The 142511-nt window shown below is 37.3% G+C and overlaps 29 protein-coding genes across 29 annotated transcripts; 10 read left to right on the top strand and 19 right to left on the bottom strand.

Moving 5' to 3' along the window:
- Positions 1–3369: 3369 nt before the first annotated feature.
- On the bottom strand, positions 3370–5492 carry PKNH_1149300 (KIR protein; the record flags this gene model as incomplete). Its single annotated transcript, XM_002261631.1, has 3 exons — positions 3370–3624; positions 3888–5222; positions 5484–5492. The coding sequence occupies 3 exons, from the start codon at positions 5490–5492 to the stop codon at positions 3370–3372; spliced, it is 1599 nt and encodes a 532-aa protein (XP_002261667.1).
- A 4973-nt stretch (positions 5493–10465) lies between these two features.
- Positions 10466–11592, bottom strand: PKNH_1149200 (Plasmodium exported protein, unknown function; the record flags this gene model as incomplete). Its single annotated transcript, XM_002261630.1, has 2 exons — positions 10466–11176; positions 11482–11592. 2 exons carry the CDS (start codon positions 11590–11592, stop codon positions 10466–10468), a joined length of 822 nt encoding a protein of 273 aa, XP_002261666.1.
- Positions 11593–13468: 1876 nt separating this feature from the next.
- PKNH_1149100 (Plasmodium exported protein, unknown function) lies at positions 13469–14174 on the bottom strand (the record flags this gene model as incomplete). The annotated part of the gene is made up of 2 exons (XM_002261629.1): positions 13469–13966; positions 14124–14174. 2 exons carry the CDS (start codon positions 14172–14174, stop codon positions 13469–13471), a joined length of 549 nt encoding a protein of 182 aa, XP_002261665.1.
- A 3176-nt stretch (positions 14175–17350) lies between these two features.
- PKNH_1149000 (conserved Plasmodium protein, unknown function) lies at positions 17351–18371 on the bottom strand (the record flags this gene model as incomplete). The annotated part of the gene is made up of 3 exons (XM_002261628.1): positions 17351–17766; positions 17891–18029; positions 18228–18371. 3 exons carry the CDS (start codon positions 18369–18371, stop codon positions 17351–17353), a joined length of 699 nt encoding a protein of 232 aa, XP_002261664.1.
- Positions 18372–25319: 6948 nt separating this feature from the next.
- Positions 25320–25739, top strand: PKNH_1148900 (conserved Plasmodium protein, unknown function; the record flags this gene model as incomplete). The annotated part of the gene is made up of 2 exons (XM_002261627.1): positions 25320–25514; positions 25722–25739. The coding sequence occupies 2 exons, from the start codon at positions 25320–25322 to the stop codon at positions 25737–25739; spliced, it is 213 nt and encodes a 70-aa protein (XP_002261663.1).
- Positions 25740–28385: 2646 nt separating this feature from the next.
- On the bottom strand, positions 28386–30612 carry PKNH_1148800 (Plasmodium exported protein, unknown function; the record flags this gene model as incomplete). Its single annotated transcript, XM_039114166.1, has 3 exons — positions 28386–30171; positions 30355–30410; positions 30571–30612. 3 exons carry the CDS (start codon positions 30610–30612, stop codon positions 28386–28388), a joined length of 1884 nt encoding a protein of 627 aa, XP_038969784.1.
- A 4020-nt stretch (positions 30613–34632) lies between these two features.
- Positions 34633–38469, bottom strand: PKNH_1148700 (zinc finger protein, putative; the record flags this gene model as incomplete). Its single annotated transcript, XM_002261625.1, has 1 exon — positions 34633–38469. One exon carries the CDS (start codon positions 38467–38469, stop codon positions 34633–34635), a length of 3837 nt encoding a protein of 1278 aa, XP_002261661.1.
- A 6456-nt stretch (positions 38470–44925) lies between these two features.
- Positions 44926–49089, top strand: PKNH_1148600 (ATP-dependent RNA helicase, putative; the record flags this gene model as incomplete). Its single annotated transcript, XM_002261624.1, has 2 exons — positions 44926–48788; positions 48954–49089. The coding sequence occupies 2 exons, from the start codon at positions 44926–44928 to the stop codon at positions 49087–49089; spliced, it is 3999 nt and encodes a 1332-aa protein (XP_002261660.1).
- A 1630-nt stretch (positions 49090–50719) lies between these two features.
- PKNH_1148500 (MYND-type zinc finger protein, putative) lies at positions 50720–51788 on the top strand (the record flags this gene model as incomplete). The annotated part of the gene is made up of 3 exons (XM_002261623.1): positions 50720–51294; positions 51445–51562; positions 51687–51788. 3 exons carry the CDS (start codon positions 50720–50722, stop codon positions 51786–51788), a joined length of 795 nt encoding a protein of 264 aa, XP_002261659.1.
- A 1158-nt stretch (positions 51789–52946) lies between these two features.
- PKNH_1148400 (liver merozoite formation protein, putative) lies at positions 52947–53873 on the top strand (the record flags this gene model as incomplete). The annotated part of the gene is made up of 1 exon (XM_002261622.2): positions 52947–53873. The coding sequence occupies one exon, from the start codon at positions 52947–52949 to the stop codon at positions 53871–53873; it is 927 nt and encodes a 308-aa protein (XP_002261658.2).
- Positions 53874–54882: 1009 nt separating this feature from the next.
- Positions 54883–58018, bottom strand: PKNH_1148300 (elongation factor G, putative; the record flags this gene model as incomplete). The annotated part of the gene is made up of 4 exons (XM_002261621.1): positions 54883–54962; positions 55095–55187; positions 55387–55474; positions 55589–58018. The coding sequence occupies 4 exons, from the start codon at positions 58016–58018 to the stop codon at positions 54883–54885; spliced, it is 2691 nt and encodes an 896-aa protein (XP_002261657.1).
- A 975-nt stretch (positions 58019–58993) lies between these two features.
- PKNH_1148200 (geranylgeranyl transferase type-2 subunit beta, putative) lies at positions 58994–60040 on the top strand (the record flags this gene model as incomplete). The annotated part of the gene is made up of 1 exon (XM_002261620.1): positions 58994–60040. The coding sequence occupies one exon, from the start codon at positions 58994–58996 to the stop codon at positions 60038–60040; it is 1047 nt and encodes a 348-aa protein (XP_002261656.1).
- A 605-nt stretch (positions 60041–60645) lies between these two features.
- On the bottom strand, positions 60646–65195 carry PKNH_1148100 (SAC3 domain-containing protein, putative; the record flags this gene model as incomplete). The annotated part of the gene is made up of 5 exons (XM_002261619.1): positions 60646–60835; positions 60992–61470; positions 61593–61856; positions 62088–62437; positions 62648–65195. 5 exons carry the CDS (start codon positions 65193–65195, stop codon positions 60646–60648), a joined length of 3831 nt encoding a protein of 1276 aa, XP_002261655.1.
- A 2797-nt stretch (positions 65196–67992) lies between these two features.
- On the bottom strand, positions 67993–69321 carry PKNH_1148000 (conserved Plasmodium protein, unknown function; the record flags this gene model as incomplete). The annotated part of the gene is made up of 1 exon (XM_002261618.1): positions 67993–69321. One exon carries the CDS (start codon positions 69319–69321, stop codon positions 67993–67995), a length of 1329 nt encoding a protein of 442 aa, XP_002261654.1.
- Positions 69322–70087: 766 nt separating this feature from the next.
- PKNH_1147900 (JmjC domain-containing protein, putative) lies at positions 70088–71962 on the top strand (the record flags this gene model as incomplete). The annotated part of the gene is made up of 1 exon (XM_002261617.1): positions 70088–71962. The coding sequence occupies one exon, from the start codon at positions 70088–70090 to the stop codon at positions 71960–71962; it is 1875 nt and encodes a 624-aa protein (XP_002261653.1).
- A 366-nt stretch (positions 71963–72328) lies between these two features.
- Positions 72329–74194, bottom strand: PKNH_1147800 (conserved Plasmodium protein, unknown function; the record flags this gene model as incomplete). Its single annotated transcript, XM_002261616.1, has 2 exons — positions 72329–72728; positions 73026–74194. The coding sequence occupies 2 exons, from the start codon at positions 74192–74194 to the stop codon at positions 72329–72331; spliced, it is 1569 nt and encodes a 522-aa protein (XP_002261652.1).
- A 2625-nt stretch (positions 74195–76819) lies between these two features.
- On the top strand, positions 76820–78388 carry PKNH_1147700 (conserved Plasmodium protein, unknown function; the record flags this gene model as incomplete). The annotated part of the gene is made up of 1 exon (XM_002261615.1): positions 76820–78388. One exon carries the CDS (start codon positions 76820–76822, stop codon positions 78386–78388), a length of 1569 nt encoding a protein of 522 aa, XP_002261651.1.
- A 902-nt stretch (positions 78389–79290) lies between these two features.
- PKNH_1147600 (RNA-binding protein, putative) lies at positions 79291–80709 on the bottom strand (the record flags this gene model as incomplete). Its single annotated transcript, XM_002261614.1, has 1 exon — positions 79291–80709. The coding sequence occupies one exon, from the start codon at positions 80707–80709 to the stop codon at positions 79291–79293; it is 1419 nt and encodes a 472-aa protein (XP_002261650.1).
- Positions 80710–83966: 3257 nt separating this feature from the next.
- On the top strand, positions 83967–85403 carry PKNH_1147500 (mitochondrial chaperone BCS1, putative; the record flags this gene model as incomplete). Its single annotated transcript, XM_002261613.1, has 1 exon — positions 83967–85403. The coding sequence occupies one exon, from the start codon at positions 83967–83969 to the stop codon at positions 85401–85403; it is 1437 nt and encodes a 478-aa protein (XP_002261649.1).
- Positions 85404–85944: 541 nt separating this feature from the next.
- On the bottom strand, positions 85945–87615 carry PKNH_1147400 (dihydroorotate dehydrogenase, putative; the record flags this gene model as incomplete). Its single annotated transcript, XM_002261612.1, has 1 exon — positions 85945–87615. One exon carries the CDS (start codon positions 87613–87615, stop codon positions 85945–85947), a length of 1671 nt encoding a protein of 556 aa, XP_002261648.1.
- A 1688-nt stretch (positions 87616–89303) lies between these two features.
- On the bottom strand, positions 89304–92051 carry PKNH_1147300 (trophozoite exported protein 1, putative; the record flags this gene model as incomplete). Its single annotated transcript, XM_002261611.1, has 1 exon — positions 89304–92051. The coding sequence occupies one exon, from the start codon at positions 92049–92051 to the stop codon at positions 89304–89306; it is 2748 nt and encodes a 915-aa protein (XP_002261647.1).
- A 3228-nt stretch (positions 92052–95279) lies between these two features.
- PKNH_1147200 (cation/H+ antiporter, putative) lies at positions 95280–96605 on the top strand (the record flags this gene model as incomplete). Its single annotated transcript, XM_002261610.1, has 1 exon — positions 95280–96605. One exon carries the CDS (start codon positions 95280–95282, stop codon positions 96603–96605), a length of 1326 nt encoding a protein of 441 aa, XP_002261646.1.
- Positions 96606–97710: 1105 nt separating this feature from the next.
- PKNH_1147100 (AT-rich interactive domain-containing protein, putative) lies at positions 97711–104462 on the bottom strand (the record flags this gene model as incomplete). Its single annotated transcript, XM_002261609.1, has 3 exons — positions 97711–97875; positions 98088–103415; positions 103569–104462. 3 exons carry the CDS (start codon positions 104460–104462, stop codon positions 97711–97713), a joined length of 6387 nt encoding a protein of 2128 aa, XP_002261645.1.
- A 2732-nt stretch (positions 104463–107194) lies between these two features.
- PKNH_1147000 (phenylalanine--tRNA ligase, putative) lies at positions 107195–108685 on the top strand (the record flags this gene model as incomplete). The annotated part of the gene is made up of 1 exon (XM_002261608.1): positions 107195–108685. One exon carries the CDS (start codon positions 107195–107197, stop codon positions 108683–108685), a length of 1491 nt encoding a protein of 496 aa, XP_002261644.1.
- Positions 108686–109163: 478 nt separating this feature from the next.
- PKNH_1146900 (centrosomal protein CEP76, putative) lies at positions 109164–118581 on the bottom strand (the record flags this gene model as incomplete). Its single annotated transcript, XM_039114165.1, has 19 exons — positions 109164–109226; positions 109435–109598; positions 109826–109916; positions 110112–112230; positions 112534–113266; positions 113438–113611; positions 113735–113832; positions 113944–114015; positions 114292–114469; positions 114643–114784; positions 115289–115640; positions 115779–115970; positions 116268–116365; positions 116541–116792; positions 117059–117282; positions 117396–117490; positions 117618–117757; positions 117924–118058; positions 118285–118581. 19 exons carry the CDS (start codon positions 118579–118581, stop codon positions 109164–109166), a joined length of 5619 nt encoding a protein of 1872 aa, XP_038969783.1.
- A 767-nt stretch (positions 118582–119348) lies between these two features.
- Positions 119349–120491, bottom strand: PKNH_1146800 (conserved Plasmodium protein, unknown function; the record flags this gene model as incomplete). Its single annotated transcript, XM_002261606.1, has 1 exon — positions 119349–120491. One exon carries the CDS (start codon positions 120489–120491, stop codon positions 119349–119351), a length of 1143 nt encoding a protein of 380 aa, XP_002261642.1.
- A 1304-nt stretch (positions 120492–121795) lies between these two features.
- PKNH_1146700 (conserved Plasmodium protein, unknown function) lies at positions 121796–126508 on the bottom strand (the record flags this gene model as incomplete). Its single annotated transcript, XM_002261605.1, has 1 exon — positions 121796–126508. One exon carries the CDS (start codon positions 126506–126508, stop codon positions 121796–121798), a length of 4713 nt encoding a protein of 1570 aa, XP_002261641.1.
- A 2279-nt stretch (positions 126509–128787) lies between these two features.
- On the bottom strand, positions 128788–130333 carry PKNH_1146600 (KIR protein; the record flags this gene model as incomplete). The annotated part of the gene is made up of 3 exons (XM_002261604.1): positions 128788–129078; positions 129202–130098; positions 130298–130333. 3 exons carry the CDS (start codon positions 130331–130333, stop codon positions 128788–128790), a joined length of 1224 nt encoding a protein of 407 aa, XP_002261640.1.
- Positions 130334–134958: 4625 nt separating this feature from the next.
- PKNH_1146500 (SICAvar, type I) lies at positions 134959–141301 on the bottom strand (the record flags this gene model as incomplete). Its single annotated transcript, XM_002261603.2, has 5 exons — positions 134959–135387; positions 135624–136283; positions 136474–137159; positions 140110–140980; positions 141161–141301. The coding sequence occupies 5 exons, from the start codon at positions 141299–141301 to the stop codon at positions 134959–134961; spliced, it is 2787 nt and encodes a 928-aa protein (XP_002261639.2).
- Between the last annotated feature and the right edge of the window lie 1210 nt (positions 141302–142511).

The raw sequence follows: 142511 nt of genomic DNA, 5'->3' as shown, positions 1-142511 counted from the left end.
TGTTCCTTGTTGCATCTTTAGGACATTCTTTAGCATATAATAATATTGTCATTCATGGAAAAAAGAAAAAAAAAGAAAAAAAGGAAAAAAAGGAAAAAAAAGAAAAAAACAAACTAATCATGAATAACTACTCTGCGAAAAATTATTAAAAATGGAGAGGGTAATAAAAAGGTAAAGAACAAATATTTCGATGCATTAAATCAACAGTAATATTTATGGAGCTTAATTTTGCGCGTTTTTTCCTTTTTAAATTTATTATCACGTCAAAATAATTCTACAGCACGCAGTTATCCAATTAAATGTAATTTTAGTTAAATAATAATTAACAATAATACTAAATAAAAAAATGCAACATTTAAAAAGAATTTTTTTTTTTTTGACACATGGAAACATAATTCCACCCATTAACAACGGGAAAATGAGCTATTGTTTTTTGCACAGTTCTATAAACTTGTCGTATTTACATACTGTACCCGCAGAAAAATTTAATTTTTTAGCCACCGCCCAATTCATGGAAAATGATAATGATACACCTTTCAAAGATACATAACGAAAATTTTCCTTAAATTTTTAATTATAATTTTACATAGAGGCCCCCCAATAATATATATATATTTTTTTTTTCTAACAGAATTTGATATCAATGAGTTATAACCCCTAATCGTTTTATTAAGGAACCCTTTTCCGCCTTTAGAGGGTAAAATAAATAGGTACATTTAAAACATGTAATTCGAATAACGATAACCTCCGTAAGGCTGTCCGTATATATTAAAAAACCATGAACGAGAAAAAGGCAACATAATCATAATGAAGGAACAAATTTATAAAATTGAATTATCAATCCTTTGCCAATTCTTATAATAACCCATGAGCTTTCCCCATTCACATTGGTTCCGTATGCATATTTATTATATTACTATTTATGATAAGAATAGCCCTTCCTTTTTACCGCGTGAAAATTAGATACATGATCATTTAGTTAGCCACATATTTTCATATTTTCCATTATAGTTCACTGGGTCCCGCTATATGGAAAAAAGGAAGGCAAATAAATATACCCTACATGCTACATTCTTATTATTGAATTAACCCTTATGATGACTTAATATTCGTAATTTATTCAATTTTTTAATTAAATGGAATAAATATGTGTTTACAATAGGAAATTTTATAATTTTCTTAATTAAAAAACATAATATTCCAAATAGTAATGAATAAATTAAGCAAAGAATACAAAAAAAAAAAAAAAAAAAAGGGGAAAAAAAAATTGAACAATATATAAATAAAAAAATATGAAAAAAATAGAAATGGTTTATTCGTTATGTAAACATATATAATAAGCTATAAAGGCATATAATATTTAAATGAATAGCACTCTTCTTTTATAATTTACAAATTTTTCATAATTTTCCCTTAAATGAGAACAACCCTTTCAAAAAGCACAGCATCCCTTCCAAGTGGACTGCTTTTGTAAACTAATAAATTATCCATAGCATTTAGTCCAAAAGAATTAGTTTACAAAAAATTTTCCTATCTTTTTCGGTTTGCACCAATTATATGTTTTTTTTTTTTTAACCTTTTTACCATCTTCTTATGCACATTATATATGCTACATTTCCTGCTGCTATCTTTTCTGCTTCGTGAAACTTTACATAAAAGAGCACCACGTGTTTACATAATCCAAATAGAAGCGATATTTAGCGGATTGTAACAGTTAACTCGATTTAGTAATTCTGCAAAATTGTCAATGTTGTCTAGGAATAACAAAATTATCTTTTCATTACATTATTGTACCTGTAAACTCATACGTGGTAATTCTTCGTGTAAAGATTGTAATCCATCTTTTGTAACATTTCAAATGAGCAAAGGCTACATGATATGTGTTCAGTTCAATATGATAAAAAATATTTCAGCATATATTACTTCTTTTCCTAGCCTTCTCCCCCCTCCTCAATTTAACAAAATGTACTATTATATCTTCAGGCGAAGTGCTAAATTGAAGATTTACTAAAGCAAAATGGTAACCTCCAAAATGTTAACTACGAGTAGGAGCAATTCTATTTATTTTTTCCCACTTGTGCTATAGTAACTTTTATACTTATTTATTTATAAAGGAAGAACATGATATAAGCGAAATATTCTATATAAACCCTAATTACTACTCCACATTTCTTCTGCCTTCGTATATGTAACAGGTATATAGATGATCCCCACATGTGTATTTCTCACCGTGCCATCATCAGGTGAGCACAAATTTGGAAAAATGTGCAATCGAAATTTTTTAAAGTGTACTATTATAACATTTTCCCTATGACGCCATTATAACAGGATCCTTTTATACACGAATAAGATGCGTTACTATTAATGCTCCAACACAGCCCTGTAATGTTGTGTGCCGAAAATATTTCCTTATAATTAGACACTCTAAACAACCTTGTGCAGTATATTTTCGTCCTCTACATTTTTAAACCATTCAGCGCCTTTTCACAAATTCACCCTTTTCGTTCTGTTTGACTACTAACTCCACCATGAGCTTACCACAACCGCAGCAACATCTTCAACAAAATGGATCCTAAATTATACTTGGCCAATGTAACCCCACGTAGCAGAATCATACACTCACAATCTTTACAATTACGAACATATATTCCTACTTCTAACGGTGAGATATACACCGACTCGGAAACATTAGTTCTAAACACAAGGCGTTCTTTCCATTTATCCAAAAATTCTACCATTGCTCCTTCTTTGAAATGAACCATTTAGGAAAATTAGTGCGTTGTATACAAAACAGGTCGTGGGACACACTAACTCGGGGCATCATCCATTGACTCACATGGGGGGGGTCTCATTTTTTTCAGCTAAAAAAAAATATTTCTTTCCTTTACACTCAGAACACATTATCTCTTTGTTGCGGCACGTTTTTACGCTATCTTAATTTGTTGTAACGTGATACTTCTGTCTGTGCCCACTCTATAGGTAACATTGTTACCTTTCAGCCATGCAGAGAATTCTTCCACCAATTCTCCATTTACAAAATTCCCTTTTTCTTTCTCAAAGTATAGGTTATAGATCATATCACCAATGAGCCACTATTGTCATCACTCTTATTAACATTCTCATAGTAATCTTAATCTGAAATGAGTATGCGCACAAATGCTGTATATATAATATACGCACACCTACCCCCCCCCTCCTCTCTTCCTACATTCCTCATATTTCGTTATTGTTTATATACTTTTTTCAGTTCATTGTGTGAAGCATTACAGCGGTTTTGTTCTCATAACTCCAGCTAACACTCTATTTACTCTCAATTTATACATGATGTAACAAAAAAGCGTGGTTCGATTTTCGCATTTTCATTTCCACCTATGAATGACTATTTAACGACCACTTTCTAAAACTTGATTTCAAGGCGCTATTGCTGTCGCTGTCGTCGTCATCATCATCCTCGTCATCCTCATCCTCCTCATCCCCCTCCTCTTCTTCATCATCGTCCTCATCATCCTCCTCCTCCTCCTCCTCCTCCTCCTCATCATCTTCCGAGTCGTCACTCTTGCAGCGAGTACATTTGTTCTCTACTCCTTTATAAGTGTCAAATATATATTTTCCAATTAAGATAAACTAAAGAAAAGGAAAACAGTGGGATGAGGTATATGTCATGATGCCTGTTTATTCTACTTTGTAGATGCATATTTCTCACAAAACGGGGGCATCTCTGAATAGTAAAAAAAAAAATCAATAACTCCACACACACACATACATACATACATACATACATACATACATACATACATACATACATACATACATACATACATACATACATACATACATACATACATATTCATCCAACATATGAACCCATCACTCATCCCTTTGCTCACCTTATAAATACTGTGCACAAATAACAGTAGGCTCAAAAAGGAAATGACCAACAGTACGACCTGGTTAAATACGCAAGGGCTGATTCTCTTTGTCATGGGAAAGGGCGAAGTAGCCAACGTATTAACGCCAGTTAACATGTTCGCAGACTCGGAGGTATCGCTCACATGTTCCGCTAATATTCTTCCTCCGGTTTTTACGACATTATTTTCAGATTCTCCTGTAATGCCTCTTTGCTTGAGAACAGTGCGTGGCTCGATTTTCTCTGCTTCCGTAAATAAGTTTATAATATTCTGATAGCAATCATTGAATATGGATGCCAATGCAAGACTAACAACGGATAAATTCTCCAACACGTTTTTGGGATCATACTTTGAATAATCATCAATATACTTTGTACAAATGTTCTCTTCTTCCATGGTACATATGTTATTCCATTCATAGTACAAAGGAACCTTAATTTTAAGATAGTCAATATATTTCAGACAAGCGTTTTTCGTATCATTGATAGCTGCCGCTTTGATGGTAGAATGATCTTCAATCAAATCAAACAAATCTTTAACATCTTCTAAATATTTCATATCAACCAATGTTTTATCGGGATGACATATATTATCGGCATTGGCAAACTTATCATTATTTATATTTTTCCATGCACCTTGAAGGTCATCAATTATTTTAAAAAAATTTTCATCATTTTCGTTCTTATTAAGATTTTCATACACTTGTTCGTATAGCCAGTAATTCAAATCATAACAATGTTTCTTACGTAGAATGTCTTCGCTACTATTTCCATTTAATTCAGTTATGTTTCTTTCCAGTTTAAAAAAAACATCTCGAACCCATGGTGTTTGCTCATATGATCCTTTCATAGCTTCCCAGTAAACGTTCTTTGCACTTCCCTTATTTCCTTTATTTACTTCAAGCTCATCATTTCTTCCATGTTCCGCATATTCCTCATTTTCTTCATATTCATCATGTTCCTCATTTCCTTCATTTTCTTCATATTCATCATGCTCCTCATTTCCTTCATTTTCTTCATATTCATCATGCTCCTCATTTTCTTCATGTTCTTCATTTTCTTCATGCTCCTCATTTCCTTCATTTTCTTCATTTCCTTCATTTTCTTCGTATTCATCATGTTCTTCATTTTCTCCATATTCATCATGTTCCTCGTTTTCTTCATTTCCTTCAAGTTCATCATTTATTTCATGTTCTTCATTCTCTCCATGATCTTCATTTACTTCAGGTTCCTCATTTTCCTCATCATCTTGGACTATGTCTTCATTCAATTTATCGTAATATATTTGGGAGGGTAAATCTTTGTACTTCGGATCCTGCGAAAAAAAAAAAAAAGGGGCAGACAGAAATGCAATCAGAATAGCAATATATACAGAGGTACATAGATAAATTCACATCTCAGACGAAAACATCGAATTATGGATATGCTCGCCGGAGGAACACCCTTGGGTAGGCAAAATGCGAACAAGGGCCATTAACAGAATGATAAAAGAATAGTTCCCTTTGACAACCATAATGTGGCCATCATGACAAAAAGGCGTACAACACAACAATCCTCAATATAAAAAGGGACTTACTTTTTTCATTTATGAAGGTTCCTGTAATTTGGACGTACAATAATTATGTTTAAACTAATAACATTTGCGGCGCATTAACTGCTTATTTCTGATAAACAAAAAATCGCAACTTGTTGAAACACACTGCACATGCACAGTAAATGCCTTCTTAACGTACGAAAATAATAACGTATAATCGTGTACAGTCACGTATAATCACGTATAATCATGTATAATCATGTATAATCACGTATAAGCACTTAGAGTCACTTTAGCTCACTAGTAAAATAAAATATTACGACGAAATGCCCATTACTAAATAATTGATCCTAAAATGAACCCCACTATATCATCACAAACAGCTTCGCTCAACTAGAAGGAAAGCAAATTAATATTTATATACACCAAATGGGTAAATAGTAAAAATGGCGCTGAAACTATATAACTTTAAAATAATCTAATCAAATGTAGTGATATATTTATTCAAAAAAACCACAAGGTTAGGGTTCGGTTCATCATTAAATCTGGCAAAAGTTGTAATTATATATGCATAGATAAAAATGTACAAACTGGCGATTCGTACATGTTGGTTCGAAGAAAATATCGCCTGGCCAATTGCGTATATTCGTATAAATAAACATATATATAAAAGTAAGAGTATACTTATATAGGTACAATAAACTTCGCTCGTTTTGATAAACAACCCTTTTGGAAAAAACTGTTATTTTTTGGCTAATAGAAAGATGTTCATTTTGCGCTAAAACATGTCACTCGATTTTTGCATTAGGTAAAACTAAATATGTATAAATATGTGCTATCCCGCTTGTAACGTTAAATCGCCCAATTAAACATTAACAACAATAACATTATTTTCAATTTTACATATATATAAAAAAATTTGAACATTTGTATAAAATTGTCACATTCTGAAAAATAAAAAAAAAGAATTACAAAGAACTAAGATTGCCACTAGATTATGCGTGTATGTATAATATATAATACCTGATATATATTTATATATATTGCATTATATTTATGTTATATTTATATATACATATTATATACATATGTAAAATATGCTTAAACAACAACGGGGTTATTTTATTAATTTGATAGGCTAAAATATTTCTATATCTACTCAAATCAAGCAATCACGAAATCTATTATATACTGCCACCCATATTGCACTATCAAAAAATGCATGCTACGGGCTTGCCGTCCTTTTCCTCATTGTTTTTTATAACCCCCCCTAAAATATGGGTTTTTAAATATTTCTCTCTTTTAAATCTCCCGAAACTTCCTTTTTTACAACGCTCAGCACATAAATTCTGCTATATATATATACATATATATATATATATATATAGATATATATATATAATATATAGCAGAATATAATTTATTCATACAAAATGTACTTTTTCACTTTTAAAAGGCACTAAATATCATTACTTACCATATATGCGCATTGTACTAATTTTATAAGCAATTAAAAAAAAAAGAAAAAAAAAAAGCGTTCAAAACCATGTTATTTGAAATGTAAAAAAAAACTCTACAAATTCATAGCGCAAAAAATTATATACCGTAAGTATAAACAAAATTGGCACTGTCACTCAGCAGGCTGGATCTTTCTATTTAAATGAAATAGCAGCTCTGTTTATATATACATATTTTTTTTTTTATTCATATTTTTACATATTTATATATATACTTGTACATGTTTTGTGCCATAATTACAACGAGAAAAATCTATGTTTTCAACATACTTCGCGTACAACACAGTGAAGAATTAAATGAGGAAAAGGACTCTATTTATGTATAAAATATATGTACACAAATAAATTTATATAAAAATTTTAACCGATTATATAACTATAATTTTTAAACACCCCATAAACACATAAGTGTTTTTAAACGCAGATAATTGCACATTGCAGGGTGTCATATCGCATACTCATTTTACATTTATACAAAGCGAAATAATGCATATAGTTGTTGCGTTGGTATATGTGCGATGCTTGTAAGTAGTATCACGCAATGTGAAAGTGTTTTGCTCAATATCGCAAAAAATAAAATGATGAACAATTATAAACAAACTTTCTGCGGGACTTTATGACTGGTCACTATTAACTGGTAATTAAGAAGTATTAACTAAGTAGTAACTATAATAACTCGTACCTATTAGCTGGTAATTGTGAATTAACCTTCGGGGGGTACACTTAGGGTAAACACAGTGTCACACAACATAGCACGTATAAAGTCATCCAAATAAGTGTACAGCTTCGTTTATTACATAATATCATACACATAGTAATAAGAAATCATTCATCATAAGGATGCGAGAGCTACACGCATAATGCTGCACTTTATAAATATAAAATTCCCCCCAATTAAAAGATCTCATGTAACTCTGTATATATAATGTGAATATATAATGAATGCTTACAAATTATAACATGCTCGCAAGTTTTAATTGTATAAATTGCTTCATATAATACGTAATTATAGGTTGATCATGCACTTGGGGGAATTTTCTTCTGTGTACACGGGCTATTTTTGCCCTATGCAGTCCATATTTAATTTGCTAATTTTGCTGAATATTTTTACTATTTATGTACCCCCGATAATATAACATTAGCTTTTATTTTCCTTCCAACGAAACAAATCGGAGGCAATTGACGAAAAGGAAAAGCCTGGTGTACTTTTCATGCCATTATTCGCAACACAAACGGTAAGTCTCTTAATAATCAACGGATGAGCAGCACATTATTTTATATATATGTATATATATTTTTTATTTTTTTCCAAAAAAAAAAAAATTGTACACATGCCTTTTATATTATCGGATCCAGGAATTTTATATCATTAGTTAAAAGAAATAATTTAAATACCATTTTCACGTTCATCCGTCAATTGCTCAGTTTTTACACTTTTTTTTTTTTTTTTTCTTTTTTCTTTTGGACAAGTTTTATCTTGCGAAATATCCTTGTTACCGGCATAATCATGTTTTGTCATTATTTTTCGATCATCGTGAATAATGGAGCACAATAAACTGTTATATAGCCTATTATGTAAAAGCATATCATGAATACGGAATAACACTTAAAACGTCGGCGTGCGTACCTGTGGAAGCTAATTCCTCCCCTTTATAATAAAATTCGCGAGCACTAATTCTGTACATCGTTTTTACGAACATCTATTCCCTTTCTGATTTAAGCGAATCGACAGTTTTCTGTTCGCACATACCTCCGTTAGTGTCCAAATTGGCCCCACCTTTAGTACACAATTTAGCATAATAACACACAGTATTCAGAAATGTTTGCTGTGTACGTCCAAAAAAGCATAGTGTTCTGGAATGTATACATATATACATGCACATATTTCGCCTAAAACCACACTTAATTTACTTTTCACCATTTAGTGAGGAACACGGTACCACAAAAAAAAAAAAAAAAAAAAAAAAAAAAAAAAAATAGTAAATAAATAATAAATAAAAATCATTCAATACCCCTTGATGATATTGCCTTGCAAAAATTAAACAATCCTACAATGTGAAAAAAAAAAAAAAAAATTCACTTTATTCGAGGTGCATACATACATATACATAGCAAGTACAGGAAGGATTACACGGGTATAACGGAAAAAACACATTGCACATGCCGCATAAGTGCTTAAATGTGTGCTTCCCTTAGAACGACCTTCCTACTATGCATAAATAATGTATATATACATGTGAGCCATGCCACTCCCCCCCTAGTGCCATTAACAGCACACACACACACACACGCACATAAATTAAGGAAAAACAAAAGCGTCTTTTTACGTGTAATGTCATTAAGCAATTAACCGATACACCGTAGTGAGGAGGTCATTTCATTCTTCTAAAAAGTGACCATCTTCATCGCGTTGAGAATAGAACGACGAGGGAGTTCTTTATTCGTGTTACCCATTTTTCAAAGGTGTGTTTTTGTGTACGGCTACTTGGATCACCTCTTCTCCATATCCGGAATCATTGAAAAGAATTAATTCTTACGAATGTGTTAAAAATAAAGAATAAATAATATTACAAAGTACCTGCACCGCATGTTCGTGTGCTTAGATGATGAATGGGCATATTGTTGCCCCTTCTTCACAGTTGATTATAAAAATCTGATTGTCGCTATCCCATTTTACAGTGGAAGGAAGCCCAAACAGGCGGAGGGGGAATTGTTTCTTTTCTCATTTATAATTTAATTGATATGAATTAATTCATCAGTTCGTTATAATCATATAAAATGAAATTTACATTGGAGCTAATTTTTTTATTATATCCATGTATGTACATGAAAAAACATGAGATTCTTATATATATTCACGAAGAGGGTAAATGTTTTGGGGGGTCATCATGTAAGCATATGCAGGTGCATGGATACTAATTAACAAACACGAAAGGAGTAACTAAAGGGGGGATAATTTTTTTTTCTCTCAAATAAGAAGGTATGTTATGTATATATATATATATATATATATATATATGCGTTGATACACAAAACATATGTCTTATGGCTCATGCTGCTAATATGTGAAAAAAAAAAAAAAAAAAAAAAAAAAAAAAAAAAACGAAGGCTCATCATATATATGCACATATAAAAAATGTAAAAACGAATATGAAAATATTTTGCAAAGTTAAAAAGAACTCAAATCAAATGTCGCATTGCCACGCATATAGTACTTGTTTAATCTATCTATTGTGGCACGCATTTGTCTAAAAAAATTGCAGTTATCATCTCAGTGTTAAAAACAGGGAGACGAAAATTATAGTTCTAGCAGATAAATGGACGTTATGATTCGGCTAGTCCCGTAATTATTTAAACATGTACATAATTAAGAATACGTTGAAAGGAACATCTATCAGTTCAGTCTTGCGCATTTCTTCCTCCTAACTCTTCTTCTTGTATAATTACAATCCAATTTGCATTTTTTATTTGATGTAGACAACAATGTTCGAATGGCAAAAAAGTCGTTTATTTTGTATTCTCTTTTTTCTTCTCTGGTTCCTTTTCTTTTTCTTTTTCTTGTTCCTTCTCCTTTTCTTTTTCTTGTTCCTTCTCCTTTTTCTTTTCTGGTTCCTTCTCCTTTTTCTTTTCTTGTTCCTTTTCCTTTTTCTTTTTCTTTTTTTCTTCCTTTTTCTTTTGTTTTTTAACTTGTCTTGCCTTCTCCTTCAAGCAGTACTTAAGCAACTTGTTAGTAGCTTTCTGGGCATTTGCTTTCATTTTCGTTTTCTTCTCATCACTTGTATCTTTAGCATAGGTCTCTATCAAAGAATCAGCTAATTTCCCAAATAAATCATTACAGAAATCCATGTCGATATTTTCCCCATCACCTTCTTCAAATTTCTTTGCGAATTCCTCCATATCTCCTCTATATTGCTCTAAATATTGTCCTACATTTAACTTCTCTGATAATTCTTGAAACATGTTTCCTAATTGTTCCAGTTCTTCTTCGTTAACTTCTTGGTGAAGACCAAATTGGCATTCTTCGTCTTCTAATTCGGGTTCATTTTCGTTGCTGTTTTTTTTGGGGGGATCCTTTTTTTTACTTGATTTCTGTTTGCTCTTTTTTCCAGTGGAGCACGATGCTGATGATTCCCCCTTTTCCGCTAAGCATCTGCTGTATTTTGTGTTCGACACGGATGCGAAGGCAAGTTGGTTGTTTGAGCACTCACCATTGTTACTCTACAGGAAGTGGGAAAAAAAAAAAAAAAAAAAAAAAACATTATATACCTAAGGCATGCGCATATGTGGAAGTATTTTGCATATAACTATGCACATTAAGTTACATATAGTCACTTTCCAGCCTGGGATTCTCATTATGTACATTTTTTTAGGTATTATTTTTTAGGACTGGGTAAAATGACAATATGGGGAGCATTTTGCATAAGCGCACATGGCGTCTTCCACCTCCCATCCGTGCTGTATATACAAATACATATATATGTATATTCAATCCACGCATATTTTCCATTTCCTCATTTTCTTACAAAAGTATAGGTGCCTAAGGTCCCAACGAAAACAGAAAATATGGCTAATCTGGTAAGAAGAGAAACGCCAAATGTCTTCTTTCCGGAGCTATTATTCTTTGCGTTCACCATTTTGTATTTGATATGAAAAATTTTGTAGTTCGATTTATGTTTGCAAAGCTAAGTAGGAAGGGGGAATGATAAAAGTCCTCGCCCTTTTTTAAGCCTGTTTTGTTTAAACAAAATCTTCCTTTCAATTTTCAGAAAATTATAATTTGTTATAAAGCTGATATATTAATAGTTAAAAGGAAATACTGATTTTAAAAAATAAAAACATAGAAAACACGATTATATTTTGTATAAAAAAATACCCCATTCGAAAAATACCATTAAAAAAAAAAAAAAAAATTATTTTTCAAATATGCGCACGGAAGAAAATTTTTCCTATGATTTAGAATGAACTTTATCTCTTCTTCTAACTTGTATAAAAAAAAAAAAAAAAAAAAAAAAAAAAAAAGAAAGGATAATCTATAATCGTTTCTTTTTAAGAAAAATCCCAGCCCTGAAAATTTAAATTAAACCCACCCAAAAAATAAAAAAAAAGAGGATGATTTAAAATTAATTTTGAAATGTAAAAAAAAAGGTTGATAACGATGCACGAACGCATAACATTACGAGTTTTTATTTCTTCTTTATTTAAAAAATCATCATGATATAAAAACACAACGTATAAATCATTTGTTTTATCTTATGTCAAATTATTACATATTAAGAAAAATTCTAAGAATTTTAAGGGATGAAATAAAATGAAACTGAACGCAACCTGATTTTTGTTCTACAAATTTTTTCCTTCATAAAAACGGACAAATGATTATTTATAAATAATTTGCATGTAAAAAAAGGCACCACATGGTATGCCATAATACCGTTTTCTTTTTTTTTTTTTTTTCCTTTTTTGTGCGCTCTTTTTTGGCCTTAAATAATAAAACACTTTTCTTCTTCTTTTTTTTTTTTTTTTTTAAATTTAATTCTTCATTTGATAACTACATGTAGATGGTGCATAACATCCCCGAGTAATGCTTATATTTTTACAGAAATATATATAATATATATATATATATAATAGCATGATTTTTAGCTCCTTTAAATGAAAAAAAATTATTTAATCCCCTAGCATTTCAAAAAATCCCATGTTTTTTCATTCATGTAGCAACTTTTTTTAAAGGAATTAATAAATTAACACCAAACTTTTTATACTGCCTCAAAAGTACGCAAAAATGGGAAAAAAAAAAAAAAAAAGTAAAACAAAAAGATGCAGATAAAAAATAGCAATTGCTAAATTTTGATATCAAAAATAAAATGCATTAAAAAAAAAAAAATACTGTTCCATGTATTCTTAACAAAATTAACAAACACAAAACATCACACTCGTACATCCCGGGCCCTTAACTGTAGCCACTTTGTAATTACTTTCACATAATAATGTATGTCAATACGTATAACGAAACAGTTTTCTGTTTAAAACGAATTTTTAGTTCTTCCAATCATACTCGCACCGCAGTATAGTTAGGTTGCAGCAAATTCTATTTCTGTTCATCCTCATTCTTCAATGGCTTGCTTCTTCTTCTTTCTTAGTCCACAACAAAAAGTAGTAGGTGCCAAAAAAAAATGCTGCCATAACCAAAGATCAACTTTTTTCTCCGCCACTACTCAGCAAGTGGTCGTCCTTTTTTTATGTAAGATTATTTATTATAGAAAATCATCGGTGCGCACACAAGAAAAATAAATATAAATAAGCATAAAAGTAAATGTGTATGTATTCTCAACACAGTTATCATAATTCTGCCGAATATATTGTACACAAAGTGTTTAAAAAAAAATTAGGAATCTTGGAAGAAAAAAAATATCATCATATCTACGGGCTGACCCTTTTTTTTTTTTTTTTTTTTTTTTTTATTTATAAGATATGCATTACACATATATATATGTATATGTACTCTTCAGGTTCTTAATTGATGTAGCGCTGAGTGTACATTAAAATACCAACAATGGCTACTATCATTAATAAACTGTTTGTTCCCATGTTCCTAAGAGCGTAGAACCCCAGTAGTAACGCTGGAATGATAAATATAGCATTGTTCTTTAATTTTTCAAATAACTCATTATTGAAGTTATTTCCTGGGGATACGTACCTAATGTTGCTGCCGCTGTTGTAGTACTCTGGGACATCAGTGTTCCTGTATATTCTTTCGTGCATTTGTGGATCAGGGCCAGGTTGACCTTGGTAGCTGTTATTCCATCGGTCATTTTGAGAATCGAAGCCTCCTCTGTTTCTATTTCTTCGTTCATTTGTGTTTTCCCCGTTTACAAATTGGCCTTGTTCACCTTGAGCACCGAATTCTTGTCTTCCAAATTCTCTGTTCATTTCAGTAAGACATCTTATATTTCTCTTGCCTTCAGCTTTTCCAAAGCCATTTTCCTTAATTCCGTTGTTGGCCGAGGTGTACTGAGGGGGGAAAAAAAGTGACGAGAAAAAAAAAAAAAAAAAAGAACATGCGCATGAAATAAGCCACGGAGAAGCAGTTCATCACTCTTGTCTTAAAAATATGCTACATATATGAGCGAAGCTGCAATGACGCATTAACATGTATTTCTTTTCTTACGATGAAGAGGGTAAAAAGGGCAATTTTGACTATGTGGTTAAAGGTATTCATTTCTTCACGACGTTAAAGTGTTATATATGTAGGTAAAAAAGTTAGATGCATCTACTGAAAAGTTTGGAGGATATGTACCATATAACAGGGGGCTATATATAATATGCCTAAATGTTACTTTATATAAATGCTCAAATATAATTGTTTTTTATATCTTCTTATCAATTTATGTCATTCCTCATGGGATTACTAAACTTCTCTGCAAGCATTGAAAATAGGAGAATCGTCTTTTCCCTCTTAATAATAACTCTAATCGCTTTTAAATATTTCGCAACAAACTAAAAATCGTAATAAATAACGAAATTACCAAACGTACAAATAGCTATAAAGTAAGTATTTTCTGCGAAGTCAAAATTAATTAAAGCTTGTGTATGCGCATTATCTAAAATATATATAAGTACATTTTATATTTGGAAAAAAATGTGTTTTGTGCATTATGCAAATAAATTTAAAACTGACAAAATTACCTAGTATGGTATAATAACTTTATGGGATTATAAGATAATATCTTTTAAAAGAATGATATTCTCTTTTATTACTGGAAAAAATATATTTTATATTTAAAATATTTTTTTTTTTCTTATAAAAATTGATACTTTTTTAAAATGCGCAAAAAACTGAAAGAAAATTGTTAATTATAAATCACTTGCATCAATAAAAGCGCGATTTGTAAAATAATTTTTCTTTTCCCTAAAACACTGTTGTTAGAATGATAAAGTAATTTAGCACAAAAGGAAGGTTGAAAAAAATATTCAATGATTTTTATTAAAGAAATAATAATAATAAGTAAATTTAGTGCGCAGTAATAAAAGCAATCAATTAAAAAAGTTAGATAAAAAATGTTTATGAAGACAATTTTTAAAAGAAATAAGAATGTAATACCTGTCATTTCCTATATTTTTTTTTTTTTTTTCCATTAATTTTTTTTTTTTTTTTTTTTAATGTTTACGTAAATGTATAATTTAGCTGGGTAAATTTTAGGGGAAAATAAGGAAAAGTTCAAATTAAAAAATAATTACCAAGTAAAAAATTTTGTATATTAAAATACTTTTCTCACGGAAAATATAGCACACCAAAAAAAAAAAAAAAAAAAAAAAAAAGAAAAAGAAAAAGAAAAAAAACGCATAATATTATATGCAATCCTTTTATATCTTTTAATTTAATATGAATCAAAATAATAGTGATGCTATGCCTTTTCCTGAATTGATAAAAAATATGAAACCCAAATTGCTTCAATTTTGAGTAATTTCCTAAAAGGCTCGCTGTGCTCATTTTGGTCATCATTAAAGGGGCGTCACGACGCATTTATATATATATGCACGTTAGTATTTTTCCAATAAATAAAAATAGGAATACAACTCGCGCTCCTATTTTATAAAATAGCCTTCATGTCGCGCTTACATTACATATACCACAAAAAGGATAATTCTTATGAATACTAGTAATATACGAATATTTTTCTATAGCCATTGACACATAAAGAATTTGCATGACTTGTGAGCCACCACAATTTTATTATTATTACAGTTGATAAATTTCCAAAAAAAAAAAAAGATATCATGGTTTTCTATCAGATTGCCTCCTTTTCTATATTCTAAAGAAATGGTGGGTTCACAAAAAAAGTAGGTGGTACACCATTTAATGTATTAAAGAAGTTGTAAATTTCTTATAAGGGTTGTTCTGCACCTGATTATGACATGTTTTATTTTTTCACTATTTCTTCAGTTCAAATTTCACCAAATGATGTTAAGTTGTTTGAATGAAACAGAAATTTGTATGCCCATGTGGATATGCATTGCCAACATGTATATATTTCTGTTACGCGAAGGACCAGAGGTATATGTAGTATGGTAGAAAAAATTCGATACTAATAAATCGTACCATAAATTTTCCTATAATATACCTCTACACCTTTGAGCCAGGTCCAATAGAGAATTCGCTATATATGGACACCCTTCTCTTATATTCTTAAAAATTACTTGTCTCTTTTTTTAAAATATCGTTATCTAGGAGGAAGGCAAGTAAAAATGCCCCTCTTAGAGTAAAAAAAAAAAAAAATGTTAATATGCTTTACAGACGCACGATTATTCCTTTTCATTTTGTTAATATGTTCATCACCTTATATTTAATTAATTCATGGCACTTGCCTGGTGGATGTACATTTTTTTTCTCTTTTTTTTTTATATTCCATTTTTCTTAAAGTTTCTTCCGGTACACTACACACCTAAGGTTTGTATGAACTCGCAAATGGTAATATTTAAAAATAAACGAAATTTCAGAAAGGCAAGGACAACTTGTTTGCCGCTCCCGATAGGTTCACATTGTGCCCCATTCAAAAAATGAGCGTGTGCCATTTTATATATATGGCCATTTAATTCGCAGCTCCATCCAAACCTTAAAAGCAGAAAAATATAATCATTTCTTTTTCTCTGATCATTTTAAATAACAGGGACACTGTTCCCCACACAAATTATTCTTTAATGTGTACTCTTTTCATATGAACAGACAATCCAATGACCACCACGATTGGCGCTGTTTTCATATTCTACAAGGTATGTGTGTGTGGAAGGAATACAAATATATATCTAAAGGTTACTATTCTTTTTTGATTTTATGTTATTAAAACTATTGTTCAAAGTTAATTCAAAATAAATGTAAAAAAAAAAAAAAAAAAAAAAAAAAAAAAAAAATTATCCACATCTGAGTTAATAAAAAAATATATATATAATATACTTGTTAACCATTTTTTTATATTAGGCACTAACTAAAAAATTGGACAATAATAAATGTGCATGTAAATTTTTTGAAAAAAACAAAATTACGAAATTTTGCTCTTGAAAAAAAAAATGCACTTTTTCTGCATTTACCTAATGTGCGTAATATACGAAAAAAAACCAAAAAATAGATATATTATATAACAGAAAAAATTTATAAAAAATTGCCACTTCCAATAACTGAAGGTATCTTATGTGACAAATCAAAATTTGTCTTATACTTGTATCACATAAAAAAAATAATAAAATAAAATAATAAATAATATATTAAACTTCCTTTATTTTCATTCTTTAGCTACCGCTATGGGTAGAGAACAAATTTCCTCTTTGGGCAAAAAATAGTCTCAAACAGGTGCTTTTAACACCCAATCCTCATTTTCAGGAAAACTGGTGCGTATTCCTTTAAATTACTTTTTTGTGTACGTATAGGAGTGACATAAATATTAGATATATCATCATCACACCTATTGCCAATCCGGTATTGTTTACTATTAGAGAAAGACCAGCTATAATTGTTGGAATAATGTAGTGGTGCTTCTTGAGGAATTTATACATTCTCTTGTGAAACTTTCCTTTTCTCTTCTTATTTCTATAGTTTCTCATGAATTCATCTTCATATATAATATCTGTCACGGTTGTCTCTCCTATTATATTGCCTCGGTAATCCTTTCCTCTGGATATTTTTTCTTGTCTTATAGGCAGAACTTCTTCTGCCATTTGGATATCATCATCAATCTTACTATGTAATGGGAAGTTTTCTGCACTTCCATATTCATCTACTTGATTTTCGCCGTCATCCACAATGATATAGTAATATTCTAATTATAGGAAGTTGTGGAAGAATGAGAAATTAGGAGCATAAGAAGAGGAGGAAACAGTAGCGGCAGTGATATTATTGGCAATCACTTATTTTTACTTTTTCCCTTTTTTTTTCGAACTTACCAGCTGTTATGTTGCTTTTTGAACCTTCGTCTTCGTCAGCTGTGGAGAGGCTTTCAGTACTGTCATCTAAATCACTTAGTAATCGACTGATAGCCACTTTGGGCCCATTTCCTGAGCTCTTTTGCGCAGAAGCGGAAAACTGTGTAGAGAAAAGTATAAAAAAAAAAAAAAAAAAGGGAATGAGAATGGACTTCAGCAAGGAGCTCCGTTAAAGAATTATAAAAATTTTTCATCCTCCAAGAACAACACACGAAGCGATGTAAAAGAGGGTGTATATCTTCAAAGTATGCAGCGCATACGTGCACATTTCGTATAACTAATTTTCTACTCCACTTACACTTTCGTTAAAACATTGAATTGCCAAAATTACTAATGTAAAGACAAAAACTTTAAGAAAAGAATTGACTTTATTTAAGCTTCTCGCACTTCGAGTGCTGAATCCATGGGATACCCTGGAGTTGTTATTCTTATTATTAATCATTTTGATAAAGTATAGCATTAAATGGGAAACAAATGGATAATTTTTATTTCCTAATTTGGAAAAAAAAAAAAAGAAATTATTATAAACTAGAAAAGGGAAAACTTTATAAAGGTATATTTACTTATGGAACACGAAAAATTATTCAGGTACATAAATTTATCAATATATATGACTATTCATCCAATGGCACATTTGATAAAATACATCACAAAAAACTTGAAAACTTCTATATTTTGTGAAAAATAGCACAAAACGAAGCATGTATTATTATATTCCTTTTTTTTTCATCTTTGTATTTTATCTTAAAAATTAGAAAACTGTGTAAAGATTAATTATAATAAATGTTTTTATAATCATAAAAAATTCTTAAAAAAAATAAATTGTTTATTTTATTTTATTTTATTTTTTTCTTTTTTAATTTTTTTAAAAATTTGTTTTTAATTTTTTTTTAATTTTTTTAAAAAAATTTTTCAGTTTTCTTTTTTTCTTTTTTTCTTTTTTTTTCCAGTTTTTTTTTTTTTTTTTTTTTTTTTTTTTTTTTGTCCAGTTTTTTTTTTTTTTTTTTTTTTTTTCTGTCATAATTGAACTACTGAGCGAGTTATATATGAAAAGGTTTACAATAAACTGAACTACGAACAAGTTATAGAAAATGCTACGTGCATATAAAGACCATATGTGTGGTACTACTCAATTCCTATGAGCCAAAAAGAAGTCAAATGAGCAAAAAAAGGTAAACAGTATGAAAATGGACACACACTATTCGACTAAAAAAAAAAAAAAAAAAAAAATACACAGGTCATAGAACAACATACTATATAGAATATACATATTATGCGGACGCGTGACACAAGTGTAAAAAACTACGGAGCTACTTTTTATTACTTTTAAGCTGCCAATTAATCACTTAAAGAGCTTTGTTCATATGTGCAAAAAATTAATACATGTGTTTGTAGTCCGACCGGCAAATATATAAATTTAATTATTATTCGGTCAAATAGTTTAACTCAACATAATTATTCGTCTGGTCTGTATGTTGCTTTTTTTTTTTTTTTTTTTTTTTTTTTTTTTTTTTTTTTTTTTTTTTTTTTTTTTTTTTTTTTTTTTTTTTTTTTTTTTTTTTTTTTTTTTTTTTTTTTTTTTTCTTTTTTTTTTTTTTTTTTTTTTTTTTTTTTTTTTTTTTTTTTTTTTTTTTTTTTTTTTTTTTTTTTTTTTTTTTTTTTTTTTTTTTTTTTTTTTTTTTTTTTTTTTTTTTTTCTTTTTTTTTTTTTTTTCTTTTTTTCTTTTCTTTTTCTTTTTTGATGTCCTCATTCAAAAAAATAAACTCCGTCGCAATGTGCGAATATAATCCAGTGATAAGTAGCGAGCATATATAGCATTTCTTATTATAATGTAATAAATTTAAATGCACGATACACTTAGTACACATGCGCTACCGCAGGAGTTTTTTACTTAAGGGGGTGTGTACTTGACATTCGTGCCATTATGACATTACGTTGCACGATGATGTGATATATTTTCTCAAAATGTTAACAATAATTATTCTTGCCATTATTCCAGCGTCACTGCTTCTATGGTTACTACTTTTTTACACACCCCCTTTTATAAGGACCAAACCACATTTTTGGCAATAATTTCCTTTGCCAAATGAACGAATGTTCTATCTCGTATGGCTTACTATAAAAATGAAGAGTCCCAGCCAATTAACTCGATAGACATATGGCCATGAGTGTAAAGAGTCCCTTCACCTTTTTTTTTGGCTATTTTTATTTTATTATATACATTTAAATATGTAAATTAAAAAAAAAAAAAATGCCATTTGTTCAGTATAAACAGCTAGTAAATGGCGACTTGGGGAAGAAACAAATCGCCTATTTTTGGCGAAAGAATGATGTACATGCGTTCATAATAATGGAAAAAAAAGAGGATCTCAAAAAGAGACAAACATCCCGTCACTCCACTTATCTCGAGCAAAACTGGAAATGGGGAGGTCGGTCTTCTGAACGTGGCACAGAACAACACTATTTTATTTTAACCTACTAATAATATAAGCAGTTTTAACTTTTCCTCCCTTGTATGGTAACTAAATAAGTGGAAGGATGAATCTAATCAATATTGAGAACGAGGATTTGAAGTAGGTTTGTCAATTCACCTGTTTGTATTAAATCTGCGCCTTCCCACGCGTTAAACAAAAGTGAAAAAAAATATATATATATATTATATAAAGTTTCCTCCATTTTATTAATAAACAGTGTGTAAACTGTTAAAACAACTATATAGAGAATCCGAAACAATTCCGCCGGGTCTACATATATCACTCCCCATGCATGTTCACGCTCCACTAAGTATGAATGCATACTTGACATCTTAACATTTTGGTTCTGTTTAAATGGTGTGTGATAATATATATTTGTGTACACGTAGTACGTATGTTGCGTCCTCTGCGACAAATGTCAATGTAAGTGATGATCGGATGTACAGAAGAAATTTTGTACCAAACCGTAAAGCGCATTTTTTTTTTTTTTTCCATGTTGGGGAAAAAAAAAAAAAAACACATTTGGTCCACATACGTAGTCCACACTAACATGTTCTAACAGGTGCACAGTGCACATAAAATTCATTTCTTCCGAATTTTGCATTTCAAAGGAGTGCATTTGAAGACACTTACTCTCTGCATGTTTACTTACTACTCTTTATTTCATATATACAAATTATTTCAAAAGTTCATATTAATCGAGTTACCTATCGAAGAGTACAAACAGTGCCACTTCCAACTTTCCTGTAAGCTATTTCCTTAAAACATCTCATATGCATATGCAACAAAAACTCATTTTTGCAAAGTAAAACCCGCTGCCTTACCTTTTCTCACCTACAAACTTTGAAATCTTTTCTTTGACTTTACATGAACGTGATATGTGTCAGTAAACACAAAATAAATGAATCGAAACGGAATTGCTCATGCCATGTTCACCATTATTGAAACAATATTTAGGCGATTTGCTAACTTGCTTAAAAATTTAAGTTACGTTTCATTTCCGAATAGTTATATATATATATTTCCTGACTTGAACAATGCCAAAGTTGCACTTGAGCTATTTGCTAAATTGTCTACAACCTCGATTGAGCACTTAATCTTCATGGCAAAATGGATCACGGGGGAATTCTCGACCATTCCACTGTTTATAAATAACAATATGCGCATTTATCATACTTTGTAAAACTGATTCTTCACCTCCATTAAATTGTACGATTGGCTGAAACCGGTGGACCGCCTTACATTTTTGTCCTCATAATGATTAGTGTGTATAACACATTCATACTTCCCCTTTTCATTTTTGCAAAAAAAAAAAAAAAAAAAAAAAAAAAAAGGCAAATTTTGTTATGCTTCAAAAGTATAGCAGACTATCGAGGACATCGGCACACTACAGAAACGGGTGTTTTTTTTTTTTATCGTCATTTTGTGGGAAGACACACATTTTTTGTACATGCCCTAATTTTTGGGAAGCCCCCAAGGTAGTTACACTGCAATGAACTACACTGCAATGAACTACACTGCAATGAACTACACTGCAATGAACTACAATGCAATGAACTACACTGCAATGAACTACAGTTCAATGAACAAATCTTAAAAATATTTCAGTTTTTTCTTTTAACTTTGCTAAATGATATATACAGCATTAATGCTAAATGGTAAATGCGTACATGAACATATTTCATGAGGCGTTTGTTAAAAGCAGGAGCGAATTTAAATGTAAGACATAAAAAAAAAAAAAAAAAAAAATTAAAAAGTAAAAAGTAAAATGATGAACATTATATAATAATGTAAGAGGCAAACTTTTCCGTTGGCATTAATTTTATAATATCCTATTTTTTTTCTTTTATTCGATAAAATGAAGGATTCCTCAAAAGGGAAAAAAGAAAGTGTGCATTGACTCTCAGTAAAAGGAAATATTATACGCATAAATTACATGCACATAACTCCGCCAGCAGGGGAGGGACGGAAAATTTTTTAATCATTTTTCGGCCCAAAAAATATACAAGCGAACTTTTTGTTAACTACTTTACATGATGAAGGAGTTAATAAAATTGGGAATTTATTAATCTATTTTAGTAGCAATTCATTTTTTAAAAATAAGGAGAGAAGACAATTTTTATGGGTTTTACAAAGTTTTTTTTTTTTCTATATGCTTTTCGATAGGGACGAAATTCAAACGGTTTACGACGTATTTTCGCCACAAAATAACTTAATGTGTCTGCCAGTTGAATGTTAAAAGGGAAAGGAGAAACGAGTAGCACAAAGTAGATATGTAGTTCTGTTCACCAACATTTAGCTTACATTCCCTCCGTTATTATAACATATGCAGTATCATATTACGACGATGAGGGAAAACGTTGTAATAACCATTTGCTATGGAAACATAACCTGTCTTATCACACATACATTTTTGTGCGCACATAAAACTTAACAAAATTTATGAGCAGAAAACGGGGGCAAAATTTTGCCACAGAACCCTCGGGTATTCGTTGTTGACACCATTAACATGAAGGTGAGAAAGTTGGCTCTCTAGCTAAGCTGCTATTGTTATTGTTATTGTTATTGTTATTGTTTTGTTTTGTTTTTTTTCACCTAGTTATAAGGAATATTATATGCATATGACATAGCAGTGGAATAAGTATATACGCAATAATTACACTACCACCGCCACGAGCAATAAACTTTTACATTACTCTTTTTTCCATACCCTCCAAACAAAATTCCCTTTTTATGACGACATAAAATATGCTACTGTAATTTTTGCTTAAAAGTAATCCATCCAATAATGACAATGAAGCATGTTTAACATTTTAGTTGTATCATTTCTCTGGCAAATAATCACCAGAAAATCATTTTATGATTAATGAACAGTGGTGGCATTTTAACTTAAAAGGGTACCGAGTGTAGGTTGGCCTCACAGGGGTACATATGTAAAAGTATATGTCTTACCACCTCACAAAGATGCTTTTTTCCTCTTCTGTACATGAACTGAAAAAATTAACATATTTAATATAACCGTTTTGTGCATGTCCACAGGTCGTGCCATGGGGCAAGACACATTAACATAACAAAATATAGTTCGCATAATGAAGCCAAGACGGTAACTTCACTTTACTACCTCATATGTCAAAATTATTTACTTGGAAATTCCACCTATTCGACAAGGTAAATTTATTTTTCCACCGAATCTTATCACATTTCTTTTTTTTTAATTATAAAAAAGGGGAAATACTTTTTTTAAAAGTAAAGGAATCTTTTACTTCATTTCACATGAAAGTAAAATACTCCCTTTTCTGTTTGCTTAACGAAGGAAGGTCAAATTGTTAACATACCAAAATATATTGCTAGAAGGCAAATTTGTTCTTTCTTTCCCCCCCACTACATACCTTCAGCAGTTTTTCGCTTTTAAATACATTTTCTACAATGTAAGCTAAGAAAAAGAAAAAAAAAAAAAAAGTATTTTTGGGGGACGGAAGCAGTAGAAAAACATAGGTATAAATATAATATTATGCATATTTATGTAAGTTTTGCTTTTATATACTGCATCATACTTCTTTGTTATTATTCTATTTTTTTTTTTTTTTTTTTTTTATAATGTTTTTTTATTTTATTTATTTTTATGCAACCATGAAGATCTACTCTTTTCATATATTTCTTTTTATTTATTATTATTATTATTATTTTATTATTATTTTTTTTATTTTTATTTTTTTTCTGTATATCTCTTTGTAAATTACCTGAAACATACAGTTTTTGAAATCAAGTGCGCATCGTCTTAGATGACAACTCCCGCACCAACTTTTACCGTATGTTCCTTGGAAAAAAAAAAAATATCTCGAAAGAATTGTTTTTAGGTTTAATATATTTATTATACATACAAATATACGTGTGCGATTAATACCTATTACACGTCAACGTCGTCCTTATGTATTTATATGTAATTATGTACATTATATCCCTCCTGATCATTTTGTATGCAAAAATGAAAAAAAGTTTTTTTTCTGTGAAAATTTTCCCTAAAAAAAATTACAGTATATTTATTTTTTTCTATTAAAATAACGATCAAATTGAAATTGGGATAGCAATTGCTATTATTAAATACTGTTTTATTGCGGTTTCGGGTTGTCACGCGAATTATGCATAATCATAATTTTTTAATTTTTATTTTAGAATTATGCTTTGAAAAAAAATTATTTCCTCTCTTTCATATTTCTCATTGCATTATTTTATCGTTCCGCGTTTGGTGGGTCGCTTTTCCAAAATAAAAAAAAAAAAAAAAAAAAAAAAAAAAAATCGCAAAAAATAAAATATTCCTTATGTCGAAATGGAAAAATAGAAAATAACGCTCATTTGAAAAAATATGGAACGAATAAAAAAAAAAAAAAAAAAAAAAAAAAAAAAAAAAAAAAAAAAAGGGACTAATAAATAATATGTAGAAAGGAACAGAGGATCGATTACAATTCTAAAAGTTTCAAGAATTTTAATATATGTTATTTTTTTATACAAAATACTTTTATCTAATTTATGCATTTTTTATTTTTTTTTTTCTTCCCCTATGAAAAAAAAAGAAAAAGTAATATTTTGAAAATATTAATTCCCAAATAAACAATATTTTTCTGATATGTAACAAAAGAAAGGCGCATTTTTAAAAAAAAAATTAATTTTGCATCATCATTTTACGCGACTAATTTGTAAAACCTAATCGCTTTTTCGACGGAATTAGACTTTCTGTATTATAAGCAAAGCATAGAAACAAATTTCAGTTTGCGAAGATTGACGCAACGTCGTACATTAGTTAACCACCCCGCAAACCTAGCATACGGAAAATTACCACTATTATATACATATAAATATATACATATAAATATATACATATATATATATATATATATATACATATATAGCATCTCAAAATGGAAAGCACCAGCGTGAATAATATCGACATTAACCACTTTGGCCCACAAGTCCAAAGCATCATTCAAGAAGCCTTTAAAACATGTGTACATCAATCAGAAAGGGCATGTCAACGTAACTACATTCCAGCCATCGTGATGGCAGTACTGATTTTTAACGCTCTTGTGTTTTTTGGCAACAAGCTAGGAAGAAACGTAATACATAAAAAGAATGATTAGAATAAAGTGCACTAATCTGCCGTGTCCATGCGCATATGTCCATGTTTCTATGTTGTATAGTACATGCCCATTCCTTTTATACTCAGTTGCGAACCCATCTGTGCCACCCCGTCATACTCTGTTTCCCTGCCCATATTTTTATGTAAATATATTCTACCATATAATTCAAAAAATTATCTAAAGTTTTTAATTCAACTGTAGGCCTTTCTACGGAAGGTAGAACACTTCGGATCTATGTAATTAAAAAAAAATTAACAACTAGCAGGGCGGGCAAATCCCTTGAAGAAGCACAAGAATGAGTAGCATACAGGAAAAAGATGACCCTTATGTCTCGGACAAGGAGGAGGAAATTGGGGTGATATGAGCAACAGTATAACACGCTATATACGTTATTGTAAACAGTTTCAAGGCATTCAGAGTTGGCGCTATGTATAAAGATGAACATCAAATATGCCTGTAACCATGTCGCAAATGGTGCTGGACCAATACCGACGCTGAAGATAACTTTCATAGACGTAAGATTATAGCTTATCTTCGCTCATCTTCCTTAATTCAATTTTAACTCTTTGGGTGCATTCCCATCTCACCCTCTTCCGTTAAACAACTTTTTGTATGCCTCCTCCACAGTTAGAAGAAACAAGCCATTCGTAAGACGCGTTTTCCCTTTTTTTATCACCTCATTAATGCAGATGTATCTACCCAATCACGCATACCTGCATGTATACTTTATCGTTAGCGAGAAATGTACACTCAGAGGAACCAAATATTTTATTATAATTCCCAGATAAAGAAGAAAAAAAAAGTCACTCGCCGCGTGCTGCTTGCTCACCTTCAAATTCTTGCCATGATTTGTATATAAATCCCACTACTCCTCATCATAATTCAGAAGGAAATATTAATAACCTGTCATAATTAAAATTTTCTTTTCTTTCTTGTATTTGCCAGAATCTTATTCGTTATTATAGTCACAAAGAAACGGAACGTACATGTGGAAATAGGCCTGCACGTATGTGGGTACACCTCCCATATAAACCTTTACGAAAAAAAAAAAAAAATAAAAATAAAAAAATAAAAAAAATACACATTGCAGTCGTGTGTGTCATCGTGCCAATGACGTGGATTCTGTTTGATTTACATTTTTTTAAACTGAACATTTTTTACTGATTTCTTAATGTACAATTTACAAAGAAATAAGTGAATGGCAATTTTATTACAACTTTTTTTTTTTTTTTTCTTTTTTCTTTTTTTGCGGAATTATATATGCTGTGATGTTGCTCCCACAACATTCCTTGTGTATGCTTATAGGCCATGCACTTGTATTGTGTTGTCCTTGTTGCCTATGGACTATTTTAAAAAACGTGTACTTCATTTTTGTGTAGTTCTTTACTTATATATATCATGAGAATTTGTTTTAAAATTAAGCGTTTTTTTTTTTTTTTTTTTTTTTTTTTTTTTTCTTTTCATATTTCCATTTCACCATTTCTGATCCAAGTTACAGCCATGTGTCACCTGGATTTTATTGATATATTACTACATCGCCTTTTCTCTATTTCATCACTTTTCGCTTTTTTCATCGTGCCCACGTTTAATTTTTCCCCACAAATTACGTAAACATTGCCTAGTTTTTTTCTTCTTTTTTTTTCCCATTTTTAAAAACAGCTCCCATTTCGTGTATGTTTGTTTTTATTAATTTGAAAAACACTATCCTTTTACAATTAATTTCCTACTCTGTAAAGTAAAAATATTTCACACATGTGTTGCACACATATATGTTAAGTGGACAATTCTCATAAATGTCACAATTAAAAAAAAGGGGGAAATACACTGAAAGGAAAAAAAAAAAAATAGTGAAACATTTGTACCCACACGTAAAACGGTTACTACATCGTTTCAATTTTTTCCTTTTTTTTGTAATCATAATGTTACGGAAGAATGAAACTATTTTAACATATCGATATGACCTTTAAAAAAAAAAAAAAAAAAAAAAAAAAAAAAAAAAAACCACATCCTTGCGCCAGCTGTTCCGTGTCTGAGGCCACTTTTACCCTCCCATCCATTTTTCCTGCAGTTGCAGTTAGCCCAGGTTGGATGATTCCTGTTCTCAATGGGATTAACAAAACATTCAACCTCTGAACTGTATCGTTTCACTTAATTTGTTTGTCCCACTCATATGAGCAGTTGTATGTGAAGAGGAAAATGATAAACTAAAATAAAGCAAATTAGTAATGCTCATCGTAGTACCAATTTTTAATTAAGTGCAATAAGCATCTCGTCGGATCGCCCCCCTTTCCCCACGCTACTTGTAAGGGCGACTCCGCCTCAAACGACCGATTAGCATAATGAGAAATGTAGCCCACATAGAAATGGCTATATTCCCAATAATGGCAAAACATAACTGAGATTTGTAAGACAAAAAAAAAAAAAAAAAAAAAAAAAAAAAGAATTAATAAGGGGAAAAAGTTATAAAAATATTGCTCAGCACAAAAATATGTAATTCACAGAATAGGTAGCACAAATTAGCTTCTAAAGTGCAAACGAACGGATGAGCATACTCGTGAAGGCATTTCCTCAGAGGTAAACATATTTAAGAGATATAGATACACATTCTCGTGCAGGTAATTTTGTTCAGAGTGAATCCCTCTTGACTGGAGGAGCCATCTTCCTCCCCCTCTCCTTTCAAAATCACCCGTAATGTTTACTATCCCACCGTGCACGTGGAATACATAATTGGTTATTGTCCACCCCAGAATTGGGCCTCATAAAAGGGGTTTCAGAATGTGAAAGCAAAAGGAAGGGTAACGGTGAAAGATCACCTGAAGACAGAATCAAAATTCGAACGAGCTAAATCTAACTAAGTTTGAACTCCTTAATTAAGCAGAAGTAGAATATGATGGCGTTTGTGTTCTGGTCAATAACCTTTTTTTGGGCATCCAATTTGTTGGTCCATTCCTTGAGGGCTTCTGTGTAACTATTCTCCATATTCTCCTTGTCTTTCTCCCTGATACCGTAATTTTCCTCTTGCTCTTTTTTCTTTTCCCTGATCATCCTTTCATATTCAGAATGAAGCTCTTTAGACACTTTCAGATCCTCAATTAACAAGAACAATATTTTAATGGCAATCCTATATCTGTAGAATGCGTTTTTTATATCCTTCATTAGGTCTAGGATATTTTCTTTAGTGTCATTTTGTTTAAAATTGGAATTATATTTTTCTCTAATTTCTGCATATTTCGACACCAGGGGAATCAAATTCCTGGTTCTGATGAATATGCAATTGTCATTTTGGGTTGTCACACATCCCAACACTCTCCTAAAATAGGAGATGAATCTTTTGGAATTTTCCTTCAAGGAATTGACGAGGTTGGAAAATTCCATAACTTGTTTTCTACACAATAATTCGTGCACTATCATTTTAAAATGGTCCATTATTTGCTTCTCCTGCTCCTTCACCTCCGCAGCTTCTATTTTGTTCTTGAGCAATTGGACACTTGGGCTATTGATATCGAATCCAAAGTTCACTTTCATAAAATTGCTGAATTTGGACAAGGCACTTTGTATGTCTTCCTTCTCCTTCAAATATAACGATTCGACGTCGAATAAAAAATTACTGTCGTACTCATCCCCCGTCTTTTCTCTCTCAATCTTTTTTAAAAGCACTTCGTTTCTTCTACGCTCTTTATCAAATAGGTATGTGAAAAAACCTAAAATGGATCTCAAATCTCCATTAAATATATTATTTAACAGAACAAATAATTTCTCCGTTTTATATTCAATGGTAGAATTTATGATATTATTAATAGCTTCTAGTGTCCCATCCAGGAACGATATATCTATCCGTGTAAATCTCTTAGGATTATACATTAGCATCCTTTCTAGCCGCTCAAAATAATTGTAAAAATCATCCACAAAAGCTCTCACTGCCACATTCTGGGTGATATTGATGTAGCTATTATTCCAGTGTGTATAATTCATTGGAAACCTCTGCCCTCCAGTTCCTGAATATGTTCTTATATCCTTTTCAATCTTATAAACTTTCTTTTCATATTGATCATATATATTCTTGTTATGTTTAAACAATTCTGTAATATTTTCCAACACTTCATCCGTATTTAAGGGAATTTTCTTTGAGAATTTCACATTCATCACATGAAAAAATATATCCCTCCCATCTATCAACAACACATCCTCCTCTCCATTTATGTCTAAGAATAAATTCAACTTAGATATAGACTCCCATTCCTTTGGGTTCAAAATATCGTAACTCCCTAACAGCTCATCGATATACTTCCTAGCTGTATTAATCAATTCTTCCGTTTTTTTTTTTATTTTCTCCTTCATAAATTTTAGCATGCGCTGAGTTGATATGAACATATTTTTCTCAGTTTTCACTTGTTCTTCGTAATCTGTGTACATGACAAAGTTTGTTAGATTCACAAATAGATTTTTCAGATCATGCAGGGATAAGCCATATATATTATCTGACAAATTTGCATCTTTCTTTTTGCACATCTCTTCCACTTTGACTATGGATAACCCCTTGTCGTTTAAAATCGAGTCGCCCCCTTCGGCGCATGCAACTGCCAATGTCCTCTTCCATCTTGAGTTTCCTCCTGTGTTAACGTAGACAGGGCATCTATAAAGGAAGGGGAGGGAGGGGAAAAAACAAGCGATGGCAATTAAAAGAAAACTAATTGGTGGAAATACATTCGACACACGCGTTCCCCACTAAGTGTGAGGAAAATAAAATGCATCAAAGTTGTGCATCCCCACTGAGAGGTGGTCACGATCGCTCATCTTCCAATATTTTGCGCATTACTTGAACAAAAAGTGAGAATCAAATCCAGAGATGTATATACCCAAAAGCACTTCTATCTAAAATGAAGGAAAAAATAACATAACAAAAAAATGAATAGGTAAAAAGAAAAAAAAAAGAAAACTACATAATGTAACTCGCTCGTGGGTCACACATTTTTTACCACCGCAAAAAACGTTTGGCGAACTATGCTGAAACAGGGACAACACTCCAATTTACCAGAATGTTCAAATAATATAGAAAAAATAAATACATTGGCATTTGAAAACGAAATAATTTAAATCCACTGGATCATCTAAGAAGGAAAGGTAACCCATAATTCAGTGTATTGCAAAATTACAATAATCTTATCCTTTTTTCTCTCTCCTAAAGTTTCCATTCTGATAAAAAAAAAAAGAAAAAAAAAGAATAAAAAAAGAATAAAAAAAGAATAAAAAAAGAAAAAAAAAAGAAAAATATATTGGACTGTTCTATCAATTACAACTGATCTGTTCCTCATATATACCGCAATACAATTGCACACATTTTCGTGCGTACTGCCTTTGGATCATTCCCATTTATCATCGGTACGATTCTCCCGGGCACAAAAATTCAGCTCTTTTTCTTTTTTCATCATTAAACAGGAAAACGCGGAACATTTTAATTTACCTCCACGAATCTTCCTTAAATACACAAACGTGTAAAATACAATACCTATTTTACAACTGAACCAATTCTTTCGCACATCTCTGGTTAAGCGGGTGCTATGTGCTCATCACGCGCAGTTGGAAGCATTATCCTTAGCAGCAACTAAATGTTGAACAAACGTGATTTATAATAAATACATCGTGTCGGTAGCAAAATTTTAAAAGTTTTAACCTGTTCTGTTTTTTTTTTTTTTTTTTTTTTTTTTTGTCGTTTTTTTAATTTTTCTTTTCACTACAATTCGTTCGTATATATATATATATATATATATATATATATATATATATATTATTTTTTTTTTATAAATTTGCCAGAAAAAAAAAAACTACCAATATATGGCTTAAACAGTACAACAAACTATGATCCGAGCAGCTCGTGTAGAATTTTTCTAGCGCCCCTCCTCCCACCAACACGGAGCGAGATAAATTAAGAACCCCTATACTTCTCCCCTTTGCCCTATCTTTTGAACGGAAGATGTTGTCACTTGTTGACCGAGCGAATACCACTTCATTTGTTCTTCTGTACTTTGCCAATTCGCGCTTCTGTTCCTACCTCCCACACTTCTTCGCCATTTTACCTAAGCATCCTTCTTCTCTGCCAGCTGAAAACACACACATGGCACATTACAGTATATTAAGTTCCCCTAATAAACTTTGTAACTACACAAATATATAAAAATTCTCTTCACTTCAACTGTGACAATTTTTTTTTTTTTTTTATTATTCCTTTCTTCACCCGAGTTCTTTTCTTGTAGAACTGAGGATTAGCTAGTTATGTAGAAAAAATCTCCTACTTCTACACACAAGTACACACAAACAATACATATATAAATACATATGTACATATATACACATAAACAGGAACATGAATTCTCATTCGGCCGGGTGAAGAAAGTAAAAATCTATGCTCAGATTACTACGCAAAATAAAAAGGAATAACTTGGGTTCGACCAAACTGAAGTTGTGGCCAGTGAGCTATGACATCCTTTCAGCGAATATTTCCTTTTCCCGATGTGCGCAATTTAATTACGATGCTATTAAAAAACACATATATAAAGTTGTGCTCGTCTACACATTACACCTGCTCATTTATTGGCACATGCGTACACACATGGTGCACTGCATCACGGGGTTTCCACATATCCTCTGACATTAAAACAGGTAGGGTTTCACTTCATCGCGCTTCGCAAAGGCTGAAGGGATTTAAACACTGCAGAACATAACTGCTCTGTTCACATTCCAATGATAAAAAAAAATTTTGTATACATTTAATAATTACTACATGTATTTTTTTTTTTTTTTTTTGGTGTACTAACATAGGTAAGAGGTAGGCATATATATATTCACATATATGTCTACCTACCTGGTGAACGCTTAGAAGGATGTGTCAGCCACGTTGATTTCCAGCTCCTTCGTGAAAAATTTAAAGGCTTCATTTTGAACGCGTAGTGGTTAGGCATTTCACCCTCCGTTCATTAATCTATACAGAACTACTGCGTTGTGCATGTGTGTAAAAAAAAAAAATTACTCAATGTAGAGCCCACCGTACACAAATTAAAGTTCCATAGAAAACGTATGTAACACAGGGGTGCTCCAAGTCACATTTATATTACTTTTTCACCAACAGGTAATGGAATATTCAAATAGTTGCAAATGGGATTGGAAAAAGAAAAAGAACTGCTCCTTTGCCTAATTCGTTAACAGCTTAGAAGGTTATAAAAAGATCGTGTAAAAAAAAAAAAAAAAAAAAAAAAAAAAATGAAGTACAATAGAATAACAACACACCGACAGATTAAGTCATATAGTTCTGTTCACTCATATTCCTTTTTATCATCACCTGCAATTTACCAGAGCTTTACTTTGAGCATGCATTAAATAAATGCCTGTAGAATCTCCCTGTCTGAACATCCTCATAAAGGAAAATTTAAAAGAGTTCCTTATCTCATACACAAGTGCGCGAATAACCATGTACATAAACCCACTTATCAATATCCATATTCACATGTGCATAACGATTCACACTTTCCCTCAACAGCGTAACAGCCATATATCCCCCCATTACAATAGCTATATTCCGAATGGGAATGAAACAATATCACGTGAGTAGCTCTTCCATTCATATGAATTCCATTTAGCAAGGAGTTGCGTTTCTTCAGGATATAGGAACTCACTCTTAATCATTTCTCATTTTTTTCCAACGTGCATGTGTTAAAAGTTGCCTTGAGAGAGAGAGACAAACAAAGGTTAGACTAACCCAATAGGAAAACTATTTTTAACATAAGGATAAATGTGTAAAATTGAAGTGTAGGAACATGTGTACATGGGTACAATGCCCACACCAAATTACAACACATGCATTTTGCCACAGACGCTCATTCTCAAACGCATGTGAAGCTTCGCAAAAGGATATATAATAGTTTGAAGAAAGCGATTCTTATAATACGCGCATACAGGTTAAATAGGTTCCATTATATTCCCTCGACAATGTTCTCTGTGTGAATCTCTTTTTATCTTATATCACCCGATTAGAAATGTCTACCAGTGCGCCCTCCCCCAAAGGATGCTTTCAAAATATTTCAGTCCATAGAAATTGCAACCGATGGTGTCCACATACACCAAACTTTATTTATTGTCACAAATTTTTCTTACTTTTTTACTTTTCGAGTTTTCTAATTTTTCTAATGTTACTAAAAAACATAAAATCACAAACGAGTTAATTAAATGAACATAGTCCATCTTATGTGTTTGCGTGTACGGGGCAGATGCCCCTTCCCACAGGCGTTCGCATCATTCTGCCGTCGAAAATAATTTAACAATTCCACAAATAAACAATACATCTAAAAAATGGGGCAAACTGTCCGTGCAAAAATGGGAATGAAAAAGTAGTGCTACGGTTGCGAGGGATGACTTGCTTGGAATTCATCATCCCCCCCTCAGCGCGCAGCATGTGCAGAGCATGCATGGAGGCTCTCTCGCTTCTCGATAGACGAGGGCGTGAAGCTGTACTGCGTGCGTCTTAATGAAGGTGCTTCAAAAAAAAGAAAAAAAAAAAAGAAAAAATACGCATTAGTTCACAAACGTTCATATTTACCTTAAAAAAAAAGAAAAAATATATATATATATATATATATATATATATATATATATATATATATATATGCATGGGGGTAACTACCTACGTACATATTTATGTATACTTACAGATGTACATGCTCCAACGAGGCATTGTGTCTAAAGATACCCTTCTACTATTTTGATAAAATAAAAATACTAAAGGAAATTACGTGAATAAATAATGGGCGAGTAGTAGCCCATTCTTCAAATATGGACATTGCACAGAAATATTTCAATATGGTATGCTTTCTTGTACTCCTCAAATTTCAGTGTCGTCGTCTAGAAGGGTGTCCAAACGGGGATGTAGTTAATTCTCTATCCATTTCAAATGGGAAATGCGTGGGCGAAACTGCACAATCATTTAGAAAATATATAATGGATGTAAATGGAATACACAGAAATTTGTTTGCACGATGGCTCCTATAAGAGGTGGTCCCGGGGGGAGAAGAACTCTGCTAAGTTTTATCCTGCTTGAGTGATCCCATTAATCATTCCCCTCGATGGAAGACACAAAATTCTTCTTCTCATATATATCCGAAAAACTCTTCCTGTTCGTCCAGTTGTAATTACAAGGATTTACTTTATCATCATTACCTCCACTAAACCCAGATGACATTATTATCTGCTTGCACTTGGAGAGCTCCTCTCTTAAAACTTTTATCTGAGCCATTAAGTTCTTTATCTCATTTTTGTAGTGCTTACACTGTAAACATGATGGGCCCAAAAAATTGTAATTCCCAAAAGGGTTAAAATTGCTAGAGGATGAATAATTAAAAAGTTCGCTTCCATTTGTCACCTCTTTTTCTTTGTAACCAAACAGGTTCGTGTCCTCTTTAAAATTTGTGAAACTATTATCCCCTTCATTTGTGCACTCGAAATTCTCGTTAATACTATTACAGGACAGGAATATATTTAGCAGGTTGTTTGTGTAATCCATTGACTCATTTTCTTCTTTCTCATTTGAATTGTATTCCTTCGACTTATTGATATCCTCAAACTGGTTATTCTCCATCGGGTGCAAGGTTTCCTCTTTGATAAAAAAATTGCTGTACGCGTCGTTCGAAACGTTGCTTCGGCTAAAGGGGCTTCCCCTGCTCACGCTGAATGAAGAACACCTGCTCTGGTTGAACGAGCTCGGCATATTTGGACTTAGGTTAAAAATACTCCCTCCGTCATCACCCATTTTGTCGCTGCCCCCCTGCAGGGACATGCTCGAGTGGTCCTCCCCCTGCTTCAAAATAAACGCAGAATTGTTCCTCTTCCTTCCGAAAAGCAGATCCCCCATTTCGCCTATTCCCCCTACAACGCCCACATTGTCTCTCCCCCCAGAAGTTCCGAACCCGCCCAACTTGCTATCCATGCTACCCTTCGCGTAATTATAAAACATACTTCCCCCCTGTTCCATGAACTCCTTCTTCAAAATGGCGTACTCGCTTGATTCCTTCGGCACCACACTATTTTCTCTACAATTGCAGTAGTTCATTGTCTGGCAACAACTCTTCTCCACCTGCTTCTTGTCTTCCACAGGATTACCATTATTCAGAGTGGATTCGCTGCTGAATTTTTCCACAACACCATGATTCAAGTTAGTACTATTGTAAATATCAATGGACCTGCCTCTGTTCTGCACACTACCTACACTGTTAAATACTGTGCCATCATTATTCTGCTTCTTCTTCTCTTCATCTTGATTTCTATTCGCCCAATCAAAGTTCGATCTAGAATTAGTGCCTACAACAACCTTCACCTCCTCACAGGTAACTTTCGCCTGATTCATGGAATTCACCCCACTACAAATATTGCTCCCTTTGGCGATAACGTCTCTTCCGTTTACTCCACTGTTTCTACCTTTCTCGTTCGCGTTTCCGTTTTTCCTAGTTTTGTCTCTGAAGGCATGCTCTTCTCCATGATTTCCTACTTCAACTTCCTTTCCACTGATTTGCTCCAATTGCCCCTTTTCCTGGTCGGTACTTCCAGTCTGATCACTCTCCCCTTGATCACCTTGGATGGCTTTCCTGTTCCTGGGAGTTCCGCCATTACTGCCACTTTCCGTTGTCCCTTTTTTACAATTTTTATTTCCACCCTTGTTCATACTCGCCGTATTGTTACTTTTCTTTCCGCCTTGACATTCCCCATTTTTCGCCTTGCCATTTTTCTCCTTCTCCCTTTCTCCACAAGACGGATCAACACCGCTAAAATTTTCATCGTTCCTTTCCTCACCATTCACAAATTTGTTATTTCCATTTTTCCTATCTTCCTGGTCCTTTTCATTCTTACAATTTTTGCTCACCAAATTATCCTTTTTCGTGTTCTTCCTTTTCTCGCTCAATTCGCTCCTCAGTTCAACATTCCCTGTGCACAGAACCTCGCAAAAGGTACTCGCCCTCGTATTCCTTCTTCCATTCAATACATTACTGCTATTGTTATTCGTACTGTTATTATGCCCTAAATTTGCATCCACCCCTTTCTTATTTTTATTCTTCTTTGACATTTTATTTTGCCCCTTTGTATTGCTCCCTGTTAATGTAACATTGGCATTTTTATCCCCCTCTTCTCCTTTTAATTCCCTTTCCTTGTTCACCCCATTTTTTTCAATCCCCTCCTTGGAAGATATAACACCTTGGCTTCCAATAGCATTAACCATTTCGCTCGCACCAGAGTCAACGAACCGAATTATACTTCCCACATCTGTAGGTTCCATATCAACCTTGGATCCTTGTCCCTCCTCCACATGTTCATTTGTGAAAAAACACTTGCTTCGTCCATTTATACCCGTGTCATCAAAACTCAGATGATCAAAGGTGTTGCAATTGGACAGGTTCGCGAAGCTACCTGTCTTATTATTATTATTATCATTGTCATTCTCACTAACATCAAATATGGTTGACAGGTTCCCATAATTCTCGAATATAGAAGTATTATTTGAGTTGTTGGAAAAATATTTTGAACTGATTAAGTCCAATTTCCCCTCTGGGCTACCATCCCTCTCCATTATCTGCTCCTCCTTAAAATTTTCCACATGCCTGGGACCCTTTTGAAATAAATTTGCGTTCATTCCATCTGCTTGATGTGTTGCGTCTTCTCCGTTTCCAATTTCTCCCAGGCATGGGAAATATTCGCACGCCTTGTTGTAGGTCAGCTCTTGGAATAGACTACTGTCGTCACCGACGCAACTATCTTCCACTGTGATACCTCCACTAAGAACACCACCTCCTACACTGCCCACATTGCCGACTGTTCCACTTCCCGTGGCAACTTTGCACGATCCGTTTCTCTCCCCGTCATGCGCCTTCAAACCATGCGAAAAAAAAGAATTCCTCGCCTGAACGTTTACCACATCGGAATTATAGCTATCTCTCCAACCACAACCCTTCGTCTTATTATTTTCATAATCAGTAAAACAAAATTCAACAACCTTATACGCATTATTGTCCATTTGATCGAAATTTATTCCGCATTCCGTCGTGTTGCTATTATAACTGAGAGTTTCATCACAGTACATGTTATTTCTGCTCATGAAAGATGTGTTAATGTTTGTAGTTTTGTCGAAATTTACGTTTCCTAAATCGCCTAGCTCATTTATCCAGATAGAACTACCACTATTATTGTTGCCATTTTTATTATCGTTGCTCTTTTTTACACTTTTCTTTGTACTACTCAAGGCTTTAGTATTCCATGGACCGTTAAACATCGTCGTGGAGCAGTGTGTAATGGACGCATTGATGGAATTGCACAAAAGGTTATTCAACCCACTCTCTAGACCACTTCCCAAACTACTCATTCTGTTACCATTGCTCCCACTCCCACCCTGACTACTGTTCGACCACGTGGAGTAAAACGATGCATTCTTGTTCAAAAATAAGCTACCCTTATTTGTGTTGTAATTAAAGTGTGGCATACGAATCTTCAGAATGCTCTCCACCTTCCTCCTGATTTCTTTATCATTCTTATTATGATGAGTTAAAATACTATCGATGTTATTTCTCCACTTGTTCCACTTTTTTTCCCAAATGGTCCAATTCAAGTGAGCCTCATTCTTGTCATTCGAATCATGATAAAATGCACATTTCTGAAAATAATCACAAGCTCCATCTTTTGCCATCTGACATGCTTGTGTTTTGTATACTATGGGATGAAATATCTTTTCTAATTTGGTGTGTGCCAAAGGACAGTATGCATCATCACATTTTTTCATACGTGGACAATCGACGGGTAGGTAGAAATATTCATTTGTCTCTCGCCTATCAAACTTATTTATCTCGTACGGATACTTCTTCAGTTTGTTGAACGACTTGGTCACCGGCACACCACCAACGCTCATCTTGTTCTGTTGTGAAGTGGCGAAATGGGGGGGGGGCACGGCGAAAAGAAGAAAAATGGGCCACAGCCTCAGACGGAAAGCAAATATCTTGATGTATTTCAAAAATGCAGGGAATTTGGGAAATTTAAGAAAAACAGAAATACCAATGTGGTGAAGTGATCAACAGGTGAGGAGGCGAAAACCTCGAGAGGAAAACGCGCAAATGTTTTATCATGTGCACTTTACAGCTACACAAAAAAAAAAAAAAAAAAAAAAAAAAAAAAGAAGCAAGAGGAAATGCTCAGGCGTGATTCATGAATATGTATATATGCGTCCACTAGGGTTAACGCAGACCATGGTATCTCATACAGATTTTATTCCTTCTCCTTTTGAATGCGTATTGAATTGTTTCTCTACCGTTGCATTAGCATGTTGTGTCCTCGATCACGAACAGCGTGCCTTTTTATTTCATATATCTGCACGAGAACAAAACTGTCGCATCGTTTCGCTTCGTCTATGCCACCTTCCTTCCAATGGGCGTACTTGTTCACACATAAAAAAAATAACTAAAATTATAACATGATCAAATTGGTGAATAGGTTTTCACGCACGGGGCATTCTATATGTGGGTGTTTTCCCTTGTGAGAAATAGAAAAAATTGTATATAACACAATTAAAAATGACGGGAGGAATAACGGGGCACACTTCTTCCAATGACTATTCATACAAAAGGTATTATATATGCGCACTGATACGTGTATGTTTCGTTTGTCTCTTTTTTCTTAGAACTTGGGAAAATTAGCCTTTCCGTTCGTGTGTTAGTATGTTTATGTATGCATGTGCTATCGTACGCATATAGGCATGCAAATTTGTACAAACGATTTGTCACCCCCCCATTTCGATGACGCAAACTCGGTAAAGGCACAATGCCGCGTGGTACCCTCAAGTGATGGGCTGTTATATCACGCTCAAATACGATAACACGATAACGCGTCAGTCCACAGTGGGGTATGCATAAAGCGAATGACTAATTTAAGCAAATCATATGAATTCGTGTTCCTCTCAATTCCACAAATATTAATAATAATATGAATTAAAAATATAAAAAGAATTACTATACATATCACTCCTACGAACACTGCTCCTGTGAATAGGAGGGAAAAAAGACTCACATGTAGATGGACTATACACGCTTTATAAAAAGTAAACTTTCCTTGTGTATTCACAATTATTACCCCAAAGGATCATTAATATAAAAGTATGGCATGCATATATGTAAATAAGAACGCCTTCATGTGCGGATATACACATAACAAATTTTTTTACACAGAAAGACACAAAAAGGGCGTGTAAAAAAAAAAAAAAAAAAGGCAAACTTCCGAATAAACGAATTGGAAAAATTAAAAAAAAATAATAATAAAATAAAAAAAAAGGGGAAAAAAAAACACAAACCCATGAACAGTGGAGTTAATTTTTATGTCTTCTCTGCAAAGATGTGTTAAAATAAAAAGCGTAGGGAAATGAAAAAAGAAGAAAAAAAAAAAAAAAAAAAGGAAATTTTTTTTTTTTTTTTTCTTAAAATTGCCTCAAGTTTTCTAAACACGCGAACTCAAACAAAATAAGACATTTACTCAAATGGCAAAATAAACACACGTGGATGCATTTGCGTCCTGTATTTATCTAAATGTGTAAAAATACACTTAAAACACAACTCACATTTTTCTCTGCTCATCTCCTTTTACTATTTTGTGTAGAGCACATGGATAAAATAATTCAATATGTATACCTAACTTTTTTTTTTTTTTTTTTTTTTTTTTTTTTTTTTTTTCTTCTGTTCTTTTTTATTTTCATCTTTTTTTCGACTACGTCATGGGGAGTCTGCTACTGTATGTACTACTACTGTGTAAAAAAAAAAAAAAAAAAAAAAAAAAAGAGGCATTTGAATTTTTTTTTTTTTTTCTTACATCAGAAAAATGAATAACGATAAAAAGTTTAAAATGATACACGTCGGATTACCGCATCGAATAATAGCGTTGTTCTTTTTTTGTGCATTTTTTTTTTTCCCCTTTTAGGTATGATAAACGTGGCAAATATATATGCATGCATATTTCACGCAAGCATATGGGTACAAACAAACTCGCAGATATACCTACGGAAGTACACGGGCGTGAACAAGAACACTTGTATGCACCTGTGTGTGTGCACGAATGTATGTCTTAGGCAAAGATACAACGAGGTATGCCCCATGCAAAAGCATACATTGGTGATCCCAAAATACAGTCGCACACAATTGCCGAGGTGTAGTGTAACTAATAACATTAAATTTTATGGACGCTCAAATATTCTTTCCACAAAAAATGAGAAAAGCACACTCATTTTACACACAAATAATGTGAATTCGTTCCAATAAAAAATATATATATATATACATATAAATAAATATATAAGAAGGAAAAACATGGAAAGAAAACGCTGCAAACGCAAAAATGGATCAAAAAAAAAAAAAAAAAATCTAGGTTTATTCAGCGTTGTTGCGCATTCATACGGGGAAAAAATTACAACTTGATTTTTCAGCTCTTTTGTCACTGCCTACAAAAAAGGAAAGATCCCCCAACTGACTCTTCCTATATGGTTGTTGCTAACACGACGGTTGCTCACGCGGTAGTTGCTCACGTGGTAGTTGCCCACGAAGCATATGCGCCCATCACACACACACACACACACACATTCATGCATCAAACATGAAAAAATTCTGCAGCATAAATTTTTTCAGCATTGGGGCCAAATGAACACTGCAAATGCGTAATGGTACGAAGCTCCCATAAATGGCTGTCTTTCCTCACCTCAGGTAAACAAATGTCGCTCGTTCTTCTGTGCGTTCTCACTTTTATATATTTTCTCTTTTTTCTTTTTCGAGTTGTAACAGTAATACAAATAATTTTACAAAAAAAAAAAAAAAAAAAAAAATACATACGCGTATGTGTACAGTTATATATGTATGCTTATGTAAACGTGTAAATGTACACATATCCTTAAACAAACACAAAAGTGGCGCCCTTCACAGCGCTTTTTAAAGTGAAGCTGTGGCAATCAGCATGGCATGGTATTTACGAAAAAAAAAGGTATATATCACAGGAATTGTGAGCGTAAAATGCGAATGCAAAGTAGGGAAATGTAAAATTGTACTTGCACAAACGATGGAGTACAAAAATGAACATGCGCAAATGTAGAAACACAAAGAAAACTCAAAAGGATAAAAAAAAAAAAAAAAAAGGGAAATGTATATAGTATATAGTATATAGTATATAATATATAATATATAATACAAATTATAAATTATAAAACATACAGCGTAAAACGTGAAATGCAAAAAAATAAAATCATAACAATCATGATTGATTTCCCGTAATGAGCACTCTGGTATGCTCATACCCCTAGACCTTATGTAAAATTAAGCAAAAAAAAACAGGAAAGAAAAAACACCTTCCTCCTGCAAAATGAACTTCAAAAAATTAAGCAGAAATATATGATAACTGCTTTAAGAACAAAAAAAAAAAAAAAAAAAAAAAAAAAAAAAAAAAAAAAGAATACATTTGGGTAGCTGGTGAAAAACATAATGACTTGGCTGTTTGTGTGTAAACAAACCTTTACATACGTGTATGCATATTTTTATGTTTGAAGAAAAAAAAAAAGAAAAAAAAAAAAAAAAAAAAAGCAGTGTTCATACACCTTTATATCATGTTATGCTGTGCTGCAGTACGTTATGCCTTTTTTTACGCTTTCCTTTTTTACTCCTTCACTTTTTTCATTTTTCGCGTTTTTCCACTTTTTTCATTTTTCGCGTTTTTCCACTTTTTCCATTTTTTCCACTTTTTTCTTAACCCATTAAATGTTACTACAAGCCAACTCTGCCACGGTTCACCGCGAACGTTCTTAATTGCACTTATGTAAACGAGTTTATGGCCATCTCCACACACGTTCGCTATGCACTTTTTACCTTTATGTAGAAAAATTCGCGAAACGTGTAACCTCCTCAAATGGCATACAAATAAGCAAATTTAAGCAGTGGAAGGATGAACCATTGGGGCACTTTTCAAAATCGAAAAACACTCGAATAATTGAACAAAAAAAAAAAAAATAAATAAATAAAATAGAACGCAACTTTAACCATTTTAAACACCAAATGGGAAAGCACAATAACGCGGCACAAACTATTCAGCCGCTGGGAGACGCATATTAAAAGAAAAAAAAAAAAAATGCATAAGTAAACAAGCACAAGTAAACACTAACAATCAAATCCATGTGCGTTGCGCTAATTCGTTAACACAGAATTAAGGCGGGGTCATATTACGCGGACTTAAACACCCGTATAGGGTATACACGCACGCTCATTCCTCCATATAGGAAAATTGCAAAGGGGGCAAACAACTCAGATTTGTTGTACACTTATCGCCGCGGCCATGTGATACATTTTTTGTGGAACATTAAAAGAATCACCCTGGACGCTGTACGCATAAATGCAAAGGGAGGAAAAGTAAAATGCTCAACTGGACATGCACCGAAACTGGTTTTTCCATCTACATGTGGCAGCATTGTGGAGGTGAGCTTCACACGGTCTTTTTTCCTTTTTTCCTTTTTTCCTTTTTCCCTTTTTTCCATTTTTCCCTTTTTCCCTTTTTCCCTTTTTCCCTTTTTCTTTTCTGTCTTCACTTTTCCTCTTCTTTCTCATCCCCGCATGGCTGTCCAGCACTGCCAGAAAAATTACCTTTTTCGAAAAGACTTACGCGAAAGAGGAGAATAAGCAAAATTGGTAGCGTAGGCAATGTTTTCAAAGGGAGGAAATATTTATTTCATCAGGGGAAACATTCCTCTGTCCCCCTTTTCATCTTTCATAGGCGTCCAATGTGGAGAGGAAGAGACACATAAGTATTACTACTCCGATTTTTGCGCACACAATTTTCGTCCCCCCTTCCAGGGAAGGAAGGACGACTGGTGAAAGAAAAACGGTGATCCCTGTTCAGGACGTTGTCCCTCATACGAATTGCCACAATAAGGTAAGTGGAATAAACTCATTTTAATTAATCCCCGTGGTTGATCATGCAAAGAGAAAAATACTAGTATATCGCAGGTTCATGCAGGAGGGTAAGTACCACCAAAGGTGTCCTTCCATTATCAGAAACCAACCAATACCAAGCGTCCTCCACCGGGGTTAGATTCAATAGCAACAGAACGGACAAAGTAAAAACGTCTACATATGTATACCTCTCACACACGTACGTTTCGGTTATTATAAAAAAAAAAAAAAAAAAAAAAAAAAAAAAATTTTTAAGTCCGAAAAAAAAAATTATGCAAAGGAGAAATGCAAAATGGCGTTTGGGTAGCAGAATGACCCAGCCATATTCTGTTCGAAAATTTGTTTATATACTTTTTTATCGGCAAAAAAAGTAGTGTTCCCATGAGAAGGCGCTTCTGCAATGTGTTTAAAACATATCAGACTCTATAATTCACCCCATCTTCTCCTTCCAACTCTATATACATCCTAACAAAAACAATGAACATCAAAAATTCGCGCGTCAATTCGTGCCCCATTTGGAAACATATAAAAACTGGGCAAAATATAAACAGCAGAGAAACCGGAAAAAGGAAAAAAACTTCAACCAGTTTACGCCAACTTTACATTAATTTGCACTCGAAATATAATATAATACCCGTGGAAGATTACTGATCATTCTTGCACGGGTAAGCGTAATAATAGTACACTGTAAAAATCGACGCTTATACATATGTACATTGTTACTATATACGCCCAGGGCCACCACATACCGTAAAAAAAACTGAAAAAAAAAAAAAAAAAAAAAGAAAAAAATGAAACCTGGGGGATTGATGTCAAAGGAAGGATAGGGAAAAATAACGCTTTCTTTTTCTTTTTTTTTTCTTTTTTTGATATGCTTATAAAAGCTATGTTGTTTTGCACATAAAGGCCATCGTTTGCACCTAAAGCAATATTTTTCCTTCTTTTATCCCCATATTTTATTCCCACTTTTTTTTTTTTTTTTTTTTTTTTTTTTCCCTTTTCCCCCAAGTGGCTATTAAGAAAAATATGAACAAAAGCAAAATTACAGTCGACTGAACCTCCCTCTTTTTTTTTGCGAAAGATAAAAAGGTTCACTCACAGCTTCTAGATCATATTCGATTTTTTTTCATTTTTTCACTTTCCCCAATATAGTAAGGGCAGATAGAACGGGAAAATATTATTTTTCCTCATAAGTAGGTATAATTTTTTTGGGAGACTGATAAATTAACCTCTTTTTGTTGGTACAGATTTTAACAACTCTTTCCCCCTCCCCATATATTTTTGGGTGCACAAATTATGTATCCGTGCAATAGCTTAACCATACGCATAAACAGTACACCCCATTGGCCAAAAGTGGTAACCCCCCACAGAAGTACCAAAGTTTGAGTCGCAACTACATAATTATGTCTGGCGGTAACATCGATGACCTATTTAATGTCTTTGAAGAAAATGGCATAGAAGATAATATTTCCACGAAGGATGAAGCGGGAGGAGTCCAGGTGGACAACCACCCCGAGGGTGAAGTGAACGAAGAGAATGTCAGTAAAATGCATACTGACAAAGGTGCAATAGGAGATGAGATACACTGCAATGAGGAAAACGAAAGAGGTACCCATCCCGGAGAGGGCCATACGGGGAGAGACGAAGAAGGCGACAATAACGGGGATGCGCAATTAAATAAGCAACCGAAGGGTGTGGCTTCCGCCCCTATAGGGACCCCCCAAATTAATGTTGAAAACCTCATTTCGTGCAAAAAGAGGGACCAAAAGGTGCAGAACAAAATAAAAGAGGAAATATATAACGACATACAAATGGTCGATGGCACGACCAGAAATGCAAGCAACAAAGTAAGAAAGTTGAATGAAAATCAAAACGAAAAGAACGCTGAAAAAGGAGAAAAACAAACGGATGAAAGCGGACCGGTAGAAGAAACACTAATCGAAAATAGCAAAACGATAAACAATGACGATGTACTCGTTTTGGAGGAGTTCCGCAGTGATGTCAATTGTATTCACAAGTGTATCCGGCCAAAGAGTTACGTTCACAACAAGCTCAGTGAAACTCTCACCCCGGCCAGGACGTACAAATTTGAATTAGACACTTTTCAGAAGAAATCTATTGAATGTTTGGAGCGAAACGAAAGTGTCTTAGTGTCAGCGCACACATCTGCTGGAAAGACGGTTATCGCAGAGTACGCCATCGCTCTAGGGTTAAGGGATAAGCAAAGAGTTATCTACACGAGCCCTATAAAAGCGTTAAGTAATCAAAAGTACAGAGACCTCAGTGAAGAATTTAAAGATGTCGGATTGATCACAGGAGATATTTCCATAAATCCTGATGCTTCCATCATTGTCATGACGACAGAAATTTTGAGATCCATGTTGTACAGAGGCTCTTCCCTAACGAAAGAAGTTAAGTGGGTAATTTTTGATGAAATTCATTACATGCGAGACAGAGATAGAGGAGTAATCTGGGAAGAAACGATCATATTACTACCACTCATGGTGCGCTTTATTTTCCTAAGTGCAACCATCCCAAATGGTATTCAATTCGCAGAATGGGTGAGCAGTATCAAAAGCCAAGCTTGCCACATTGTGTACACCGATTATCGACCCACGCCCCTGCAACATTATATCTACCCAACATCTAGCGAAAGCGTTTTTCTTATTTGTGATGAAAATAAAGATTTTAAAAAAAATAATTTCATCAAAGCAGTCAATGCTATAAAAGAAAAAAACAACATGTCAGAAGATACCCACCAGCAGAATGGGAATAGTAGGCATAACAGACGAACAAAAAAAAATGTCCATGACATTGAAAAAATTGTACAGATGTGTCACTCTCGTAATTACACACCACTTATCATTTTTGCATTTTCAAAAAAGGAATGCGAAGTAAATGCTACTACCATGCATAAAGTGGACTTAACGGATGACACAGAAAAGGAAGTAATAAAAGAGTTGTACGAAAACGCCATTCAAATTTTAGCTGATGATGATAGGGCTTTACCACAGGTCCAGTTTATTCTTCCTCTCCTCTTAAGAGGTATAGGAATTCATCATGGTGGCCTACTACCAATCATTAAAGAAATAATTGAAATTATGTTTCAAGAATCACTGCTCAAAGTTCTATTCAGCACAGAAACATTCTCCATGGGTATTAACATGCCAGCCAAAACGGTCGTTTTTACCTCCTTGAGAAAATTTGATGGAGTAGAAAAACGGTTAATAACATCGGGGGAGTATATTCAAATGGCAGGAAGAGCGGGTAGACGTGGGTTGGACGACAGAGGTATCGTTATCATTATGTTGGATAGCCCACTACATTGGAGAGAGGCGGAAAAGTTATTCGTAGGGGAAGCCAACAGATTAGTCAGTCAGTTCCATTTGGGGTACAACATGATTTTAAATCTACTCCGAATAGAAGGAATTACACCAGAGTTTATGATTGAGAGATCCTTCATTCAGTACCAAATGAAAAAAAGCCTCTTCCAGAAAATTCTTGCCAAAAAAAAAGTAGAAGAAAAAATTAAAGAAATATTTAACCAGCTGACTAGTGTCTACCTGGATAAGGATGATCAGGAGATCAGTAAAGGAAATCTCTTGAAGAAAATTATGGATCCTAATTATGAGTGCACCTCCCCCGCGGGGGAAGAGATGAGTGCTCTTCAATCAGTGTACACCCAACATGGTGACCAAAATAGCAACATGGAAGAAGATCTATCCTCCGGAGAGAAAGCAGAAATAACTATCAACGAGGAGGATATTCAAGAGAAAGAGGGTACCCACTCCGAACACACCCTCGACACCATGAATGATGAACTCAAAAACTACAACACTGTATTTTCCTGCATTTCCAATTATTACATATTAAGAAACAAGCTTATCGATCTGGGGGAAACGTACAGGTCTATTCTAACGGCCAGGAAGAATATCACCCCGTACTTGGCCATGGGACGACTGCTCTACCTGGTGGAGGACGACTTGAGGTGGGGTTGGGCCATATGCATTGAAGGAAAAATTGTTGAGCAAGCCAATCGAGGTCGCAGCGCTGGTCGAAACAACGCCCTGAGGAGCGCCAACGCGACAAACACCACTAACCCCGCTAATGCGGAAGATGCCGATGTACTGCTCGTGGATTGTCTAGTACCCTACAGCCAAAACAGAAAAAGGAAACGGTTCCAGGGGGATGACGGTGATGTTAGTGGGGAGGATGATGTGGATGAGTTGCCCGAAGGTACGCAGAAGGAATTTGTTCCGGCCACCGACAGGATGAAGGCCAAGTGGAAACTCATCACCTTCCACATCAAGTGCATCTACCAGATTTCTGCTGTCGTCTTAAACCTAGAGAAGCCATTTGACAAAAAAAATGAAGAACAAATTATGAGCGCCAAAATGAAGTATAACACCATGGTGAAGTGCTTGAAAGGAGAAAAAAATATCCCTGTCATTAACCCCCACCAGATGGAAATCAAAGATGAAGCTTTTCTAAAAGTCGTAAAAAATATAAACTACCACGAACAGATGTTAAGTAGAAATAAATTACTAAACAGTCGAAATTTACACAAGTACTACCAACTGTACAATATGTATGTAGCTTTGCAATTTGAAAAGAACCTTTTAGAGGCCAATATAGAAAAGTGCAGATTTATAGTCTTAAAGAAGGAACTTAAAAATATGCTTGTCCTTCTGCAAGGTTTGAATTATATAGAAATTTCACACAATTTGGAAGGGGAAAATGCGCAACAGGGGATAAATGCCCAGGAAATCAATATGGAGAAAGTCGAAAGGCAGGAAATCAAAGGAGACCAATCGACTTACCAGAACGAACTGGAGAGCGGAGGGAACTTCACCAGAGAGGAAGAAAAAAGCTACGTTGTAACGATGAAAGGACAAATAGCCAGTGCCATCCTCAGTGTGGATGAATTAGTTATTTCGGAATTATTTTTCTCCAACTTTTTTAGTAAATACAACTACGACTACATATGTGCTTTCCTCTCCTGCTTTGTTTATGACGAATCCACAAACAAAGAGGTAGCCATTGAAGACCCAATTCTTGTGGAGGGATACGAACAGATAATTAGAACAGCCACCCACGTTTCGAATAAAATGAACGAATGTGGAATGAGCATGAATTTGAAGGATTACCTGGACAAGTTCAAGTCTGCAATCATGCCCATAGTCTTACAATGGGTACGCGGCTACTCTTTCATGGAAATTCTTACTGACTCGCAGATATACGAGGGGTCTATCATACGTACGCTCAGGTGAGTTTCCCATGCACCAAGAAACGCGGGGCATGCCCACAAAAATGTATACGGAAACCTATATATTAATGTGCCTATAAAAGAGGCATACAAAAAAGTGCGAACATGTTTACGCCGAATTATGCATGCCCCCCCCTCATTTCTCCCCACCTTCCAACTCCTCAGGCGCCTGGACGAACTTCTCAGACAAATGATCTGCGCGTTTAGAGGAATCAACAACGACAGCATGTGCGAAATTTTGACAGAGGCGACAAAAAAACTGAGACGAGGCATCCCCTTCTCACCCTCTTTGTACTTATAAACTTAGCCATTTGTTTTTCCTTCTGCCTGCTAAAGCGCCCGGCAGAATTCTCCCATATATACATGTACACATTTGCTTTTATGTACATTTTTCCTTTTTTTTTTTTTTTTTTTTTTTTTTTTTTTTTTTTACGTTTTTCAAAGTGAAATTATAGTTTACAAATAAAATGTATACACACGGCAATGCGGCAAATTTGTTGCTTCATGCCCATTGTTGTGCTTTTTCTCCCACTTTTGCCTTTAAAAAAATATAACTTCACTTGTTTGCTTGTTTCGTTTCACCAATCCCACTTTGTTCGTCTTCCCCCCGTCTACCTATTCGCATTTCATATGTTGTACATAATGAAACATCAACGATAGACAATTTGTTGCTCTCTCGCGATAATTGGTGGAAGAATAAAAAAAAAAAAAAAAACACACACATAATGCTTGTGTATATGAATTTCCTGCAATGATAAACCGAACAAGTTCCCTCTAAGTGGGTTACAAAAACAACGTCCATTATCCACTTTGTAGCGCACTTTGTTGTGCACTTTATCTGCTCATTCGAAATAACCTCCAATTTTGCATCCCACCTCCCCCCAAGTGTGTATATTTATTTATATATGTACACATTTTTGTACAATGCGACTAATGGAAAAGTACCTCCCGCCTTTGACCATTTAGGGGCAACAAAGAATAACATCGCAGGTTCAACTTTAAGAATAACAACCCCCTGTAGTTGCACTTTTAAAATGCAAAGAAACGGCAGTTCGTCTCCAACCTTCATAACAGAAAAAGAGGATGCCTCCTACCACCAAGGGAAATCTCCAAAGGGTGCCTACAAAATGACAACCTCTGCGTCACTCTCACACGCACAGAGTGATACATGCATCTGCATATTTTTCGGGGATGTCAAATTGGAATAATTTTACTTTTAAAATGAGCACTTGAGAAGATATCCCTTTCCTTCTTTTCCATCTCTGGCTTAATTTTTTTTTTTTATTCATTTTTTGTTACTTTACCCATACCAGTTCTGCGTGTCAGCCTCCCTTTCGTCAACGAGAACAGGGACACAGCCGCAAAGGCAACGGTGCGCAGTTGCGCTTTTTCCTCATACATTATTTATGCGTGCAATTTGCCGCTCCTTAAGTATAGCCACTTGTGAAAAGTAATATTTTTTTTTTTTTTTTTAATTTTAAAGCATCATTCAGTGTTACCTTTTTCTATGCGCATGATACTTCCCAAGGAATGAATTTTTGCCCCATCGCTTTGCAGAAAAGTAGATCCCAATTTTTGAAACAACCACAACAGAGGAAAAAGAACATTTGTGCTGATCGATTTTTTTTTTTTTTTTTTTTTTTTAATTACCCAAACTTCACCAACAACAGCATCGCGCATTTAATTGGCAGACCCACTAACTGGTCCATCCATATTGTAAGGAGGCTCTCATGAAATAAAGGGGGGGCATCTTCTACATAGGAGGCATATACAGATCAGTACGCATATACTCTCTCTCCTGTGCACTTCCTTCTCACACACCCCTGAGACGTCGTAATCTAAACTGTACATTACACCTTAACAGCGACGCAAAAACAAAAAAAAAAAAAAAAAAAAAAAAAAAAAAAAAAAAAAAAAACAGTCTTCTCATCATGGCAGACGACATCCTGCAGTGCGTTCACAAAGAATTTAAATACGTACTCATAAGTAGCGACATAAATGACCAAATCAAAGAACTAACCTTCAGTGGGAGCGAGAGGAAGTTCCAAGGTGTTCTGGCGTCCCACTTTAGGAGAATCATTATTGACGAGAAGGGAAAAAATGAGCTAAAGGAATCTATAAAGGAGAAGCTTAAAGTAAGTAAGGAAAATGATGATGAAAAAAAAGAGCAACAAGATGATCAAAAAAACGGAGTAGAACTAAACGCCAGTGCAATAACTCCAGACCTAATCAACAACGCAGTGGAATCATCTCAGACATATCAAATAATCCCATTGACTATTCCCACGGAGAAAACAAATTTCTTTGCTGTCAACTGCTACATTGATGACATTGGGCGCATAAAAAAATTACCCTACAACAGTAGAGCATCCAGAATTTGTAGCACAGAAATTTATGGAGATGCTTTCCTTTCAAAAACCTATGATAATGAGGATTTCCGCAGATGCGATTTTACCATTTCGGAATATGAACAGTTTTTGCAGAACCCCCCCAAGGCAGAAAATAGGTACTGACGGAGTAACACTTTGTATGCTCAGAAATACACCCCTTCTTCCTTCCCTTTTTATTTCTGCTTTCCTAAGAAACGTGAAAACAGTTCCCTTCCATTTCATGTTCGATAGTATACCATTCTCCGCCACTTTTATCCCCTTCTCAGATGGGACCAGGCTCAAGCCATGCAAGACCTCTTGAAACAAATGCAAAGTCAGAAGGAGGAAAGCACTGCCATCACAGCGCCGACTGTGCGGCCGAATGTGTGCGAGCATTGTTATACGGTATGGAGAAAAGATACTCGCTTTCTTTAAAAAAAAAATGATAAACAATCTAAACGAAATAGATTCCCCTTAATAATGCCCAAACCACTCACACCCCTCATTTCTTTCCCCCTCTAACCTGCAGGAAAAGAACCTTAAGAGATGTGGAAAGTGCAAAAAGGTTTACTACTGCTCGATAGAGTGCCAACGAAAAGACTTTGTTTTTCACAAAAGAATTTGTTTATGAGGACACTTCCCTCACCACCACTAATGGTCCACTAGAATGTCGTTCAGGAGAGACCACCTTTTCTTTTGGAACCATGGAGAAGTTTTTTAAGATCTACCTTTTTTTATTTATTTATTTATTTTATTTTATTTTTTTTTTTGTTTGTTAAATTGGCTAACGCATTCCGAATTATGTTTAACTCATCGTGCCTGCTCCTACATGAGAAGTACCCAATTGGGCTGAAACAAAAGAAGTATGCCTGCCCGTGTAAACCTACGCACATATACATGAGCAGACGCGCACCATCTGTTCTTGGATGTTTTATCGTTCTTAATTTTTGAAACCCCACCACCACTCATCCCGTCTTCGCCTTTTTGCTTTGCCATTCGAATGCATCACATTTGCAAAGAAGAGGGAAAAAATATATATATATATATATAAAAACCTTTTAAAAGAAACCATAATGGCTGATTAAATTGACAAAGTAACCATTTAAGGGGAGGTTTTCACACTTGCTCTCTACATTTGCACAAATAGGAAATAATGATGAAACATTTTAGCGTCCCTATGCGTATACAACAGATTTACTCACCCCAAGTTGACGCTTACTCCACATAATTTTTTTTTTTTTTTTTTTTTTATCTTCCCCCCCCCCCCTTCGAATGAATTACAATGGCACCACGATTAGCGATGGGTCCCCCCTTACAACGCCGCATGATCATCTTATTCTGCACCCTTGCTAGAGACGAAATATCACATGCACTCAACAAATGCACTTAGCAACACTCTATTCAAAGGATATACAAAACCATGTAGCGTAAAAATAAATACACACTCCTTACAACCTACCCTATGGAAAAAAAAATGTTCCAAACGGAGTAACCACATTTTGTCCGGTAAAAAAAAAAAAAAATATAAAAAATAAATAATTTTTTTCCAAACGGCTGTGTTCCCCATGCGTAAAAGGATCAACACTTGTGCTCAACCCACTGGGGGAAGAATATCAAAAGGCATAGGAAAAAAAAAAAAAAAAAAAAAAAAAAAAAAAAAAAACGCTTGGTTCAGGCAGATCGTATTAATCAGTCCAGTCAACATTGTAACACTATTACCTGGTACAACGTTCGGATAAACATCTCTACTCGACGAAAATTTAAATAGTCAATCCTCCCAACTGAAGCCATGCGGACACAATTCCCATGTAACCTCCTTCTCGCATTGTCAGCGCTCTGCTTCACAGTTGCTCTCTGTAAGAAAATGCTTTTCGTGGATCTACTCAATGGAGTAAACATAAATTACAAAAGGAAGGTACCCATATGTAAAAGACCAACTAGAAGTACAGAATATCTTTCAAATGTGTCCTTGCATGCGAACCGAAATGTAGAACAAGTCGCTTCAAAAAATGGTGAGCCATTCATCACAACCTATCACGATAATAGAGATGAAAATATTTTGCAACAATACATTTATACTCTATCCCACTTGACCATCTTCGATGTTGAAAGGGATAAAAGTATACCTCTAAATATCTCCCTACTTTTAAAGGCCTGTCTAGCATCCCACAACTACATAAAAAATATTGAGATATATACCTCCGACGTGAAGAACAAAGAAATCTGCTCATTCATTTACGAAAACAGAAATGACTTCGACAACTTTTTCAAAATGCACGTAATGAAGTATGTAGACTTTTTTGGAAATCCCCAAATTATGGAAACGCTAAAATCTTACATGGATAATGAGCAGGAGTATCAACGCGAATTAAAAATATTTAAACAAATCGACGGAGACACAAAAATAAGAAAAAATGTACTAGAAGACATACTATTTGAATGCACACGCCTCAACAAAATTATTCAATACTCCCTTGCAGTTAACAACTTCGATTTATATTCTCCCACAGTTTTTCTCAAATTATTTATGTACTTTAAAAATTATGGAATATATTACTACATATTTGAGAACAATATTAAGAGGATTAAATATTATTATGAAACGAAGGAACTACGGGGGGAAGATAAAATGAAGATAGACAAAATTGTTGATCATTATTTGCTCACCTTGGATCGGTTCAACCGTATGTATGAGGCTGGCCACGCAATGCCATGATTGATCATTTGACCTCAAGGAGGGTTACGCGAAATAACCTCCTCGGTGAGGAAGCAGACATGCAGATAATAAGTCGGAAGAATTCCAATAAAGTGTTCTCAAAACAATTTCGTACCACACATTTTATGAAAAAAATTACACACGTATTGTATGCGCTTGTAGGGGTGACTCATTCCCTTATCCTACCCTTTACAAAATGGCTAAACAGATTATCACACATACACACGGGAATGCGTCACCGCTTGAGGCACCTTGACAACATAACGTAGCATACCAATCGGAAAAACGCCCCAACAAAATTGACACAAACGAACTTTTTTGTTTAGCACTCCATGTTGCAAATCCAATCTTCGTCATGCGCACATGGAATATTTCTCCCTTGGCATTTCCACCAAAAGGGGGGTCTCCACGGGCATCCCAAACTGGGGAAAAGAAATTGCAGTGGAATGAACGCTCTGAACAAATCCTACGTTTTTCTAAAAGGATGAAAATCCATTCTTTCTTGCACGCAATTTTTCCCAACGTATGCCCACTAAATTGGCCTAAAACGTAACACTGCTAAAGAAGGTAAAACGAATGAACGTTTACTTTCAAAGTGCGAGGAATACACATTCTTCGTTCCCACTTTGTGTAATGAATGGAGAAAAAAAAGGAAGCTAGCCAAAAAGACAAAAAGCGAAAAGCTAAAAACAACGGAAAAACATCTGTCAACAAAAAAAAAAAAAAAAAAAAAAATATGAACTGTTCATATTTTTTTTTCGAAATAACTTCAAAAAAAAAAAAAAAAAAAAAAAAAAAAAAAAGCCAAAAATTTAAATGAAGAGTGTTTCACTTGTCAATTTAAAAAATAGGGGACAATCATGTTACACCACTTCCCCAATTCGACATCGTGGTAATTTTCCACTTCCCCAATTCAGCATCGTGGTAATTTTCCACTTCCCCAATTCAGCATCGTGGTAATTTTCCACGTTACCACTTCGCCTGGCCACCACATAACCACTTCACCGTCTCACTCCTTCTTTTGCAAAATTTGCTCCTGGATGTACTGCGGCACCAGCGCGTACTTGTGAAGCGTCATGGTGTAATTTCCTGCGAGGCGAAAAAAAAAAAAATGACAACACGCAATGATACACCATTTCACCTAACACAGAGAATCCCATTACCCATTTGTTCCCATTCAAACGCAAAACACGAAAACGTTTTAAATGCAAAAGTTGTAACCTCGTCCCTTGGTTATTTTCCGCAAATCGCTAACGTAGGATAGGATGGAAGCCATGGGTGCTCTCGCAACTATTTCCTTGGTGTGTTCGTCGCCTGATTTCGGTATGCACAAAAAGAGGGGCACAGTAAAGTATGGGTAGCACTGTGTGCAAAAAAAAAAAAAAAAAAAAAGGGGTATTATGCTGAAAGGGAAGTGCATGTAGTAAATTTTACCCTGGCCATGACGCACTAACGTAACTTATGCTATCCAATGCAAAGCATTGTCACGCGCTTGTCACTTGCCAATTCTTACTTTCATCGATGTGTTGTATTTTTCCTCTCTTTTTAACCAAGTCGCTGATGACTTCTCCCAGGTACTCAGTGGGCACGGACACGTTGAGCTGTAAAAGAGGGAAAAAAACGCACGCATACGTGGATCGTTTTGCACATGTGGATACCGTTTCGTTGAACTCCTGCATAAGTCGGCCACTTCGCCACTTCACAGTTCGCCTTACATTCATCATCGGCTCCAGCAGGCGAACGGACGCCTTCCGCGCAGCCTCCCGAATGGCAATCCCGGCAGCCAACTTGAACGCATGTTCGTTACTATCAACGGGGTGAAACGATCCGTCCACGATTCTCACGATAATATTTATCAGTGGAGAGTTTGAGAGAACGCCCAAGTTGCATTGCTCCCGTATCCCCGTATAAATAGCGTCGAAGTATGCAGAAGGAATAGCTCCACAGGTTATTTCGTTCTTTATAATAATATTATTGTTTACTTCCGAAGTGTCAATGTTCATACTGTTTTTGTGTGAATCTTGTTCATTGCTTGAATTATCCACCTTTTTGGAGTTTTCCCCGTCGTTCTGGCTCTCTCCGTTGGCATTTTCTCCTTCTTCATCCTCTTCCTCCTCTGCGTAACTGTACATAGGCTCAATCTTAATGTGGACATCCCCATACTGTCCCCGTCCACCTGACTGCTTGATGTACTTTCCCCTGGCCTCCACATTTTCAACGAAGGTTTCCTTGTAGGAAATTTGTGGCTGTCCATAAATGATGGGGATATTAAAATCCTTTTCAATTTTGTTAATAATAATTTGCAAGTGCAATTCTCCCACTCCACTGATTAGCAAATCCTTTGTGTCTGGATTGATGTGATAAAAGAAGGAGTGGTCTTCCTTCTTAATCTTCATTAAGGCGTTAATTAACTTTTCGTATTCATTTTTATTTTTATTGTAAATATAAAAACTGATAATTGGAGGAATTTCTTTAATTTTTTTTAATTCCGCCCTGAGAAATGTGCTACTTAAAGTGTCACCAATTTGTGTGTCTTTCAATCCAACCAAACCCACAATATCCCCAGCTCGTGCACATTCCAATTCGTACTTCTCACTGGAATGTATAAAAAATATTTTCGAAATTTTTTCACTCTTTTTCGTTCTGTTATTGTAGATATAATCTCCCCTATTTATTTGCCCTTCGTAAATGCGTACGTAATTTATATTTCCCAAATGCTGATCATTCATAATTTTGTAAATCAGCGCGACTACTTTTCTTTTGAAATTTTTTATGTTCATTTGATTTAGTTCTTCCGATATATTATCATTCGATTTTGCAGCATTACACTTTCCCTCCTCCTGCATTGTACCTTTATCTGAAATTCTCTCCTCACCTGATGTAGATAATTCACCTGTACTAGGAGAGGATTGTTCCTTTACCCCCCCTGTGGGAAGTTCAATAGGTGATATTTTCTCCCCCCTCTTATTAACATCGTGCTTGAATATTATTTGGTTTTTATAATTCTGAATAGAATCAATAGGAGAAGGCAAATACTTCACCACCGCATCCAGCAGCATGTGGACATTTTTATTTTTCAAGGACGAGCCACACATTACTACGTTGTATTTTTCCTCCACGACGAGCTTCCGAATGTACTGTTCTACCTCTTCCACTTGGATAGGCTTATCGTTTAAGTACATGTCCAAAAAGGAATTATACTTTTCAGCAATCTCTTCAAACAACAAATTTTTATATTTTAAAAATATATCATAGTGGCTTTTGGGAATATCTTTATATACAAATTCATGCGCATTTTTGTAAAGAATTATTTTTTCTCTTAAAATATCAATTGTACTAACGAAATTCGTCATTTCAAAAACGGGAACAAACAGAATGAGTATCCTTTTATTCAATTTTCTTTTTATTTCTTCTATGCAGGATTCGAAATTGGCTCCTACTTTGTCTAACTTATTGAGAAATATAATTCGGCTGATGTTATACCTGTTGGCTTGTTTCCAGACTGTCTCGGATTGAGATTCTACTCCTTCGCTACTATCAAAGACAACTACACCTCCATCAAGAACCCGTAAACTTTTCTCCACCTCTGCTGTGAAATCTACATGCCCTGGAGTATCAATAATGTTGATTCGATAATCTCCTAAATTTTTTTCACTTCCATTCCAATAACAAGCAGTAACCGCAGCATTGATGGTTATTCCCTTTTCTCTTTCTATGTCTAGATAATCCATCGTTGACATTCCTTCGTGTACTTCCCCTATTTTCTTAATAACATTTGTATAGTACAATATTCTCTCCGTTGTCGTTGTTTTTCCTGCATCTATGTGTGCTATTATTCCTATGTTCCGGTAATTCTCTAATTCTACATTCTTGTTTCCGCACACGCTGCTTATCATAAGACGAAATGTGTTCATTTTGTTTTGCTTTATCTTTTGGGATTTAAAGATTGATCTTCTAGCGTAGTCCCCATTCATCAAGAAGGAAGGTACACTGGGTTTACTCCAACGTTGGATCACTCCTCCATCCTTTCTACGATACCTACTCAAGGCACTAACCACAGTGTCGGAGCTCCACTTTATAAATAAGAACAAGAGGACAAGCAATACCAAGGCGTCCTGCCCTTTCCACAAAAATAATTTAAACATTTCCGTTCTTATTTGCCTTTCATTTTTTTTTTTATCTTTTCTTTTTTTTTTTTTTTTTCCTTCCTCTCAAGTCTGCCATGTCCGTATGGTCTGTTCCGCTTTCCGCTTCTCCCCAAGGATTCGCCACAAAAGCGTCGTCGCGAAATCATGTACCAAAGTAACTCTCCCCCAAATGTATATCTCTTTCCCTGTCGCACTACTGCTACTCTCCTGTGCACAAAAAAAAAAAAAAAAAAAAAAAAAAAGGAAAGGAAAAAAACTGTGGAGAGGAACAAAGTCACTGTAAGGGAACTTGCTACTTCCTAATCGCGTATGATAAATTACTAATCACAATGGCACTTCCTCATGCGTACTGTTTCGATTTAAAAAAAAAAAAAAAAAAAAATTAGAATGAGTGTAGCTCCTCTTGGACGTTCTAGCACCAACAAACGGAACCGTGAGCTAGCCATGTACGCATGTGCAGAACCTCCTTAAAAAACGGGGGTCGTGAAGTTGAAAAAGTTCTTCACCACGCCACGTGTTCACACAATGAGGCTCCTCCGTGTGCTTATATCTCTCCACACATGTCATTTGCAGTGTTCGGGTGCCTATTCCAATACCCACCTTTACAACGTTATTTTAATTCACCCCCCACCGTATGCTCCTTTCCAAGGCAATTTACACGTTGATCTGTTATCACGCCTGAACGAAGCAGCCGTGGATAGGCACTTCCTGCCCCGCGCTTTATCGCGACATTTCCCAGAATATTGTAGGCATCCCTAATGTTATCCCCTTCAATCCGCCGTAATAGAATGTACGGAATGGCGAGGTGAAAAGGGGCACTCCAAAAAAAAAAAAAAAAAAAAAAAAAAAAAAAAACATAGGAAATATAGCTATCATAACTATAAACTTACATACACCTATGTGGGCGCAATTCCCTCGGCATCCTTAACCGTAGAACACCCCCCACCAACACGTCGAAGAACCAAGCAAAAGATGGATCAAATTCAGTTCGTAAAAGACAAACACCTAAAATATCTTAATACGTACACCGACACAACCAACGGAGAAGAACTGATATTCAACGAAACTCTGAAGATGCGGGGCGTTTTCTACTACATATGCTCATGCAAAATTTTGTCCCACGAAATTGAGAAAAAGGAGGAATTCATTAACTTCATTTTGCAGTGCCAAAATCCCGATGGGGGCTTTAGCAACAACAAGAGTCATGATTCCAATATTGTATCGACACACTACGCGATATTGTCTCTCCTCTTACTTAATCATCCTTTTGATGGCATCAACCCCTACTTCCATTCGTTGAATCCCCCCCATGATGGAGATAACTCACCAAAGAATATAACCGACAGTACCGCGGAATACATATTATCCTTGCTCAATGAAGATGGATCCTTTAAGGGGGATATTTGGGGAGAAGTCGACGTACGTTTTGCATGCAGTGCAGTCAGTTGCCTAACCATCCTAAACCGCCTGAGTCTAGTGTCAAGAGATAAAATTGCATCCTACGTTTTGACGAATTATTCTATCTGTCAAAATGGATTCTCCTGGACGAGTGGAAACGAACCACATGCTGCTAGCGTCTTCTGTGCAGTGGTAACTTTATTTTTAATTGAAAAACTACATCTCATTAATGAAGAGAAAATAGGAGAGTGGTTAAGTTTACGACAAACAAATAGTGGGGGGTTCAATGGACGAGCAGAAAAATTATCAGATACCTGCTACGCATGGTGGATATACTCCTCATTAATTATTCTAGGAAAATATAAATGGGTAAATAAAAATGCCTTAAAAAATTATATCCTCTTATGCCAAGATTTAAAAACTGGTGGCATAAGTGACAATCCAGATTGCCTACCCGACATTTGCCACACCTTCTTCGGCCTTGCTGCACTGAGCTTGATAGACAATCTGCACGGAGCAGACGGTAGATTGAACCTTCGACTAGTGCACCCTGTGTATGCAATCCCTCTGGACGTTGTGAGGGAAAGAGGCTTACCCCACCCAGATGTAGAAACGGGGTAATAAAACACAACCCTGAACAAAGTGTGTATGTGTGCGTAGGGAGGGTACAACCATCTATGCGATAATCGCACGGAAGAATCCCCTTTTTATTCGCAGAACCAATCTCCCCACATGCAGATTATAAGAGCATTCCCAATTTTTTTTTTTTTTTTTTTTTAATTTTTCGTGTTCCCTTTTGTACATTTTTTGTGCCCTAATCGGTACCATAACTGCACTTCCCCCTTTACGGTGCCCTCATCAACTGGGCAACGGGGCAAAACAAGTCATTCCGTTTGATTGCGTTGGTACATGACCACTCGCCACATGTACGTTATACATATATGTGTCGGATGAATTACATATACACACACACACAAAAAAAAAAAAAAATATATATATATATATATATATAAAATATAATAAATAAAAAAGTTTAAACGGGGGGAGAAGAAACTCCCACAAACACGAATGGTATACCTGGAGAAAAGATATTCAGTTCACATTTTCATTGATTATGAAAAAAGAGAAAAAAAAAAAAAAAGACACTCACCCAAGAGGATGGAAGTTCATTTCATATCGTTTCAGAACAAAATATTATTCCACTTTTTCTCTCCTTTGTATAGTCTTCACCTGATATGGTTAATGTACTTATTCTTCAAGAGTGGCGACTTCATTAGGTTGTCCAGAGAGGGCTTACTTATCACTTCGTTATTTTTCATGATAGTGTTTACCTCTTGTAGGAAACTCAAACAAGTTTCGTCGTTCTCGAAGTTTAGCAGCCTTGTCAGGGTCGATAATCCTACCTTAATGCTCGTCCTACAAAAGGGGGATACAATAAAAAAAAAAAAAAAAAAAAAAAAAGCACACAAATGGTGGCAATCATGCGATAGTGACAACCCACAATGAGGATGCAATTCATACAAAATATGAAGAAGACGATATGCAGAGGATAATCTGGAGGAAATTCCTTACATGCATATATTTATCAGTGCCAACAGCCTGTACTTCGGTAGGAATAAAACGATCAGGTAGTTTGTCAGGTAGGGCATCTTAACAACGTTCTTCTTTACACCCCCACCTTCGACACATTCTGGTACATCATAATTTTTTATTTCACTGTGGTCCTTCACAAACTGGACCAACAAATCCATGTTAACGTTCAAATCTTTATTTTCGTTCAAGCTCATGAGATTAGGTAGATATGTCAAAATATGTTCGTTGATAAATACTCTCCTATATATATATAAATGGTTGACTTCGTCATCTAAGGGAGATACCATGTTAATGTTAACTAAATACATTTTGTTCTTAATACACTCATTTAGGTAATAACACAGCTGCACATTTTCGTGGTTCTTTTCCTCGTCGGTGAGCGTTAGGTATTCAACGAGAAACTCCTGGTGCATGTTCTGAAGGGTCAAATAGATAAGCTTGTAACAGAGAAATTCCACCTGCACACGGGGGTGGGGTATGATCATATGAAGTGTTGAAGTTACGCATTTCAAGTTAAGCATGGCCTGGTTATGAATCGAACCAACATGACGATAAAAGGGGGGGGGGGGTCGTTTCCTACCTTAGACTTCTTTATATTCAGCCTCTGGTAAAGCTCAAACAGTTTATTGATGCATTGCAGAAACTGGAAGAGGTCGTTGTTCACGATACATATTCTGATATTCGTCTCGTATATGTTGATAACATCGTCGTGGAAGATGTTCTGTATATTCATGTCTTGGCGCATGGACCTGAACTGCTCGTTGATGTACTTGTAGTTCCTATCTTGGTTGTACTTGTGCAGGACATACGCGTATGTGCACTTAAGTACGGAGAAGCTCCTCACCTGGGGGGAAAGAAAGAAAAGATAACATATCATTCTGCATGATAGCGTAACACACTGCATGATAACGCAACACACTACATGATAACGTAACACACTGCATGATAGCGTAACACACTGCATGATAACGTAACAAACTGCATGATAACGTAACAGACGAACAAATTATACGGAGGAAAGGCAAATCGCAGATGCGCCCCCCCCCCCCCCCCCCATTTACCATCAGGTCCTTACATTTTTCCTCTCCGGAAGAGATGTCAATCTGAAAAAAAATTTTTGTATGTTCTTACACAACCCAACGAAATTCTTATTCTTGTAACAGCTAGAAAAGTTGTACTTATCAAGCAACCTTTCCAAAGTGTTGTAATCAGTATGATTCATTTCGTACGATCCGTTGTAATCAATGTGGAAGGAATTGTCCCACTGTTCGTTCTTCCTTCCTTTGGAAAGATCCCCATACTTTTCCAATCTCCTATCCCTACTCTCAATTTCCTCTGCGCTTAACTTCTTCTTCTTGTCACCGAAATTGATTCCGTACTCCATGTCGTTGTCCTCGTCGTTCTGCGCATACCGCTTTTTGGATTCTGCAGGAGAAGTGGGGAAAGAAAGAGCGAACATGAAGCAGCAGAACGCGGTAACGGAATACCTCAGGGGGTCACGTGGATCATATACCATCGCCGTGCCTCGCCCCCACTATCGCACAAACGCACAAACGCATAAACGCATAAACGCATAAAAGCACAAATGCACACACATATACGAAAAAAAAAAAAAAAAAAAAAAAAAAAAATTACTTCTGCGCGTGAAAAAGAGAATGTCCATGGATAAAATATCCTCCTTCGTTGGCATCACGTTGAACCTCCAGAACCTCGTGTTCGCGCCTCTCTTCCTGTTCCATGTCATTAATCTACTTGTGAATTCTCTTAACATCTTCGAAAATTCGATGTTCTTGCATTCCTCCTTAAACTCCTCCTGTATGTTATTTATATACATCTTAAAGGTATCACACTTTTTCACTTCATCGAGGGATTCCTCCTCCCCGGTTGTCTTATGAGCCCTCGGAATTTCGGGGTACTTCCTACTACCGCTGGTATAAATACCACTGCCCAGATTATCCCCGTCATAATCCCCATCATTGTATATACCCCCATTTCCCCTATCCAGATCCTCTCCTTCCCGAATACCATCCTTCTGCATTCTATACCTACCACTTACTTGTTTCCTGATCATCTGATTTACCGAGCGACCTGTGTCGTTCACATCTTTACCAAACCGATTATCCTTGCCATGTTGCAGCATTTGCTCCCGCTCTTCCATGTCGTTGCCTTCATCGCCAATCGTACGCTTTCCGTCATACCGCTGCTTAGAGCCTTGCACGAACTGCTCCTTGTCATCCGATGCTCGATGGCCCATTCGACCAAGGAGATTATTACTAGCCTCATAATTGCCCTTCATATTCATTCCATTTGGGAATGGAGAAGAATCGCCATCCCGCCCATACGAGGAATAACTAACATTGCCATATAATTTCTTATCATTTCCGTTAATGTCTCTATCATGTGACATACCGCTCATCCTGTTAAAACCAGATGTACTATTCCTTTTGTACTTGTTGTTCAGAACACTTTCATCGTTCACCTTCACTCCTTGATTGTTAAGGAAGCAATCAGTCTTGCTCCCTTTTGCCTCGTCTCCACCTGAGTAAGTACCAACCTGGTTGTGGTTAAATCCAACATGTGCATTATTCTCCACTCCTCGATTCGCATACCCGCTTGGCCCCGGTTTCATCTGAACTCCCTCTGTAATGCCATTCCCGCTCTTCACATCACTGATCATTGGGCCACTCCCTTCATTACGAAGGCGCTCCTGATCATACATGAACATATTCACAAAGTTATTCCTTGTGATATTGCTTGTATCCTGCATTGTAACTGCATTGGCAGGATATATACTAGACTGCATATTCCGCTTATTGTTCCTACCTTCATCACCCAAATGTCTACTAGCCTGATCGACCTCATCATTGGTGGCAATCCTCCTGCTTGGGTCATTCCCTACCCTGTTATACATTTGAAATAATTTATTTTTCGATTTGTTTAAAGTAAAGCTTATTTTCTTCTTCGCTTCTTCATTATTATTAAAGGAATATTCCTTTCCATTGTTATTCGAGTTCATTATGCCATTATCGTTTTCTCCACATGTTCCACTGGTCTGTTCATCATAATTGTAAATATTCATTTTTTTATTTTTGTTTAATTTTTTCATTTCTTCTATCGAGTCAATCATATTGTTAATTTTTTCCGCCTTAAAATTGTACACATTGCTTGGATTACCTCCACCCTGTATGTCAGTCGAGCTACTCCCTTTTGCTGCACCTCCCATAGGGTGTTGTTCTGCACTACCAACTTCACCAGAATTTACCTTAGACAAATCCTCCAATTTTTCGTGGTCACTCAAAGGCAAATTTATATTCCCAATATTTAAAGATCCTAAATTCATCCCTTGCAAATTTACCTGCTGATTGAGTAAAAATTCTTGCAGATTTGTCTGTTGCTGATAGTAGGAAAGGTTTGAGCACACACAATTATTTATTTGTTTTATAGATTCTGCTGATGACAAAATGGCATTTTTAACTAACAGAAAATATCTACTCAACGTTATGAAAATATATTTCTTCGATTCCATCGACGCTTCCTTTTCTGGATACCCTAACTTTAGATAATGATAAAACACGTGAAAGTAGTATATCTCTTTCACCTTGTTAATGTACATCTCTACATACTTATCATCCTTATTTACGTTATTACATACTGGATCATTATTATCCTCATTTTTCTTCGCCTCCTCTTCATGCACTTCCTTTGCGCTACTTATATTGTTGGTTCTTTTCCCTACACCGACCCCTATGTTGCTACAATCCTTTGCATTATTGTAACTGCTGTTATCCCCGTAGTTGTTAAAATTGGAGTAATAATTCTTATTCTTACTGTAAAGGTAATTACCACTTTCGTAGTTTCCGTAACTTCCACTTGGGTTCCCACCGCCTTGGTACCCACCCATTTGGTAAGTCATATTTTGGTAACCACCACCGGGATATGTATTTTGATAACTATTTTGATAAACATTTGGGGGGCTATTCAGTGTGCTAAAATTCTGCAGAGTACTTAGCCCACTTCCTGGAGTTCCATACCCTCCATAATTTCCATTATTATACAGGAACTTATTATTCCCTTCCTTTGAACTAGTTTGATACATACTGCTACTCTCCCCTGATGTGTTAAATGCAGCGCCGCCATTTTTCCCTCCCTCCTCTTTGCTACCACGTCTATTCACCCCGCTCATCCTTTAACATTAAGAGGGGAGTTATGCAGACACGTTTTCTCCTCACTTACCACACGGGGGATGGGCGAACAAAACTACATGTGCCTTCATACGCACACACATACATACATACATACATACATACATACATACATACACACGAAAAAAAAAAAAAAAAAAAAAAAAAAAATGGATTTAAATCTATCCAACGGGGTAAAACGAGAACAATTTGACAAAAAGTGCTACTATGCCTATCTTGTGTCAACTTGGCAAAATCATTACCGAAAATTGCAACCCCTGTGGGGGCCTGCACTTGAAACGCTATGCACACAAGGCAGTAGCTTCTCGGCATATACAAAGGCACACGCAAACACGTGCTACATGCGTGTACGTATATTCAAACGTGCATGTGTATATCCTCACACGTTCATATATGCCCCTATGTAAACCCTCTCAAATACTGTACAATGCCCCGCACAACGCATTCATATAACTCACAACTTTTTTTAATTGCCCATGGAATTCTTCACGAAGTAAAACCATCGCACAGGAGCAGCGTTCAAATGAATATAAAGAAATCTTAATTCATCAATGAAGAGCAACACAGGAGATATATCTTTTGTAGTAGCCAAATCCGACGCGACCCCAAAAAATACGCACTTAAAAATTGGGCGCGAAAAAGCTGGGAATGGCATAAAACGATGAACGATGAGAGGCGGGGATTTATTATAGAGGAGGCGGGAAGAAAGGGGAAAAACAAAAAAGGAAAAAGGCAAAAAAAAAAAAAAAAAAAAACGCAAGAACGCAGAAACGAACGATCAATGGGAAGAAAAATTTGCAAATGAAACAAAAGAGATATAACGAACGAACACAAGGAAAATAATTAAAAAGGAACGAAACGAACAAAAATTGAAAAAAAAAAAAAAGAGAAACGGAAAAAATATATTTTTCAATTGCCTAACAGAAAATGCTATGAAAAAAAAAAAAAAAAAAAAAAAAAAAAAAAAAAAAAACGCCAGGTTAAAAGGGCCATAAAAATAAGTATAGCGTTCTGCCTATTTGGCAAAAAGAATGACAAAAGAAAGTACCAACATAGAGACTTGATCAGATCGTTTTAACGTGTATTTGGTCTCTCCTCTCCTTTTTGTATATATGCAAATCATATGTTTATGGGAACATACATCGAGCAGAACATGGTGTTGATAGAAATGGCATGCACCTGGCACCTTTATGTTGGCACTTACAGAGACAGTCGTTTGTCCGTGTAACCCATGTACGTATGTAGCGCACGCTCACAAACTTACTCGTCCCTACATTTGCATACATAGCACACACGCCTACGTGTGTACAGGAGGATACGCAGACCTACCACTCACATGTGCGTTTTAATGCTTAACCCCTTTTATCAATTACCCCCATGTTTCTACATTATCGCAAAGAAGGGCCAAGCTTCCCATCGCACTTTGTATTTCTCCATTTCAGGATTACTGAATTCAGGTGAACTTCCCTCATCGTCTCGAAGTTCTTTCCACAAACGGAGTGCACCAAAAAAGGGTGCCATGTAAGGATTACAACAAACCGTGCCACCTCCCATTTTTCGACCCCCCTACGTTTTGCCATTTTGTGAAAGTGTGTGCCTTATAAAAATTGTGCAATTTCTCTTTTCTCATTTTTTCCACCTGCACTGGCTGTATACCTACCTTGATGAATCCGTGTGATTGTTCTGGTTTCGTTTTGGTTCGATTTTACAACGGGGGTTCCGCCCTTTTCTCTAACACGCATCGGCTGTAAGTAGGTTAACCTACTCCCCTTGTATATATATCGCACGACAAGTAGGAACCCTGGCACACACCATGATCTTAATTTTTTTTTTTTTTTTTTTTTTTTTTGCATTAATGTGTATCCGCTGAAGACACCCTCATGAATACGCAGCACTTACGAAATGGTAACTCATTTGAATGCGCGGGAAAATTTATAATATCGCCAAATAGGGCAAAATATCCCCAACGTGAATAATTGTTGCGATAATATATGCATTTTCATCACTCATTCCTTCCCTTGCAACAATCAGTCAAGTTGTACAAACAGGTGCCTCACCCCATGACGAACGTGCCACATCATTCATTACAGACCATTCCTGCATACGCAACTGCGTAATTTGAGGGGGTCACGAAAAAAAAAAAAAAACAACGTTTGGCATGTGCATAAGATTTATTCTCCTGCATTTGTTCCTACTACATGGTCTCACATTTTATCACGGAAGTTTGCGTTTATGTGTCCCACTAGACCACAACGTTAAATATACAACATGTTGAACGATTTATGGTTCAGGGAATAGGTTACACAGTGTGTAGGTAGTTACCTAGCTAACTGGCTAGCTTTTTTTTTTTTTTTTTTTTTTTTTTTTTATCCAAATTGTACATACATTTTTTACAGTTATGTGGACCCTCAAATGTAGGCTCCAACATGCAGCAAGGAAAGGTGAACACCAAATAGAAACATAAAAAAAAAAGGGCCATCCTACTTATGCTGTTGTGATGTTCTAACAGCACTGACAGCCAAACAAGAGGCAAACAAAAATACACAGGAAATTCTGCGAAATAATTAATCCACCTTTGCGTTTTTATCAGGAACGTTACACCTGTGGGCAATCCGGATCACACACATATTCACATACAGTGCGTACAACTTCCGTTCAAATTATTTATGAACAGGTCAGGCAAATCAAACCTAATTGTACATATATATATATTTTTTTTAATTTCCATTTAATTACCATTTGCACACATTTTTAAGGCGCAAAATGATCGAAATTATTTTACACGTGTGGTTCTCCGCCTTTGATTACCTTTTGCATTACATTTTCCCTACTATGTACGAGATCCTCATCGATTTCTCCAAGAGAAACGACTCGTTTATTCCTGAGGGTATCGTTCCAGTGTATTTTCTTCGGCCTCATGTATCCCTGGTGAATTATATACTTCAGTTGGATCTGTGGTTGGGCATTACATTCATCGTGTAAATGTTGCAAATCGCTAAAATTTCTTGTAAAAGGGGCATAGTAACTTTTGAAAGAGACACGTTCCGGCAAATGCAACGTTCTCTCAATCGAATCGTCTATGTCGTAGGTTATCCCAATTGGGGTATTCTTTCCAGCGATGTTGATTTCTCCTTCATATAATTTTTTCATTTTTGTTTCAAATTTTCTGTTCAACAAATACAGTGGCTTCTTTGCAATTTTTGGGGAAAATGTGCATTCTTCCATTTCTCGCGCATCATTTTCTATCTTGATGTTGTGTAACTTTTTTCTCGTTTTTTCGTTAAAATGTTTTATGTGAGTATCCAAGTCGGCATTTACTAATTGGTCATCCAGGAACAATATGCTTTTCAATTCCTTTGTCTTTTTTTTAGTTTTTATTTCCTTCCTTTTTCGTTCACTATCCACTTCTTTCAAATAATGTACATAGCTGTAAAATTTTGTGATCATATTTTGTGGGTACTTCATCATTCCGTACATATGCCTATTCTTATCTTGTGTGCTAGTCTGTACGAATTGCGTCACAACATCAATAAAATCTTCCTTCGTTATAAACTCGCCCACAGGTTGCAGTGCGAATACTTCCCTCAAGAGCATTAACAAAAGGGTTGCGAAGGATTTGGTGCAGAAAAATGCCTGCCCCTTCAACGCATCCAACTTTGCGCAGAATTTTCCCCTTTGCTCGTTCTCACCAACAGCATCTTCTCCATTTAACTTAAAATTTTCTACCATAAATTTCGCATCATTTTTATAAATCATCTGAATTACATGGCATGCATACTTCTTATTAATGTGCCCAACGTTGTCCCTGTCAAAGAGGGAATACACATTTAAAACGTTCTTGAGGATGGAAATGTCCACCAGCTTTCTACTTATCCGGCGACTTCCCCTTGTTCGTTGTTCCTCCCAGTTAGTTATTATGCCACCTGGATTTTCCGGCCCATGTTGGAAGAGTGCTGCATCGGGATTGATACCTTCCCCATTCATGTCCCCTAATTTAAGCCTTCCAAAATCTGCCGCTTTGTCAATATCCACAGTAACATTTGTTCCTGTCTCTGCAAGGATTTCTCCATTGGGCATATAACTCCCTGGCGAAACGAACTTACTCATTCAATCTTCCGTTTTGTTAAATCGATTTAGCTAAAAAAAAAGTTACGCGGATAGTAACAATGTGAGAGGTACCCTCCGAGTGGATATCTACTCCCCTCTAAATGGACACGAAAAAGCATTCTTCCTCTTTCACACCCTTCGCGAATAAAATTTCTACTTCAAATAATGCCCTTAGAATTTTCCACTAATTTCTGACCATGCAACGGTTGTGTTATGTTCAAAAAAAAAAAAAAAGTTTATTTGTTCTTCCCTACATGAATTCTCAGAATCCACGAGGGCGTCCACCTATGTCCTGAGGAGCATGCCATAGGAAATTCTCAGTGATGGTGTTAACAAAAACATGACAGTAAACCCTCCCCTCCAGTTTTCCTCCATTCTGAGCCACGTCAATAATTGTACATTACAATCTCTTTGTGTATAATTTTACCGCAAAATGCGTTGTCTGGGGGGTGCTGTGCATTTTTCCATTTCGAATAATCGCCACGGGGTGAAATAAAAGAGCCAAGTGAAAAGGGTAAAAAAAAAAAAAAAAAAAAAAAAAAACAGCCAAATTTGCGACAAAATGGAGTAAAAAAGTATGAACAAGTCAGGGAAAAAAAAAAAAAAAAAAAAAAAAATTGCAAAAATGTCAAGTTGAAGTTGCAAAGAAATGATTACCAAAAAGTTGTTCTTGAAATGGTGTATCCGTGGCCAAAGTTCAAACAAACGTAGGTAAGGAAGAATGTAATCAAACCATGTGCCAAAACACGCAAATACTGCCAACAAGATGAAGGGACAAATGCCGGTGGACTTTAACGACTACTGCCAACTGATCAAGAAGAAGGTTAAACGTATTAGCCCAGACGAAGTAGAAACAGCTGAACTTTTTGAAAAACTGATAACCAAATATAACATAAAAAAAGTGAAAAGAGTCTGCCTTCCACTGAGGAATGCAGATACTCATTCCCCATCCTCAGATTCTTTCTTTAACGATCACTATGTAGCCAATAAACCGCTCATCATAACAAACTTGGGCCATAAAATTGGGAACTGCACAAAAACGTACAGCAACAAAAATATCATTGAACATATAGGTAGCATGAAAGTAAGCATACACATAAGTAGCTGCAAATTTCTCAACAACATAAACAAAAACTTCCGCTACAAGTTATCGTCCTTATCAAATTTCATACAACTGATTGGAGAGGAAGATCAGAAGAAGAGCAGATTTTCCCTTCGATATGATGAAGGTGGAAAGGAGGTCTGCCTATTGCTGTGCAAGGCAGCGGAAGGACAGCACAACTTGCCTGCGCACCACTCTACCGTGGAAAGTACAATCCCAGGAACGGACAACCAAATTGATGATAATGAGAAGGAACGAGTAGAAGGTGAAAAGCGCTATTACTATTACAGGTCATTGGGAACTAACCAATTTAAAGATGTATCGAACATCAAAAAAATGAACCACTTTATCAGGGACAGTTTTTTCCTACCTGCACAGATTTACCCCCCTCATGAACAATTTGAGTTCTTCTCCTCCATTTTAAGAATAGGCCAAACGAATATCTTCATTTGGCTCCACTACGATATCCCAGACAATTTCTTAATTCAAGTAAAAGGAAGAAAAAAAATTTTACTAATTCCCCCAAAATTTATAAAATATTTTAAAATCGTGAATTCTTCTTCACCTTACAATCTGTTCCACATTTTGATGGAAAAGAAAAAATTGAATAAACGGGAAAAGCTTGTGAAGAAAGTACTGTGCAAATATGCCCTGGTGGCGGATCTCTACCAAGGTGACATTCTTTTCATCCCCTCTCTGTGGCTGCACTATGTTTATAACATGCCGGCACATACCTACGTGAAGAGGAAGTACAAATCGTACCATCAGTATTTGCGCGTCGACGCGGAGGACGAGTCTGCACAATTTGCTGATCAGAACAAATGGGCGTGGAAATTCCATTCAAAGTGCCGAAAAATTTTGAACCCCTTTACGCATCTAAAGAGAGGAAGGTATACATATAGCGTGGGGAGATATCACCATGAAAAACAGAACAGACCCAGAATTAAGTTACACCCCCAATGGAACAACATCTCTTTTCGAGACAACTCGAACGAAGCGTCTTCAAGCACACGGAGCGATATAACTAAGGAAGAATTGATACAACACTACAGTCATTTAGAAAATTATCAAAATTTTTTGGAACATCACTTTGGCATTCCTATTAGCGATATAGAGGGGAGGAACATTGATGTTGCATCCCCCCTGAACGGAGTGAACCAAGGACAGAGCCCCCCTGCAAGCATTTATAAGGATCAACAGGAAGGGGGGTTGCCTCATTCAAAGCGGAGCGCTCAACATGAGCATCACGCAAATTCTGACGGAGACGTAAAAGAAGGACGAGCGTTTGATTGGCACACTTGCTCCTCTGCTAAGCTAAACATCAGTGTGAATTACTTTTTCAGAAGAAGGAAGGAGCGACTCCTCTTCAGCAAGAAAGACCTATATGGGAACCAAGATATCATTTTGGCTAGCCAGCTCTTTAAGAAAATTCAACATGACATCGAACCGTTGCTGGCCGCACCACCCAAGTATAAAAATTTCTACCTTCAAAAATTACAAGGCATTTTGTACTCCCACCTGGATGATCAGTACGTGTAAACAGGATCACGTCTACAGAAGGTAGATAGCCGAATAGGCAGATTGCCCACCGGTTAGATAACCAGCCACAAACATTTCGCATTAGAAACACTTTACGATGCCATATGCCAAGGTGGCGCTTTCAAATGACAAAAAAAAAAAAAAAAAAAAAAAAATTTATCAAATGGAGAGCATTCGCTACACCGGCAAGATAGACAGTTTCAAAATGGGGGAAAAAAAAACACGAAAAAAAAAAAAAAAAAAAAAAAAAAAAAAAAACAAAGGTTCAGAAACAAAAGGAGGGGGCGGAGGAAAAAACGGTAGGTAAGCGCCTGCCCAACTTTCTAACCGTGTGGACAAATCCAACGCGAACACTCATCTGTTGGCTCAAAAATCGAGGTATTTCAAGAGTGAGGAGGTGTTGCCGCTCCTCCCCCTCCTGGCGCATTTACCTTTAGCGCTCCCACCGTTCGCCGAGCACGCCGTTTCATTCACCATGACATAGTCGTATTCGTTCACCTGTGCACTGTATTCTTCACGACCTTCCTCATCATAACCTTCCTCCAAATCCATATTATCTCCACCGGTACATGTAGACATTTCCCTACTATGTAGATTAAAGAAAATACCATAACCGATATTCGATATGACCCTCCTGAGCTTGTTGTATTTTTTTTTATATGAATAAATTTCCTGATAGAGTCTTGCATTTTCCTTTTCGATTTCCTCCGTCGTGTACTTGAGCATCTCCTTCAACTCGCTGTACTTTTCTCGCTCAATGAGGACACTGCACACAGGGGGAGGGATGGACAAAAAAAAAGAATTACACGAACGATGAAGACATGGAACAATTTACCTCTTCTTACCAAGTGAGTATACAGAAGTATCAAACGTGACACATGAACCATTTTTCCCTCAACGGCTGGTTCATTGACGCATGTTCACCGGAGAGACCATCGCTTGTCTCTCTCCCCCCACACATACATACATATATACATGCATATACATATATACATATATATACATATACATATATATATATACATACATACATGCACACACAAACACACATACACGCACTTACATATCCTGCAAATTCCTAATGACACTCAAAAAATCGTCGACCTCCCGCTGATAAAAACTTAAATTCAACTTTGCCTGATTCAGCGCGGTGAGAATATCCGGGCCGGGGTAATTGGAGTACAGGACACTTTTTCTAAATAACTTGGACCTTATTTTATTATTTTTTTTTTTTCTCTTTTTCCGTTTATACTTTTCATACTGGGGAGGTGGTTCTTTCATCAATTCGACTTTTTTCAATTTGTTCGTCTTGTTCGTCTTGTTCGTCTTGTTCGTCTTGTTCGTCTTGTTCGTCTTGTTCGTCTTGTTCGTCTTGTTCGTCTTGTTCGTCTTGTTCGTCTTGTTCGTCTTATTCGTCTTGTTCGTCTTATTCGTCTTGTTCGATTTTTCCGATTTGCTGCTTGAGCGCTCCGACGGTTCGTTTGCCTGGGGTGAGTCCAGTGGGCACAGTTCGGGCTGATTCAATTCGCCCCCTTCTAGTGTGCTCAACTCATTTCTTACCCGACCTGCACGCATATCACTTTTCACTATTCTCACATCTCCCTCCACTATGATTTCCTTTGTTGTGCAGTGCGGCACGATGGCCTCATCACGTTCGTTGTTGTCTCGTCTGTTTGATCCGTTAATATCACTGCGTGCTTTACTGCGTAGGCTAGTTCTCCCGTCAAGGGACCTGCTCATCATGTGGTTATTTTGCCCATGTATCATGTGGAGTTTCTCTCCACTGTTGCTACCTCGCAGTAGGGTCTCATTCTTCTGCGGTAGTTCTTCTCTTTCCTTGTAATTTAAAATGGTTTCCTTTCGTAGTGACTTTACTTGCACTACGTCATTGGGCGAATCAGTCTGCTCAATTGTCTCATCTCCCTTTTCAGAACCCATAATAGGGTCATCACCAGTTCTATCTAGATTGTTACCACTTAGATGGTTCCCATAACCATCTCCATTGTTCGCATCGTTCTTACCTTCACTCTCCAAAATTTTTTTTTTTTTTTTTTTTTTTTTCTTCGCCTTATTTCCCATACTTTTTTGTAACTCCTTCGTGGGAGTAAAGCCAAAAGAACAGGAAGATGGCATCGGGGGATTCTTTTTCCCTCCCTTTATTTCCCCAGTGGTGGTCGCATGTTCTGTCTTATTGGTGTTGTTCAATTTGATGAAATCCTTGTTATTTTGCATCTTTTTGGTTCACTGGTTTGCGTGGTTGGTGCGCGTGTAATATGTCTAGATATCTCTAAGCATGCTCACACGCAAAGCAGTATACTTCACGCGCACCTACCTCCTGTGACGACACGAATGAACACCTCGTTCTTTCTCATGGGGGAAGAATAATGACAAAGCAAATAATGAAGGGAAGCCTCCAAATCTTCCTTTTTCAAAGTCTCGGCGCACAGGCTGAAGAGATAGGATTATACTCCATCACACCAAAGGATATATGAACTGAGGTCCAAAAGTCTTCTGCACGTAGGAAAGGATTTTACTTGGCAACAGCTTCGAGGGAGAAATACATTTTTTTTTTTTTTCTTCTTCCTCTGGGGGTATGTGTACCATGGGCGCAATTGCAATGTGGTAGTTGGTCACGTAGTCAGCGTGGCTGTATCTCGCTCCCCTTTCAGATTCAAAAAAAGGCCAAATGAACAGAAAAATATATATATATATATATATATATATATATATATATATATATATATATATATATACAAACATGTACACACGCGTACGTGTAAACCTTTGCCTCCACGGAATTGTTAGTAAAACTTCTCTGGTTCTTCACAAAATAGAGGTAAGTGCCACATGCGTACCTTTGCAATTTCGTGCAGGCACAAAATATGTGCACAATTGTTTCATCGCCGATCTGGTCAAACATTTGGGGGGCTTCTCCCCATTCCCGTGCCTACTGGACTCAATGTTCACCCCAAACGTTTAAATGACAAAGGGAGGAATCTCAAATTGGTGAACATTGCTCTACCTTCACTGTCATTCCAGAACAATTGTGCCTTTGCCCCCTTCCATTGTACTTTTGTTCTCTGTACAAGGGCACAAACGGGAGAAAAAAAAAAAAAAAAAAAAGAAAAAGAAAAAAAGGAAGAAAGGAAGAAAAAATAAAAATAAAAAGAAAAAAACACCCTTGCCTTATTTCGCCTTTTTTTCCCTTTTCCCCCTTTTTATTTTTTTCCCCTTCTCAAGATTAATTCGGCTAACCAAAAAGGACGCAGGGGCAATGAAAAAAAAAAAAAATATTGCAATGTGGATGGGTTGGGGGGGGAAAAAAAAAACATTTACAAACGGAGTTTAACCGAACTGAACACAGTGTCAACCGAGCCTAGCCGCCCCCAACAAAACTCACATTACGTACCGCAAGAATAAAAAATAATAAAAAGGAAATAACCCTTTTCTTTTTTTTGCTCTCCCCTTTTACGTCCACCAAAAACTTGCCCATGTTAAAAAGAAAAAATCCTCGTAAAGCTGCCTTTTTTTTTCCCCCCTCTGGCGTATACAAGAAGAAAAGGGCAAACAGTACCTCCCCTGTCCGTTCGAAGAAGAGTTTTACTCAACGATTAACATTCGACATTGTTTACTTCTTTCACTCTTTTCTTTCCCATCATTTTGAGTAGCCTTCACCAGTGCTCCCTTTATGTTTGTCATACCCTGAAAGTACATTTTCATTCCAAGAGGAAGAGACCCAGACGGGAGCATGCTTGAAGATAAGGGGATTGTGGAGATCGGTATCTCAATGCTCCAGGAAAAGAGAAGAGCGTTGGGAATCCTGCTAAAACACAACCCCATACATTACAAGAAACTGTTTTATTTGAATGAGGAGTGAAGCGTCTTTTCCCAGCAGAGGGTCTATACATACTGTACACGGCTGCACCGATATTAGTGTTAATATTACTAAACGTTACATGACAGACATGATCGCCTGTTTAGGGATTTAGCGTCGGGGAAACTTGTTAACTTAAGCAACCGTGCCTTTTTTTTTTTTTTTTTTCAGTTATCTCCACTTTTTTCAGTTCTCTGTTTGTCTGCCTTTTCTCTTTTTTTTTTTTTTTTTTTTTTTTTTTTTGTAGTCCTTTTCGTATATTTGTACACCTTGCAAACTTGCAATCGTTGCGGGGGCTATCCAAAGTTGATGTTTGTGACGAGAGAACATCCTCACGTAGATGATGTTTTTTTTTTTTTTTTTTTTTTTTTTGCATTTCACCTGCACGTGTTCATACATAATTGCATGACGTGTTGCTAGCCAAAAGGAGCTCTCGTTTTGGAAAAAGAAGAAAAAAAAAAAAAAAAACTACATCTTAATAGTGTACCATTGTATGCACATTTTTGTATCTTCTTAAATTCATCACCGTGGAGTTTTTTTTCAACCGCGGCGCTAACTGCGTATGGAGATCCTCCTCCCATCACGCGTCGAATACTTCAGTTGTGTGTTTGGGTAGGGATAATTCCCAATTGTAGCGTTCGTTTTTTTTTTTTTTTTTTTTTTTTTTTTTTTTTTTTTTTTTGTAGCCCTTTCTTTATTAGCCGTGAAATACGTTCATGTGTGTAGCTCCGCTTAGCCGTTCGAAGAATCAAATGTTGGAACCTTCCCCCCAAGGAGATACCCAGGGGATTTTCTGAACCACACACCCCACAACGTGCGTTCTTGTGATCTCTGCAAGTAGTTATCGCGCCAGTTTGTTACTCCCTTCAGGGGTATATCACTCCATCGTGCGCGGTACCCAGAAGGTGAACTCCCAACCGGAAGGGGGGAGGAAAATCACTGTATTCCTCCTTCCCATTCGAACGTCTAACATGATATCCAACATGATATCCAACATGACATCCAACATGACATCCAACATGACATCCAACATAATATCCAACATGACATCCAACATGATATCCAACATGACATCCAACATGACATCCAACATGACATCCAACTACATTATCCACATCGGAAATAACATTGTAAACAAGAGATTAAGGATCAGTGAGTACCTGAGCAAATACGAGCGAAGGATAATTGAAAAAAACGCAAGCGCCTTTTTCTACATTTTAATTAACTTAATTTTTGACGTACCAATTGAAAGATTCCGGTTGGTCATAAATAGAAAGTACATTTTTCTGAAGAAGAGAAAAAAAATCGATGTGGTCTTCACGATAACGAAGAAGTTACTCATAATGAACAACATCAGCGTAAAGGAAAGATTCCTCTGTTTTGATGATGGAAGCTGCGTTGACGACAGTGATAACGCATGTTGTGCCACACGGGGTGGTTATCACTTCCCCCCCGTGGAAAATGCGCTTTATACCGCTCCCTATCCTGAGCATAGTTTGAATGCACTCGCGTGGCGCTTCCGCCCTAAGACCGTCCTCCTGGACAACACAATTAAAAATAACAACCCATTGATGAATGAAAAAAAAGATATTTCTCATCACAACATCATGTCTAACATGCTTACGAATGTAAGTGCGGACAAGTTAGTAGAGTCCAAACGATTCCTACACAACTATGATGAGCATCCCTTCCAGGGAAGTACACCATCAACATACCATTTAAACCTCGTTGGAAATATAAAAAGTGAATACAAAAAGGAAGTGAAAAAGAAGTTATCCTCATACAACTCCTTCTACTTCAAGGAAATTAAGAGCAAAGTAAACCACTTGAAAGCCAAATCAAGTGAGGAATACTACTGTCCCAGAGAAAGCACCGACTGTGATACTAGCAAAGTACACATTTCTGGTGGCGAAAATAATTTTTGTGAGGAGGGAAATATCATATTTATTAAAAAAAGTGAAAACAAATCGGGCATCAACATTTTAGATGAATTTCTGGACATATATGTTTTGTTCCGTTTGAAGGGAGGTAAGGGAGGTTTTGGAGCTAACTTACGAAATAAAAAAAGAAAAAAAAAAAAAAAAAAAAAAAACATTCTTGATGATGCCTCCAGAAATATAAAAGGAAATAGAGTCCTCCTCGACACCATCATGCAAACTACAGAAAATTTGATCAGCAAAAGGGAAAAAGAACAGATTCTCCTGGAAAAGCTTAACAGTGCCCCGTCCCTCATTCAGGGACTCTCCTATGACAACGCCGATGAATTGGAGAACGGGGGGGCTATCCCAACGGGTGAAGAACAGCTTGGCCAAGCGATGGACCAAGTGACTGACAAACCAACAGACCAACGTTTGGACAACCACCCTCATGGAGAAAACGCACAATTGGAGACGACCTTCCATCAGAGAAGTAACCTGCACGACATTGTGTACAGCGGAATAGTGCAGGAGGGGAAGCCAAAAAAAGATAAAACAAAAAAAAAAATTGAAAAAGATAAACGGGAAAAAAGTAGGAACCTCAAGTCGATTGAAAATATGTACACCTGTTTGTGAGATATCCCCATCCTGTACACGCATGTGACGATTTGTGTTGCACACTATAGATTTTTTTTTTTTTTTTTTTTTTTTTCCCTGACCTGTTCATAATTTTTTACTCAATTTTGTCGCAAATTTGGCTGTTTTTTTTTTTTTTCTTTCTTCTTTCTTTTTTCTTTTTTCTTTCTTCTTTCTTTTTTCTTTTTTCTTTCTTCTTTCTTCTTTCTTCTTTCTTTTTTCTTTTTCCTTTTTTTTTTCTTTTTTTTTTAGTGTCCGTGTGCATACATGTAACACCCTTTCTCTGGGGGAGCCTCTTTGCTACATCGTTTGATCGGTTAGTCCATGCGGTGTCCTCCACCGTATCGTTTGAGCCTTCATTATGGCTAATACGTCCAATTCGTGTTTTTTTTTTTCTTTTCGCAACATTTTTTTTTTTATGTCTATCCCACTTTTAATCAAACGAAAAGAAAACATGCACAAACCTTTCTTTAAATTTACGCCCCGGATTGCACTTCCTATGTGTGTCTGTGAGAAGGGACAATTGAAGGAATCGTAAACATTTATCAACTAACGTGGCGACATGCGACATCAACCGCAGAGCGTGCGGGTTTACAGACCCGCACTAACAAAATATGTGCGACTCCGCTGACAGGACAACAAACATGGTTATCACATGGAGAGGCCCAAGCGCCAAAAGGTTGAAAAAAATACTCATCAAACGTGCGCTAATGTTGCTCATTTAAAAGGGAAGACGAAGAAACCGCCCCACCGCACACTCGCGCGTATTTTACTATTTAAAAAAAAAAAAAAAAAAAAAAAAGACCACAAATAGCATAATATTCACATTGTGCAAGTACCCCCTAGTGGATTCAGTTTGATATTTCTCGAGGTGAACCCTGCCATGTTGCCATCGCACCACTTTAACTGGCCATGTATCCATCCGCATCATCCTGAACGAACTCCACATTTATGTTATACATTTTGCAGTTCTTAAATACATTTCGGGCAATATTCTCGTTATTATATTTAATGATGGCGTATCTCTCTCCAAAGGAAAACAAAGAAAAGTAGCAAATATGCTCGTTCAGGAAGATGGAGTTGTTTTGTGCAATATAATTACCTAATTGTTCGTTGTTTTTCATGTTACTCATGTAGTTAATTTTTATCGTCGTGCTTGAGGAGTTCATCGGATCCATCGATCCTGTAATCCCTCTTATGGACTTGGCTCCTCCTCCTCCTCCTCCTCCTCCCCCGATTGGGTTATTTTTCCTATTTAGGCTTCCTCCTGAGAGCTCCCTCCCTCTGACGATCCCTAGAGCTCCCGTGTCATAATTATTAAATGGCGTACCACTAGAAGAGTTACCCCCCAAAAGCTTTCCGCCAGAACACTCATTGTTCAGTGCCTCTATCCTTGTCTTCAAATGATCAATAAGACACTTGAGTTTCTCCTTAGTTCCCTCAGTTATATTTTTATTGTTAAACATATTAATGTACTGGTTTAGTTTCTCCTTACATTTGCGAAGGAGTTCTTTCTGCTTAATACTCATTATATGTTCTCTCTTTTCAATACTTAGAGAAAGGAATTTTTTTTCCGATATATTTGGAGAAATATATTTATTACTGTTAGCCTTTTCATTAAAATAACTTATTTTTCTGGACTCGTTCCGTAGCTCCAAATGTATACTTTTAAAATGAGTAGGTAAGTATTTGTAGGCACTGAGGGCACTATCGGAGCATTCGAATTTTACAATAAATAAATTCTTTCCCTTCATGTAGCTCACAGATTCTACATTTCCATACACAGAACAAAGACTATATATAAAATTCTCGTCCGCTAACCTGCTCGTTATATTATGTATGTAAAGTATTTTCGCAGCTTTCCTATTCAGCACGTATTCATCATTTGGGTATGGATTAGGTGAAGACATATTCATCATACTCCCGGCGTAGTTAGCACTTCCACTGGTATTCATCATTTGATAGTTCATTCCACTGTAGTCGCTGTTATAGGATGGGTGGTAACCTCCTGTATTATAATTTTGACTGCTATTTATATTAAAATTCCTATTGTAAATTACGTCAGGTGAGGTGCTATCACTCTGCATGCCTCTCCCTCCTTGCAGACCACCATCCCCCATCATCCCCCTCTTATTTCCCATGTAAACATTTCCTTCTCTTCCCATGGAGAAATTTCCCCTCTGATCGTCCTCATAAGTGTTGTAGTACAACCCGTTCTGCATCCCCCCCATACCCTCGAAATAACTTCCATTGGGCTCACAGTTCCTGTTCATGCTCATGTCGTAATTATCCTGCATGTGGAATCTTCGGTGGCCCTCCATTTTTACGCCAACCCCTAACACGGACAATGCAATCTCCTTGTGAAGAAGTAACTACGCAGTGTCCACGCTCACTGCTACAAAAAAATGGCTAGCTCAAACAGAATACAGCGAACTCGGCCGACAGGAGACTCCCACGGGGCTCACAGACTTACCCCTCCCTCGAACGACCTTCACGCGTATTCACGTATGTACATATATTCCTACGTGCCCTGGATAACTGTTTTATTTATTTGCTTCTTTCTTTATTTCTTTCTTTATTTATTTGCCTATTTGCTTATTTGCTTATTTGCCTATTTGCTTATTTGCTTATTTGCTTATTTCCTTATTTGCCTATTTGCTTATTTGCCTATTTGCTTATTTGCTTATTTGCCTATTTGCTTATTTGCTTATTTGCTTATTTCCTTATTTGCCTATTTGCTTATTTGCCTATTTGCTTATTTGCTTATTTGCTTATTTCCTTATTTGCCTATTTGCTTATTTGCCTATTTGCTTATTTGCTTATTTGCCTATTTGCTTATTTGCTTATTTGCTTATTTCCTTATTTGCCTATTTGCTTATTTGCCTATTTGCTTATTTGCTTATTTGCCTATTTGCTTATTTGCCTATTTGCTTATTTGCCTATTTGCTTATTTGCCTATTTGCTTATTTGTTTATTTGCTTATTTCCTTATTTGCCTATTTGCTTATTTGCTTATTTGCCTATTTGCTTATTTGCTTATTTGCCTATTCGCTTATTTGCCTATTTGCTTATTTATTTTTCTCTTTCCTTCTTCCCACTAGTCTATACGATGCGCGCCACGCTCTCTTTTTGAAACAACGCAATAGCCCCCTCTCTCAAACGAACAACCCTTCTTTTAATAATCTCACTTCCCACTCGACAAACCTTTGGCCCAAACACCAAATGCTCCTCTCACCACTTGTGGGTTCCTTCGCCCTGGTGGAATGTTCGCCACAGGCACAAATCACTAACAACGAGCAGGTAACTTTTTTTTCAAAACATGGATTGCAAGTACGCTCTTCCGCGCAAGTGTTCCACGAGCAGTGAGGGGTTAGCTGTCGTCGTACATCTTTTTCATCTTTCATCCCCCTATTAGCATTCCCACATTGCAAATCAGTGCCAAAGAAATATATAAAATGAAATAAAATAAAAAAAAAATAAAATAATAAAAAAAATAAAATAAAAATAAAAAAAAAGGAAAGTAAACGAAACGAAACGAAACTTGCCCTTGGTGACAATTTTCAACAATGCTGCGCATGCTTTACGCCCCCAACTCGGAACTTTTTTTTTTTTTTTTTTTTTTTTATTTTGTCCTTCCCCTTTTTAATCATTTAAAATCGTTTCAAAAAATTCATCCTTGTAAACATTCGTTCCTCCTGTTCATCATCATACGTATTAAGAGAGAGAATTTTTTTTTTTTTTTCCCCGTCTGTAAAAGTAGTCCAGGCGCATACAAAAAGAAAGAGGGGTTCACTTGCGCGGGGGAAAAGTTTATCCCTTAACATTTTCACACGAAGGATTGATTGATTCTTCTGCTATGCCCCCTTTAGAAAAAAAAAAAAAAGAAAAGAAAACTACGAATTACGACTATGCACTGCCGACTCACCCTTCTCCTCATCGTCGGCCTTATCCTCCATGAAGATAGCAAAGGAAAACAGGTCCCGTATTGCATTTTCGAAAAACAACTCCGTAAAGAGATAATTGAAAACTCTCCTTTGTAGACCCATCACAACAGTACTTACATACCCTTTTATGAGGAAAAAAAAAAAAAAAAAAAAAAAAAAAAAAAAAAAAAAACGGGAAAATTCTTCATTGTCATGACACCGTCTCCTTTGTTCCATATCTGCTAAGACATGTCACTTGTAAACGATCCATCTGGTTTTTCTTTTTCCCGTTCTTTAAAAGTGCGACATGTTATATAGTCGTTTGAATGAGTCTGACCCACCGTGCATACAACGCACAACTTCACGTGTGAGACCACAAAGGGGCCACGCACAGCTGAGCTTCATTTCGATGGATTGCTTTCCCACCAGAGTTATGAAAAGAGAGGATCTCACTCTAGGTGCGTACGCAACCCACAAGAAGGAATGTCTCACGGAAGAGACTGCTCCACTTCATCAGGGCACCTAAAAATTATCTCCACACCAACCACTCTTGTACAGTCACTTATGTACAGTCACTTATGTACAGTCACTTATGTACAGTCACTTATGTAACTTAATGGCAGGTCCCCCCCCCCCCCCTTAATAGTCGTTCGTACATGTTACCACTCCTTATTATCCTAATGAGCGGCCTATCCGGTAGGCTCCATTCCGCAGCGCATCAAACGGGAATAAGTCACATGGTAGGGTAGGCAAATAAAAAAGAAACAGCCACTTCAGCTCATTTTCGTTCTTGGTTGCAGTTCCATCATAGGTTCTATCGAATTGGTCACATGTACATATGCATGTGCATCAGTGGGGTGTCACAACCCACACATGTGTTCATACATAAACAACTAAGGATCCCATCAAATGGAAAAAAAAAAAAAAAAATATAACATTCGTATCAACCAGCGGGAGAAAGAGGTAGTTCCACATTCAGCGCTGCGACCCCATCTACGGAAAACGTCATTCCACAAAATAAACACTACATTCACCATTTCTTTCTCCGGGGTGCAAAGGAATAATTTGCCAAAAAAAAGAGGGGTGATCTACCCGCACTGCCGTTCCTTTGTCACCCGGGGTATGTGTGTGGCTTTCACTAGGCAAGGGCGATACGACCCGATGAAATTTGATTTGATTAAATAAAATTTGATCCGTTGCTAGGCGATGCGTAATTTTAAAAAATTGTAAAAAAAAAAAAAAAAAAAAAAAAAAAACGTGCACAATTTTACAGATTCGCCCCTGCCCAACTGGACGTGGTCGCTGCACTCTCGTTGGATAAACAGGGGAGGCTACGGCAAATCACAAATTCGGTTGCTCCGTAATCAGAGGGCAACTAACAAAACAAAAAACGAACGAACGAATGAACGAACGAACGAATGAACGAACGAACGAATGAACGAACGAACGAATGAACGAACGAACGAAAAAACAAACCAAAAAAACAACAAAACAGAGAAAAGCGCAAAAATAGGCATCAGCAAAAGCGCACATTTGAGCGAAGTAGCGCCCCTGGCAGATAGGCTATAATCACCAACAAGAGAGAGAACCTCTTCCCCCCCCCCAAATGAGGAGCATCCCCCGCCCATCATTTTCAAGGCACAAAATCCCGCACAGATGCAGAAGCTCATGATGAACAAGGGGTACGATGGCGGCGGGGAGAAACAGCCGAGTATAGTAAACAGCGGAAGCACCGAAAACGGAAACGGGTTCATAGAATCCATTTTTAAGAACATCACAAAAAATGAGTACTTCAGTGCAGGTGTTGGAATAATCTCAGTGGGAGCATTCGTCACCGTAGCTAACAGGCTAAACAGCTACATCTATCATGCAGTGAAAAAAAATATGTTTACATCGCTCGAAATTACAATCAATGATAATGCATATTATTGGGTTCTAGAATACATTGTAAAGAAAGGTATAATTAGTAGACACCTTAGCTTAAAAACACAAATGCTAAATGACAAAAATAAAAAAAACGTATTCTTTTCCTTCCTACCAAGTGTAGGTAATCACCTACTCATATATGATAACAGATTCATATTCATTGAGCGAAGTAGAGAAAAAACAATGACATCTGATGCAAACAGATCAGTTCCATTTGAAAATATTAAGCTTAGTACATTCATATGGTCCAAAAACATTTTCTCAAAAATATTAATGGATGCAAAATTGTATATTGAGAAAAAGGAAGAAGGAAAGACATTACTATATAAAACCTTTGGCCATGAGTGGAGACCATTTGGTACTCCAAAAAATAAGAGACCAGTAGATTCTGTTATCCTTCCTGAACATCTCAGTGAACATATAATTAATGACATTGATACTTTTCTGAATTCTAGCAAATGGTACATTGAAAAAGGTATACCTTATAGAAGATGCTACCTTCTTCATGGCCCTCCTGGGTGTGGGAAAAGCAGTCTTATTGCTGCTCTTGCTGGACATTTTGATTTTAATATTTGTACGATTAATGTGAATGATGTATACTTAACAGATGATAGATTTATCCATCTCCTTGCCACAGTTCCTCCTAAAACAATTTTGATTTTGGAGGATATTGATTTTGTGTTTCCGAATTCGAATCAAGGAAATGGAAAGGTAGACTCTCCTTCGGAAAGCTCGTCGTTATCCGCAACATCTACCATTTCGAAATCGCTACTTGAAAGTGGTAATATTAAAACCCTAGGTGTTTCCTACAGTGGATTGTTAAACGCTCTAGATGGCATCGTCGCAACAGAAGAAAGAATAATTTTTATGACAACCAATAATATAGAGAGACTGCCAAGTACCCTTATTAGACCGGGTAGGGTAGATCTAAAAATATTTATACCATATGCTAACAGCTATCAATACAAAAAAATGTTTTTGCGTTTTTTTCCAGAACATGAACATCTAGCCCAGGAGTTCGCAACCATATTTGAGTCTTTCCATCTGAGCATGGCTGAAATCCAGTCCTTCTTTCTTTTTTCAAAGCATGATCCAGACAAGACCATTCAGAATGCTCGACACTGGGTGAAGACCTACGGGCAGAAGGTGGGAGCAGAACAGGGATGATCAGTTCCTCCTGCACATTATTTGTCAAGTCGCTCTGTGCTGTAACACCGTTCTGTTGTAACGGTTGAGTTATGCCCCCTTTCCCATTTCCACGTAAATTGCAAACTTTTTCCGGGGCAAGTCTCTCCCAAATTGTTCACTTATATACGTGGACACATAAGTTACCTCTTAAAAAAAAGGAGAAAAAAGTGTTAACGTGTAAGGATTTCCCGCTGAAGGGGGGTACATATGCGGCAAACGAGAACGCAATACACACGAATAGATGGCAAAAGAATGAATCACATAAGAACCACTTACGCATCAATGGTAGACACATCAATGGTAGACACATCAATGGTAGACACATCAATGGTAGACACATCAATGGTAGACACATCAATGGTAGACACATCAATGGTAGACACATCAATGGTAGACACATCAATGGTAGACACATCAATGGTAGACACATCAATGGTAGACACATCAATGGTAGACACATCAATGGTAGACACATCAATGGTAGACACATCAATGGTAGACACACCAGTCGGTGAAGAGCCTACCCGCCCCGCCGGTGGGCCTTCCCAATGGCATCCTCCAACTTGTAGTACCCCCGCTGATAAAGCAAGTGGTCCAACTCACGCTTTATTCGAACTGCCGCCTTCATTCCATTAAAGACCAAACAAGAGTACAGCTGGCATACCGAAGCCCCCGCCTCAATTTTCTCCAACGCATCCTTCCCGGTAAATATTCCTCCAGAGGCAATTATAGGAATTTTCTTGTTCGTATAATTATACATTTGTGAAATAAACTTTGTTGATACATCTTTCAGTTTTTCTCCACTCACTCCTCCTTTTTTGTCTTGAAAATTTTTTATGTTAAATTTTTCCGTAGTGGTGTTGCAAATAATCATCCCGTCGACTTTTGTTTTAAGTAGCACATCTGCTATTTTTTTTTTCTCTCCTTCTTCTAAATCTGGAGCCAGTTTCACGAAGACGAGGGGTTTCCTCTTGCTCGTGTTCACCCATGTATCGCCACGTACCACATCATCCCCCACGACGTTACTCTCCTCCAACTTATCCACCTCCTCCTTCACCCGCAAGATAATTCTCTGCAGGCGCTCCGATTGTTGGTTATCCCGCAAACCGGGAGTGTTAGGGGAGCTCACATTAATGGCTATATAATCTGCGTACTTGCCAATTCGAGATATGCAGTAACTCAGATCCTCCAGAATATCTGCAGAATCCTTATTCTTGCCTAAACTAACACCAACAAAATGTCTATGGAGCAATTTGTCTGTCTTCTGCTTCTCCCGAAAGCGTTTCAAATTCTCAGTGACTTCATCACAACCAATGTTGTTAAAACCACAGCAATTTATAATGCTCCTTGTTTCCACATCTCTGAAAATCCTTGGCTTGTCATTTCCTTTCTGTGGTTTAGGAGTTATCGTTCCAACTTCTATAAAAGAGAACCCCAATTTGAGAATGCCATCAATGCACACTCCGTTTTTATCAAACCCGGCTGCCACTCCAAAGGGATTAATAAAATTCAACCCTCCTATTCCTGTACAAGAATATATACTATCCTTACTTGTATCATATGGTAGCATGTTGTATTTTCCCATTAGGAGAAAAAGATCGTGGCACATCTCCCCGTCAACATACTTTAAAAGAAATTTTAAAAAAATATCATACAAAAAAAATTCAGGATCATATGATTCAAAGTACATGTATACCGATACTACACATGTAAAGATTAGGAGGAGAACTTTTTTATGGTTTCCTTTTTCCTTTTCTATTTCTTCATGTAGTTTTTTCATCTCCTCTTCTAGTTGTTCTTTTCTCTCACTACTGTTTCTTCGCTTTACTTCTGTGTCATCTTCTCTTCGATCTCCCCTTGGGGGGGGTCTTCTCCCCCCGTTCGCGTTATTGGACTGACCACTCACACTTCGAACATGTTCCACCAATTTGTGCCTCCTCATGCATTCCCTCCTCATGTATTCCCCCCTCATGCATTCCCTCCTCATGTATTCCCTCCTCAGAGGCCTGCACGCTCCTCCCCATATAACATTCTCCGCAAAGGATCTATAGCATTTTGCGTATTTCCAACTTATCTGATGGAAATTTCCAAAGGTGCCAACACGTACATCGCGCAATTGGGTACTCATGCCCCCAAAGAGGGTTTCCCCAATTAGGTACCTCTTGCCACGCATGTAGTTATGTCGAAGCATGGTATAGAAAAAAAGAAACCACAGGAGAGGGAACGGAAGAACCTTACTCCGGGGGTAATTTATCTCTTTCCACCAAAACGGAATTGATTCGCCCGGAAAAAATCTGTGCAAACTTCCTTGTTGATCGCTTTAACCACTTGCTCCATTCTTCCTGCGGGAAGGTTATACTTTCGTCAACCCTTTGTATAGTGTCCCAGGGTGTCCTGCACGTGCAGCTTCGTCACCTCCCTTCCCTCGGGCAACAGGCAGTCTCCTCCCCAACCGCTGATATGATAAAACGATCGACTAAATATGCCTCCAAGAAAAATCCAGTGCGCGAAAAAAAATGGAAACTTCCACCGGGAAAAAAAAAAAAAAAAAAAAAAAAAAAAAAATCCTACTTAACAAACATACACTAAAACAAAACACTTACAACGGTATCAATTCCTTCCTTTTCAATAAAATGGAAGATTGTTCTGTGCGTTTGGATGGGAGGAGTTTCCCAAGTGGATTAACAAAATGGAAAGGCAACCCAGCTTGGTTAAAGCCAACGTCGACATGGCCCTGCGTTCATTAAGTAGCCTCACGTATCGCCTACGACGCGAAGTATATAAACCCTACCTACTCACATTCATGTATGCGGAATCCTTTGCAAACTTCTCCCCCACACCCCTGTGAATCATTTAAAAATAGTTATGTAACTATGCCTACATGACATATGCTTCTACTGATGTGCCATTCTGCAGAGCAGTCTTTCCCTCGCAGAGAGAATTACATTCCCACCGGGAAATCGCAAACGGGTCAGTGCCATCGCATGTTACTTGCCTCAGATGAGCAACCCCCCCAAATTATGGTACAATCACATCTCTCAGGAGGAACTGAGAAATCAACTCCTTCTCTCCACTCAGAAGGAAAAGACTAGATTTCCCGAGCGCTACGCAGATACCTCATTCCTACAACTGATCAAGTGCACCCTCAACAGAAGGGGTGACAAATACCCAACACAAGCATTTTCTTCATCCCCACCCCTGACAACTCTGTCCATAGCCACACTTCTCCATGCGGATAAGCACCTTTCCACGAGTGTCGACAGGCACATCTGTCTCCACAAATGAAGTTCACGTTCACTGACCACTCATCATCGCTTGGCGCGTGAATCAGAAGGATGGGGGGAATGGGCTAAAAAGTTAAAAGGCACCACATGGGGATCTCAAAAGGAAAACCTACACAAAGGATACGCTCCAATCCTTCGTCAGGTCAAACTTCAACACGCAAGTGGGGCACTAGTGGAATGGAGAGCCATTTCTCCCCTCCACACATATGAACATATGCACATATAACAACAGTATACGCCCTCCCTTCCTTCTTTTATTATGCACATAACAGCGTAAAAGGGGAAAAAAAAAAAAAAAAAAGAATAAGGGATAACTAGACAAATACTTAAAAAAGCGCACTTCTTGCGATGTATATTCGTAAAAAAAAAAAAAAAAAAAAAAAAAAAAAAAAAAATGGGGTGAATAAACTCGTGAACGTAAAAAGTGAAAAGGATCTAACCAAGTTTGGGCGTTACGATCAGGAAAAGTCGTCCCTCCCCAACGTCTATGCATATGGGCATAGGTTTATATGAATAAATGATCCATTACAATTCGATGGAGTGGGTGGTGGTGGTGGTGGTGTAAAGTGCTGTAGACAATAAAAGGAGCAACACCTCAATCGAGGAAAATCTTCTGCAAATCCTTCTTATCGAAAGGGATTTTGCACTGTGGACACTTCCTATTCCGCGTTTTCAAATTACTAAAAATGCAACTCTCACAAAATATGTGACCACACTTAACAATAATGTGATTTCGGAAATTTTCCATGCAGACGCTACACATTAGCCTTCTACGTAGTTCCTTGTTTTCCTCGATAAGTAATTGACTCTCCTCCAATTTTTCTTCTTCTTCTTCTTCTTTGGCCTCCCCTTTCGATGATGCATCCTTTAGATCTTTTCTGCTTTTACAAGATGTAGCAATCTTCGCAAGGTGCTGATTTTCTCTATACAATACGTTGCATTTATCCATTAATTTCCTATTCGAACCATATACTGTTTGCAGAATTTCGGCTAGCTCATTCTTCCTCTGGAATATTGACTCACACTTCTCCTTCATCTTAATGAACAAACTCATTTGCTCTTCATGCGCATTATCAGAAATGGCAGCTCTTCTTCTGGCATGGTAAAATAACGATAAGTATAAATGCGCAAATTTTTCATACTTTTCGTATAACCGATTTATGGATGATATTTTTTCATCATAAGTTTGCTCTAGCTTTTTGATATTTTCTTCGACGTACGTTTTGTTCATTGAGTTGTTGTATTTTTCTAGAGATTCCAACTCTTTGTTTTTTATTTGAATAATCATTTCATCTACTTGTTCCTGCTTCTTCTCAAACTCCTTCGTTATTTCTTCTATTTCTTCACTCATTGCATCGTAGTTTTTTTTCAATATGGACAATTCATTTTCTGCATTTTTTTTTTTTTCCAGAGCAAGTCTCAGTTGCTTATTCTCCTCAAGCAGTTCGTTGTGTAAATCATCCCCCACCAGGCCTACCAATTTGTCACATCCTCCATTCAGAACTGTGTCGCTCACAACTCCTCCATTTTCTAAGGATAAAATTTTTTCTCGTAAGGTACTTTCAGATACCTTTAATTTGTCAATTGAAACTTTCATCCTACATATTTCTTTCTCCTTCTGCTCCAACTGCATTACTTGGTTCGCTTCTATCCCTTTCAATGTCTGAATCTCATGCTCCAACAGGTTCACCTTATTTTGCATTTTCTCCCTTTCCATAGTAGATATCATAACGTCAACCTCCAAATTTTTTATTTTTTTCGACAAGCATTTTTTATCATTAATGGTATCGTTCAGGAGATTCTCGTATTCTTCATCACGCATTTGCTCCTTCTTTAACAGTTCGTTTTTTAACAGAACAATTTCCTCTTCTCTCTCCTTCAATTGTTCATACACTTCGGTGGACTCCTTTATCAGTTGCTTAAACGGTTCACTGTGAAGTATCTTTTCCTTCGTTATCTCTTTTTCAAGGTTGAGTAGACAGACCATTGCGGGGTTTTCATTGGAAACACATGCACCACTTGCTAAACTGCTCCCACTTATCATCTCCTCCATCACATCACCTTTCACACCACCTTTCACACCACCTTTCACACCGCCTTTCACACCAACTTTCACACCACCTTCTCCTGCTTTCCCACTCTCATTACTCACGAAGCCGCACTTTCCGCACACTGTATCCTTGCCCTTATTTTGAACCGTATCTTCCCCTTTCACACACACCCCACTTAGGGTGTCTTTTGCGAAGTTATGCATCTTCTCCTCCTCCTCCTGAAGAATGTTGCTACATATATTCTCACTGTTCAACTTAAAAAGGAGAAGAGTTCTCTTCTTTTCTAGTCGATCCAATTCAATCTTCAGTTCATCACACTTATTCTCCATTTCTTTCTTCATTTTCTTCTCATTCATAAATTTATCATAGTATAACATTTTTTCGTAATTTATTTTTCTAACAAAATCTTTATTGTAATTCAGGGCCACGTTCTTTTTTGCAGAGTGTAACACTGTGTTTAGCATATCAATGGTCTTCCTCATGTTCGACAGAAGGATGGTTTGTAATTTATCATCCAGTTCCCTTCCGTTCTGTACATCTGCGGCGACTTCTTCTCCCTTTGATTCTCCTCTTTCCCTCTTTACCTTCACGCCGGTGGAGGGGGAGCGGTCCCTTCGCCGAGATTGCTCCGTAGCAGTGAACCGCTCCACCCCCCCTTTCAACTTGCCCTCCAAGTTCATTTCCTCCTTCGAATTTACATTCATCTTCTTCCCATCCTCCTCATCGGAGTTATTTTCATCATTCTCATCATTCTCATCATTCTTCTCGTCCTTGTCCTCTTCCGATGGGTTCTTAAAAAAGTCGGAGTCCTCTTCGTCGGAGTTCTCCTCCTCGTCGCCTTCCCTCCTATGCTTATTCACGTATTTTAAAAAAATATTTTTAATCTGTTCAACATTGTAATAGGGGGCAGCTTCATTTTTGCAATGCCACGTTTCTTCTTCGGGTTGCCTTTCCCCATCAGAACGAGAATTATCCTTATCTTCGCAAACTCTCCCCTTCCCATGACATCGCCCATCAGCGCTAACCTCCCCCTCCACACCTTCTCCTGCTAATATCAACAAATCATCGTTAAAAATATTCCACACTACATTAATATTTCTTACCAAGCATTTATAAAAATTCAAGTCTTCCTTAACTTCACTAATGCATTTATTCTTCTCTTGTAATTCCTTTCTATAAACAGCTACTGCGTTCCTCAGGTTGTGTATGCTTTCAATCAAAAGTTCAGTTTTCTCAAGTGGCAAAGTAATACATTCGCTTTTTCCACTCCTACTCCTTTTCTTACTATTCATTTCTTCTGAGTTGTGTAGAGAAAATTGCAGGGGTGGGTCTTTATTGGACACATCGGATGGAATTACTTCCTTCGACTATTCTCTTTACTTCACGCTAACGACGCTTTTCTTTTTTTTTGAAAAAAAAAAAAGACGAAACTTTGATGCAAAGAAATGGGAGTGTGCCTATTGGTTGTGGTTTCTACCTGCCACCCATACAGGTGCGGTACGTATGCTCATACAATTCACATGCATAAAAGTTACGTTGTGTTCTCACGGGCATGCGAATAAATCCGATTAGATGGTTAATAGATATGCGTACGCAACCTTCACGACCGCGGTTTGCTGTCGTGCGAGGAATATCCCAGGCTTCTGCAATAGAAACCCTTGAACAGGTGTGCCTCGGCGACTCACCTCATGCCTCAAAAGAGCATGAAGCACACCAAAAGAGGCGCCAAGCGCACTCACCCTTTTTGGTAAGTACAAATACATATGCATACAGGCATCGTCATAATATAATCACCCTGAGGGGGGATTCCATCACTCGGATGGAAAAGTAAAATAGAGAGAGGGAAGGGTGGTTTCTCTCCCCCTGCTCTTGACACAGGAAAGAGTCGATGCGCAAGGGGTGGGATCCCTTTCGACGTGTTGCTTTGCAGTTCTCTCAAACTGCCTTTGCAGAGTTTCACTGCTTTTTAAAAAAAAAAATAAAATAATAAAAATAAACTCATGTGGGCACCCAGAAAAGGGGAAATGTTTCACCCCACTACATTCCTTCAGCGGTGTCGCCTTGAAATGCAAAATGGCAATTTTTTTTTTATCTCCAAAAAATGGCACAAGAAAAAAAAAAAAAAAAAAAAAAAAAAAAATGGAAAATGGAAAATGCTTCATGAGTACATGATATAACAGAGAATTAAGGATGCATTTACAACGTGATGAGGAACCCCTTTTTTCCCCCCTTTAAAATTTCCCATTTAAAAGTACCCACAGATCAGTATCAGCGACATATGTTACGCAAACGTAGGAGAATAATTTCCCCCCCACAACTTTCGCAAAGAGGAGGGACTCTCCATTTTTTTTTTTTTTTTTTTTTTTTTTTTTTTTTTAATTCGAGATAAACTGAACGGAAATTAACAAATTGGAAGATAGCGCCGTATATTTTTCCATCGGAGGTGTATCGTCCACGGGTTTCTTTTTGATGCCCGTTGCAACATTTTCACGACTGAAAAAAATGGGCACATAGAAATGTACAAGTGATTTACACAAATTTAATCGCACAAACATAGCAAACAGTATTTAGAACCGCCACCCTCCCCTTGATTTATGTCTAGTGTCCTCTTCCCTCCATCACCAATGCATCCTCCCTGCATTCACTTCCGAAAGAAAACTAACTTCCTGTAAATACTACGCATGTCTTCCAAACGATTGGATGCACTTGCGTAGTAGGGCATGAGTAAAAAGCTCGTTCAATCAACCCCGCACATACAACCCCAAACCACATTGTTCGCAACGAAGCGACAGCGGGATTCACCTCTCCTCCAAATGGGATTCATGACAGAGGAAGGAGAGTGTCTACCCACCAAAATGGAAGGAACAGTTTCCAAATTGGAGTTCCTCTGAGGAAAACCATTTTCCCTTGACTAATCAAAGATAACGCCCCATTCTTCTTTTCTAAAATGCTACTCCACTTTTTACCTGATATATATCGTCAATTATCCCTTCGCACAATATTCGTTGTATCCCTGTTTCCATCTGCATTGGGATTTAACCACTGCAGACGAGCCCATAATGGTATGTTTCACAAAAAAAAAAAAAAAAAAACAAATGCGCATAATTTGCAAATCGAGCGAATATACAACATTCACACCAAGGGTCCCTCCCTTGGGAAAGGAAAATGATATTCCACCTTTAAATTGAGGTTTCCATGCGCTGCGGTTTACGGGGAGAGAATACTCACACGCTTGTTTCGCCAACAATCGTGCCCTACCCAAACGACTTCTTGTGCTTGGAACCAACCTCCCCTAAGTTACTATCGTAAAAGCCATTCCTCCGTTACTTCTAGTAACGCTGCACCCAAATGGGTAATCACGAATGGGGGAGAATATGCCCACATTAAATGCATACTTGTCTGCAGTGCAACATTAATATATATACACGCAGAATGGTATGAATACATGTATAGTATGCATCCGCACCCCCTCTTCTGGTGAATCGCCTCCTTACGCCACTGCAAAAAAAAAAAAAAAAAAAAAAAAAAAAAAAAAGTAATGTAGGGCGAACCTTTGGCTCAAAAAGCAATTCCGCCAAGGTTACTTGGTCAAATTCACAATACTAGGGATTTCCCTTAGAGCAAATTCCGTGAACCACGTTCTTTTTGCCATCTTGTGATTTGTTTGTTTTATATAAATGTATGCTTCGTATATTCTGCTTATATTTTTTTTTTTCTTTTTTTCTTCTTCGCTCATTCTACCCTTATGCGGCATGTGAGATCTTAACCGAGGCGACCAACTTTTCCCTCAGCGCGATAACTCTCGGTTAGCCCATTTCCCCCCACCCCCAGTACATGCGTAAACTTTGCGCGGATCTAACACCTTTTATATATGTTCCGCCAAATTATGCACTTGGCTATTATCGTTCCTCCTTGGCTCCAACTCCTCGTTCTCATGTTCGAGGATCTCAGGCCTCAGCTCTTACACCGCAACACTCATTTCACAGTACTTAACTCGCACCTAGGTGGAGTAGCCGCACAAACCGAGAAATACCTCGTTTTATTTCCCTCCCATGTGCCCGTCCCGGCGCTACAGAAATGAAAAGGGAAAAGCAAACTCTACTCTTTTCAAAATTAAAAAAGTTGTAATTTTTTTTTTTTTTTTTTTTTTTTTTTTTTTACAGTTGTGATTTCCCCCCCCCCTCGCATTATACAAGCACATATTGCATATCCACGCTGCAAGCATCCCTCTTGATTCATTTCCCCACTCTCCCTATGAACCCTAACGCAACAGCCGTTGTACCCATTTCTCCGCTGATCCTTGATTTGCGATTGTTGCTTACCAAAAATTGTGTAATTGGCTCGTGTTACATGTTTCTTGCTCAGTGATTCGCCGGAACCTGTTGAGTTGCCTCCCCCACGAGGGATATATCTTACACTTCTCCTCTGGGTAAATACGCCCATTTGCCTGTTTTCCGGTTGGCCACTTTGCCACCGCCTTTCCTCCCTTCCGCACTGATTTACCTTCTCGAGAACCCAAGATGGTTATGGGCAGAGTGCGCGCCACGTCTTACGTAAGACGCACAATTTCACAACCGCTGAACAAAAATGTAGCCCCGATAAAAAATTCCCAAAGCACAACGGGCCTGAACGACACAAATTTAATACGGAACAAAAATTTGCACTTGCAATTGCTATGTAACAACAAAACCCCCAATGGAGAACTTGATGATGATCTGGAACAAAATTTTGGCTACAGAGAAATAGGGGCATATTATTCTCTCCGAAAAAGCGACATCACAGGGCTTTACAATATGGTAAAAAATAAGTTAAACATATTTTTAATTTTTGTACCCATAGGAATTATAAGTCACCTTATAGGGTGTAAAGATATATACATTTTTTTTTTTAACTTCATGGCATTGATACCTCTATCAGCGCTCATGGGGCATGTAACAGAAGACTTGGCATTACACACAGGAGAAATAATTGGTGGCTTGTTAAATGCTACTTTTGGTAATTTGATGGAAATGATATTTTCCATTCAAGCCTTAAACGCTGGATTGATAAATGTCGTTCAGGGAACACTGCTAGGAAGTATATTGTCCAATCTGTTGCTAGTACTTGGTATGTCTTTCTTCGCAGGTGGCTTATATCATCATGTACAAAAATTTAATGAAAAAGGAGCAACGTGCAGTACCTCCTTGTTACTCTTGTCCAGTCTAGCCATAACCATTCCGACAGTTTCATCAGTTACAACAAACAATAATGTTGAAGTTCTTTTAAAAGTATCCAGAATAACTGCAGTTTTGATTTTTTTAACTTATTGCTTATTTCTGTTGTTTCAATTGTACACACATATATCACTATTTCAAGACAAAGAAATGACTGAAGAGGAGCCACAGCTATCCGTCCTCGCAGGATCCATTTTTTTAATCATAATAACTATCCTTGTAAGTATCCACTCCGAATATCTCATTACGACCATCGAAGCAGTTGTCAAGTATTACAACATATCTGAAAATTTTATTGGAGTTATTCTTTTGCCCGTTGTTGGTAACGCCACGGAACATTTAACAGCTGTTACAGTCGCTATAAAAAACAAAGTCGACTTAACCATGGGAGTAGCTGTTGGATCCTCGGCACAGATTGCTCTTTTCGTTGTTCCAGTTACTGTACTTTTTGGTTGGATTTTAAATCAGCCCATGACCCTTGCCTTTTCGCCCCTCTCCAGTGTCATTTTAGTAATTTCTGTCATTGTCACCATGGCAATTGTGCAAGACGGAGAGAGCAACTGGCTCGAGGGCGTTCTCCTCATCACGGCGTACCTCATCGTCGGCGTTGTTTTCTGGTTCGACACGTCGTAATGGTTTCCAAGAAGAGAGGAGAAAGTTTAAAAAAAACAGAATAAACGGAAAATAATTGCGCAAAATGGAATAAAAATACCTTGCCTGTTCAGGCAAAAGGGACGAAATAGCTAGCCATTATCCATCTTGGAAAAAAAAAAAAAAAAAAAGAAAAAGAACTGAACAAGTTAAACAGCTATTTTTACCTTTTTTTAAAAAAAAAAAAGATCTCTTTTAATTTGCACATTTGATGTCCACAAGCTATTTCATTTTTTGTTCGTTCTTCATTTTATTTTATTTATTTTTTTTTTTGTTAATTAATATGCCGTGGGAGATACGTACATAGAATAGACTAACTTTGGTATCTCCCCAAGCCCCTTCTTAAAATGGCCTTTCTTTTGCACAGTCTCCCGTGAAGTAATGCAACTTCTCACGCGGGTGTATATCTTTTTAAGTCGCGCTGGTGTGACGATCGCGCAGATGTGGTGTGACGATCACGTAAATGTGGTGTGACGATCGCGCAGATGTGGTGTACGCACTTCCTATGTTGCTCGTTTGGAACGTTTTAAAAAAATACTTAGGCGGGTGCACAGTTGTCACACCTGGCACACATGATCTACGAATTGTCAGTTCGTCATTTCTTCAGCCATCAAGCTAAGTGAAACTTAATTCATTGGAATGGAAAGTGCACACGCGCGCCTTGCGATCTATGTAGCAAGTTGACGGGCGTGCATAGGGAGTATGTTTGGAGGGAAAAAATCAATGGGTACATTCGCGTGCGGATAAACATGCCGATGAATAGGTCAATAAATAGGTCAATAAGATAAGCAATAAATAGGCAATAAAATAGGCAATAAAATTGGCAATAAATAGACAATAAATAGGCAATAAATAGACAATAAATAGGCCAATATAAATACGCCGATGAACATGTGCTCTCATATAACAAGCTATATGCTTAGACAGCCGGGTGAGTGTCCTCCTTAGCAGAATGAGACAAGGAGGGGCTCCCCTCTGAGTACAAATCCACACACACACACACAAAAAAAAAAAAAAAAAAAAAAAAAAAAAAAAACACAAGAAAGAGTGCGAACCACGGGGAAGTAGAAACCAGCGTCAATTCAATTCATTCTGCTACATTCCGCTTCACCCTTTCAATCTTGACCAACCGGGAGTCAAAGCACGAGTCGCACTTTTTCCCACTCCGTTTCTCCCGCATGAAGCTTCTGAAATAGTACTCCTTCAGTATGACCCACAAGGATCGACTGATGTCTGTCCGGATAAATGCCATCTGTTCGGGCAAAAAAAAAAAAAAAAAAAAAAAAAAAAATCATTAAACCGTTTCTCGGAAAATGTGTAAAACGTACATGCAACTTGCCTCAGTTGAGAGTTCCCCACAAACGTGTCAAATGGATTATTAATTAACATTCTTATTGGGTCACCACTTCAGTTTCCCCTCTAAAAAGTATGCACAAAGGTAGTTACCCTTTGAGTGCGCCTTACCTGCGTGAGCAACGGGATGTGCGGTGACAAACACTGCCATAAGCTACGGTGAGAAGATAGGAACAAAAAAATAGGCACTATCGAATGCGCATAAATGCTAAGTCTCTGTATTTCCGTAGTCTCAGACGGCATGACAAAGTCATACGAGAAGGAAACTGTCGTGCAGTATTGATTGATGAACTGGTTTTTTATATTTTCACACATCTTCATGTCTTTGGCATGACTGGATATGGGTAAATTTTCCAAAGCGTATAAAAGCAAATTGTCATGTAAATAGAAAACCTTATTTTCAATGTTAGAGAAGTATGATTCTTCTTTTTCCTTTTCCATTTCTTCGCTATGCATCCTCCAGTTCTTTAAAACGACTTGAACCTTCCTACTATCCACCAACATTTCTTCCTTCTCATTTATATTCGCGCAATTGAAAATACTTTTAAAGTAAATGGACTTCTTCAAAAAGAGCAACATGGTTTTGATAAAAATTTTTTCCAGCACCTCCTTCCTCTCCTCTGTCAGTTCGTCATGCTCGCTTTCAATAGGCTCTTCCCACGTACCTTCCTTTTTAATTTCTTCCTTCACTTGGCATTTTCCATGGCACTTCGCTTCGCTCTTCACCGTACCGTCGTTCTCGCCACCGTTCTCGCCACCGTTTTCTCCGCTATTCTCCCCCGATGTAGGTACATCTGAAAGCCTCCTCTTCTTGTAAACGTGGTCTACACTGGTAGTCTTCTCTCCGTTTGCCTGGTCATCGCACTTTCCGATAATAATTCCCCTAGAGGAACGAACCCCCCCAGTCTTCGCACTAACAAATCCTGTGGCCAAGAAATCTGGGTCGTAAGTAACTAGGAGGTACAATGCAGACAGGGCCGTAATGATAAGTGTATGCGAAACGGGGATATCAAAGTACAAATAAATATACAATGGGAATGAACATAAACGAAGGAAAGATAACATATAAGAGTGCAAAGGCATAACTTCATTTTCAATCATGCGAATGATGAGCTTCATCATCGTTTCCAAGAACAAAAATCCATTATAATTCAAAATACACAAAGGAACACTTAAATAAGTGTATGCACACTTCACATTTATTGTTTCATTTAAAATCCAGAAAATAAAGGAAATATTCAACATGCGTTTGGGAATTACATACAAAATATGGGTTAATATGTTTAATGACAAAATAGCAATGTTTAAATGAGTATTAACCCTCTTATATACTTTTAAAAGAATTTTTTTTGTAATTTCATGCAAATCGAGGATGATGTATTTTTTAAATTTCTCCTTCTCTTCACAATTCAGTGGACCATTGTACTTATACTTTCTCATTAAAAACTCGTAATCAATTTTTTTATAGATATTATATTTTTTGTTATTTCTTCTGAAAATTTTTAAAAATAACTTTTTTATTTTTTTCCTGTATTCCATTCCACTCAGTTGCACGGTCGCTTCCCCCACCACAGGAGGAGCTTCTTCTTCTCTTTCGATTTTTTCTGTTGATGTTTTTTTCTCAGATCCATTTTCTAGAAAGTCTTGCCCATTTTCATCCTTCTTCAAAAGAATTGGAAGAGAATTTATTTTGTCCTCACAGAAATTCTCACGTTCATTTTTCTCTCCATTGGGAGTATCACCGGAATAAGGAAATTCTCTGGACTCATCTCCTTGAACCTCCGACTCTATGAACAACTTATTCTTTCTATCAAAATGAGCAATATTTTTAAACTTATTTGCATGTTGCAAAAACTGAGATGGAAAAAATATATACTTAAGGGAAATGCTTCTACCCAATTCGTTATTTAATATATCCACACATATGAACATGTTCAGATAAATGTTTTGTATTGCCTTTTCATGGAAAATAATATTTTCGAAATTTTTTAAAAAAATTAATTCAAAGATACTTAGGAATTTGCTTATGTCAAAATAGTGTAATAGTTTGTTCTGTTTTATTTTGTTCTCTTTAAATATTTTTTTCATTTCTTCATATAATTCCTTTTTCATGTTTTTGAAAATTTTTTTTATTTCTTGTTTGTCGCTTGGCTCATTGTTTGGTTCGTCTTGCCTCCAGGTTTCTACACGTGTGCTGCCACATTTTTTGCAAATTCTTTCCTCATTTATTTTTCCATTTCTGTTTTTACATTCCACATTTCCCACCAGGTTATTATCCTTCCTTATTGATCCGCTCGTTGTTGTCACTTCGTCTTTCCTCCTCCCTTCAGTCTCTCCATTGGGAAAGCCATTCCTTCCATCATCTCCGCTCTGTGTGTAAAGGCCCTTTATCACCCCTTTGTTAAGTTTGGGAACCCCCCCATCGTAATTTGCGCGAAAATTCTCGCTGTATGAACTTCCCTCAAGCGCAATGCCGCACCCTTGACCGTTGTAGGTTCCCTCGAACTGCTCCCCATCTACCTCACCACCTCCCAGTGGATTCACATGACCAGTCATGTTATACGTGCTTCCAACCAGTAGGGGCTCATTCAAACTCTGCGTCATATTTTCCACCACAGTAGAATCGGGATACCCCCCGTAATTGCTTTTACTCATATGCCCAGGGGAAGATGCTTCATCCGCATTTTTGTTAACTACATGAGAAAGCGCGGTGTCATCACATTTGTCGTTCCTCACTTTCTCGTAATTCTCTCCGCTCTGATTGTCACTTAAATGGTGAATAGTCGAAGTAGTGGCACCTTCCAATGGGTGCACCTGCATTCCCATATCGCTTCCTCCAATAGGGGTAGCCCCACTCTTGTCCTTATGAACGGATGGGTCATCCTTCACATCGCCTACTATCCCATTTGTAGTACCCTCTTCTTCCTTCACCTTCATGTCGATCGCAAAACTGTCATTTCCACAAACCGCTCCATTATTAGGCATGCTTAAGTGACATTGCACATCTGAACTTCCATTTGTCATTTCCTTCGAACTACTAGTGGGCAAATTACTATCGCACAAGTTACCTCCTTCTGGGTGAAGCTTCTCCCTGATGCAACTCACATCGTCCCTTTTCTCCATATCCACGTTCTCACTCACCTGTTGGTTGACATCTGTCTTGGATCCATTTCCTAAATGCACTTGTCTATCGTCAGCAAGAAAAGGTACCTCGCTCTTCGACATGGAAAAATTGATAGTCTTAAGAGAAGACCCTTCCTCACAAGGGGAGAAAAGATCACCACTGGGTGGAAGAGAAGAATCACAACCCCCCCTCAAGCGACTACTATCACGCTTATCACATATGTTGCTCTCTCCGTTTTGCCAATTTCCATTCCCTTTTTCACACATTTTGGTGGAGGATTCCTCCTCACCACCTTGAACCTTCACACTAAGAGCACCACCACTTTCCCCTATAACTGATCCCCCATTTTCCATCATTTTTTTCTTATCGTCCATAATTTTGGCATACCCCCTGGTTATGCCCCTACTTGGAGCATTCTCCTTTTTCACAACTCTCTTTTTGTAACTACACATACTACAGTCTGATGAGGAATCGAACGAGTCGTCTGACCAAAACTCCTTCTCCACAGTTCTACTGGATAAGAGATGATCTCCCCCTGTAGAACAATCACCCCCCCCATCATCTTTCCCACTTCCTTCAACCATATCATTATCCCCCACATTTATTTTATCACTACATTGGCTTTCCTTACACAATTCGTTCATTTTACTCTCCTCAGGGATATCATCACAGGTGGAATATCCCCCAACGACTTTTCCTCTCTTCAATTTTTCCTTAATCGTTCCATTATCAATTTTATCAAATATTCCACCTCCCATTTGTGTGGTCTCCCCACCTATGCGCCTTTCAACACTGTCTCTCTCCTCCCCTAAGGAATCTTTCCTAACGCAGTCATCTCCTTTGTTACAAAAATAAAAATTATATTTTCTCGTTTGAAAAATATTGTTCATTATATACAAAATGAGGAAAACGAATTCCTGATTGCTTTTCTTTATTATGAATTTTTTCGATTCCTCCTTATCTTTGTATAGACTTTCCGCAGATTTATTTCCATCCTTGATACTTGTTCCACCCATCATTATGTTTTCTATGTCGGAGCTGTTCACGCTACTTGGTGGGTTGGAGCTTCGGGGAGTTCTCTCTTCCCAGTCGCTTCGTTCGTCAGGGGTACTCGTTCCTTCCCCTGGGAATTCCTCTCCGGATGAGTTCTCCACGTCTGTTAGGTTATCCTCCTCCATTGCATCATTCGTCTCCGCCGCGTTATTCACTCCTGATCCACTTTTAACCTCCTCAGTGCACCTCTCTGCGTGTCTGATTTTCCTCCTCTTATCATTGCAGTACCCACTGTATGACAGGTACAAGCTAGCTATATCCCTCACATTTACTTGTTCACTTAGCTTCGTCCCCATGAGGGTGTTGCTCTCCAATTCGGGTTTTCCCCCCCCTTGGGGAAATTCCTGCAGATTATTTTTCCCTTTATAATTCAAATGATCTCCTCCAGGTGATGAACATACAGTGCACCCCACCAGGTATTTATTACCATCCCGAGTAGCCATGAATCCATGATAATCATCCCCCCCCAATGGTATATGCCCCTTGCCACTTATATATTCATTTTTGTCGGATAAGTAGTCTGAAAAACTTTTCATCATTATTTCTAGTGCCCTCTCCTTCATGCACAACTTAGAATAAAAAATGTGGAGCATCTCGTCCAGTACTTCCAAAAGCATACAAATTATTATTTTAACTTGCCTCTTGGATAGGGACATATCATTAGCAACCGATAGGGTATACAAGACATTGAGACAGAATACAAAATCTGCAACCTTCTCTTTCCTTCTGTTTATTCCTAATAGAATCCTGTATATATCGATGCAATTCCTGGTGTCCATGTTGGTGTCATTCCTCTGAAGGCCATATGACAAAGAACTTGGATACCCTTCCAACGAAGAAAGGTTCGTAGGCCCTCCAACTCCCATCATGAACTTGTCATTTGCATTTCCCACGAAGGGGTTCCACTTAATATTTCCTTCATATGGGGGATAGTAACCCTGGTAATATTCCCCTCCATAATTGTAACCGTAATTCACTCCATAATTCCTCCCATAGTTTACGCTGTAGTTCATCCCCTGGGATATACCTCCATTAAACGCACTACCCATATAACCACCCATTCCGCTCCAAACGAGACCACCCCGCGTGGGTGCACTCATATAATTGTACGTTTCAAACGAATTGTCAAGCGTATGGGGAGTCCCAACAAAGCCGACTCCTCCATAGTTGAAAAAACAATGCCCTATATTTTCACTTTTGGTAAATGCACCTCCCCCTGTACCAATGTCGCTCAAACTTAGAAACTGATTGTTATAAAAGTACTTTCCTCTGTTGATTAAATTCGGATCCATGTAATTGTTCGGTTCCGTCGTTGCAGAGACGGGATAAGGTAACTCTCCACCATAGTAGGAATATCCTGCTGTGGTCCCATTCATGTTATGAAAGGAACCGACATGATAATTTGGAAAACCTACCCCGTTTGCATAATTCACGTAGGCCCCATAGTTGGCGAGATTAATATCTTCCAAACGCATTGGACGCATATCCCCGTCGATGAAATCCCCTTCAACCTTAAGGCTACGTTTTTTAGTAAGCCCCTTCTTCTGATTGCTTTTGCTCTTTTCAGGTCGACTGGTGCTCATGCTCATCTGGGCTAGAATGTTCGCTCCACCATACCAGTTTGCACTTCCATCAAGATAATCCTCCAAACAATATGCATTCCCCTTTTTGTAGAAATTATCTTTCCACACTTTAGTTGGCGAACTACTCACATTATACATGTCCACGTATGTTGAATTCACGCTTCCGTTACTACCATATGTGTGAAAATTCTTAGATGCGTCTTTCACACTTCCCATTAAAGGATCCACGTTATTAATAATTCCTGATTGTACAACCCCCCCAGGAATATTTACACCACCTACTTGTCCAGAGCGCCGCAAATTATGTAGGTGTGTCTCACTCTTTACCTTCTTGTTGTTCGCTTTACTAATTGATATTTTTTTATTATACCTGAGGTCAAGGCTACTAGAAGATTTTCCTATTCGACCCTTCTTGGGGGATACTTTTCCCTTTTTTATGTTATCATGTATTCTTTCGAACTCTCTTAAATATGTAAGGTAGTACTCCTTAATACATTTCGTGTCCTCTATAAGCTTGATATTTTTTTCTTTATTGATGAGTCCAAACTCCCTTGCTATTTTAATCCATTTAGAATTTCTGCTAACACAGGAGTAGCCTCCATGGTTTAACACGCTCAGGTACAGATCGTACAACTCGATGCCCATTCCCTCAATGAGCGGCGGAATTAGGTTGATGTCATTTTCGTAGTACTCCTGGTACTTTTTGTAAAACTCGTCCCTCTCCATGGCGGTCAAACGATGATGAGGTGAAGCGATGATGTGGTGAAGTGGTGAAGTGGTGAAGTGGTGAAGTGGTGAAGTGGTGAAGCGGTGAAGTGGTGAAGTGGTGAAGCGGTGAAGTGGTGAAGTGGTAAAGTGGTGAAGTGGTAAAGTGGTGAAGCGATGATGAAGCGGAACGGTGGTGTGCGAAAAACTATGCGATACCAAATGAAGGATACCGTCCTAGTGTAAATATGGCGCAGGAACCGTCGACGCCGCTACGCTGTGGAAGACAACGTGTACGACTCACTTCCCTGCATACAAAGCGCTTACTCGTTTGGGCTTTTTCTTTTTTCCCCCTTTTAAATGTGTTCGCTAGCCCACCCCCTGAAATCCCTACAGTTAAGTAATATAACACGCACTTCTGTCCGTTCGCGCAGGTATGTGTGTGTGTGTAGGGGGGGGGGGGGAGGGGGGAGATAAAAGAAAAAAAAAAAAAAAAAGAACAAAACTGCGCTGACATAAAAAGAATATGCAAGCAGTGGAGCTACTCCAGGTTTGTCTTCCCTCACACCTTTATGTCAGCTACACTTTCACAACTCTGTGGGCATAAGCTCTCCCATGTAGACTCTCCCCCCGCCTTTTCTGTTGGAGGAAATCCTTCCAACAGGTACAATCTTGCTGGGAGTTACGAAAGATGGGCTACCAAGCATCCCGTATCCCTCTCCCCCACCAACGAAGGAAAAACATACAAGTAGCTGCAACTCCGTAGGCATAATCATAAACGTGTAACCGTAATCGTAAAAAGGAGAGCGTACATGTGAGCTTAAAGGCGAGCGTACAAGAAAATAATATATACATATATGTGCGTATGTTATGCCCTCATGTACTTAAGTTATTCTTCTTTGGCGGTTGAAAATCAAGAAAGGGTAACAAAAAAAAAAAAATATATATATATATATATAAATAAATTGTATCTTTTTAGCTTACGAAGAGCCTGTTATTTTTTTTTTTTTTTTTGTGCTCTTTGTGTTTTTTTCTTTTTTTGAGGGTGTTTTTTTTCTTTTTTTTTTAATTTTTTTTCTTCTTAATAAATTCTTTCGTTATTTCTTTCTTAATTTGACACTCCCCTACCTATTTGGCTTTTTTTTTTTTTTTTTTTTTTTTTTTTTTTTTTTTTTTTATCCCCTTGCCCCAAAATTACCTCGACGAAAAAAGCAAGTTCAAAAATTGTAAACAAAAAAATGGAGACTCCTCCTCACGAAAAAATCACAGAAAAAATGGAAAAATTAAAATAAACAAGAATGAAAGTAAATGTTTTGCCAAACTAAATGACACACAAAAAAAAAAACGTTTAAAGTGAAGCAGGGTTGCTCATTAAAAGGGGGCAGCTTCGAATGTTTTAGCATTTTTTGTAATTTTTTTTTTTTTGGCTTCTTTTTTTTTTTATTTTTTTTATTTTTTTTTTCCTAAAGACATAGAATTACCAACCGGCTTGTATGCATAGAAGGACAAAGGTTCCATTTTTTTCAAAGCCGATAGACACATAAGTATAGGCTTGAACACCATCTCCCCAACCACGGGTCCCCTAGCACCATAACACCAAAATATGGGGTACCTTAATACGGAACAGAGGAGAATTGTACCTTCCATGGGGTAGTCGGAGTGAATAGAAGCATCTCAATGGTTGTAGTCTCACCGCGTTGCTTCGCATGAACGAAAGGGCACCCTGCAGGTGAGCCTTTCTCCTCCAACCGTGAGGCGCGTAATAGGTCGAACACCCGCAGGGATATACTTACTAACATATGAACATATTAATGTCCCAACATGCGAAGGAACATTGGTACCACATTCGGAATATCGTCTCGGTGGAAAGTCACCGTAACACGGTTCGTTCTTTAAATCAAAACGCAGCATACGCTTACGAAGGGGAAGGAGGGGGGTTACTCATTTGCGTATCCTCCCTCCCGTGTGTATTATAGCCCTTTGCTTAACTGTGGAGGGCTAAATTACACCTGAAAGAAAGGGACCCTTCTTCCCGTTTGGGAGTGGTGCGAAAAAGGTGTACATTTGCCACACCCCCTTCAGGTTTTCACACCAAACGCTTTCATTTCACCTGCGCGCCGATACTGCGTTGTGCACCTACAGTTGTCATGCACAAAGAAAAGAATAAATGGTTAATAGTCACCCATGTAGGTGTCCTACTTGATTACCAGTTATTACCCTGATATATTTTTTTTTTTTTTTTTTTTTTTTGAAAGTGTGAATTTCTGGCCGCGGTCGGTTTTTTTTCAGTGCACATGAAGGTGCATCTAATTGCGACCTCGACAAGGCCCGTAAGGGCTCGACGCGCGCCTTATGTAGCGTTAAATAGGCACATCATAGGGAGCTTTAGGGAGCTTTAGGAACCTTTAGGCATATACAATACCCATATTAATTCCACCCCCACACAACTCGTGCAGTGCGAGAAATTCAATGGGGGCGGAGTCAGTTGCTTTGATGGTCAGACTAATCGCTGAAAAAGCTACCCAGCTTACAAAAATATTTACGTCTCCCCTCAAAATTCCCATTTGAGGAAACCGCCTCGGATAAAGGAACCCCGGTTATGTGCATAAGCATTCCAGGTGAACTTCTTCCTATAAGTAAGCTTCTGGAGCGTTTTTTTTTTTTTTTTATTCTTTTTTTTCCCATTCGCCACGTGGGGCTACGAACCATGTGATAGGCACGCCAAAAACAGTCAAAGGAACCTCCCACCCGCAATGGTGCTTCCACTACCCAAACTCATCCAATCAAATGAAGGGAGAGTGTTATACCATGTTACAAACCACCCAATAAGGACAATTAAAAAGAAAATCGAAGGTTTCTTCAAATACGAATCATTGGATAATTTAAACAGTGAAATCAGTGTAAGGCAAAACTTCGATGAGCTCTTCGTGCCCCTCACACACCCCGCTAGGAACATAAAAGATACTTTTTACTTAAGTGAAAATTACGTAAAACATTTTTCCACTCTCCATAATAATTTGTACACTCAACTTGAGAATACCAATGGCATTTATAAGTACTACTTGGTTACGAAATTCGTGCACCATCACAATATCCTGCTGAAGAGGACCCATATGACTGCTCATTTACCTGACCTGTTAAGGCGAAATTACAAAAATGTTATCTACACGGGAAGTGTCTACAGAAGGGATGAAATTGATAGATTCCACTTTCCCATTTTTCATCAGACCGATGGTTTCTTGATCCGCCCCGACAACTTTGACGTCGAAACGGATTTGAAGAAGAACCTTGAACAGTTGATTCGCTACCTTTTTGATGCATCCGACGTACAAATGAAATGGGAAGATAACACATCCTTTCCATTTACCGACCCATCGTACGAGCTGTACATCAGGGGGGAATCGTCAAAGGAAATACGCACGACTGGAGATGATATCGGTGGGGAATCCCGCTGGGTGGAAGTCCTTGGGTGCGGGAAAATAAAAAAGGAAGTCATTGCCATGGCCATGCACGCGGAAGATATACGCCAAATAATAGAGGACGAGATTGCCCGCCATGACAGGGGCCTCCTGGACGAGCTCCAATCGATTGAAACCGCTGTGAATGAAGCCGCTGTAAATGAAGCCGCTGTGAATGAAGGCGCTACGAATGAAGGCGCTGTAAATGAAGGCGCTACGAATGAGGCAGTCGCCAGGAAGTCCAACGTGGAGTGGATCTACCCCAACGTGCCTACCCCCAAGGATATCCTGGACAAGCTCTGCACCACGACACTGAACAACCGAATTGAAGCTCAAATGAACAAATTCTTAAAAACGATTAGGTACCAAGGATGGGCCTTCGGAATCGGACTTGAACGACTAGCCATGCTACTCTACCACATCCAGGACATACGTTTGTTTTGGAGTAACGACAACAGATTCATAGATCAGTTTGAGGAAGGCGTAATAACCACATTCCACCCCTTCAGTAATTTCCCTCCTGTGGAAAAAGACATTTCCTTTTACATTACCAGTCAATTTAAGGAGGATTTATTCTTTCAAATTTGCAGAGATGTAGCTAGCGAAAATATCGAACAAGTAAAAAAAATAGATTCCTATCACAACCCCAAGAACAATCAAACAAGTGTCTGTTATAGAATAACTTACCGCTCCCACACGCAGAACCTTACCCATAAGACTGTAAATGAGATGCAAAGTAAGATTGTCCAAATGTTGGTGAAGCAGTGCGCAGTTACCATACGGTAAGTAAATCCCAGTGTCTTCCTTTTTTCGAGAAGACAACATTTTTGAAAAATGCATCCAAGTGAAGTCCCTCGTGCGGAAACTGTGCGCTGAGTTCACACAAAAATTTTTATTGGTGATAAACAAATGAGCAGTTTCGAACAAAAAAAAAGTGCCACATTGCTTGACATAACTCATATCGTGGCATTCTGCGCAATGGCAAAAGGAAAAAATCCTTCTTCCCCCCATCAATGTTTAAGTATATCATTATATGCAAAATTGCCAACGTAACGCATTAATTGAGAGACAATCTCTTCATAAAAGTTTGTAAATTATAAACTGAATGACGATTAAAAGATGTGCCTTCCCTTTGGGGGATAAGTCAGCTCAACCCTTTTTGTTCGTTCAAACCTCTTATGAAGTGTCAATACGTATCATTGTCCATGCTCCCCCCCCTTTATACTTTTTCCCTTTTTCCCTCTTCTTCCCTTCGTCTGCATTTCTACCTCTGATTGACGTCCTTCTTCGGGGGCTTCTTCATTTTGGTTTCCCTCTCCTGTGCAGTCTACGAGTGAAGGGGAAATTTTTTTTTTTTTCTTTTTTTTTTGTCTCAACGCATATACTTACGACTGCACACAGACACAAATTTGTGTGCGTATTAAACAGCCATTTTTTGTACTTCCAAAATAAATAAAAAAAAAAAAAAAAAAAAATATGAACCGTTCAGGCAAATTAGTGAATTTTTTTTTTTTTTTTTTTTTTTTCCACGTTACCATCCAAGGCACCAAACAGCCAAGGAACATCCAGTTGGACATTATCCCCCCAATTAAGGGGAACACTTTACAATATATGAGGAAGGAGATGTTGTCTATGGAGAGCTTCATTATGTTCTCGAATCGCTTGGAGTGCAGCAAGAATGACTTGACTTCGTAGAAATCTGCGGGGAGGGCGGTGAAATTATCGCTCAATTGATCGGTGAAATTATCGCTCAATTGATCGGTGAAATTATCGCTCAATTGATCGGTGAAATTATCGCTCAATTGATCGGTGAAATTATCGCTCAATTGATCGGTGAAATGATCGGTCAATTGACCACCACTTCAGTTATTGAAATGCCAAGCCGCTTAACCAATCATGCAACCGATGAACCTCTGCGCAACTTACCGATGGTCGAAAAATGAATCGGGAACCCAACGAACGTGTGGTTCGGTGGCACAGGGAATTTGTAGTACTGCCAGTTGAAGTACTGCTCCTCCTGAGGTGCAGAATGGAGGTGAAGGTGGCGTGAGTTGGAACGAGGAAGAAACTCGTGTCGCGTGTCGCGAGTTGTGTGTCCACGTAGATGAAAATTATAAGTGGATTCACTTTGCAGGCATAACGCGCGACACGCAACATGCGGTATCAACTGCCTTATCAAAAACTCTCCCCAAGTGATGCTCTCCAATTTTACCAATGAGTAATACCAGTTCCACTGCGAAATCTGATGAGAAACATACTTAGACGTGGAGTCTAATCTGCTCCAGGTTTTTGGAGGGATCGCTGTGGATGCCTTTTCCTTTGATTCAGTTTGTCCTTGTAGATTCCCCACACCAGTTTGAGTGTTTACATTACCTCCCAATCTTTCGTTTGCATTTTTTTCCTTCATATTTTCATACAAGGTTCCCTGGAAGTTCTTCCCATGTAACACATCATTTCCGTTATTATATGTGTAACAGTTTTGCACCATCGGATTGCTGTCCATGTCGAGGAATTTCTGGTCCGCGTACATCTGATGGTGGCTCTGGCAAATGAACAGTCTTCTCCTGTGTAACGTGCCTATTTCTTCTCTATCAGGCGACGAAGTGAAATTTCTTTTTCTTTCTTCCACCTTGTTCTTCCCAATAACGAATGGGTGCCTGTCAAAGCGTGAATCTCCTCTTCTTCTTTCCCCTTTTCCACTAATCCTACGTTTTAATAAGGCCATTTTTAACTTAAGCATGTTTCTTTCCATCTTCTTCATGTGATATCCTTCTTCATACTGGGCAACTAATTCGCGTATCTTCTTCCGACTGGTATGTGACCTCCTCAGCACGATGTTTCTACGACCCTTGTATGGTTTGTTCAGGCGATACGTTCGACCCACTCCGTCACCTCCTCTTCTGCTCCACTGTGTCACTGCACCATTCCAGTTATCATGAGTGTCGTATCCCGAATGGTCTCCCTTCGAGGGGATAATCAGGTAGCCATTAAACAAATGATCACATTTAACGCACCCTCTATCATGCACTGACTTATTAACCCCCTTTGTATGTTTTTCTCCTCCCAAGGTGCTCTTCAAAAATGCTTTCGTGTCTACATAGCTTAAGAAGGATTCTCTACCTAACCGACTACGTTGGAAGAATTCCCCCCCCAACTTAACGTTTACCATTTCTTCCTTTATCTTTTTCTCCTTCTGCTTCAAACTCTTCTGAAGCTTAAGCAGATTATCATACTTTTTATTGTACTTCTTGATATACTTGTTTAGCACACCTTCTCGATCAATGGAGCAGTGTCGCCGTTCCGATTCCTTCGCTTTGTCTTCCTCTTCCGTTTCATCCTCATCGTAGTGATAATTCTCCTTGATTTCTTTGTACAACTCCTCTTCCTCATTTGCTTCACTTGATGGGACTTCTCCACTGGGGGTAGGGGCACCTTTTATCTCTCCCTCCATTGGGGGATCCTTCCCATTTGATCCATCTAAACCATTTGATCCATTTAAACCATTTAAACCATTTAAACCATTTAAACCATTTAAACCATTTGACACATTTAAACCATTTAAACCATTTAAACCATTTGACACATTTAAACCATTTGACACATTTAAAACATTTGATACATTTAAACCATTTAAACCATTTGATCCATTCCCCTTATCACTGCACTCTTCCTCCAGGTGGGTCCTCTCCTGGTAATGCACAGGTGCATTGCTAAACCGTTTTATATTTTTCCTCTTCACACTGTCATCGTAGTTCCTTAGGATATCCGCGTTGTCCCTACAAAAAACGTAGTTCTTTATATACTGCTCCTTCCCATTATTGTACACCTCATCATTCATCCCGTATATATAATCCTCTGGAATATTGACAAGGTGCTTTTTCTGCTCTTCATTTATCATGCCAATTTCTTTACTTGGGTGGTAAGTCTGATAAAAATTTAAATTATCCTTGTTAACGTACTGTGCTTCAATGTTAGGATAATAATCGTTTTTGTATTGAGACCATGTTCTTCTCAATTGGTTATTGTCTCCTTCATTTTCTCCTCCCTTCTCAACGCATCCTACACGTGTTGTGGGGGATGCATATGCCGCTTCTGCACCTGAGTTTTTCTGGACACCCTGAGGATCATTCCCCCCTGTACTCTCATAATTCTCTGGCTTCGTGTTGTAATTATTATCTAAGTTAAGCTTATATTCACATAGGTCAATATACATTTCTAAGAAATGTCTAATCTCCTTGGAATGCTCAAAGGAGGTTTCCAATCCTTCCTTGGTCCTCATGAAGAGTATCATTTCCTGAATTTCCTCCTCCAGATCCTTGGTGTACTTCTCGCTGGAAGGGGAAAGGGAAGTGGGGAAGAATTTACAAAATGGGATCGAACTAGGTATACAGTGGAATCATGGCGAGCGCAAACGGCGTGAGCTTATCCGCAGGGGAGAAAAAACTCCACAACCTCTTCACGCGCAACCACTTTACGTGCAACCACTTTACGTGCAACCACTTTACGTGCAACCTCTTCACGCGTAACCTCTTCACGTGCAACCACTTTACATGCAACCACTTTACATGCAACCTCTTCACAAACAGAGATAACGTGGCGACACCGCTGATAGCGACGACGACGCTCTGCCTTACGAAAGCCTGTCACTCAACGGAGTCGATATCGTAATTTCACTCTTGATCGGCACGGGGGAGTGGTTCAAAAGGGGGCGCCAGTGGTAATTGTTCTCCAGATCGTACAGAATGCATGCGGGATGGTGGTTCTGCATGTTACCATACAACTGCTCATCATTGAAAACGACCTCGATGGATGAGTAAGGCACATAAGCTAAGGTTTTATCATAATCCAGAAGAAACATCTTTGGAGCAATGGGAATATTTTTTGAAAAATTTTCCAACAAATATTTTAACGCCTTAGTAGAACTGTACGTCTCATTCCTTTCAAACTTTACTTCGAACATATTATTGAAAAGTTCGTCATCGTTGAAAAGAATTTCATTTACGTTTACTTTTTCATCCTTCATGTGATTCTCTCCATACAGGTCCATAGTGTACAGTTTATTTTCTTCCTTCATGTCGTATTCCTCCTTGATTTCTTTCTCCCTCTTTTTTAATTCCTCCAACCCGTATCTAACAAAGTTCATTAAATATTCCCCTGTGTAATACTTTTCTCTGTTGCTGTCATCCACCACCTTGTTCATAATTTCCTTCTGAATGTTCACTTCTGGATCCATTGAAGATTTGTTATTGTTCCATCTTCTCTTCAAATGGATAATGCACTTGTTCGTAACTTCCCAGAAACATACCCATCCGTCTTCGTGCCTCGTCATGACCCAGTAATGGTTCTTCTTCCCGTTGTTTATTGTGCCTTGGAAGGATACAAGTATGTATGTGTGTTGCGGGAAGATATATATATATATATATATATATATATATATATATAGATCAATTTACCAGTAAATATAGTGGATGGTACATTAGTACCCACCGCCACACGTTCATATGTCGATCACATATTTGGGATCGTGCCCCCCCCTACCTTTACACACATAGGCGTCGTACTCCAAACCCTTCAAACAACAACACAGCAGCAGGACGTGATCTTGTATGGTACCCTTCTTATAGGACAGAAAGAAATACGGGGGGGTAAAAATAGACGACTCGTCTTCGTTCTCAATGTACTCTATGTTGTTCAGCCAATGGAAAAGAGGACCTATCATGGATTAGTGATAAGATAAAATTGATGTGCTGGAAATGTCTACTTTTTAGTGTTCTCTTAGAGGTGGCAACATCTCCCCCACACACCTTGCTAACGCGTGGGAGTACGCACACCTACCAGGAGTGGACACTTGGGCAGGCAAATTAATCGAAGTGACAAAGCTACACAGGGGATAGTAATTACTGTCAAACTCGTTTCTGCTCACACAGGGAAAACTGAAGAGAGAAAAGAAAAAAAAAATAATAATAATAGTATCGTACATGTGGGTAGAGACACACGCCAATTTGGGAACGCACTTTCTCCCCCTTCCATCTGCTATGTTGTACCTCCTATTTTTATCCGCCCGGGGAAACCACTGCATGTAGGTATCCTTGAATTTGGAGAAGTCCCTCTCCCACCTGAACGGGAGCAGTCAAAATAAATAAATAAATAAATGAATAAATAAATAAATAAATAAATAAATGAATGAATAAATGAATGAATGAATAAATAAATAAATAAATAAATAATAAATAATCATACAAAATGAGCATTCACGTGGGCATACGTAATGTATGCAATGTATGCAATGTATGCAATGTATGCGATGTATGCGATGTATACACCAATCCATAGGCTCTGCTAAACGAATGCGGCCACTCCAACATAGACGAGGCAACAACTCCTGCGCTCACCTCTTTGACATGGACTTATATATCATCGAAGCGTTCTGAATTTTTTCCTTCTCTATAAAGAGCAAGCCACTGGGCAATGGAGGGATAACAAAGGCCTCCACCGAAATGGTCGACTCCTTCTTCGTCTGTACGCTTTCCATGTTCAACGCTTTCAAGTGAAGCGTAGAGTACATCAACTCTGTGGTGTAGACGGGGTGGCACCAAAAGAAAAGGTAAATATAAGTACGGATCAGACGTTCAAAGGAATATTCAAAGAATAGGCTCCGAGAGAGATGTACCACCAGTTACAACTATCCTCCAAATGGTAGGTTCACGTGCGGTCACACTTCTCTCCCTCTTCGTCGCTCCTACCTAAAGTGTTCTTATACACGATGGTTTTATACTTCCTCACGTAGTAGTCATCATAGTTGTCGCTCGAAAGGTCCATCCCCTCATTTGTTGCGTCGTAGTTGTCCTTGTAATCGTTGTAGGGGGAGATGCTTTGGGAGGCTTCCTGTGGGGGGTGGTAGCGTAGGCAGTGGTAGCGTAGGCAGTGGTAGCGTAGGCAGTGGTAGCGTAGGCAGTGGTAGCGTAGGCAGTGGTAGCGTAGGCAGTGGTAGCGTAGGCAGTGGTAGCGTAGGCAGTGGTAGCGTAGGCAGTGGTAGCGTAGGCAGTGGTAGCGTAGGCAGTGGTAGCGTAGGCAGTGGTAGCGTAGGCAGTGGTAGCGTAGGCAGTGGTAGCGTAGGCAGTGGTAGCGTAGGCAGTGGTAGCGTAGGCAGTGGTAGCGTAGGCAGTGGTAGCGTAGGCAGTGGTAGCGTAGGCAGTGGTAGCGTAGGCAGTGGTAGCGTAGGCAGTGGTAGCGTAGGCAGTGGTAGCGTAGGCAGTGGTAGCGTAGGCAGTGGTAGCGTAGGCAGTGGTAGCGTAGGCGGTGGTAGCAACACGATGGGGGAAGCACATTGAAGAAACCCGTGTTGAGAAAAAATACACGTGGACAATGGAATAGATACGCGCTACATACCTGAGCCAAGGAACGGTAATCTGGCGTACCGTAGTTAAAAATATCCGCGAAGGGGAGCTCGAAGATCCCCAAAATGGTGGAATGTATTTCATTGTTGTTATGAACCTCAAAACATATTTCCCCTTTTGAAATCAAGTCCACTGGCAACACATTTTTTATCAAACTCTCATGCGTTAGCTCCTTTTTATCTACTAGCCGAATGGGGAAATACAAATTTTGATAAAAAAAAGGGGAAGTGCTCTTCGACACGGTGTCCGTTTTGTTGACTATTCCGTCCCACTTCACCCATACGTTTATATTCACGTTATTCAGGTCGATGCTGCTGATGGCTAGATTTTCACATTTTATTACTCTGCACGGGGTGGGGGAAACGATATGTATGCACATGAAAATACACACACACGCACACATACAATACATACCTTACATGCATAACATATCGTGTCCGATCGAATAAAAAAGAAACAAACCATTTTACCGGGCCACTCACCTGATCACCAAGTAGTGTTCGTTCAAAAGGAGCTGATTCACCAACGTTGCATCACTGAGAGGCTGGACGGGCCTCTGCACAGGAATGTCTCCTTCCTCTATACCGTAGCTGTTGACAAAGCATTTGATATTCCCTACAATTTCGCCCTGCCTGAATTTCGTCTTGTCCAGTGTCAGCTTTTTCACAGTTCCTCTGGCGGTGCACAGAGCGGGGGGGGGAGAGAAAAAAAAAAAAGATCAGATGAACGAAGAAGGGGAGAAGAAAATTGTAGAAACGGAAAAAATTACCACAGTGAAGAGTGTAATAATAGAACAGACAATCCTTCACCCAAGAAGCGAAAAAAAATGAACAAACAAACCAAAAAAAACGGAGAAAAGCGCAAAAATAGGCATCAGCAAAAGTGCACATGCGCAGGGGGGGAAAACCCTCTTAACGGACCTCCTCCATCGTGATCGTATCCCCTTGAAGAAACACAATTCTCGGCCTTACTTGAAAAACGGATGCTCCGTCACAGACTTTAAGGATATGATGCAGGACCCAAGCAGGATGGGTGGCTTGTATCTATAGCTAGTGTTGTGGGACAATACCTTAAATTGGTTAAAAAGGAAAGGATGGGATGGGGGTGTTAGAAAAGGGGAAATGCCGAACGTAAGCAAGAAAATCAGCCGGAGTGAAAAAAAGGTGTCTTCTCACTCGCACAACGCCACATCTCATCACAGAAACATACACATATATTGGCTTATGCAAAAGTGCGTATTTTACCGTGAGGATGAAAAAGGCATTGGCCAATTGATGGTAAGTACCAATGAAGCAGAAATACCCCGGGTAAAGCCAAAAGTTGTTCTGCGATTTGTGCGAGCTGTGAATGACCCAGTCGTCTTCACTTAGGGGAAATTTGAAACGCAAAAATTTCGGCAAGGTTTTTAAGTAATTCGGCATTTCTGAATTTGCTATGAACCACCAGCTGTCAAGGGCCATGTGGAACTCGAAGATTTCTGATAGCTGCATGTACACCTGTAAAATGGAGCAAAAGGGGAGGGATGTCTATGCGTGCATTCCCAAGTCCATTCCTACGTCGGTTCGCGTAGGCTTATGTGTGTATGTTTGGTCGGAACGCTTTTCCCATTAGTGCACCCCGAGGGGAGCCACAGGCATAATCACAACCGGAAGCACATCACAGGAGTAAAATGTAGACGTGGAAAATTCAACGTGGAAAAATAGAAAATGACAAACGTTGCGGTAGTTTAATATCAGACGGAATTGCCAAAGGCTAGAATTACCCCCAAACTCTGCGTCTCAAAAGTGATGTTCTTTTTCTCGATTTTCCGCTTCAGGATAACGTTCGTGTCGGGGTCGTTTTCAATGACCTCTTTCAAGGTTTTCTTGGACGAGGCGCACAGCTCATTGAATGTAAACCCCTTTATGCACCACATTTCAATGACCACTTCGAAGTTCTGCAAGTCCTCGTAGGATATGCTCAACTCCTTTTCCGCCCAGATGGGCACTACAAGAAGGAGGGAAGAGGTAGAGGCAGTTCAACACGTCTTAGCGGAGAGGTGCATATACATGTATAGGTACACTCCTCCACACTCGTGATAAAGGGCACTCCCCCCTTACGTGGAACCTTCAAGTACTTGATCTCCCCCGGTTCTATTGAATACCCAGGCGTGTACAGCACCTCCTTCTGCATGTCTCCGTACAGTTTCAGTTTCCTGCAAAAAAAAAAAAAAAAAAAAAAAAAAACAGTTAAGTTAGCTCAGGTGCACGAATTGTCACCCGTGCAGGTAGCACGTAGCACGTAGAAAGGCGTATTATACTCTCACAAAATTGGAGCCCTACTTGGTATTTCCGAAGGATACTAAGTAAAAGTTTCTATGTAACTGATTTTCCAAGTTATGAATATATTTTATAAAAAATTCAAAGCGCCACAATCTGGGCCGCAGCATCGGGTTGTAGAACTCCTTTACGCTTTGTTCTCTCTATCAAGAGGGGCGAGGAAATAATAGACGGGAGAGGGAAATAAGAAGCGGCATTTCCACGAACGCGAGGTATATCATGAAGACATATCCGAACCAATTAAGGAACAAATCCACAATGCACACTGTGCTTTGACAGATCCACAACTGTGAAGGCTCTCATCTTAACCTTTAATTCCTCGTACAGGTCAAGGAAAGGCTCTTCCATGTCTTCTTCCTCATCGGTGGTACTTAGACTTTCTTCGCTAACTTCAGACTCTTCGTTTTTTTTTATTGCTTTTATTTTCCTGCTCGGGAGGTGCCTCTGCGTAAATAGGTTAAACAGTGCCAGGGATGTGAGACAAAAAAAAAAAAAAAAAAAAAAAAAAAAAAAAAAAAAAAAAAAAAAAAAAAAAAAAAAGAACACTGCTGATACATGAATTGGGGGAAGGGTAATGCCACGGTGATGTTTACCCCAGTGTACAATTAACACTCTCTCAAAACTAGTGCCAAAACAGAAACACGATAAGGAAGTTTTTACGCAATTTAACCAAATTCTTTTGGATGATCCGTCCACATTCGTCTTCATCGAATAGCGGCACCTCTAAAAAATGTTCCTTTGGCTTTTCTCCACCTTCCTCATTATAAATGCTCCCATCTTCGTATTCACTAGCGTAGTCTTCACTTAGGCGCTCCTTATCCTCATTTTTGTATAACCACACTTCGTCCTTCAGCTCACTAATATGAACCCTTTTATTTTTATTTTTATTTTCCTTTCCCCCTGCTGCGTCATTGTTTCCGTCCTCATCGTAATGAAAGATTCCCTTAATTGTATTTATCAAAAACATTTTTAGCGTTTAAAAGGGGAATGCCCTTGCTGGTAGCGCGGGAGTTACGCATGCTCTTGTGTATACTTGAGAATAATTCTCCTTTCTTCTTGTTTGTCAACATCTGAACCTTTCTCCCCTATGGTCACATTGCAAAGTGATCATTGAATAGATTAAAACAGTGCGCAGGAAAAGACAAAAGGGCATGTGCACCTCACCAGATGGTTGCTTTTTTTCATCCCTTGTGTGCCCCCTTCTGATAATGATACCATTCACGCAGTTCCCTTCTTATTTTATTTGCACATTTCTAAATGCTGGAAAATGATAAAAAAAAAAAAAAAAAAAAAAGGGCAAATACCTACCCCCCCCTGGCTGTACATATTCAGCCTTAAAATATGTCCTCCAAATGGTGAATAGTTCTATTTTGTTTCTTATCCAAATTTCCACTCTTAGGCCTTTCCTTCAAATGCGTTTTCTTTTTAACAATTTTTTTGTTAAAAAGTTAAATAAAATTGAGAAAAAAAAAAAAAAAAAATTAAAAATTGTATGAACTTAGTGTGTAAAGAGCGCCGGAAAAAAAAAAAAAAAAACTAAAAATCGCCTGAACCGGGAATGTAAAAAGTGCCAAAAAAAAAAAAAAAAAAAAAAAAAAAAAAAAGCTAGCTCGTAAATGGCACACACTTATACATACAGGCTTTTTTCCAAATGGACCTACCTACCCAGGAGAAAAAAAATACCCCGGTATGTGTGCTTGTGGAATGAGGTACCCAAGCAGACACACCCTTGGCTCACAAAATGAAGGGCGAAATGTCAGACAGTTTCTGGTACTTGATCGCTCTACTCGGGTAGCTATTTTTTGGCTGCAAGTCGAAAGATGTCCTATCCTTACAGAAAACGTTTTTCTTCACGAACTGGATCAAATCGTTGGAGGAGAAAAAGGACACGAGTAACTTTTTCTTTTCCTCCTTGGTAAAGTAACTCAGTTCTGCTTCATTCATTAATGACGTGAAATTTTCTTCTACATACTTCTCCTTGTCATTGCTCATGGCTAATTTCGCTAGATCTTTTTTAACTTGTAGTGCACATTCCATGAACAGTTTTTCATACTGCGACTTTTCGATGTAATGCTTTGTAAGTTTTTCTTGTAAACTGCAATTTATGTTTATTTGCTTCTTCAGTTTCTTTTCTAAGTTGGCTACTCTGTGCTGCAACTCCTTAGAGTTGTTCTCCTCCATCTTCGATTTATGCTTCGATATACGCTCGGCCTTGCCGCCCTCGCTCTGTCCTCCACACTGCGCGCCCCCAACATATTGCTCTCTTTTCTGCGCTTTCTTTGGTGCAATATTTCTCTTCTGTGCGTTTCCCTCCTTTCTGTAAAAGGGCCCTTCTTTCGCTTGTGTTCCCGTTTCGGCTCCCACCCCCGGCTCTTCCTTCAAAATCACCTTATCATACATTTTGGCAAGCTTCTTCTCCAGAAACAGCATATGATTCTTCATTAGTTCACTGTTCCTCTTCCACTTCTCCGCCTCCTTCTTCAAAAACTGGGAAACGTTGTCCAACCGTAGGCACTCGTTTATGTACCACTTAAGTTCCTTCTGCAGTTTCTTGACCCGTTCGTCCTTTAGCTCCCTTATTTTTTCTTCCTTGACGATTTTCTTTAAAACACGTATTTCCTTCTGTACGTCATACATGTAGGTGTTGAATGCCAAAATGTATTTCTCTTCATTGTCCTTTAGAATTGTATTAAAGTGAATGTTCATATTTTCGATGGTGTTATTTAGCGCTTCGAACCTTTTCTGTACATGTTCATTATTCTCTTCAACTTTGCTTATGCTCTCCATTGTTTGCTCATTCTTTTCTAACTCCTGACTGTCCCCGTTTCCGTCCTCCCCTTGCTCAGCGCCTAGCTGACTCACTTCCTCCGTTGTCATTTTCGGCTACACATAGGGGCGTATATACAAACATATGCACAGACATAAATATGTCCTTGCAGGTCTTTCCCTTGTTACACTGTCTGTGTATACCCGCAGGTCTACGCTCAGAATGCGAACCTTTGCCCACATTCATGCAGGGGCTCAGTAAAAATGGCTTAGACCGCGCATATAAGAAGTGATCCCACAAGGCCCTCCTAGCACTTCCCTCGTCAGTGACATAGCCCCTACTGTTTATGCTCTCATCTACATTAACGCGAAAAAAAAAAAAAAAAAAAAAAAAAAAAAAAAAAAAAAACCTAGTTCCCTCCTGCACACATGTGTGTCTGCAGACAAACTTCTAAATGCTTCCTTCCCCCCCCCCAGGACAATTAACATGTTTATTCGATTCGATTAATTTTTTCTACCTGCCCATAATCGCCCCTACACTTTTACCATTCCTCTGGTAAAATTGGGAGTCTATATTTGACTCAAAAAAAAAAAAAAAAAAGTTAACTTATCCCTTCCGCAACGATCACGCGAAAGGCAATTACTCTTCCTACATAATTCTCTTCGTCCATTTTGCCCTTCCCTATTGTGTATCACTAAAAGGGCATTACTAAGAAGAATATATAACACTCTCCCTTTCCAGTATTATTTCGAAAGGCATATCCCTTCCATGAAGCGGCAAACTTCCCATAATGAAATCGCAGGGAGAGAAAACCTTTGTCATACTGTTTCCTTACTCGAACAATTTCTCTATCCCAATCGAATGTACCGATGCGACATATGTGTATGACTCCCCCCTCAGGTATTCCTTCACAATATGTCTAATCCTCCTTTTCTCCCATGGGGGAGGTACCGAAGGAATATCAGATCTGTCTCGTTTTACCCGGTCGGTCTGTTTGCATGGGAATTTTTTTTTTTTTTTTTTTTTGAGCAAAGATTTCCCTTCTTTAAAGATGCCAGGTGAAGCACACAAATACAGACACACTTGTGTCGCGCACTCACGGAAGGAGTTTGATAGGGGTGCACAAAAAAAGGTGAAGAGGAAAATGGGGGGATAAATAAATAGGTGAATAGAAAAAAGTGGTAAGATATGAATAGGTGAACAGAAAAAAGTGGTAAGATATGAATAGGTGAACAGAAAAAAGTGGTAAGATATAAATAGGTGAACAGAAAAAAGTGGTAAGATATAAATAGGTGAAAATAAAAAGTGGTAAGATATAAATACGTGTACAGAAAAAGTGGGAAGATATAAATAGGTGGATAAGACAAAATGAGGGTAATATGCATATAGGTAAGCAACGTACAGGATAGCTAACCTAGCCACATAGATCGTTCGCCATATACTTGCTCCTCTTCAACTCGTTAAATGACTTATTGTTGTAGTCATCCAAAATGTTGTAGTCGCTTACAAACTTGCTCTTGTTAATGAAATAGTTCACCAGATTTCTCGTGATGTACTTCTTCGGTGACTTATGAACATAGGGCTGAGAGAGGAAGACGATGTATAGGCAGTCCTTAACCACACTGGATAGCTCTGACAGATAGCCCAAGACGTCATTATGTATCTGATGAATCTGCGTTATTTTATAATTTACCTTAAGGTTAATTTGGGTAGCCTCCAAATATTTAGCCGTTTTTATCAGTGTTCTCTGTAGTTCATATAATGTTTTCACCTCATGTTCACCGAAGAACATATCTCCTATGAGGCCTTCTAAATGGGCATTTTGCTTCACGTCTACTCTGCCTGATACAAGGTACGGTAAATAAGAATAGGTCCTCCTTTTCCGGGCAGATAGTTCATACTGGCTGCTTCTATCCTGGTTGTCTTCCATGGAGAAACTCATTCTGGACCCCCCTCGGAAGGATGTACTTTTATCGGAAAGGTATGAATTATCTGATGAGTACTCCCTCTCACCATTTATCGTTTCACCTCCTCCATCAACTGATTCTCTACCCCTATTAATAAACAACTGCTCTACGCAATTCTTCAGCAATTTGTAGTCATCCATAAGGATCTCAAACAACTTCCTTGTGTTCTCCATCCGAAGGGCATTCACTTCCTCTTTACCCTTACTTCCTAACATGGATAGCTTAATTTTGCACAGTAAAATGGCCGTCGCTGCTGGTAGACTTAAAATCTTCACCTTCTGAGAATGCTTTATGGAGGAGAGGAGTTCGCTTGTCTTCTTACCCCTTCGGTTGGATACCTTCAACGACGGAATTACCCCATCAAAGGCTTCTTCTAATTTCACCGTACAAGGTGCTTTAAATAGGAAAAAAATTAAATTATCCGATAAGTACTTCATATACTTCACCTTAGTCACTAACCTTAGGAACCTCTCCTCCAGATATATGAGATGCTTCACTTGGTTGGACTTCTCCTCCGTCCTGTTCAGGAAGTAGAGAGATGTGGACAGGCACAAGTATGTGTTGCACAGGTCCTCCATATATACATTATCAAATAGACATATTCTTCTGTTCTTCCTTGTTGACTTTATTACGCTGGAGCTTATTGAACAATCACTCCCATCGCCCAGCTGACCACCTTCCACTTGATTCTTCACATACTCCCCTGTTGGCGAACTTCCCGCAGTACCTCCCTTGGATGCACTCTCACAAGTAGGGTACTCTTCTTCTTCCTCCTCCTCCTCTTCCGCCTGTTCATTGTTGACAAGTGGGGGTCCTTGCGAATTCTGCTCCCCTGCAGCGTGTGTCCCAGTGGGAGAGTTACCTGGTACAGTTCTAGCCCCCCCGCCTAGCCACTCCTCCTCATCCGCATCCCGCAAATCACTGTCACCCTTAACTTGGCGCTTCATCCTATCCTTATTGTAGTAATAATACAACAACACGTAGTACGAATACTGCACCATGGTGTTGACATGCTCACTAAGAATATCATTCATGAGAAACAAATTGGATGAAATAATTATCTTCAACGATCCCAACAAGGAGACAACAAAAGGAATGGTTACTTTTCGGTCCCTCACTTTCTGAAAAATTTCCACGTGTTCCATTTTATTCATTTTTTTCTTACTAAACAAATCGCTAGTCTTATCCATGTCTATAATATTTATCCTAGGTGTCATCTTCAACATGGTGTCGAAAAATTCAAATAGGAAAGATGGACTGAAATTTTTACAAGCACAATAAAAGTGATATAACTGAAAAGTGGTAATATTTTTCATCTTCGATCCGTTTGAATCTGATCCACTCATAGGAAGGCCACTTCCCCCCTTGGATACCACATTTAGATCGTAAAAGAGAAGCATTTCTTCCAGTCTCCTCTTTATAGATTTGACCAACTCGTATGTATGCTTATTTGTATTAATGGAAAAATGAGTAAATTTCACTATATCGCTTAGAACACTGAAATCGTAAAATATCAGATACCTTTTGTACAGTTCACTCTCCTTGTGAGTGAGGTCACCCTCAGCACTCTTCTCATTTATGTGTTTTATTTCATCCACTAGTTTCTCTCTGCTCCAGAAGACGGAGCCCTTGTTAGGGCTTGTTTCGCTTTCTTCTTTCTTCCCCCCCGGAAATCCACCCCCCAATTCCTTCGCCACATCATCCAAACTTTTATCAATCTGCTCGCACAAAAGTGCCACTATATTTTTAAGCAGAAATTTGTTCTTCTTATGTTTCTTCCCCACGTCTTGATTCAAACCGTAACTCAGGAGGTAGCTCTTGACGTCGTATACATTGTCCTTCACCTGGAGCAGGTCGTAACTCTTTAGCAGATTCTTGGGATTCACAAAAGTGTGAGCCTCCTCTGATTTGTCATAGTAGTAATTTATCACTTCCTTCTCACTCAGATTGAAGCATATGCTCTTTTTTTTGCTCTTGTCATCCAACGTGTCGTCATTTCTGTTTTTTAGTATTTTTCTATTCCCCGTCGGAGATGGACTCTCCTTCACGGGGCTCATTTCACCTTCTGCACGTGATGGAAATGTTCCTCTTTCTGATGCGTTCTCCGCTTCTCCCATGACGGTGCCCTCCGACGGGATAGACACCTCACCCTTTACAAACCTGCGTGCCTTCCTACCCCCCTTTCCTCTGCAACTCACGAAAATCTCCATCTCGGGGACGAAGGAAAAGAAGGAGTTTATCTTAAAAAGTCGAATAAGCGTCTCATTATCTACAGTACAAGAATTCAATGCATTATCTATGTAATAACGAAGCTTATTAATGAAGACATGCAGAACCTGGTTCTGCGTACTCGGCATAAAGATCACCTTCCCTAAGCATTCAGAAAAGAAGAGCAAATTATCTAACGAATAGTATTTCAATTTCTTGTTCAATTTTTTAATAAAAATGGAAAATGTAGAATTGTACAAATCATTCATGTTGCTCTGAAATATCTCAGTATTGTTAAACCCAGCCCCACTATCCCCTGCGCGATTAAAACCCGTGCTAGATGGATTTATGAGCAGGTAATTATCTACACTCTTTATAAAACGAATTAAGTGTTTCTCACTTTTCAATTTCGCTAAAGGATTCCCAATGGCTTGGTCAATAATCCTGTTAAATAAACTATCACTAAACACCAGAAACCGATGGAGAATAATCAAACTGTAGCTAAAATCATATGCCTCCATCTGGTCCAGCTTTTTTTCATACGTCATTATAAGGGCGTGTACACTTTTACTGTTTATTTGGTTGGTCATTTGGTTCACCGTTTTGGAGAAGTATTCCTTCCTAATCAACTCATCAATATGTTTTCTAAATATTCTATTCAAATAATCTCTTAACTTTGTGACATTCTCAGATTTGCTGGACATGTAACTCAACAGGGTAAACCACCTCCTGATCATTGTTACGTCTTTCTGTGTGTTTCCTCTGGAAGCAGCCAAATTATTCGGACAGGATACTACCTCATTGTCGTCCAAATGATCCAATCTTTTTTCCTCACCCTCTGATTGCCACTGTTGCTCCTCAAGGGCGCTGGACCCTCCCTTGGAACCCATCCTGCTACCTGATATGTTTAAAAGATGCTTCAAGTTTCTCATGTACGATTTTACCTTACTTCCGCGCTTTTTCTCGATCTGCGCGGGGTCGCCACGCCCGACCTCGGTCGGGCTGTCGACTCCTATTTGTGAAGAGTCTGCCAGCTCTACTTCTTTTTCTTCTACTCCTCGCCACCCCATCCGCTCGTTCAAATATGTTATGTCCCTCCCCTTGAGGGCCATCACGAGACACTCGAAAAAGGCACCATTTAAAATGTTGTTTTTTACGCTCTCGTCGATATCCTTCAGGTGGTGAAGCACAGCGTAGTATTCCATGTTGGTCATCTTATCGAAGAAGGCGCTCAATTCTGCTTTATATTCTTCCCCCCCGCCTTTTTTCGATACCAATTTATCTACCTGCAGAAATATGCTGTTCCACGTTTTTATGTCGTTCTTCTCTGATAAATGCCCAAGTATACAAGGTAACAGTTCGCTCAGACTTAATCGGGAAAATTTCACGTACTTATCCTTTTTTATCGATACAGCAACGATTTGTGTGAAGTTCCTAAATTTCATTCTTCTCATTTTACTACATGACCAAATGTCTGTATTGCCCCACTTACTCGAGTTACATAAAATGTTCTTATAGTTCAGTACATTTGGAAATGGTGTACTGCTAATTTCTTCTTCAATTCTCCCTGACTTTACGTGTGTTTGTACAAATGGGGCGTTCTCCCTCGCCTTCTTTGGCTTTTCTCCCTTGTCCAATATATTCCCCTTTATTACTCTACGCCACGCGTGTGCCTCACTATCCTGCGCGCTGCACACGTCTGGGCCACACCCTCTTTTAAAATTATAACATATCACCCTGGTGGTTTTTTTCCTAGACAATCTCCTCCCTCGTGTGATATTATATAGGAACAATTTCTGACTGATACTGGCCAGTTCGCTATTCCCAAATTTCCTTGCACACGTGCTGATGGGTAGCCTGGATTTACGGTCAACTCCTATACTTATATATTTATGTATTTCCTTACACTCATGTTCACACGTGTACGCCCTCTTAATCGTAAATCTGTTCATCATTTCTCCTTTAGCGCTTCGTAGTGGTTTTCTCCCCCAATCAACTTCAGAGAGTTTCAAATATTTTGGCCCACCTGCCTCGGTTGCTAGGCCTCTTTCTTGCGCCTGCTCGAATTGGTCACTTGTGATGTGTTAATTGTAATTTTTTTTTTTTTTTTTTTTTTTTAGCTTTTTCTGAACCTTTCAGGTATTTTTTTTTCCCCTTTTTGGCTAGTCAATTTTTTTTTTTTTTTCACTTTCTGCACAATTGTGTGTATTTCGATTTTAGACCTTCCTGGGGGTGTTCCAGCTACTTTGCAGCTTCGCTTAGTTTATATCCCCCCTCAATGGTGATTAAGCGGAACATCCCTACAAACAAGTTAAACTTCACGCTCTTCGCTCGTCCTTCCTCTCTTTCTCCTTGCACGCCCCTTCTTGTAGTTTGGTTCACAGTTCAGAGTGTAAAATAGGTACCCCCTAGCAGTTCCAACAACATAGCACAACCGAACTGTGCGTTCGTTACAAAATTCACATAATGTACGGACAAGTTAGCTTTCCGCCTTTTACGTACTCACCTGAATGGGCACGCGGAAGGCCATTCCTATCGACTTACGCGCGTAAGAGAGGCTAACACACTACTTAACATCCCACCTATAGAGCAGTAATAGCATATACCGTAACTTAGTCACGCGAGCTGAAGTACCATAAATATATTCGCATATGTACACAGTACACACTTTAATCCTGTCACGAACTTTTTTATTTTTGCTTGTATTTTTTTTTTTTTTTTTTTCTTTTTCAGTTTTGCTTAAACAGTGTCACTGAAGGTAACCAATCAGTTTCCTCTCAACACTACCGCGTAAGTTCATCATGGAATGGGAAAGAGAAAACGAAAAAAATATATATAGTAGGATAAAGAAGGGCCCGCTAAAATATAGATAACGGGGGAATCACAAAGGTAATTATTCATTACGCATATAGGCGTGCACACGTTTGGATGATTTTTTTTTTTTTTTTTTTTATCCCAATGAATCTTTAATTTTCTCCATTGTGGCCATACATGAAATGCATAACTATACGTGAGTACAGGTATCCCCATTGCCTGATTCTTCGCGTGCTACACCTCCTGTGTACGTTTAGAGCAGACCAGTACTCTCTCTGCCCCTGTCGCCTATCAAGTGTCGGTAGGGAGGATCGACTCCTCCTCGAACCTTTTAAAAAAAAAAGAAAGTACACATATGTAGGCAATGCTAGCTGAATTTTTTCCCTCTTTCTGTACCCCGAACGGTGGCCCCTCATACAGATCTGCTTTTCCAGTATAAAAGTGCTTTGCACTAATAGGGCGTGCTTCTCTACAGAAAAAAGTAACTGCTGAACGACTTTCCATTCCACCCGCCTACAACTTTTCCTACGAATGACTTTTCCAATGAATTCGAACGCACCGCATGAAATGGACGTAGAAGTTGCGAACGCTTAAAAAAAAGAAGGAAAAAAGGGGGGAAATGTTGGAGTGCGGTAGGCATACTCTGTGATATGAGGGCGTATACTTCTCCGTATACACCTAATACGAGCTTTACGCAAAATGGACAGAAAAAAAAAAAAAAGAGGGTGTATGACCTTAGGGTTTTTTTTTTGGTTATAAGAATAACAGTATGGCCTGGTATTTAGCTGTTTTAGGGGGAATATTCTTATTTTTATGCGAAAAGAAGAAAGAAAGAAAGAAGAAAGAAACGAAAAAAAAAAATATATAAAATATATATATATGAAAAAAGGGGGGTGGCTCACAACACCCAACGAAGTTATATACGGAGCATTGTTCAAAAAAAAATTAGAAATTTTTTTTTTTCAAAACTGATAATAGAACCCATCGCGAATTATTCATTTTGTAATCGGGCTTTAATTCATTTTAGAGACCCTTTTTTTTTTTTTTTCTTCCTGTCTCTTCTTTTCTTTCTTCTTTTTCTTCCACCTTTTCTTCCTGACTCTTTTTTTCTTTCTTTTTTCCATTTCCTTCCCTTTCCTTTTTATTCCTTTTCTTTTTATTCCTTTTTCTTTTTTTTTTTTCTATTTTTTCTTTTTAAGAATAGCACGAGGTGTGCTACCAACGAAGGGAAAAAAAAAAAAAAAGAAAAGAATAAAGAAGGAAAAGGAAAGGGAAAAGGAAAGGGAATAAAAAAGAAGGGAAGGGAATTTTGGTGGGGGGAAAGGAAAAGGAAAGAAAGGGAATAAAGAAGGAAAGAAAAAAAAGAAAAGGAATAAAAAGAAAAGGAAAGAAAAGGAAAGGAAATGGAAAAGAAATATTACGTCGCATAATAACGTATATTCCCTGGTCTTCTATTATTTGTTCCGGCCCTTTCCCTTCTTCCGATTGATCGACGAGGTGGTTCATTATATATGGTAGAAACATCGGTGGAGGAGCCACCACCACCCAGGGTGGTGGAACCGTCGTCTCCTAGTGTGGAAGAATCATTCTCTGTGAAAGTGTCGTCAATGTGTTGACGTCGACCAATAGATCTTCTTCCTCTTCTGTTGTTGCTGTTATTGCTGCCACCAAAGAGGGAGTTTTTTATTCCATCAAATAGATTAGTATACTGAAAAAAAAAAAAAAAAAAGGAAAGAACATATGTATGTGTATATGTATATGTGTATATGTGTATATATATATACATCTGTGTATATATGTATATGTATATACACATATGTGTAGTACTTACTTTGTATAAAAAGAAACCAATTGCTGGTAATCCTATGGTGGCAATGGTACCACCAGCTACAGCACCAGGTGTGACACCACTTGCACCGGTGTCGACGGCATCACCAATAAGTACAACATCCTGGTCGTCATCTCCTCTGTGACTACCACCACCATCGGAGCCACCTTTTCCTTCACCACCAGAGACACGACCTCCCAATATTTCGCTCCCCTGACCACTATGTGTAGATGAATGTCCCCTGACCGCTTGCTCCTGCAGCGCAGCTTCCTCGTCCTTTAGACACTTCTTCTGTAATAGGGTTCCATACTTCGTGTCCCTGAACCAATTATTAAAATCATTACAATATGGTTCATCACTACTTCCATCATGATTGGGACATTTTCCACTTATAGCATCGTAAGCTTTCTTAATTTCTTCCAAATATGAGCTAACAGTGTCATCGCACATGTAATTATGTTTCTTTATGTAGTACTCTATCCTTTCATAATCCCTATAGTAGTCATGTACTTTTTTCATTTTCTGGAAAAGTTCGTCGTTCTGTATGGTAATCGTGGGGTACTTATTCGTACATTTGAATTTGTCCAAATGAGTTTCCATTTTTTGATAGATGTCCTCCATAGCCTTCTTAAATTTAGTGTCATCCAAACCAGTAAGTACTAAATCCCCCGTGAAAAAATATAGGTAATCACAATACTCATTTTCGGATGAGCTGTTTCCTCCCAGTGCTGCTGCGCAGCACTGCGCTTTTGCAATTTTGCCTATATATTCACTTAAACTCGAATAACTGTCTAAGGCATTATCCATTAAGTTTTTAGAATTAAAACCACAATTATCGTTATCACCCTCTAAACTACTATACTTCCCCCGTGAGGGTAATACGCTCTCTAAAACATGCTTCTGCAGAGACATATTTAAATAACGGATTATATAACAATCTATAAATAATATATTCCATATACGTATATATATCATATATATATGGTTCATCCATAGGAATACATACTCATATTCACAAATATGTGTGAGCTATTTTGCAGACAGTTCCGTGCCTCAAAGAAGATGATAGTAAACCGTGAATTGTATTACTGTTACTTACCGTGAGCTGCCCTGCTTTTCCTCCCTTTGGTGACATTTTACCTTAATTCCTTCTTTTATTTCTCTTCCTTCTTCTTTTCGTTTTTCTTTTTCCTTTCCCCTAAAACCTTCCTCCTTCTCAAAACAAGAAATAAAAATAAAAAAAAATTTTCACCTTCCTTCCCCTAAAGATCCTGAACAGAAGACCATATTGTTGTTTTAACAACCGAGGAAAGAACCTTCTTTCCTTCCTTTCCCCTTTAAGGAAACTTCTTTTCCTTTTTCACCCTTTAAGGAACCTTCCTTTTCTTCCCATAAGAAACCTTACTTCTTCTTTTCATCCTTTAAAATTTCTTTCTTTTCTATTCCCCCTTAAAAACCAACTTCCTTCTTTTTTTTCTTTCTTTTAAAATCTCCTTTTTCTTTTTCTTCTTTAAACCCTCTTTTTTCTCCCTTTAAAACATTCCTTCTTATTTTCCCTAAATCTTCATTTCCTTACTCCTATCCTTTATCATTCCTTTTACCTTTATTCCTGTTCTTCCATTCTCTATATTAATTCTTTTTTCTTTTTACTACTTTAACATTTTTTACCTCCTAATTTTATTTTCCCTCTTTTCCTTTCCATCTATACATTTTCTTCACATTTTTCAATAATCCATTTATATTTTCCCTCCTACATTCTAAATAAAATATCTTCCCCCATTCCATTATTACTATTTATACATATACATCGCTAAAAATAAATGACATATATATAGGTGCCATTTCACATATGCACTACACTTGATCATCCTAAATTCCCTATTACTTCTTTATATATATAAGTGCACCGCACATTTCGGGTGTAGGTTTAAGGGTTTAGGGTTTTAGCGTTTAGGGTTTTAGCGTTTAGGGTTAAGGGTTTAGGGTTTTAGCGTTTATGGTTTAGTGTTTAGGGTTCATGGTTTAGGGTTTAGGGTTTAGGGTTTAGGGTTTAGGGTTCAGGTTTTAGGGTTTTAGGGTTTACGGTTCAGGATTTATGGTTTAGGTTTTAGGGTTCAGGGTTTAGGATTTAGGTTTTAGGTTTCAGGATTTAGGGTATAAGTTTTAGGGTTCAGGGTTTAGGGTTCCGTGTTACGAGTTTCCTGATGCGGGTTTAGGGTTGAGGGTTTAGGGTTTAGGGTTCAAGGTTTAAGGTTTAAGATTTCGGGTTTCAGGGTTCAGGGTTTAGGGTTCAGGGTTTCAGGGTTTAGGGTTTAGGGTTCAGGGTTTAGGGTTCAGGGTGAGGTTTCAGGGTTCAGGGTTTAGGGTTCAGGGTTTAGGGGTTAGGTTTAGGGTTTAGGGTTCAGGGTTTAGGGTTCAGGGTTCAGGGTTTAGGGTTCAGGGTTCAGGGTTCAGGGTTTAGGGTTTAGGGTTCAGGGTTTAGGGTTTAGGGTTTAGGGTTTTTTAGGGTTTAGTGTTTAGGGTTTAGGGTTCAGGGTTTTAAGGTTCATGGTTTATGGATTTAGGGTTCAGGTTTTAAGGGTTCAGGGTTTAGGGTTCAGGGTTTAGGGTTCAGGGTTTAGGGTTCAGGGTTCAGGGTTCAGGGTTTAGGGTTTAGGGTTCAGGGTTTAGGGTTCAGGGTTTAGGTTTTAGGCTTTAGGGTTTAGGGTTTAGGGTTTAGGGATTAGGGTTTAGGGTTTAGGGTATAGGGTTTAGGTTTAGGGTTCATGGTTTAGGGTTTAGGGTATAGGGTTTAGGTTTAGGGTTCATGGTTTAGGGTTTAGGGTTTAGGGTTCATCGGTTTAGGGTTTAGGGTTCATCGGTTTAGGGTTTAGGGTTCATCGGTTTAGGGTTTAGGGTTCATCGGTTTAGGGTTGATCGGTTTAGGGTTTAGGGTTCATCGGTTTAGGGTTTAGGGTTCATCGGTTTAGGGTTTAGAGTTTAGGGTTTAGGGTTCAGGGCTTCAGGGTTTAGGGTTCAGGGTTTAGGGTTTAGGGTTTAGGGTTCAGGGTTTAGGGCTTCAGGTTTATATTTGTTGTATTTAATGATGCTGTTTCTTAGTGTATTTATATAGAAATATGTCATAAAGAAAGATATGATCATTAATCCTAATCCCTGTAACCCTGAACTCTAAGCCTCAAACCGTAAAAGATAAAACCTCATTCCTGAACCCTAAACCCTGAACCCTTAAAACCTGAACCCTAAATCCATAAACCATGAACCTTAAAACCCTGAACCCTAAACCCTAAACACTAAACCCTAAAAAACCCTAAACCCTAAACCCTAAACCCTGAACCCTAAACCCTAAACCCTAAACCCTAAACCCTAAACCATGAACCCTAAACCTAAACCCTATACCCTAAACCCTAAACCATGAACCCTAAACCTAAACCCTATACCCTAAACCCTAAACCCTAATCCCTGAACCCTGAACCCTGAACCCTAAACCCTGAACCCTAAACCCTGAACCCTAAACCCTGAACCCTAAACCCTGAACCCTAAACCCTGAACCCTGAACCCTAAACCCTGAACCCTAAACCCTGAACCCTAAACCCTGAACCCTTAAAACCTGAACCCTAAATCCATAAACCATGAACCTTAAAACCCTGAACCCTAAACCCTGAACCCTAAACCCGGAACGCACTTTTATCCTTAACCCGGAACCCACCTTTACCCTTAACCCGGAACCCACCTTTACCCTTAACCCGGAACCCATATTTATCCTTAACCCGGAACCCACTTTTACCCTTAACCCGGAACCAACTTTTATCCTTAACCCGGAACCAACTTTTATCCTTAACCCGGAACCAACATTACTTATAACCCGTAACATACGTCATCCTTAACCCGGAACCCACTTTTATCCTTAACCCGGAACCCACTTTTATCCTTAACTCAGAACCCACTTTTGTCCTTAACCCGGAACCCACTTTTATCCTTAACCCGGAACCTACCTCATCATTAACCCGGAACCTACCTCATCATTAACCCGGAACCCACTTTTACCCTTAACCCAGAACCCACTTTTATCCTTAACCCGGAACCTACCTCATCATTAACCCGGAACCCACTTTTACCCTTAACCCAGAACCCACTTTTATCCTTAACTCAGAACCCACTTTTGTCCTTAACCCGGAACACACTTTTATCCTTAACCCGGAACACACTTTTATCCTTAACCCGGAACACACTTTACCCTTAACCCGGAACACACTTTTATCCTTAACCCGGAACACACTTTACCCTTAACCCGGAACACACTTTACCCTTAACCCGGAACCCACCTTGTCTTTAACCCGGAACACACTTTACCCTTAACCCGGAACCCACCTTGTCTTTAACCCGGAACCTACCATATCCTTAACCCGGAACCCACTTTTATCCTTAACCCGGAACCCACTTTTATCCTTAACCCGGAACCCACTTTTATCCTTAACCCGGAACCCACTTTTACCCTTAACCCGGAACCCATTTTATCTTTAGCCGGAAACCCACTTTTACTCTTAACCCGTAACCTACTTTTATCCTTAACCCGGAACCCACTTTTATCCTTAACCCGGAACCCACTTTTACCCTTAACCCGGAACCCACTTTTACCCTTAACCCGGAACCCACTTTTACCCTTAACCCAGAACCTACATTAACCTTAAACCGGAACCTATCTTATGCTTAACCCGGAACCTAGATTAACCTTAAACCGGAACATACTTTACCCTTAACACGGAACCAAATTTGTTTTTAACCCGGGACGCTGAATCAAGCCATTTCCGCATATTCCGGTTATTTTGTCTACATTTTTGGTGTAAAGTGTATGTGTACTTCGATAAAGTTGTTTGTGCCAATACGTATGTACCCACAATTTTTCCTTGTGCGGGATAAGTGTGTGTTTTTCCTTTATATTTTGCGACCTTTTGCAACTGTAATATATTTCATCATACACCGTCCTTTTTTTTTTTTCTTTTTTTTTTTTTTGGGGGTGTGCGTAGCCAGGGCACATCACAATATGAGCGCGCGCTTATCTTCCTGCTTTCCGCAAAAAAAAAAAAAAAAAAAGGGAAGAAGAAAAAATATATTTTTCGCAAGGGGAAAAAGAAAAAAGAAAGAAAAAATATTTTTCGCAAGGGGAAAAAGAAAAAAGAAAGAAAAAATATTTTTCGCAAGAGGAAAAAAAAAAAAAAAAAAAGTGTGTTCTTAAAAAAAAAGAAGAATGTTCTTTTTTTTTTTCTCTATAAAGAAAGGGTGTCCTTTCACCCCCCCAAAAAAAAAGAAAAATTTTTTGCAAACAAAATAAGAAATAAAGGTGGAAGAAAAAATCCTTTTTTTTTTTTTTTTTTTTAAGATAAAATAAAGAGGACAAAGAAAAAAAAAAAAAAATGTGTTCTTAAAAAAAAAATAATAATGTTCTTAAATAAAGAAGAAGAATGTTTTTTTCTATAAACAAAAGGTGTCCTTTCACAGAAAAATGAAAATAAAGTTACAAACAAAATAAGAAATAAATGTGGAAGAAAGAATCATCCTTTTTTTTTTTTTTTTTTTTCAAGAAAATATAAAAAGGAAAAAAAGGAAAAAAAAAAAGGACAAAAAGGGGTATGAAACCAATATCCTTCATCTTAAACAATAAACCCTAAACTGTGAACCTTAAACCCGGAACCATTAACACTAAACCCAAAAACCTGAACCCTGAACCATGAAACCATAAACATAAACACTAAACACTGAACCTTAAACCATAAACCCGGAACCTAAACTTGGAACACTTTCCAAAGGAATACTTTCCATAGGAACCCCTTCCATTGGAACACTTTCCATAAGAACTTCTTCCTTAGGAACCTGTTCTTCTTCCATAAATTCGGATCCCATGAACTCTTGAACCAAAAGTTCCAGAAAATCCTTCTGGTTCAATTGTGTGTCCCCTTTTTGACATTCATCCAACACTTCAAAATGAATTTCAATAATCGTGCGACGATTTGCGCGACCAGAACGTTTTGTTCTTGTTGGAGCAGAACGAGGTTTTCGTTCCTTCACCAATTGATATTCATGTGGACCAGCTTCTTCCACATGATCGAGGACTTGTTCTTGTACGGATGGACCAGGAATTTCAGCAGGAGATCTTCTGAAACGTGGTCCTCCTTTACCAAAAGGACCAAAATACTACAAAAAAAAAAAAAAAAAAAAATGGGAGGATATTTTTGCTGAAGATTATGAAAAAATTTTTTTACACATTTATTTATTTTATTTTTTTTTTTTAACCATTAAAAAATTTTTTTTTTCTTTAACCATTAAAAAATTTTTTTTTCCTTTTAACTATTAAAAAAAATTTTATTTTTTATTCCTTTTTTTATTCTTTTAACTGTTAAAATTTTTTTTTTTTTTTTTATTAATCTTACCTTCCAAAGGTAATAAGCCATAGCAGAAAGACCAATAGAGACAGGAGCCAAAGGAAGAAAAGGGGTAAGGAGATCCGTAAGGAGGATGGGACAAACTGTATTCTCTAATGTTTGTTGCATATGTTCTTTGTTCGATTGGAGTAGTGGTTCCACGTTGGTCTTTACGTTGTCAGTACCAATGGAACAATCTTTATAATCGTCATTGTCCCATTTGCAAACAAAACAATCATTAGTACTACCATTCTTTTTGCATTGAGATGATGCTTCCATAATGGAATTACTTTTATCAAAGGCGTGATCTATGCCCTGATCTATGTCACAAAGAGGATGTACCCAACTATGTCCTTGTTTCTTCACTTCAGCCATTTCTTTTAATTGTTTTGCATATTCTTTAAGAAATAAACAACCCATCGTTTGTTCAAACGATGGGCCCTTAACAGAGCCGTTAACCTGGCCCTTACCGCGGCCATAAATGTGCTTTAATCCTGCAGCAAAAAGCAAACAAGCTGCTTTATTTGTTTTGCTTTGTTTATGGCCCATTGCATCCCATTTAGCTTCGTTATCTTTGCAGTATTGTTCAACTGCTTTCTGATTATCCGATTTTGTCATATTTTCTAGAAGTGCCTTCAATTCTTTGTCGATGTCTTCTTTCAGGACATTCTAAACATAGAACAAAAAAAGATAAGAAAAAAAAAAAAAATATATGTATGTATACACATATGTGTACACATATGTGTATACATACACATATATATATACATATACATATATATACATAAATGCATATACATATATACATGTACATACATATATACATATATATATATATATGTAGTTGTTTCCCACTTACCCACGTCACTCCGCTGCTTTTTCCTTTTTTGCTCTGTGACCATTTCTTTGCTGCGCATTGAAGTTGAGTACAGAAAGAAGAGGTCTTAATGTCAGTGATAGTGGATAATGTTCCTTTCATTTTGGGGTTGATTGCGTTGTCTTCGTTGTTGAGGAGTTTGTTCATTTCGTCTTGGACTTTGTTTCTGTCGGTGTTGTCTTTGCAACCTCCACTTGGTTGTGTTATATTAACCAAAGAGCTGTCAACACTTAGTTTGCAATCCTTAAAGTCTTCGTTATCTATCCTGTTACAAACAAAACAATTATTTTTACCACCAGAGGTCGAACACGAAGGCGAAGACCAAGTATTATTAATTCCATTCCAATCATTAAACATTTCTCTTATTTTTATCTCATCAATCGGACATTTATCTTGAGATTTTTTTTTTATTTGATCAGCGTAAAAATTAAGTGCTGCGCACATCATAGATTGTTTAAAAAACTTGTCATCATCATTTGAGTTCTGAGTGGCAGTAGCACTGGGCTTAATATCCTTAATGTATTTTAAACCAGCCGCGATATGATTACAAGCTTTTCTTTCAACACTATGTTCATTACCATCACCGAAATCTTTACATGCAGCATTATTGTTCGCCTTCCCTTCGGACTCGATTCTCTCGAACATCTTCTCCAATGTTGTTTTGACGCCTTCATTCCAAAAATCACACTGTAAAAGAAAAAAAAAAGAAAAGGTTATATATGTAATGGGTTCTGTAGTATCCGGTTGTTGTAGTATCCGGTTGTTGTAGTATCCGGTTGTTGTAGTATCCGGTTGTTGTAGTATCCGGTTGTTGTAGTATCCGGTTGTTGTAGTATCCGGTTGTTGTAGTATCCGGTTGTTGTAGTATCCGGTTGTTGTAGTATCCGGTTGTTGTAGTATCCGGTTGTTGTAGTATCCGGTTGTTGTAGTATCCGGTTGTTGTAGTATCCGGTTGTTGTAGTATCCGGTTGTTGTAGTATCCGGTTGTTGTAGTATCCGGTTGTTGTAGTATCCGGTTGTTGTAGTATCCGGTTAGGTTGTAGTATCTGGTTGGTGTAGTATCCAGTTAGGTTGTAGTATATGGTTGATGCATAGTATCCGGTTGGTGTAGTATCCGGTTAGTGTAGTATCCGGTTGGTGCGTAGTATCCAGTTGGTGTGCTATCCGGCTGTTGTAGTATCCGGTTGTTGTAGTATCCGGCTAGTGTAGTATCTGGTTGGTGTAGTATCCAGTTAGGTTGTAGTATATGGTTGGTGCACAGTATCCGGTTAGTGTAGTATCCGGTTAGTGTAGTATCCGGTTGGTGCGTAGTATCCGGTTGGTGTGCTATCCGGCTGTTGTAGTATCCGGTTGTTGTAGTATCCGGCTAGTGTAGTATCTGGTTGGTGTAGTATCCGGTTGGTGTAGTATCCGGTTGTTGTAGTATCCGGTTGGTGTAGTATCCGGTTGGTGTAGTATCCGGTGGGTGTAGTATCCGGTTGTTGTAGTATCCGGTTGTTGTAGTATACGGTTGTTGTAGTATCCGGTTGTTGTAGTATCCGGTCCTTGTCTGCGAGGAGTTTTTCCATTCCCCCTCCCTTACTCCACTGAAGCTAACCCCGGAACCTTACTCCAATACCCCTCAAAACCTTATTCCCATACCCTAAAACCTTATTCCTATACCCTAAAACCTTTACTCCTATACCCTAAAACCTTACTCCTATACCATGAAACCTTCCCCCTAAACCCGGAATCTAAGTTCTAACACCCTGACCCCTTCCTCCTAAGCGCGGAATCTAAGTTCTAACACCCTGACACTTTTGTCCTAAACCCGGAATCTAAGTTCTAACACCCTGACACCTCCCTCCTGTAACCCTGAAACCCTACTCCAATACCCCTAAAACCTTACTCAAACACCCTGGAACCTTATTCCTATACCCCTAAAACCTTATTCCTATACCCCTAAAACCTTATTCCTATACCCCTAAAACATTACTCCTATACCCCTAAAACCTTACTTCTACACCCCTAAAACCTTGCTCCTATAACCCTGAATCCTTCTTTCTACACCCCTAAAACCTTATTCCTAAACCCGAAATCTGAATTCTAACACCCCCAAAACCTCCTCTTCATCCTCTCCCCCCACCCACCCACCACCTTCTTATTTTTTTTTTTTTATCCCTTTTTCGACAGTTCCTCAATAGGTGTTATATCTTGTTCTCGTAAAAAAGTGTATGGGACATCCGCGCGCGGACACTATATTACGGTTTCCGCGCAAAAAAAATGTGGAAGAACGCTAAAACATTCATATAATTAGAACTTTATTAAAAAAAAAAAAAAAGAAAATTCTTTCTTCCAAATTTTATTCTCATTTTGTTTACAAAAAATTTTTCTTTTTTTTTTTGGGGGGTGAAAGGACAACCCTTTGTTTATAGAAAAAAAAAAAAAAAAAAAAACATTCTTCTTTTTTTTTTTAAGAACACACATTCTTTTTTTTTTTTTTTCTCTTTTTTATTTTTTATTGAAAAAAAAAAAAATTAAACTTCCCCCTAAATCATCTAAATAACAGGCTATATTGTCGTTCTTATAACCTGGAACCTTAAACCCTAAAGAATACGAAATCTTACACATATACACCGTAAAATATTATAAATCCCGCAACCTAAAAATACGAAATCTTACACATATACACCGTAAAATATTATAAATCCCGCAACCTAAAAATCCGAAATCTTACACATATACACCGTAAAATATTATAAATCCCGCAACCTAAATAAAAAATCTTACACATGCACACCGTAAAATATTATAAATCCCGCAACCTAAATACGAAATCTTACACATATACACCGTAAAAATATTATAAATCCCGCAACCTAAATATGAAATCCTACACATATACACCGTAAAATATTAAATCCAGCAAACTAAATGCGAAATCCTACAAATATTCACCGTAAAATATTATAAATCCCGCAACCTAAATACGAAATCCTACACATATACACCGTAAAATATTATAAATCCCGCAACCTAAAAATGCGAAATCCTACACATATACACCGTAAAAATATTATATCCCGCAACCTAAATACGAAATCCTACACATATACACCGTAAAATATTATAAATCCCGCAACCTAAAAATGCGAAATCCTACACATACACCCTGCATAATCGAAATTTTATATACACCCCATACACATTCATTCATTTCCTTTTTTTTTTTTTTTTTAATCCATTTCTTTACTTACTGTTTTCTTCTAATATTAATACATTTTTCTTTTTTTTTCTTTCCCCTTCTTTTTCTTTCCTTTTCTTTTTCTTTTCCTTTTCTTTTTTTTCATTACTTTTCCTTCTTTTTATTACATTAATACATTAATAATGTAATATATTAATACATTAATAATGTAATATATTAATAATGTAATATATTAATAATGTAATATATTAATACATTAATACATTAATATATTAATACATTAATACATTTTTAATATATCAATACACTAATACATTATTAATATATCAATACACTAATACATTAATACATTAATACATTAATATATTAATAATGTATTATATTAATATATTAACATTTTCATAATGAAACACTTTAATAAAAAAAATACTTACCTAATTTTTCATCAGATTGCTTCGTTATCTTCTCTATTATGGCCCCAGCTAAATCAGCAGTACCAGTATTGTTGTTCTGTATGACATCCTCAAATACTTTCGTTAATTTGCCTAAGTCCAATGAATAATCTTTACTTTCACCTATGAGAACGTCTGATAAAGGCATTACACTACTACCACCACTATTTTGAATGGTGGTGGTGTCGTTGTTTAGTTTCATGAATGTTGTCATACTCTGCGCATTCTCTTCTCTTAGTTCTTTTTTCCTTGCCTCCCCTGCCTGCCCTTCCGCCCTCTTCTTATGATTACAGACACTTGGCCACTTTTCCCACGGTTTTCTTATTCTCCAGGGTGCCTTACTTCTTATGTTCCTCTCTTTATTCTCCGCGTATGTCCTCTGTTCGACCACCCAATCTTTGATTGTACCCTGAAGAACGGTTTTACCGAACAATATGTCGGTGTCTGTAAGTCCTTTACATTTATCCAATTTTGCACCGTCCTTCTCCCTATGTTCCTCTAACTTCCCGTCCGCCCTGTCCGATATTCGATTAATCACTTCCTTCAATTTACAATGATCGCCATAAATTTCAGATAGGGCAACTGTTCCAACAATGCAACGTGGATACCATTCATGCGGTTTAATGTCCGATTCAAACTTGAGCCCCCACCTTATCTGCGAACTCCCCCCACTTATGAAATATCTCATTTCGACAATTCCTTTACATAAATTCTTCAGATATTCCTCCTCTATGCCACCCCCCTCTTTCCCAGCGACGTCACTACAGAGACCCTCTATTTCAACGGCCCCCGCTTGCGCCAAGGAAGTCTTCAATTTTTCCCATGTTGCCACTATATCATTCTTCAACTCCTCCTACAACAACGAAGAAAGGAAGAATGGAATATATACATAAATATACACATATATATACATACATACAAATATATACATATGTATATGTATATGTATATGTATATATATATGTATATGTATATATGTATATGTATATGTATACATGTCAACATATGTATATGTGTATATGTATTCACTTACTGTAATTTTTTGTGCCGCCGCTGCGGCATCCGCTACACCCGTATACGTCCCCTGTGCCGCCTTCACCTTCTCCTCCAACCACTTATGTAACAATTCACCACCACCACCACCACCACCACCACCACCACCTGCTTCTTCCATGATTTGTTCTATGTTCGTTGTTACTTTATTCTCTATTTGTTCTGTTCCTGTTCTTCTTCTCCTCTACAATTTGTATATTATAGAAAATTTAACATAACTACAGAAAAAAAAAAAATTTTTTTCTCTCACAATTCTTAAAACAAAAAAATATATATATATATTCAGTCTTCAAGACCTTCTTTTTTCATTCCATATATTTTCTTTTTTTTGGAACTACTATCCTTTTTTTTTTTTTTTTTTTTTTTCTTTTCCTTTCAGTTACCTCCTGTTACTTCCTCCTCTTCCCCTGCTCGCCCAAACTCTCACTCTCACTCTAAACCTTCTTTCCCCGTTTAACCGTCCTTCTTCCTGGTTTTCTTCTTCTTTTTTTTCCTTGTTTTCTTCTTCTTCTTTCTTCTTCTTCTCTTTTTTTCTTTTTCTTTTCTTCTTTTTTTTTCTTTTTCTTTTCTTCTTTTCTTTTTCTTTTCTTTCTTTCTTTTTCTTTTTTTTTTCTTCTTCTTTCCTTTCTTTTCTTTTTCTTTCTTCTTCTCTTTTTTCTTTTCTTCTTCTCTTTTTTCTTTTCTTTTTCTTTTCTTCTTTTTTTCCAGGCAACTTCTTCATAAAAGGAAAGAAAAGAAGAAAGAAAGAAGGTTTGAAAAGAAAAGAAAATAAGAAGGATGAAGGAAAGGTTCTTTCCTATATTATTGGAACAATAATATGGCCTGGTACATAACCACCTTAAGGGGAGAGGGAAGGATGTTGAAGATTTTTTTTTTAGGGAGGGAAGAAAAAGTTGAAATTTTTTTTTTCTTTTTTTTTAATTATAAAGAGGGAAAAGAAGGAAGGTTCCTTAAAGGAGGAAAAAAGGAAGAAGCTTCTGTTCCTTCGTTCTTTTTAACAACAATAAGATATGGCCTGCTACTTAACTCTTTAATGGAGGGAAGGGAAGAAGGAAGTTGAAAATTTTTATTTCAGGGAGAGAAGGAAGTTGAAAGTTTTTGTTTTAGGGAGGGGGGAGTAGGAAGGTTTTCAAGGGGGGAAGAAAAGGAAAAAGAAGGGAGGTTTCCTAAACGGGGAATATAAGGAGGAATGTTCTTTTCCCTCTGTTCTTTAGAACAACAATAATATATGGCCTGGTACTTAACAACATGAAGGGAGGGGAGAATTTTTTTTTCTTTTTTTTTTTAATTATAAAGAGGGAAAAGAAAGAAAGTTTAAAAGGGACAGAAAG

Source organism: Plasmodium knowlesi (assembly GCF_000006355.2).
Source record: "Plasmodium knowlesi strain H genome assembly, chromosome: 11".
Lineage (NCBI taxonomy): Eukaryota > Apicomplexa > Aconoidasida > Haemosporida > Plasmodiidae > Plasmodium > Plasmodium knowlesi.
The sequence above is the reverse complement of the archived record's forward strand: the minus strand, read 5'-3'. Positions and strand labels throughout refer to the sequence as shown.